General features: G+C 42.1%; 2 protein-coding genes across 2 annotated transcripts; one reads left to right on the forward strand and one right to left on the reverse strand.

Annotated features, from left to right (window-relative positions):
* The first annotated feature begins 11,851 nt into the window (after window positions 1-11,851).
* On the forward strand, window positions 11,852-76,657 carry LOC124607424. The gene is made up of 4 exons (XM_047139751.1): window positions 11,852-11,989; window positions 12,093-12,233; window positions 12,338-12,504; window positions 71,800-76,657. Exons 2-4 carry the CDS (start codon window positions 12,191-12,193, stop codon window positions 72,859-72,861), a joined length of 1,272 nt encoding a protein of 423 aa, XP_046995707.1. The 5' UTR covers window positions 11,852-11,989; window positions 12,093-12,190; the 3' UTR covers window positions 72,862-76,657.
* Window positions 74,151-85,652, reverse strand: LOC124606097 (piggyBac transposable element-derived protein 4-like). The gene is made up of 3 exons (XM_047138063.1): window positions 85,538-85,652; window positions 84,094-84,939; window positions 74,151-74,242 (listed from the first exon to the last, which is right to left on the reverse strand). Exons 1-3 carry the CDS (start codon window positions 85,650-85,652, stop codon window positions 74,151-74,153), a joined length of 1,053 nt encoding a protein of 350 aa, XP_046994019.1.
* Between the last annotated feature and the right edge of the window lie 58,527 nt (window positions 85,653-144,179).

The raw sequence follows: 144,179 nt of genomic DNA on the forward strand, positions 1-144,179 counted from the left end.
ACAATGGTTACACTTTTTGCTAGTTAACTTTAACATAAACCATTTAGTTTTCCATTAAGAGTGAAAGCAGTTGTACAAGTCACGTAAAGAACAAAGTTTCCCATAGGAAACTAAAGTATTTTACATTTGAGTTATTGCAGACCCAAAGTATTGTGATCTTCATATTTCTATTTAAAAAAGTTTGTAACTCAAATTCACAGACATTCTGGAATCTGTACATACATGCGTCTAGCAAGGTACTTTTCATGTGCCATGTGGAACCTTTAATTTTCTGGTTTAAATATAATTTATTTCATGAATTACCTTTAATACCAGCACTGCCTGAATGCATTATTTACCATTTAGAAGAAGAAATATTAGTGTACAGAATAACAAACCTCATGAAAAATGCGAGAGATTGTTCTGTACAGAACTTGGAATGGCTCTTTATCAATAGCATGTAAAAAAGGCGGCTTCTATTAAATGTTCAAAGAAACCAGTCAGTACCTCTTAATTCGCCATAGAGGTGATACAGTAGTAAAACAATTTACTTTTTTCAGAATTTCTGCTAAGTATTAAAAGTGTGAAGACGTATTCAATTAGTATTTGCTTTACTAATAACCTGTAGTACAAGCACACGTATAAGCAGATAATTACGGGAGTCAAGAGTTATGTTAAAATTAAAGATACTGACTGTTATTACTTGCTCACAAAGCATTGTAGTTGCTGTACAGTTTATACTGTATGTGGTGTACCCAATGTGATTCCTGGAGGACATAATATTCTGTTATCCCATGGGAGTGCACTGGTACCACACCTATTGAAAGTACGTTTTGTTGTGGAATAGTTGTATCAGATGTCTGTACCAGAAAACAAATCTCCACTGTGACACCCTTATGTTCTTGGTATGCTATTAGCTATTATTACAGGAATACTCTTCACATGGAGGAGGAAGCATAGTGAAATTTTCTTTTTCATCATTTCCAACATTGTACACAACTTTCTTGCACTTTTATGTTATCACATTTTTTCCCTTGATAATTGAAAAGAGAGAGGGGGAAAAAAAAATTTAAGCGAGCCTTCATAACTGAAAACTCTACTTGCGTCATTTGTTATTTTCAAAATGTTACTCTCTTTCCAAATACTGTCCTATTTCTTCAAACCAATTTTGAATTTCTCAGGTTATTACATATTATTTACTGTACATTGTCCACCAATACTTCTGTTATTACCAGATAGTTTGTAATGTGGCACTACCTTTGTGCCACTGGTATTGGCTAGTGTACTTTTGCAGATAAGAAAATCGACTGGACTAGATTGTCCTGTCAGTATAAGACAAATTCAGACAATATGGAACTTCTTACACTAAATTTGCAATATAATGTCACCCTTGTCTCACACAGATTGTAGCAGCCATTGGGGTGCCTGTCTGGCCAGCTTCTGCAGCTTTCACTTTCAGGTTTGTTTTTTGCTTGGGCCGTATACTGACAACCAGTCATTCCAGTGATTGACACCATGTCAAAGACTGGAGCCAAGATTCACAGAAATAGAATTCTATGGTTGTAATTCAAAGTGTAATTAATTTTGCTCACTGACATGTTTTGAATTCAATTTTAAAATTGTTTGGGTGTCAGACTGGAAAATTACAGTTTTAAGACACCCCAACCTTAAAATTAACAGCTGTGATCGAGGTTATTTTCAACAAGTTTCTTCACTTCCTACATCACCATGGATCAGTCCAATATAATATTATTACTAGACTTAACTTCCAAATGATACAAGTCAAGCATTTAAGAGGAGCCTTAACGTTGGGCTTTGTGTTTATCTCATTTAAATGTATTTCTTGTCTCGTATCAAAGACTGTAGCACTGTTAAAAACTGGTGCTTCTACCATATCACTCAGTTTAAATACACCGTGTCATGTACAGGCGTTAATAAAATCATGGCATTTAAATTACTGATCAAAGAGAGTGCCAAATTCGTAAGTGCATGTTGCAATTACAGTGTCAGCATATATGCAAGTCGGTAATGCATCACTTCAGATAAAGAAAAAATAACGATTTTTTCTGTTTATACGTAAGTAATACTTTAATAGTTCAGTTGTAATTTCTGTTGTCAGTAAAGATACCCCTAAGCACACGATGTCAACTTTTTTTCAAGAGACGTCTTCACTGTTGTCCACACTTGATTTTACGAATTATACCAGTAGTTAAAAGCTTCGGCAAGTAAGGTAATTTGTTGACCTCCATTGAATCTTAAATAGTGTTTTAAAACGGGCAAATAAGTAAAGCACTCATAAAATAGTAAACAATTTATAGGTCAGCTTGTCAAACTTTCAAAACACACTCGAATTTAGGAATTTCATAGCAGAATTGTCACTGTTTTTTCTCGCTAGATTAGAAACACTTCATTATGATGATGTGTAGATATCTAGAACATCCAATATAAAATACTTATGAGGGCGCAGAACGAAAAACATTTTCATCCGTGTTTTGACACTTCGTTTTTTTTGCCAAATTCAGAAATGGCGGACACTCAATGATATAATCTCTTGGCGGCACGCGCCAGAGCCATCTATCGGTAGGTCCGGTAGTTGAGCATCCCTCATTTCGCTAGCTTTAGACGCCTGTACAAAACACTGTCTAATTCCGCAAAGATACCCTACTTGCAGCCATCGAGCGGCACCATCAGAGGTGACACATCAACTCACTTCAACCGTTTACGCGATGCGTCAACTTTGCAGCGATAAAAAACACACTTAGACTTCACTTAGAAGGATGAAACTTGATTTGTTTCATTCAGAAAACTCCAAATAATTTTATAATGAAAAAACCAAAAAAACGTTAATTGTGTCATTTTCATCGTTCCGGCTCCCCTTAAGTTAAACTATTGAATAGTGCGGCAACAGGAAATGTGTCATCCAAACATTTCAAAACATAGACATTTTCTTTAATACTCAAAATGTATACCTAGAAACACATGAAACACACCATACGATATTTGTAAGAGAACACATAGAACCTGTTTACCACATCTACTGTGTTTTCTTTTTCAATGTACGACATAACGTCAAATGCAACTATATTTTTTTCACTGTTCAAAAAAATTAATTACTGAAAATTGCTTCATCAATTTGAATTCTTATTAATAAACAGAGTAGGTCTTTCCTCTGGCCAGTTGTTATAAAACCTAAATCATTTTTGATTTCAGATATCTGGCCTGTCTTGTGGTAGAACAACCAATGGAAAAAAATATCTACGTTTTCACTGAATATTTGCACTGTGCTATGTAGGCAAAGCAAAATAATATAATAGAAACTGAGGATAAGCAAAATAAAAGTATTTACCACTAGAACACGAGTGAATGAGGCGAAAATTGATTAACTAACGATGTTAAGGAGACCACACTACCATTCTCCTCGTCAATATCAAAATTTCCTTCCTGAGAAACTTGATGTTGCTTCACACCCCATTCCATTGCATGCCATTGACATCTGCCAGTATGTCATGTCATGGCACCATTATGCGAAGGTGTATTCATATTGGCCATTACATCACTTTACTTAGCCCCATACCTAACGAAGCAAGTGAGGTAGTGAGATAAGGCTAATGCAGACTAGCCATCACAGCACCACCACATGATGGCATCATCATGTTAAGGTGTATTCACACAGTATGTCACGCCATGGCATGTCAAGTTAATTCAGGTCATGTAATCTCAACTCACATGGCTGTCCTCAACTGCTTTTTCATGGGAACTGCGATTTTCACAAGATGATTTTCAGCTGCTTTAATGTGTGAAGTGCACATTAACACAATACAGTATCTTATATATGTGGATACTGCAGTCCATATTTGTATGAAAATGACATTTAATGGACTCAAATGGTTTGCAGGGAGAGCATGAGTATTAGAGAAGGAAGACATAAATGCAATCCAACACAAAAATGACAGTGGGTCCGAAAAATGTCATTATATGGTATTGAAGTGGAATTTCAGACATTATAGAAGTATTTTAGAAAGTTGAAGCACCTGTTTTTTCATTTGTTACGTCAAATTGCATCCAGAATTACCAAAAGGAACACAGTGTTATCAGCTGCCGTCACATCCCATCACAAATTGTTTTGTTTAAGTGTAACTACCAGTTCAGAGCAATTTTTTATGCAATAGTCATATCTCCCTCAAAACCTGTCGCTTCAAGGTGTATAGGTTTTCTTTACTTCTTGTACTTGGCTTTTAGTAGTTCAAGAGCCTTATTCGCACTGGGTTAAGCCAGTGAAACTACACAAATATTGACCACTAATGCCTGCAAAACTGTTTCACACACTGTCCAGGTAGCTACTTAACAATTAATAAGCCTGCCACAATCACATATTAATTGATGCACATTTCACAGGAAAATCATTTTGCCACTGTTGTGGGGTCTGAAGGTTTCAGTCTATATCTTTACGAAACATGACAAACGCCTGACAACATACAAATTTTTATATATTGCCTACTCACTAAATATGGGGTGCCTAGGAAACCTGCTTTCTCAGATCGCTAGACAACAGTTCAACCAAATAGTATTAATGAAGCGTATTACAAAAGGAAAGGATTACAATACTTAACTTTGTGAGATACAGACGTGTGGCGAGCTAAGGACGATGGACAAACAAGAAATCCCTTCAGTATATATAATTCGTAATACAAGATGAGTAATACTGTTCCTAAGTAGCTGATATACAAGTATCTATTCTTGATGCCACTGTGGAAGTCACAGGTCTGCTAGTTTTCAACTGGGCAGTGGCCGTCAGTTTGTTTTCCTAGAGAGGGGTCGGTTTGTGTACAGTTGGCTGATGTCTTCTTCACAGACTTCTCTGCTCAACATTCCCAACTTGCGTGCCGGCGCTTGACTTTACGCCGGAACACCAATAAATTCGGCTTGCTAATCAATATGATACTATTCAGAGTACGTTTCTCACTTCAAATTACAAACATATTGCAATGCACTTCATCACAAAATATTCAATATGGTATCGATATCTATAAAATTTCATTTGTTGAGTGGATTAGATGGCAAGTAATTTATTACACTCATGCCATAGAATTTAGACTACTGCGTCACTGCTTCCATTAATCTTTCACCACACATTATATAAAATTATAAATTGAACAAAAAATAACAAAATGAAACAGTTCATTACAAATAACAAACATAACAAGTAAAAAAGACTTACACAAAAAGTGATTTCAACCACAAAAACCAAGACAAAAGGAAATACTGAGATTAGCTCATGGCTGGATATTGAGAGGAAATGAGCTTGGGGTGAGGCGATGACGTCAGCCATCACAACTTTCTTCCAAAGAAACCTTGATGCTACCCTGATGTGACATGATGTGGTGTGATGGTCAGTGTGGATTTCACCATTTGAAGTGGATTCAGAATGGTTTTACAGACATGATGGGACATGTCGTGAGGCCAATGTGACCTGGTCTTTACGGTCTGTGATACAAAAAGTCGGAGTATAGTATCGGAATTGAGAAACCAATGATGATAAAGTTTTTTAATGGCCAAGTCAAGCTTCATAATGTATGTTCTTGATCGTCTTTGTGTGATAATGTGCTGAGAATTGAAACAATATTTCGAAACATCGATATGTATCTGCAAACAGAAATTTATAAATACAAATACATCAAACAATACAGAGGGGTCCATGAAAATGACATACCATTGCAATTCTTGCGTGGGGGGTGGGGGGGGGGGGTTTGGGATGATTATTTTATGTGGTTAAAGTGACCCCCATTAGCAGCTAAATGACGATCATGCCACTGAACTGTAGACTGAACTATGGCTGCTAGTGTTGCAAGTGTGATAGCGGCACAGGACACCATGATGATTTCTCATGACTCGTTTAGAGTCGCTGTCATGTGTTGATAAATTTCATTTTTCTAGGTCCCCCCGTATGTAGAAGTCAAGAGGTGTAAGGTCTGTACACTGCTATGAGTACTCAAGCTCCTCTTCAATATATCCATCATCCACATGGATTTTCATCCATTTAGGCTCTGACATATCTTTGGTAGTGCGCCAGAGCGCCATCTTGTTGTAGGTAAAATCTTTCCTTTCCAAACAACTCTAGGATGGCAGGTAAAATCTATGTTTCTCGCATATGGAGCTACATGTCACTGGTTATGGTGCTTTCAAAGCAGACTGCATGATGGCAGTCCCCACTATGTGTTAAGACACAGTAGATTAACGGTTTATCTACGTGAATGCGAGGATTTTCAGGAGCCCAATACATGCCGCTGTGGCAGTTTACAGTCCTGTTAAGTTTGAACTGCGCCTCATCAGACAAGATAACTATCCTTGCAAACAGCTCATCCTTGCGAAGCATGCCTTCAAATCACTCGCAGTACTGCATCCTTCAATCTGGGTGGTCCTTGTTCATAGTGCGCAGCGATCTTCGAATGTACACTGTCCACTTTGCAGTCTTCAGAACTCGTTGTACACTCGTTCGCCTTACTCCCTTGCATGTGTACCCTACTTCACAGATTTCTGCAGTGACCTAGTAAAATGCTGCAATGCAGCAGCAGCTGGGAACTTCACTCGTTGATGTTTTTCTACATCTACATCTACATCCATACTCCGCAAGTCACCTGACGGTGTGTGGCGGAGGGTACCCTGAGTACCTCTATCGGTTCTACCTTCTATTCCAGTCTCGTATTGTTCGTGGAAAGAAGGATTGTCGGTATGCTTCTGTGTGGGCTCTAATCTCTCTGACTTTATCCTCATGGTCTCTTCGCAAGATATACGTAGGAGGGAGCAATATACTGCTTGACTCTTCGGTGAAGGTATGTTCTCGAAACTTTAACAAAAGCCCGTACCGAGCTACTGAGCGTCTCTCCTGCAGAGTCTTCCACTGGAGTTTATCTATCATCTCCGTAACGCTTTCGCGATTACTAAATGATCCTGTAATGAAGCGCGCTGCTCTCTGCTGGATCTTCTCTATCTCTTCTATCAACCCTATCTGGTACGGATCCCACACTGCTGAGCAGTATTCAATCAGTGGGCGAAAAAGCGTACTGTAACATACTTCCTTTGTTTTCGGACTGCATTTCCTTAGGATTCTTCCAATGAATCTCAGTCTGGCATCTGCTTTACCGACGATCAACTTTATATGATCATTCCATTTTAAATCACTCCTAATGCGTACTCCCAGATAATTTATGGAATTAACAGCTTCCAGTTGGTGACCTGCTATTTTGTAGCTAAATGATAAGGGATTTGTCTTTCTATGTATTCGCAGCACTTTACACTTGTCTACATTGAGATTGAATTGCCATTCCCTGCACCATGCGTCAATTCGCTGCAGATCCTCCTGCATTTCAGTACAATTTTTCCATTGTTACAACCTCTCGATACACCACAGCATCATCTGCAAAAAGCCTCAATGAAATTCCGATGTCATCCACAAGGTCATTTATGTATATTGTGAATAGCAGCGGTCCTATGACACTCCCCTGCGGCACACCTGAAATCACTCTTACTTCGGAAGATTTCTCTCCATTGAGAATGACATGCTGCGTTCTGTTATCTAGGAACTCTTCAATCCAACCATACAATTGGTCTGATAGTCCATATGCCCTTACTTTGTTCATTAAACGACTGTGGGGAACGTTATCGAACGCCTTGCGGAAATCAAGAAACACGGCATCTACCTGTGAACCCGTGTCTATGGCCCTCTGAGTCTCGTGGACGAATAGCGCGAGCTGAGTTTCACACGACCGTCTTTTTCGAAACCCATGCTGATTCCTACAGAGTAGATTTCAAGTCTCCAGAAAAATCATTATACTCTAACATAATACGTGTTCCAAAATTCTACAACTGATTGACGTTAGAGATATAGGTCTGTAGTTCTGCACATCTGTTCGACGTCCCGCCTTCGTCGACGGACATGCCTTATGCAGATCCTGAGTATTATCGTCAGCTTCAAATTTATCCCCAACATGATAAATTGTTGTAGCTGTTGGTGGCCGAGTTCTGTACACATCACGCGGGTCAACTGAAGAAAGGGATACAACCCATCAGCTTTGACCAATGACGTCATAGTTTACTCATGGATACTGATGTATTTATTTTAGAGCCTTTACTCATAGATATCAATGTCTTTACTTTCGAGCCATAGATAATAGATTTACTATCTGCAGTAGTCCCCATTACTCCATTGCTGTTGTACCTCTATCATGTTTTCGTCTTTATAGTACCACTCCAATTTGATCTTGTGTTGCTCAAATGACAAGCTTACTTCATTCACTGCTGCATTGTCATCTGCTGGAAAACGTGCACCAAGATCTGTTGAGAAACAATGGACTATGCTACCGTGCAAAATTGCAATACTACGTCATTTTGCTCCAAAGATATTAACTATCAAAGAGTGTCTACATTTATTTGATATTTTTTTAGGTACACAATCCATAAGTCACTTTAACAGATAAATTACTCTTGACAGCTTACCACTAATAGATTGTACATGTTGACCCCAAGATAATTTATTATCTAAATATATCCACACGAACTTAACGTAATCAGATCATCTGACAGAAGCTTGTCTTTCAGACAAAAAACCATGTTTAGTGTTTCATCATCATTCAATAAGAAGCCATTTGCTTTAACCAGTTGGAAGCTTGGTCCATTGTCTTTGCAACATAACTTTTAAGGCTGCTGATATCATTACTACAATGAAGAAAGGTTGTACCATCTGCATTTAGAACTGTACTAGACTTTATATATGATGGCAGATCGTTGATCATTATTAGGAATAAAAAAAAGGACCAAATACAGATCCTTAGGGAACACCTACCTTAACTTGTTCTATTCTCGACAGTTCCTTGCCAACACAGACAAGTTCAGTAGATACCACTTCAATAGTTTAAGGCTGTTAACTTCAATGCCATAGAATTCAATTTTTTCCAGAAGGACTGTGTGCACTACAAAGTCCAAAGCTTTACTTAGATCACAAAAAGTGGCTTGAGAAAAGGCTTTATCCTCAAAACTTGATTATTTGACAACAGAGTAATTAACATCAACTGCTGACAAATTTTCCCTAAAACAATACTGTGATTCATAGATTTTCAAAGTAAGCATATAATTGTTGGTAAATTACACATTACAGTACTTAAGAAAAAGCCAGGACTATAGAAATTGGCCTGTATCTTGAAGGTGAGCCTGTATCTCCTTTTTTATGTATTAGAACTACCCTAAACACCTTAAGCTCATCAGGAAAATGTCCCTCAGTTTTGCACTTTTTTATACAATACGTTAAGAGATACACAATACACTCTATTACTTTCTTTAGTATGTTACAAGATAAGTCATATATACCTATACTGTTTCATGGTTTTAGCTGTTTTACTATTCTTAGGACAAGACTAGGAGAGACCTTGGAGAAGGCAAACGTTTGTATTAGTTGGTATTTACAAACAGTTTTTGCAAGAGTCTCTGATGAACTAATATCAGGTTTCATAATAAAATTTCCTACCTCCTCAACTGGTTTAGTTTTTGGGTACATATATTAATTTTCTTGTTTATTTCATTTTTGGCACTACTATTTATTATTTTTGAAGTGGCGTTGCACTTACTGGTGAAATTCTCAATTTTGCTGAAATTGTGTGCTTTTTTAGCTTCCACAATGGATTTTTTTATACTCATACCCATATTTAACGTAGAATGATCTGGCATTGTCAGTCTTGAGACTTTTATATACATTGCGCAACAACATAACTTGATTTTTCAGATTTGATAGGTCTTCACTATACCATGGATTTTGTTTATTTGTGGCCTTGGTTTGGAATCCTTTGCCAATAATTTTGCATTGCTTTATGGGAATGCTGTCATTAAATAGTGTCAAAAATACTTTAAAGAAACTTTCAAGTGTTAGCCTTGTTGACAAATCATTACATAAGTTGTAATGCATGTCACCCTAACTCTGGCCAAATCAGTCTCTATTTGCAAGGGACTTTCAAAACCTGACAATTTTATCATTTGTGACAGGCCTGGTAATTACAACTTTTGGGGAAGGCCTTGCAGTGTTACTCTTATGAGCAGAGAATCTAGTTTTACAACTTAAGGATACAGACTCATGGTCTGAAAATGCAAATACTGTTGCGTCACATGATTCTTCTGTAGTTTAAAATCGACAGAAATGTTGACGAGGCTTGCTTCATTTTTTGCGGGTCTGTTATTGATAAAATGTAAATTGCACAGTTGTAGAACATTTTTCAGCACAGTGGCACAATACTTGTGTGTTGTTACATCAAAATCCGCATTCAGATCTCCACTTATTACAATGTCATAATGCAACCATTTTGCCGTTCTAAATACATGTAACGGCATGTCCAGTTTTTCTAGAAATACACTGATGATACCCTTTGGTGATCTATACAAGGATATTACCACTAACTTAAAAATTCTGTTTGTCACACAGGTACTATAGATCCAACATATTAATGGAATAACTGAGTGACTGGTTAGTATAGATTACTTCACAACCTCTTGTTTACAGTTTTCTACAGCAACTATTGGCTACGTTAGTCTTATCTATAAAATGAGTGAGAGTGACCAAAGAAGGTCAACTTTCGATGCTAGCAGGCGATGGCACCGTCAAATCTTTCTACCCTAGTTGTCTCGACGTTACGCGAGAATCCGTTAATGACCCGATTGAATGTCGCTATTTTAAATACATTGTGGAACAGTTTGACCTGACGTGATGTGATAGCTAGTGTGAAATGGCCTACAAGTTCAAGTCCAGTTCACAACAGCCGTCACGTCACGTCGAAACAGTCCATACTGCGTTTCAACTGCTGGCATTCATATAGGTTGTAACGGTACATCGTGTTACGCCTAGTTGTCTTCGGAAGGAATTTTTGGCTGTCTCATCGCCTGCTAACATAGGAAAGTAACTTAATTTCGATGTGCTCACTCGTTTTAATGGTAGTGGATTTCGTACTTCTCCTTAATATGTGTGTCTTATTGTGCTTTGTTTTCGTGGCAAAAATGGAAACGTTCCATAGAAACTTGGATAATTTTACCATTGAGCGTTCTTCCACGAGTGGGATCAAATATCTGAAAGTTAAAAATTATATTCGTTTTACAGCAACATAACACATCTGATGCCTACATAGTATAAAAATATCGTAAGCTGATAACATAAATTTCGTTAAACGACATTTTAAGTGAAAAAGTCATCTCTAAGAAAGGGGAAAAAATACAATTGTGTGTATCGTTAACCATTATGTAAGAAAAAATAATGGATGAGATAAAGAGGCTCTACTTATTCTCCTATAAGTACTGATTGATGTATTTGTGTGTATATATTTTCACTAGCAAACAAATGTCGCTCATTTGAAATGTTGATTCATTTCTCGGCACTTTACCACACAAACTTGTTCAAGAACGTACGTTATGAAGTTTGCTTTTCCATTACTAAACTTTACCGAGAATTCCAATACAGACAGACTTTTGGTATCACAGATGGTAAGTCAGAATCTCACTTTCACGTTTCAATACTGGGCTATGTGAACTGATGTGATGTGACAGACAGAGTGAATACGCAATGGAAGTATAAAATTCTTTACTCCACGGAGTTCACCCTGACGTGACGGTGCCGAGACGTGACGCGAAGACCAATGTGAATTGGCCGAAACTAACGATGTTAAGAAGACTGCATCACCGTTCCTCTGGTCAACGTCAAAACGTACTTCTCCAGAAACTTTGACGTTCCGTCCATTCTCAATCCGTTGTGTTGATGGATTGCTTAAATAGCGCCATTTGGAAAAAAAAAAATAAGAAAAATTATACGGTGATGTTTAAGAGTACAAATAGATGTACAAATTAATTTTCAATACGAATGTAAAATGAATCGTTACACATCATGACGATTTATCGTGCAATATGATTCATGGAAAGTAACCAACTAACTGAATGCATTGTGGAATGTTCCGACGAAGTTCCGGCCCATTTCGCTCAGATAAGTGTAAATCGATCTTTATCGTGAAAGAATGTTGATGTGTAGTTTTTGCTTATTTGGTAGTTTGCTTTGGTAATATTTCGCGGTATGTTTGAATCTATGTTGCTAGGCAACGACGCATTGAGGACAGTTCTGCATTTGTAGCGAGTTTATTAAGGAAGGAAACGTTTGCGTCCAAAACTGTTATAAAATGTCAGTCTTCTAAAAATGTATTTTGAGACAGTTTATGGATTTATGATTTTTTATTTTTGTGAGTATTATCCAACCTCTTACACTGTAGTATATAAAACTATAAAATAACCTGGTCGTGTTTCCATTTTCTTGTGTTACGTATGGGATTGTGTGTTGTTACAGGCATTGAAAAAGTAACAGCGCTTTCATATCGACCAATTAATTGGAGCAAAGCACCAATTAAGAGTATTTATAATAAAGAACGAATGCGTTATCATCCAGCCTACAATGAAGCTATCCCAGCTTTATGTGATTTAACGGAAAATTGTGATATCTGTTGTAGTGATCCGGTAAGAAATTCCAGCGTCTTTTAAATCAGCGTTGATATGATTATCAAATTCACTTTTATGTAATTTTAATTTTGTATTCCGATTTTCTGTAGGGATTTTAAATTAAATGTTGAGTAAGGAACTAAATTTATATGCTGATCATTTCACCATAGATGAATGTTGCATAGAAGTTTGAGAGTTAAAATCCTAATGATATTTTGTAATCAGGCATCCCTCCAGCACAAGATTGTGTCCCATTTTGCCGAATGATTCAGTAATGACACTTAGAGCCCACATGTACTGTTTTTATTTGGAAAAACTGGGAGTCTAATTTCAGCCCTACAAACCGGGTCAAGATCTTAAATCGCTCCTTTCAACTGTTACACACCGATGTATTTTATTACTTGTGTCACTGTTAATAAGAAAGTATATGGTTTTGCAGATGTTATTGTTGGCAGAGAACATCAAGGGATCATGAAGAATCAACATTATTCATGTGTTTGTTTTGAAATGCCTAAATTTTTAGCCATAAAAAATCTAGATGGAACAGGATAACAAATGAAATAATACAGAACTAATAGACCTGTATCTGCTTATATGTGATACATGAGATCGTAACATTAACAGAAACCACAGCTTGCAGCAAGGCGTCTGCTTGGTCATTTGTATGCGCTTTTCATCTATCACTGATAGCATGTTACTTATGTCACTGCACTGTTATTTATTGAGAATAACATATAAATACTGTGTTGAAAACTGACAGGGCGAGACCTTGTCTGTGTGAAAATACAGCTTAATTCCTACAATAAGATGAAGGCAGCTACATGTCACTGTTTAAACAATGCCATTTATTATATGCAAATAGCATTGTTACTTGTTTTGAACTGATTGGTTCAGTGTCAGATGGCTGTTCCCATTTTAAATGGCAAAGGTAATACTCTTGGAATCTGGAATACAGAGATTCATTAGAGAATATTCATACACATTCTAGAAGTGAGTGGATAACTGCCAGTTGTCTTGGGGGATAAGCTGTTTTTGTGTCATCTACAAAATTTGGTTAAGACAGAAGGGAATTACAAATGTTGGCTGCAAGTGGGCATTGATTTAAATCAGTGGGGGAAGTTGAAAATTTGTGCTGGACAAGGATTGGCTTCCTGCTTACTAGACAGATGCCCCGACCACTAAGCCATCTACACACAGCGGTCATTGTAACTGCATGGGCTACCCTAGCAAGCTTCTCATCAGACCCAAATTCTCAACTTGTCCACACACTATTGGTGGAGTGCCACTAGCCGATTATTCTCATTATTTGCGGCATTTTGCCGATTCCTGTAAGAGTTCAAGCCTGGTGTGAATCAGCACTGAAGAGATCATTAGCTGTCGTCTGTGTGTGTGTGTGTGTGTGTGTGTGTGTGTGTGTGTGTGTGTGTGTAATTGGACACAGTGGCAACTGCACAGACTACCCTATCATGCCTGTGTCTGGTTGGGTTAGTGGTCAGAGCATTTGCCTAGTAAGCAGGAGACCCGGGCTTGAATCCTGGTCTGGCACAAACTTTCTACAAATCAGTACCCACTCGCAGTCATGGTCTGTAATTCATTTGTGTGTTAATTCATAGTGGGTAGATCGTAAATGGTTTTGTCGGTGGAGAATACTGCAAAACACTGCACTGATAACAATAGCTGGAGTCACAAACAATGGCAGTCAAGTTTAGGCTTGTTGTGTGCAACTATGTCTTGCATTCTCTGGCGGCCTATGAGTGTTCAGTAGTGTCCTGAGTACTCCATTGTGAATGTAGTAGCTAGTGTGAGGACCTGAAAATGATTGTAATGAGTTATTTAGTGAATTGTTATTCAATTTGTTTCAAGTTATCATGGCTGTTGTCAGTGGCAAGCGACAAATTCTACGCAGGCACATGAGAGACATAATTTGCAGGGTACATGCTTTCATCAAGTGTAAAGCATGTGTATGTGTGCAGTGCACCTGTTGCCTGGAACTGGCAACAATGCAATCCCTGTCCACATTTTGACCTATGCAAATTGCCATTGTTCATGGATCACATCATAGAATCATTGGGGACAAACTGTAATTGGATAATGGGAGTGGAAAATGAGGCAGAAATATGGAAGCAATACTTCGAGGAGCTTACAGACTCAGAATCAATGAATTTCACAGGATTGGTGAAACATCAGAGGGAGGGACTCTTTACTTGCATCAAGTGAAAAGTTAGAGCGAGCACTATATAACCTCATCATCTTAAGATTACCATTTTCCTTGTCTACTGTACAGGTCTCTCTCTTTCCTTCTGGATTGTATCTCTGTACTTTATTGTATACTTTCATCTCATTCTATCCACATGCAGTTTTGCTCAACAACTGTATTCATTTGTTATCTTATCAGCAAAAAACATATGGTGGACATTGGGAGTTGGTGATATGCACACTTACTGCTGAATTGAGATTGCGAGATCATGTGTGTTGGTGTTTACAGAAATAAATATAAGGCTGAGAACTGAATGGCTGGGTTTACGTGATAATAGTTATAGGTAGCCATATGGCTACTCATGGCATCAGAGCGGGCTGGGGCTCAACATCTGCTGAGAAGTGCGGCATGCTTGGAGCTCCATCTGTGGCAAAATTATGTGATCCTGAGACTTGGTAACTGGGGAGACCAGTAGATAACACAGAACCAAATTTGACTCAGAAGTGTAATGACAGTCTGTTCTCGTTGTTGGTTGTAAAAAGTTCTTGACAACTGGAAGTTAAACCAATTTGTAATTGGAATAATAAACCCTTGTTTGTGAACCCATCAGCGCCTGTTACTTCGGGATAGTAGTCATTTCACAGGAGAAGTCTGATGGATGGCAGGAACCCTCCGAAACGAGTAAGAAGATCGCTTCAAGAAGGAGAAAACTCTCACAATGGCATGCTCTATATTACTCTACGGAGGTCACCTTTGAAAGTTGTTGGATAGTCAGTGGTTGAATAGGATGACCGTGAACATGTCTGTCAAGCTTGTCCCACAAATGCTTGATGGGGTTTCGATCAGGACTCATTGCTGGCCATTCCATTCTTCATTGTCCAGGTGTCACAAGACATCCGGAACCAGAACGTTATCTTAATGACGATCCACTCACTGTAGTGGAGACATATCAATTCTTAGGACTGGTTTTCAACGTCCAATTGACGTGGCTTCCTTATCTTCGTCAGCTGAAGTGAAAGTGCTGCCAGCACCTGAAGCCCTCCACTGCCTGAGCAACACCAACTGGGGTGCAGATCACTCTACGCTGCTGCAGCTCTACAGAGTCCTTGTTCAATCCCACCTTGACTGTGGGAGTCTGTTTTATGGTTCGGTGGTGCCCTCAGTGTTGCGTTTACTTGACCCAGTGCACCACTGTGGCATTTGACTGGCAATAGGTTCTTTTAGGATGAGTCCAGTAACCAGCGCCCTGGTGGAGGCTGGAGTCCCTCCATTGAAGTTTAGATGTGCACAACTACTCACCAGTTACGCTGCACACATTCATAGTTTCCTGAGAATCTGAATTACTGTCTCCTTTTCCCATCCACAGCGGTTCATCTTCCTCATCGGAGGCCCAGGTCAGGGCTTAAGATTGTGGTTCACGTCTGATCTCTTCTGCCTGAAGTGGAGTCCTTGCCTTTACCACCTATACTCAAGGTCCATTCATGTACCCCTCCATGGTGTACACTTAGGCAGCTTCTCCTGGACCTTTCACATGGTCCTAAGGGCTCAGTTAACCCTGCGGATCTCCGCTGTCACTGCCTCTCGATTCTTGACATGTACTGAGACCATGAAGTGGTTTATACTGACGGCTCGATGGCTGATGGTCACGTTGGCTTCACATATGTTCATGGAGGACACATTGAACAGTACTCCTTGCCAGATGGCTGCAGTGTTTTCAGTGCAGAGCTGGCAGCCATTTCTCATGCCCTTGAGCGCATCTTCTCATGTCCTGGCAAGTTGTTTCTTCTGTGTACTGACTCCTTGAGCAGCCTACAAGCTATCGACCAGTGCTACCCCCACCATCCTTTGGTAGTGACCATCCAGCAGTTCATCTATGCCCTGGATCAGTCCAGTCATTCTATGGTGTTTGTGTGGACCGCAGGCCATATCGGAATCCTAGGAAATGAACTTACCGACAGGCTGGCCAAACGGGTTACATGGAAACTGCTTCTGTAGATTGGCATCCCTGTAACTGACCTGCGATCATTATTACGTCGCAATGTTTTTCAGCTTTGGGAGACGGAATGACATAATCTCAGTATTCACAACAAACTGTGTGCCCTTAAGGAGGCCACGAACGTGTGGAAGACCTTCATGCGGGCCTCTTGCAGGGTCTCTGTGGTTCTCTGCCGGCTACACATTGGCCATGTGTGGCTACCTCCTCGTCGCGAGGACCCACCTTGGTGTCACAGTGGCTCACATACGACTGTCATCCTCATCTTGCTGGACTGCACACTTTTAGCCGCTCTGCAGCAGACTTTTAATCTTCCCAGCACCCTAGCTTCGACGTTGGGCGACAATGCCTCAACAGCAGATTTAGTTTTACATTTTATTCGTGAGAGGGGTTTTTATCATACTATCTAAGGGTGGGCATTTAGCTTTCTCTCTGAGGTCACCACCCTCCCTCCATTTTAACTCTGTCGCACTTTCTTTGCAGTTGTTTGTCTTGGTGGTCGTCTTTTCACTACATGTGTTCATCTTGCCTTGTCTTTTTGGGGTGGACATTTTAATGTGTTGCAGAGTGGCTGGCTCATCCTCTTTTATTACTGTGATCAGCCAGCCCAGACCATATGCTCTATGGTTTTAATGCCTTCTCCTACTTTTCTTTGTGGTGTGTTTTCCCCGTTTTCTGTTCATTCCATTCGTTTTCTTTCTAGGTGTGGTGTTGGGTGTTTTTGTACCTTGAGTCTTGATTGCATCAATAAAAAGGGACTGATGACCCTGTAGTTTGGTCCCTTTCTGCCCCAAATCAGCCAACCAACAGCCCTTGGGAGATGACTCGTATTTTATCTGATCAGTTGAACGGCATTTTATAGACACTTAGCAGCAGAGTAAGAGAGGAAAATAGAATAGTTGCAGTCAACAGTTAGGTATAGGAATTTTGACAGCAGCCAATAATGATTCAACATCAGTTATGTAAGTTCTCTTTCAGCTTGAGTAGCAGTAACTATGCAATCCGTATTAAATTTTTAACTACCAAAAGTGTCCTTAAACTGCTATGACAATTCCACGTGCATTGATAAATATAACATAAGCAAGTATTTTGAAATAAGCTAACCACAGAATTCAGTTTCATTCATTTCATTGGCTAACCCCGATCAATTCTTGAAATTTTTTCCCCCATTTGTTACTACGTTTTCTACTTTATTGGTCGTAAAGATAATTATAACAACATTACCATGCTATTCCATACCATTGAAACCATACCATACTGTCCATTTTCCGAGTGCTCTGGACCTCTGTTGTGCAAATGTTAATTACATTGTTTCCTTTTGTTCACTGTACAAGTATCTGAGCATTCAGATGTGTCCACTGAGGACGATGATGGCTAGACCTAATGAGCTCCTCGCAAGTTCTGTGAAAGGGTGAACCCACTCTTGGAGTTAAATAACAAGTCATTTAAGCTATTTCATTTGGAGAAAAGTACTGTAGAGCAGTTGGGACTAAGGTTCAGAGACTGTCTGATGAAACTAACCTAAAGAAACTAATGATGAAGGCTGTGGCCGAAACCTGTGGTGTAATTGTCTTTTTATTATGCCTGTTTGCAACTTAATGCATCATCATTACAATAAGTAGCAATTTATATTTTCCTACAGTGTTGACATGCCTCCTTGGAGTTTCCATTGTTTAATCATACAACTAAGAATATCGGGTAGTCAAATGTGTATCCATTTAGAATAAATGTAGTTAATAATTCTTCTTGCACCAGTTTAACAGTGGTTCTCATTATTCCAATAACCTTGACTCTGCTTACGGGAAGTCTAGGAAATGTATGTAACATGTTTTTTTGTTCGAAGAAGCTCAGGTCTGTTACACATACCTCACTGCCTGAATCTAGAATTTTGTGTATTGGTACATGTCCTACTAAATGCTTGATTTTTGATTGGACATATGTTTTGAGGGATTGCTCATTTTCCTCTCATACATCTTCTATCAAATTATTTTTGTCATTGTAATGAATTAATCGGAAAGTTACTGATGTGGCTCATTTTCCAATGCTTCTAGGGACATGACCCTTCATGGGAGGTTATTCATTTTCTCCTTCCTTAATCGTGTTGTTATTATTGAATGTTCTATTTGGGTGTTCCCTGTTACCAGTTCCTTTTCTACACCTAGTTGCTGATGTGTTATACTCCTGATCATTGCTTCTACAGTCTCCTAAATGGGTAATGTCATTCCTCATGATCCCTTATTGTTATCAGTATCATTTGTATGTAATATTTAGGCTGTTATTATTGCTATTATTGTTGGATTGCCATCTTTCTGCCTGTCTTTCTACCATTTATACCTGTTCCAGATATCCTAATAAGTTACTGATCTTGTTCCAGTCATTTTTAGGACATTGGTCAACTTTTTATTTGCAACTTCCATTTTAATAATTTTGCGGCTTTATCACACTCACTACATTAGGACGGGTGCTAAAGACCTTGCTGTCATGCAGGCTCACCATCATATTATCGTCGCTGCCTAAAAGTTTGTACCTTACTCTCCATGGTAAGTGGCTGATAATCACTTCTAGCAAATGTTCTTCCCATATCACGTCTAGGTACTTTACTTTGTTAAGGTGTAGTTCTTCAGCTCTAAGTGATCCATCCTGCTGTTTACGTGTGATGTCAATTCAAGCAACCTATGATTCATTTTCTCCATTTGTTTTTTGTTTTTTTTTGTGACTTGGGCTAATTGTTGAAGTATTATCTGCATAAATGACTCCTTCATCATTTGCTCATCTGTGAAAGCAATACTTATGAAGTAATTTGTTATTGTTATTGTAAGTAAATTAAATAAGTAATAATGATGGTTAAGTGTTCCCTAATAGTGTAGCTACTCAAGCACTTCATAAATCATGAGAAAATCGTAAGCCATTCATTAACACTGCATCATAATTCATAATGACTTCACTGATTATAGCTTAATATTAATAAGACCCATTGGGCTCTTGGGTGAGCTGTGTAGCAGATGCATTGGTAGCTACTGGCTGTGTCATTGGTCTCGGACTATTGCACTGTGACATGGTGCTGTGCTGGGATGGAACAGAACTTGTCAAATGCTGATAACCATCATTGAGGTGCTTGTGGATGTTGGCAGTGTATGAACACAGTCATAGTTACGGACTCTTCTGTTATAACTCACTCTCAATGGGAGTGTGGAAAGAGATGTTGCATTTAATAATTACTTTTATGTACAGCATCTGATTTTAATTGAGGTGGTTTCCTCCAGTTAAATATTCTCGATACGTTGTTATGGAAAACTTGTTTATTGTTGTTTAATAGCTTGGGAGCCTCTTATTTAATGCTGTTGTCAGTCTCAATTTCTTCGTGCTTGGTTCAAAATTAATTTAGCATGGGCTAACTCAGGTAAATTTTTGGTTAACAAATAACTGTTAAATATACCATGCGTCTTTCCTAAGAGTTGTTTGGCGCATTTTCTCTAGCGTTTGCCCAAACAAATACTGCTCATCATTTCTTCCAAGCAATGCCCAGTGTTGACAGAAAGTGTTGGTTTGTTTCCTGTTGCAAACAAAATTATTTGTAAAGCAAAATTTTAAGTGCCCATTCGATATTGCTGTCCCGTATTCGTCTAGTGTGATATTTGTTTTATCAGTATGTATTAGCGGGGACAGTATTACACTAAGAATAACCAGCACTTCACAGTGACTGAACAGTGTTGACAGGTAGTAGTAGCTGTCAGACCAGGCCAGGACAGTGCTGTCGTGGACTGATAGCCTTTGTAGTCTGGTCCCTTCAACCCCACAAACCAACCAACCAGTGCTGGAGTACTGGTTATTCTTCATGCTTTACTGTCCCTGTTAATACATACAGATAAAATAAATGTCACACTTAACTAATTTTCAGCTGCTCTGTTGAATGGGCATGTGTAATTCTGTTTTAAAAATCACTTTGTTTAAAACAGGATACAAACCACTGCTTTCCATCAACACTTGATATTGCATGAAAGAAATGATGAGCAGTATATGTTTGTGGGAGAGATGCCCTGTGTACAGTGTAGACATTGTATCTCTAATGTTTATGTTCTGTAGTTGTTAACAATGCAGTACAATATCGCAGCACTGCTACTATAACTGTACAAGTTGAAAGCTTCGATTTAATATAATTCTTCTTCATTGTTCTAATAGTTTCTTATTGTCAGTAAGTGTCTGAAAATATCAGGCTCCCTAATTGACACTTTTTAGACATGTCTTCTTCTTTGTTAAAATATTTCAGCTTTGTATTTGTATCTTGATGTAAGGCTTGAGACTTTGTTTCTGAATGCATGGTTTTTCTTGGAGCAGTCATCACTTGTGAGGGCTCCGATGCTCTTTGTGTAAGTTTTTTTGTAATTTTTATTGGAATTTTTACTTCTTCCAGACTTCCTTCGTATACCAATCTCTACTTTCTATACGAGAGGCATATTGATAATAAGAAAGGTTGGTTTATTCCAGCTCAGTAAATAACTTTGAGTGCTTGAGTTCTTGTAAAAAAAAAATCCCCTTTTTACATTGAGTATCTTTTTTTTTCTTAGAAGTCTGCATAGATTATACTAACTGGGAAACACAGCTTTGCCCAGTATTTATTTATGCTCATGCCTGAGACAGTGTATTTATTTTTGACTTGAAAAGCTTCTTTGTATACATTGTTTGAACAAAGAGCTGGTTTGCGTCACTAACATCGAAAAGAGCCATGTGGTTCTGGCTGTGTGAAAAGCAACTGACACACATGTGCACAACATGCAGTGTCTGGGCTTGTGTTTTTTTTATGGTCATAGCGTAACATAAGTTGACTGGGAATTGTACAAGTTTAACGCGAAATAGTAAATTGTTTGGAATAAGCAGAATTCTGGGTATAAAAACCCGCTTGTCTGTGCCACTTCCTGACAGAATTTCCGTTTCTATGATGTTATGTTGGAATTAAGTAACTTTAAGCCTCCGTGAATGAAGGAATCTGAGAAGTGAGAGAATGCATGATGCTCTCGGTCACAGGTACATTGTGCCTCACTTCTAATAGGAGTTTGCAAAGAGCACATTAAGGCCTAATCCTCTCAGGCCACAGCAAATCGTGCCTCATGATCTTCATTAGATTCTTGAGACTGCATAGTCATCAGTCTTTTAGCCATTCTGGTGTGTTTAGAAAGACTTAACCATTTTCTGGGCAGTAGGCACCCAAATCATGAAGCAAACTTAATAAATTTGTTTTCACGAGCAAAGAATATAAATAAACCCTACTGAAAGAAGCAAAGCACTGTCATAAATATTTTAATGCACAAAGTGAAATCAGTAAATCCATATATCCTAGCCAAGTAAATTGTCTGTTAGTTTGCATTCATAAAGATAAGATTTCTGCACTTAGTTCTGTCACCGATGTAAACTACGGAAAATACGTCTGTTACTTAGTTAAAAAAAAAATAGTGCCATCTTTTGGTTCTTGAGCATACTACGAAACTAAAAGTGCCGTCTATTGGTTCCGTAGTGTGCTACGCAATGATGATTGAATGTCCGAACTTCTAAGCTGAGCAGACGAATTTAGATAAAACTTTAAATTATGATGTCTTTTATTTTGTGATGCGGTTCTGGTGAAATAAAGCTTACACATTACGTGTTAAAACCCAAAGAAAATTAATCATCTAGTTTTGGAGATTAGCTTGTTCAAACATACAGACACAGCAGTCTTAGATAAAGCTTTAAAACATGAAACATTTCTTTTTTATGATCCTATTTTAATGAAATAAAGCCTGTATGTTGTCCCAAGTTATGCTCAAGTTACCTGTGAAAATCCCGTGAAAATTTGTCAAGTAGTTTTGGAGGTTAGCGTGTTCAGACAGACAGACATGGCAGACTCTGTGGCATACTGTATGGCATTGCAGACTCCTGGTAAATACTTGCGTTGATGTCAGTAAGCTGAATGAGGTCCTCAACTGCCACATGACACCCCTGCAGCATCTTGTACAAAAATACACCAAATACCCACAGAATGCAACAGTATTATGAAAAGGATACTTCTACTCACCACATAGTGGAGATGCTGAGTTGCAGACAGGCACAACAAAAAGACTGTCAGAAAGTGAGCTTTCGGCCAACAAGGCCTTCATCGGAAATAGCCCCTGCCCTTGCCCCCCCCCCCCCCCCACACACACACACATGATGACAGTCTTTGGCTGCTGAGGCCACACTGTGTGGAGGCTCTCTAGGAGCAGATTTTTTGAAACTTAGTCTCGAAAGGTATTAAATGGAATTCAAAATTTTGTTGTCATTCTGACTCTCAGTCTAAACTATTAGACTTGAAAATATGAAAGTATGAGAGGACACACATTATGTAATGAAGGTGCCCACTACAGAAGGTTTTGTAACACTCAACCTACAACGAGGCTAAATTTGCATTTTAGTAGTGCAGCTCGGTGCCTGGCACGAATCACTGGTTGTAGATACATGAAATTTAGAGGGAATATTCATTATGTATCATAGGTACTATCCAAGAAAACATTTTTCTGTAATTCAATACGCAAGAGGATAAATTGGATATGAAGTGTGGCAAACACTACAAACTAATTGACAATGTAGGTTGCATTGTGGACCAGGTAGTGATGGAGCAAGAAAAATTTGTTCGTGGAATATGATAGGTATTGGCAGTTTACTTCATAATTTTGTTGGTAAACAGCAATTGGACACTGTATTATGTGGACACTACACTGTGGCAGTTTTAGATGGGGAGTTTTTTGAACTGTAGAGACCGGTAGGGGTTGCCAACTGCACAAACAATTGCACTGTAACCACTACCAGTGCTTTGTGCACTCGAGTTTGGTTTATGTTGTGTATTGCTTGTTACCTTTTTTTCTTATTTTGAAATGAATGAGGAAAATAATTCTGGTGCATAAAGGGATTTGAATGTGACTCTTCCCACAACAAAAGGAATCAACAATGCCTATGACCATTATGTCAGTTATGCTTTAGTGGAAGCACAGAACCTGGACTTAGGGTGACAGCCTTTCGAGGTGGAGAGAGGGCTTATTCCCCTGCACTGTTCCTCTCCCCTCGGGCAGTCTAAATTCTCATTTGTTTATGATTGTGGCTGACTGACACAATATACTGTCAGCATTTTGCTAGTCTTGCACTTAAGGGTTTAAAGTAAACAACTTTATTATAATCTTTTATTTGGTATTTGTGTAAAGGAGGAGTACACCCAGGTGGACTTCTGTGCTTGCTGTGAATTGAATAACTGACTGCTACTATTAATTCAGCCCAAACATCCATGGCAGTAGAAAACTGTTTCCTTGTTATTGTTTTTTAACGGTGGCTGAGTTGTATGCTGGCAGGTAAACACTTGTTTGATGGGGTGGCACTACAAAAGAGATGTGGCAATACAATTAGGAATAACAAATTACATTTATTAAGAGTATGTTACAAAATGGTACTTAACTCTGGTACATTTTGACGTGTGGCACTTGATGTCCTAAACCTAATATGATGAAATCTAAATAACTTTGCTGTTTCTTGATTACAATATTGTTCTTGCAACAGAATGTAATTACATAGATGCCCTGTCAATGGTTCTAGTTTAGTCTTGAGAGTACTGTACTGAGCTGACTGCAGGTACTGCCTGTACTAATTGCTGTCGTGGAACTGTCTACGTGTGTGTGGCACTTTGTGCCAAGTCTGTTGACGGTAGAACATCCATATCTGCCAGCACAAAGTGTGAGTGATGTAGTCTGCGATTGATAGCATTCTTTATTGGCTGTCCACACAACTGGTGGATGTGCAAGACATGCTAAAGGAAGGGGCACAAAATCAGAAAGAGGTCTGTATTAGTGAGTGCCATCTGGAGGCTGTTGCATTGAGCTGAGGCACACCAGGTGAGTGGTTGCACCTGTGTGGTGGCAGACCCTCACAGCATTAGTTGTGCACCTCTTGCTTAGTACACAATAGTTCTCTCTACACTCAATGTGTAATGTGTGAAAGCACTACAAATGGCTGTAGAAGTGATAAATATTAATGGGCAAAGTGCAATGACATATTGTTTTCCATTATTGGCAATGAAGCCTGCCTGTTTCATTTCCTCCCCTTTTTTGTGTTTCACATGAGGAAATGGTCAGAATAATGCATGTAAAATCTTCAATTTTGTTGAAAATCACTGGAATGAATTTTCAGTCACATTACACTATAGTGGCAGTGCTAATGGCAATACACAGAATGAGCATAATGATGATATTATTCAGCCTTCAACATATGTGTTGACTGTGTGAACTGATTGCAGTAAGTGGAATGTTGTGTATGTTTTTTGTAGATTATTTTAACAGTAATCTATTTGTTGAAGCAGATACGAAGGTGTTTACAAAAGATTTGTCAAATGGTCGTTTTGATACTTTCCTATCCGATGAGGAGAAATTTTCTGAACCAGCAAATAATTCTACTCCAAAAGTAAATTGTGCTCTAGATAATAAATCAAACAAAGTACATAAAACTGGTATTTTTTTAAATTTATTTTGAGCATCTTCTACTGAATCTTCTACAGTTCGGCCGGAAGTCTTCAACAGTCAAATATGGAAACTGGGGTATGGATAAATAGAACACTTAATAAACAGTGTGTTCAGTAACTGGCTGTCTAAGGGATACCATTATTTATATATCTAAAAACAAAGATGATGAGACTTACCAAACAAAAGCGCTGGCAGGTCGATAGACACACAAACAAACACAAACATACACACAAAATTCAAGCTTTCGCAACCAACGGTTGCTTCATCAGGAGAGAGGGAAGGAGAGGGAAAGACGAAAGGATGTGGGTTTTAAGGGAGAGGGTAAGGAGTCATTCCAATCCCGGGAGCGGAAAGACTTACCTTAGGGGGAAAAAAGGACAGGTATACACTCACACACACACCCATATCCAACCACACATACACAGACACAAGCAGACATTTGTAAAGGCAAAGAGCTTAGGCAGAGATGTCAGTCGAGACGGAAGTAAAGAGGCAAAGATGTTGTTGAAAGACAGGTGAGGTATGAGTGGCGGCAACTTGAAATTAGCGGAGGTTGAGGCCTGGCGGATAATGAGAAGAGAGGATATACTGAAGGGCAAGTTCCCATCTTCGGAGTTCTGACAGGTTGGTGTTAGTGGGAAGTATCCAGATAACCCGGACGGTGTAACACTGTGCCAAGTTGTGCTGGCCGTGCACCAAGGCATGTTTAGCCACAGGGTGATCCTCATTACCAACAAACACTGTCTGCCTGTGTCCATTCATGCGAATGGACAGTTTGTTGCTGGTCATTCCCACATAGAAAGCTTCACAGTGTAGGCAGGTCAGTTGGTAAATCACGTGGGTGCTTTCACATGTGGCTCTGCCTTTGATCGTTTACACCTTCCGGGTTACAGGACTGGAGTAGGTGGTGGTGGGAGGGTGCATGGGACAGGTTTTACACCGGGGGCGGTTACAAGGGTAGGAGCCAGAGGGTAGGGAAGGTGGTTTGGGGATTTCATAGGGATGAACTAAGAGGTTACGAAGGTTAGGTGGACGGCGGAAAGACACTCTTGGTGGAGTGGGGAGGATTTCATGAAGGATGGATCTCATTTCAGGGCAGGATTTGAGGAAGTTGTATCCCTGCTGGAGAGCCACATTCAGAGTCTGATCCAGTCCCGGAAAGTATCCTGTCACAAGTGGGGCCATTTGGGGTTCTTCTGTGGGAGGTTCTGGGTTTGAAGGGATGAGGAAATGGCTCTGTACCAGGTCGGGAGGGTAGTTGCGGGATGCGAAAGCTGTTTTCAGGTTGTTGGTGTAATGGTTCCGGGATTCCGGACTGGAGCAGATTCATTTGCCACGGAGACCTAGGCTGTAGGGAAGGGACCGTTTGATGTGGAATGGGTGGCAGCTGTCATAATGGAGGTACTTTTGGTTGTTGGTGGGTTTGATGTGGACGGACGTGTGAAGCTGGCCATTGGACAGATGGAGGTCAACGTCAAGGAAAGTGGCATGGGATTTAGAGTAGGACCAGGTGAATCTGATGGAACCAAAGGAGTTGAGGTTTGAGAGGAAATTCTGGAGTTCTTCTTCACTGTGAGTCCAGATCATGAAGATGTCATCAATAAATCTGTACCAAACTTTGGGTTTGTAGGCCTGGGTAACCAAGAAGGCTTCCTCTAAGCGACCCATGAATAGGTTGGCGTACGAGGGGCCATCCTGGTACCCACGGCTGTTCCCTTTAATTGTTGGTAGGTCTGGCCTTCAAAAGTGAAGAAGTTGTGGGTCAGGATGAAGCTGGCTAAGATGATGAGGAAAGGGGTTTTAGGTAGGGTGGCAGGTGATCGGCGTGAAAGGAAGTGCTTCATCGCAGCGAGGCCCTGGACGTGTGGAATATTTGTGTATAAGGAAGTGGCATCAATGGTTATAAGGATGGTTTCTGGGGGTAACAGACTGGGTAAGGATTCCAGGCATTCGAGAAAGTGGTCGGTGTCTTTGATGAAGGATGGGAGACTGCATGTAATGGGTTGAAGGTGTTGATCTACGTAGGCAGAGATACGTTCTGTGGGGGCTTGGTAACCAGCTACAATGGGGCGGCTGGGATGATTGGGTTTGTGAATTTTAGGAAGAAGGTAGAAGGTAGGGGTGCGGGGTGTTGGTGGGGTCAGGAGGTTGATGGAGTCAGGTGAAAGGTTTTGTAGGGAGCCTAAGGTTCTGAGGATTCCTTGAAGCTCCGCTTGGACATCAGGAATGGGATTACCTTGGCAAACTTTGTATGTGGTGTTGTCTGAAAGCTGACGCAGTCCCTCAGCCACATACTCCCGACGATCAAGTACCACTGTCGTGGAACCCAAGTCCGCCGGAAGAATGACGATGGAACGGTCAGCCTTCAGATCACGGATAGCTTGGGCTTCAGCAGTGGTGATGTTGGGAGTAGGATTAAGGTTTTTTTTGAATCAGACTCTGAATGTGGCTCTCCAGCAGGGATACAACTTCCTCAAATCCTGCCCTGAAATGAGATCCATCCTTCATGAAATCCTCCCCACTCCACCAAGAGTGTCTTTCCGCCGTCCACCTAACCTTCATAACCTCTTAGTTCATCCCTATGAAATCCCCAAACCACCTTCCCTACCCTCTGGCTCCTACCCTTGTAACCGCCCCCGTTGTAAAACCTGTCCCATGCACCCTCCCACCACCACCTACTCCAGTCCTGTAACCCGGAAGGTGTAAGCGATCAAAGGCAGAGCCACGTGTGAAAGCACCCACGTGATTTACCAACTGACCTGCTTACACTGTGAAGCTTTCTATGTGGGAATGACCAGCAACAAACTGTCCATTCGCATGAATGGACACAGGCAGACAGTGTTTGTTGGTAATGAGGATCACCCTGTGGCTAAACATGCCTTGGTGCACGGCCAGCACAACTTGGCACAGTGTTACACCGTCCGGGTTATCTGGATACTTCCCACTAACACCAACCTGTCAGAACTCCAGAGATGGGAACTTGCCCTTCAGTATATCCTCTCTTCTCATTATCCGCCAGGCCTCAACCTCCGCTAATTTCAAGTTGCCGCCACTCATACCTCACCTGTCTTTCAACAACATCTTTGCCTCTTTACTTCCGCCTCGACTGACATCTCTGCCTAAGCTCTTTGCCTTTACAAATGTCTGCTTGTGTCTGTGTATGTGTGGATGGATATGTGTGTGTGTGTGTGTGTGTGTGTGTGTGTGTGTGCGAGTGTATACCTGTCCTTTTTTCCCCCTAAGGTAGGTCTTTCCGCTCCCGGGGTTGGAATGACTCCTTACCCTCTCCCTTAAAACCCACATCCTTTCATGTTTCCCTCTCCTTCCCTCTTTCCTGATGAAGCAACCGTTTGTCGCGAAAGCTTGAATTTTGTGTGTATGTTTGTGTTTGTTTGTGTGTCTATCGACCTGCCAACGCTTTTGTTTGGTAAGTCTCATTATCTTTGTTTTTAGATATATTTTAACCACGTGGAATGTTTCCCTCTATTATATGGATACCATTATTTGTTGTACATTCAAACTGCTGCCAGTTAACTAACACTTTCACATTTGTTTCCCTCTGATATGGGACACAGTAGGCCTCCCAACAGTGAAGTGTATCTCAGTGGCCCCCCTGCGGGTCCGGAGTAAGAATAGGCCCGAGGTATTCCTGCCTGTCGTAAGAGGCGACTAAAAGGAGTTTCAACCATTTCGGCCTTCTATGTGATGGTCCCCCTTGGGGTTTGACCTCCATTTTTCAAAATTCTACAGAAGTACGAGCCTTTTGGGGAAGGACACCTTGCATGGTGTACCACTGGTCCTAAGTGCACTAAGACCTTGGCACTCAGCATTGCACCGGCGTTGTAACCGTACCCACTATTCCTCAAATTGGGCCTAAACGCCTGATGGGTTGTCCAAGTTATGCCCATAGTGCATCTCCATCTGCACCAGCGATCATGATGGACTTTCCATGGCACCAGAAATCCAGCACGGTAGCCAGCCCGTTGTGGTGGCGTCGTCATGTACCCTCTAGGTTGTAGCCCCCTGACAACACAGGGATCGTACTGCCGATACCTGAGCTTGCACCCTCCCCACGTCGGCCAAGGAGTAGATGCCCGTCTCCTTGGGGCATCAGGACTCCCGGCAACGGTCATCCTGCCAGGTGGCCCTTGCTGAGGCTGGGTGGCGCCTGTGGGGAGAGCCCCTGGTCGGAGTGGGTGGTATCGGGGCAGACGTTTCGCAGATGAAACATCAACATGTATCAGGTCGCTCTGCGGCCGAGTCTTTTAAAAAGGAAGGTACTGTCTCTGGTTCTGGTTCTCCTGCCCTTTCCCCCTTAGCCACTCCCTGGGAGGAAGGACAGGCCCGCCGGATTGGGGCGAAGTACTTCCCCCGCTATTTGGTCTGTTCTCGAACCGATGGGGGGGATGTTCGCCACCTCCAAGCCCATGTTCTTTGTTCAGCACATTGAGGACGTCTTCGGGGAAATCGAGGCTCTCAGCAAGATGCGATCATGGTCCGTTCTTACCAAGACCACCTCTGCCACACAGTCGGCGGCACTCCAGGCGTGCGACCGCCTAGGGGACATCCCAGTATCCATTGTCCCACATCTGGCACTAAATAGGACGCAGGGGGTTATTTTTCATCGTGACCTCCTGCTACAATCTGATGAGGAGCTCAGGGCCAACCTGGAGCGCCGCGGCGTGCATTTCGTCCGGCGAGTCCAGCGCGGCCCCAAAGACCGTCGCATCGACACCGGGGCCTTTATCCTCGCCTTCGAGGGGGACGTTCTCCCGGAGAAGGTAAAGGTGATGTGCTACCGGTGCGATGTGAGACCTTACGTCCCGCCTCCTATGCGCTGTTTTAGGTGTTTGCGCTTTGGGCACATGTCGTCCCGGTGTGAGGCTGAGCCCCTTTGTGGCGATTGTGGACGTCCTCTTCGTGAGGAACATACATGCACCCCACCACCTCGGTGCATTAATTGTCCTGGTGTCCACTCGCCTAGATCCTCAGACTGCCCCGCCTATCAAAAGGAGAAGAAGATACAAGAAATCAAAACTTTGGATCGGCTCTCTTATTCTGAGGCCAGGAAGAAGTATGACCACCTTCATCCCGTGTCACTGACCACTTCGTTTGCCTCAGTTGTGTCCACTCCTTCCGCGGTATCCTCACCCCTATCCTGTCCCCCCTCCGCCTCCTCTGCCCATCAGGGGGCTCTGCCTCCGCCTCCCAAATCCCTCCCTTCCAAATCCTCCTCCCCCGTGGCCCCCACCCCCTCTGTCCCAGGGGCCACCCTTCCTCCTCCTCCTCCTCCCCCCACGCCACCTGAGAAGCGATCCTCTTCTCAGGCGTCCATCGGGGAAACGTTCCGGACCCCAGCTTCCGAGGTCCGGCGTTCCAAAACGGACCCCGCGCGTGAGGACCTTCTTCGTGTCCAGCCCACCATCCCTGTGCCTCCTCGGCCTTCCAAGAAGGCCTCCAAGAAGAAGTCTCTATCCCCCTCTCCACCCCGGCGCGTTTCGTCTGACGCTTCATCCGTGAGTCGCTGCTCCCGGCCGTCCTCAGTTTCGCCGGGACGCTCTGCTGCCAGGCGCTCCGCCGGCCTTTCGTCGGCAAATGATGCGGCCCCTCCTACACAATCAGGGACAGCGGCCGCAGCTGGCGACGAGTCGATGGAACCGGATCTGCCTCCCGTCGGTTGTAGCGTTGTTCCCTCGCAAACTGGCCCTCCGCGGCCATCGAGGTGACCAGCTCTTCCCCCGTCTCGTTCCCCCAACTTTTTGACTGGCAATGGCGTTGTTTCATTGGAACATCAGAGGTATTCGATCTAATCGGGAGGAATTACAACTGCTCCTCCGCCTGCACTGTCCGCTCGTCCTTGGTCTCCAGGAAACCAAGTTGCGCCCGACTGACCGTATTGCCTTTACCCACTATACCTCGGAGCGGTATGACCTCACCCCTGTGGACGGTATCCCAGCTCATGGTGGGGTCATGTTGCTCGTTCGGGATGATGTCTATTACCATCCCATCCCATTGACCACCCCACTCCAAGCAATAGCTATCCGCATTACTCTTTCTGCTTTTACTTTTTCAGTTTGTACCATCTACACTCCACCGTCATCTGCTGTTAGTCGGGCTGACATGATGCACCTGATCGTTCAGCTTCCCCCGCCGTTCTTATTGTTTGGCGACTTCAATGCCCATCATCCCCTTTGGGGCTCTCCTGCATCCTGTCAAAGAGGCTCACTCTTGGCGGATGTCTTCAACCATCTCAATCTTGTCTGCCTCAATACTGGCGCCCCGACTTTCCTCTCGGACTCTACTCATACCTACTCCCACTTGGACCTCTCGATCTGTTCTACCACTCTTGCCCGTCGGTTCGAGTGGTATGTCCTTTCTGACACCTATTCGAGCGACCACTTCCCCTGTGTCGTTCGTCTCCTGCACCACACCCCATCCCCACGTCCTTCGAGCTGGAACATACTGAAAGCTGACTGGGGACTTTACTCCTCCCTGGCGACCTTTCCGGACCACGATTTTTCCAGTTGTGACAGTCAGGTCGAATACCTCACGGCTGTTATTATCAATGCTGCCGAACGTTCCATTCCTCATACTACTTCTTCTTCACGTCGCGTTTCCGTCCCCTGGTGGAACGAGGCTTGTAGGGACGCTATCCGTGCTCGACGACGTGCTTTACGCACCTTTCGCCGCCATCCTACGTTGGCGAATTGTATTGAATACAAACGACTCCGAGCGCAATGCCGTAGAGTCATCAAAGACAGCAAAAAAGCTTGTTGGGCCTCTTTCACGAGCTCCTTTACCAGTTTTACTCCCTATTCCGTCGTTTGGGGTAGGCTGCGCCGGCTGTCGGGCATTAAGGCCCACTCCTCGGTACCTGGCCTGACCTCAGGTAATGAGGTCCTTGTTGATCCTGTGGCTGTCTCCAACGCCTTTGGCCGCTTTTTCATGGAGGTTTCAAGCTCCGCCCATTACCATCCTGCCTTCCTTCCCAGGAAAGAGGCAGACGAGGCTCGGCGACCTTCCTTCCACTCGCTGAATCTGGAAACTTATAATGCCCCCTTTACTATGCGGGAACTCGAACGTGCGCTTGCACTGTCCCGGTCCTCTGCTCCGGGGCCAGATGCCATTCACTTTCAGATGCTGGCACACCTTTCTCCGGCGGGCAAACGCTTCCTTCTTCGTACCTACAATCGCGTCTGGACCGACGGTCAAGTCCCCATGCGTTGGGGTGACGCCGTGTTGTTCCTATACCCAAACCCGGGAAGGATAGACACCTTCCTTCTAGTTACCGCCCCCATTTCTCTTACAAGCTGTGTCTGTAAGGTGATGGAGCGCATGGTTAATGCTCGGTTAGTTTGGATTCTTGAATCTCGACGACTACTTACTAATGTCCAATGCGGCTTTCGTCGCCGCCGCTCTGCTGTTGACCACCTTGTGACCTTGTCGACATTCATCATGAACAACTTTTTGCGAAGGCGCCAAACGGTAGCCGTGTTCTTTGACTTGGAGAAGGCTTATGATACCTGTTGGAGAGGAGGTATCCTCCGCACTATGCACAGGTGGGGCCTACGCGGTCGTCTGCCCCTTTTTATTGATTCCTTTTTAACGGATCGAAAGTTTAGGGTACGTGTGGGTTCCGTATTGTCCGACGTCTTCCTCCAGGAGAACGGAGTGCCTCAGGGCTCCGTCTTGAGCATAGCCCTTTTTGCCATCGCGATCAATCCAATTATGGATTGCATTCCACCTAATGTCTCAGGCTCTCTCTTTGTCGATGACTTCGCGATCTACTGCAGTGCCCAGCGAACATGCCTCCTGGAGCGCTGCCTTCAGCGTTGTCTAGACAGCCTCTTCTCATGGAGCGTGGCAAATGGCTTCCGGTTCTCTGAAGAGAAGACAGTTTGTATCAACTTTTGGCGATATAAAGCATTCCTTCCGCCTTCCTTACATCTCGGTCCCGTTGTTCTCCCATTCGTGGACACAACTAAGTTTCTAGGGCTCACGTTGGACAGGATACTGTGTTGGTCTCCACATGTCTCTTATTTGGCGGCCCGTTGTACACGTTCCCTTAATGTCCTCAGAGTTCTTAGCGGTTCATCTTGGGGAGCGGATCGCACTGTCCTGCTTCACTTGTATCGGCCCATAGTCCGATCGAAGCTGGATTATGGGAGCTTCGTCTACTCGTCCGCTCGACCATCCCTCTTATGCCGGCTCAACTCCATCCACCATCGGGGGATACGTCTTGCGACCGGAGCCTTCTACACTAGTCCTGTCGAGAGTCTTTATGCTGAAGCTGCCGAGTTACCATTGACCTACCGGCGCGACGTACTGCTGTGTCGGTATGCCTGCCGGCTGTTGTCTATGCCCGACCACCCCTCTTACAAGTCCTTCTTCGCCGATTCTCTCGACCGTCAGTACGGGTTGTATGTCTCTGCCCTGCTGCCCCCCGGAGTCCGCTTCCGTCACCTGCTTCGACAATTGGATTTTGCCCTCCCTACCACCTTCAGAGAGGGTGAGAGCCCGACACCACCTTGGCTCCAGGCTCCGGTTCGTATTTATCTCGACCTCAGCTCACTCCCGAAGGATGGTACTCCGGCTGCAGTGTATTGCTCACGGTTTGTCGAACTTCGTGCTCAACTTGCCGGTCACACCTTTATTTACACCGATGGCTCCAAAACTGACGATGGTGTCGGCTGTGCCTTTGTCGTCGGGGCCGCCACCTTTAAATACCGGCTCTTTGACCAATGTTCCAGCTTTACGGCTGAGCTTTTTGCTCTCCATCAGGCCGTTCAGTATGCCCGCCGCCACCGCCATTCATCGTATGTACTCTGCACTGACTCACTCAGTGCTCTTCAGAGCCTTGGGGCTCCTTATCTGGTCCATCCCTTGATTCAATGGATACATCAGTACCTCCATTCTTTCGCTGATAATGGCGGTTCTGTCAGCTTTCTGTGGGTTCCCGGACATGTAGGAGTGCCTGGGAATGAGGCTGCGGATGCTGCAGCCAAGGCTGCAGTCCTCCTGCCTCGGCCAGCCTCCCATTGTGTCCCGTCATCTGACGTTCGTGGGGATGTATGTAAGAGGCTTGTGTCGTTGTGGTGGGATGCTTGGTCATCCCTCCAAGGAAACAAGCTCCGGGCAGTAAAACCGCTCCCAAGTGCTTGGACAACTTCCTCCCGACCATCTCGGCGCGAGGAGGGCCTTCTGACCAGGTTGCGGATTGGGCATTGCCGGTTTAGCCACCGCTACCTGCTCTCCGGTGACCCAGCCCCGCAGTGCCCTTGTGGTCAGGCATTAACGGTGCGCCACGTTTTATTGTCGTGTCCCCGTTTTAGTCAATTTCGTGTTGTCCTGTCCCTGCCATCTACTTTACCGGATGTTTTAGCTGATGACGCTCGAGCAGCTGCTCGTATTCTGCGTTTTATAACTTTAACTGGCTTGACCAAAGACATTTAACCTTTTTACTTATTTAATCTGCATCTTTGTCAGGTCCTTCTGGTGTCCCCCCATCCCCTTGAGTTTTAGCAGATTCCATGTTCTCTAACACCAGTGACTGGGCGCTAATGACCTCAGCAGTTGAGCGCCCTTAAACCCTACCAAAAAAAAAAAAAAAAAAAAAAAAAGTATCTCAGTGGGCCAGTTTCAGTGGGAGACAGCACCTCAGATTTGTTAGTTATGGAGATGAGTATTAATATCATGAGTTCTCCCTGATCTGTGCATCACCTGTACAGGGCTCCTAGATCTGCCGTTGGTACACCACTTACTGTCAAGTGAATGAGTGCTGATAGATACGGTATACTCTGTAGGGGAGACTATATTTGTGGGAGAGGATTATTGTGATTTCATGTCATCGGTATCTTCATTGATCATCAAGAAATTCATTCCATTAGACAGTAACCTAAAGTCATAAACAATGACAACTTTCTTATGTACAGGAAACTTCATTTGCTATAACATAATCGTACACTACACACTTGAAGAATCCCAGGACTTGATAGTGTTAAATAGAAGTCTCCTATTCAGATCTCTACATTGTGAATACATTTTGTTTAGGTACCCAGTGGTAATTCTCCTCTTGCAGTTCAATATTCCATTTTCAAATATGATCTTGCACATTTATAGAAGAACCAGTAGTATATTCTGTTTACAAACCACATGCTTCATACCATTAAAACACTGTATGTGTTGGGTATGTTTGAGTATTTTCATTTCTAGCATGTAACATCCTGAACAGTCTGGAGTTTTACTGTAGAGGAAGCAGAAAAAATTTAGGAGAACATAAAATCATGAATTGAGTGGTATACAGTGAAACTAGAAAGTTATGTAGGGGGGTAAACAGAATTTCAACACACACACACACACACACACACACACACACACACACACACACACAGATCTGTGTGTGATATTTGAACGATTTGATCGTCAAGCAGGACACTAGTAATACTGTATCCGAATATTATAGGTTTGGTCTTCCTACTCATCCCCATTAGCTTACATTTTTCCACATTTGGGGCTAGCTGCCATTCATCACACCAACTGGAAATTTTGTCTAAGTTGTCCTGTATCTTCCTACAGTCACTCAACTTTGACACCTTACTGTACACCATCACATCATCAGCAAACAACAGCAGATTGCTGCCCATCCTGTCAGCCAAATCATTTATGTATATAGCAGTCCTATCACACTTCCCTGGGTCACTACTGACAATTCCCTTGTCTTTGATGAACACTCGCCACTGAGAACAGCATACTGGGTTCTATTATTTGTTAACCAGCCTGCAATCGGACACCATGTCAAATGCTTTCCAGAAATCTAGACATATGGAATCTGTCTATTGCCCTTCATCCATAGTTCTCAATATATGATGTGAGGAAAGGGTAAGCTGAGTTTCGCAGGAGTGATGCTTTCTAAAACCATGCTGATTTATCCACAGAAGCTTCTCTGTCTCAAGAAAGTTTATTATATTCGAACTGAGAGTATGTTTCAGTGTTTGTTCTGCAATCATGTTCTCATACAATAATAGAGTCCTTCTATCTATGTGTATGCAGAATATGTTAGAATTGTTTATGTTGAGGGTCAGTTGCCACTCCCTACACCAAGCTTCAATAATCTGCATGTCCACCTTCATTTCACCATGATTTTCTAGTGTTGCCAGCTCTCTGTGTATAATGGCACGATCCATGAAGAGCCTCAGGACCAAGGTTATCTACTTGGTTATGTATATGTTGTTTGTTGTGGGTTGGCAGGAGAGCCAACACCGTATTATTAGAGGAAGCCGAAAGGCACGCGTTTTAGCTCACGCAGGCGAGCGTGAGGTCTGGAACAGGACAAGGAAATTAGACTTTAGAAAAAAGGACGTAGCTGGTGGAATACTTAACTTTAATCCATTAATGATGAGCGTCGCTCTTGACTGTACATAATTCAGTATCAATAGTAACTGGTAATGGCACCTTGCTAGGTCGTAGCAAATGACGTAGCTGAAGGCTATGCTGACTATCGTCTCGGCAAATGAGAGTGTATTTTGTCAGTGGACCACCACTAGCAGAGTCGATTGTACAACTGGGGTGAGTGCTAGGAAGTCTCTCTAGACCTGCCGTGTGGCGGCGCTCAGTCTGCAATCACTGATAGTGGCGACACGCGGGTCCGATGTATACTAACGGACCGCGGCCGATTTAAAGGCTACCACCTAGCAAGTGTGGTGTCTGACGGTGACACCACATTCCTCCCCCGCAAACCCGCAAATCGGCACACGGTTGAGGCATAAGGCTTCTGTCCGCCGTGGGGAGGACCCCATGTTGACGTATGCGACGAGGTGGGGAGCCTAACAACAGGCAAGGCTGTGCCACCCGCACCCTGCCATTCGGACTGCGGGGAGCTAGGAAACGCCTGAAAACCTGCTCCAGGGTGCACGCCAACATGCGGTGTATGCGCCTGCAGAGAGACAGGAGGGGCCGAAGGGTCGACCTCCTTCGGGTCGGAGCACCCGACGGGCGAAGACGACAGATGGTCCGGAGCGGGCAAGAGTTCCATGGCGGAGGACAACTGGTCACACGAAGCGATCGGCAGGGCGTGACCCAGGGAGGCTCCCGACGGTTCCAGCGATGCGTCCACTGCGGGCGTCGCCTGCGGGAGAACAGGCGGCGGCGGCGGTGGCGCGTTGCCATGGGGCAAAATGGAAGGCAGCGTCGGTAACACCTGGGACTGAGGCGAGCCTGTAGATGGATCCCCAGGGCGCTGACCGGACAGCACCGTTGCTGAAAGCAGACGGGGAGCAGCAGATCCCGTGCGACGACAGAGGCGCAACTGATTGAGATGCCGACGCACCTCACCAGAGGTCCCCAAAACCAGATACATAGCGCGGCTGAGGCAGCGAAGAATGCGCCTTTCGAGTCAACGCCGTGAACCTTGATAGTTGCGGTAGGAGACAACGTCGCCTGGGGCAAAAGCAGGTGTCCGCCGCTGCACAGGAACCTGATGCGGTGGATGTAGCAAAGACATCAAGGTTCGATGAGGGCGACCGTGGAGCAACTCAGCTGGCGAGCGTCCATCTCGGGGCTGAGAGCGATACGAGGACATAAAGAGCAATAACGCGTCCTCCCGAGAATGCAACTTTTTTAACTTCAACATCTGTGACTTAAAAGTCCTGACCAGTCGTTCAGTGGCACCGTTCGACTGTGGCGAAATCGGCGCGGATGTCATGTTGAATACCATTGGCCTTCCAGAATGACTGAAATTCTGCGGACATGAATTGTGGGCCATTGTCGGAAACAATAGTCTGTGGAAGACCTTCAATGCAAAAGATAGCAGATAACGCTTGGATGGTGGCAGATGATGTTGTGGAAGACATCCGGACAACAAAAGGAAAATGACTGAATGAATCTACCACAACCAACCATCAAGCATTCCAGAATGGACCAACAAAATCGATGTGTAAGCATTGCCAAGGGGAAGTGGCTTTTGGCCATGCAAAGAATTTCCGCGGTGGTGCTGATTGTTGTTCGGCACACACCATGCAAGAACAGCACATATTCGTAATCGCGGCATCGATTCCGAACCAAGTACAGTGCTGACGAGCAAGTTGTTTCGTTCTCACTATAGCCCAAAGTCATTGGTGGAGAGCTGTAAGACAGGACTGTAACGAACGTGGGACCACGACCCTGGACCGATCATTATCTGAATGCAACAGCAAAACACCACGCCGTACAAAAATACTCTCCTTCTGAGCAAAAAATCGCCGAACCAATGGATCCCCGATCCGTTACTTTGACAAGGGCCATTGCGTAGCAACAAAACGCAGGATTGTAGCAAGGACAGGGTCGGCAGCTGTGGCTGTAGCTACACGATGAAAATCAATCGGAAATTCGACTACGTCATCGATTTCCGAATCAATGAACATGCAAGCAAGTTTGGAGGTATGAATGCTCTATCCTCAGCAACAGGCAAATGGGACAACGCATCGGCGTTTCCGTGCTTAGCAGTGGACTGATGCAAGATATCGTAGCGGTACTGCGAGAGGAAAATAGACCAGCGAATGAATTTCTGCGCTGTACGTGGAGGTACAGGCTTGGTCGGATGAAAAAGCGATGTCAAAGGTTTGTGGTCTGTGATGATGGTAAAGTGATGACCATACAAGAAATCATGAAACTTTGTAACACCAAAGACGAGAGCCAATGCTTCTTTCTTGATCTGTGAATAATTGCGTTGCGCAGACGAGAGCAATTTGGACGCAAAGGCAATAGGGCGATCGTGCAAACCATCTTTGTGCGCAAGCACAGCACCGATCCCGAAATCCGATGCATCCACCATCAACAAAAGGGGCTTCTGGGGATCAAATGGCGTAAGGCAAGTATTGGAAAGCAACGCCGATATCAGCTGGCGAAAGGCGCGTTCACATTCCGTCGTCCAGACGAACGGAACACCTTTACGGCATAAGCGATGAAACGGAGCTGAAATCGAAGAGGCATGGGGAACATATTTGTTATAGTAATTTATTTTTCCCAGCACACTCTGTAGCTACTTCAAATTCTGCGGCGAAGGCAAGTCTTGTATGGCACGGAGGTGCTCTGGACTGGGATGTATGCCTTGGGCATTGAGTACATGTCCCAGATAGGGTAAGTCACTAGCAAAAAACACACATTTGTCCTTCCGCAAGCGAAGACCATTTTGTCGCAAGACCTGAAATAATGTTCTGAGATTGGCTAAATGTTCTTCTTCCGTCTTTCCGGAGATCACAATATCGTCCAGATTGTTTGCTGCAATAGGGACCCACGCACAAACAGTTTGTAGATATTGCTGAAACAATGCAGGGGTGGATGCACACCCAAATGGCAGTCTTTTGAATCGGTACAAACCAAGATGCGTGTTAACCACCAAAATGCGCTGAGATTCTTCGTCCACCGGTATTTGCAAGTACGCATCTGCTAGGTCCAACTTCGAAAAATATTTACCCAGGCACAGTTTGTCAAAAAGATCTTCCGGGCGGGGTAAAGGAAAAGTTGCAGTCATTAGTTGTGGATTCACTGTTGCCTTGAAGTCCACACAAAGTCTCAATTGTCCGGAAGGTTTTTGCAAAATTACTAAGGGTGATGCCCAGAGAGAAGCCTGCACACGTTCAGTTACACCTTGTGAATCCAAATCGTGTAATGTTCTTGCGACCTCATCACGCAATGCGTGGGGAACATTGCATGCTCTGAAAAATTTCGGTTGCGGGTTTACTTTCAGTTCCAAATGTGCTTTATAGTTCTTAGCGCAACCGAGGCCCGGTGCAAAAATGTCTGCAAATTCTTCACATAGACGAGAAACACTGTCTGAAGGCACAGTCTGGTTCACTGATAGGACCTGATTTACTATAGACAAGTTAAACAACTGAAATAAATCGAAACCAAACAAGTTCACTGTAGAAGAAGAACGAAGGAAGTAAAATGAAACAAGTTTTGTTTGTCCCTTGTATGTTGCAAGAAGGCTGCACTGTCCTAACACAGGGATCTCTTGACCTGAATAGGTACTTAACATTTGCGGCACTCAACGGTGGTGTGCCCAGCAGTTTGTAAGTGCCTTGATTGAGCAGTGAAACTGCAGCCCCAGTATCGAGCTGGAATGGTATCACTTTGCCGTTGATGTCCAAGTCCACAAAAAGTTTATTGTCCTGCTGACGACAAGAGCGACTGTCTCGTGCAACATGAACTGACACTGGTACAAAATCACTTGCGACTTCACGGGAGTGCCGGCAATGTCGACGCACACTATTTGTGGGACGAACACAGTCACTGTTAGAGAGAGTGGCACTGGGCGGAGTGGAATGAACTACATGAATTTCCATGGGCGAAGTTTCGCAAGCCGGAGTATCCTTGGTTCGATTCCGATTCCGGCGCGAAGCAAAGGGCCTGGAATGGTTTTGAGCTTCCATTCTGAGCTTTTTCTGGCAAAGACTTTGAACATGTCCTTTTTTATTACAGTAAAAGCAAATAGCCTGACGTGACGGGCAATTCTCACGCGAATGTCTAGTAGCACACCGCGGGCATGATTTTAGCACTGCATTTGCTTGCTGGCGCGGTACTCGTGGCTGAGAGCCTGTCGACAGCGGCGCGGTCGGGCGCGAGGACTGTTTACTGTTCCGTGCAGCTCGCCCGGCGGGCCTGTTAACCTGACACACGGGTGGCGAAGTTTCAAATGATTCCTGAGCAAAGTCAGGTGTGTCCTGCCGATCCAATATGTCCATCACTTGTTGAAGGGAGGGATTGACTAGTTTCAAAATCTGTTCCCGTATACAAACATCAGAAACGTTCTGTGCAATTGCATCACGCACCATAGTATCTGAATAAGGGAGTCCACATTGACACTCAAAAGCACAATCCCTAGTAAGGCCTTGCAAGGTTGCGACCCACTCCCGATTAGTCTGACCTGCCGTACGTTTTGTACGAAAGAAGGTATACCTTTTCACAACTACATTGACTGATTCTTTGAAATATGCATCTAATGCAGACAAAATTTCGTCGTAGGACAGAGTTTCTATGTTGCGTCGGGGAAATAATTTGACTATCACACGGTACGTGTGCACCCCGACAGAGGACAATAAAAAAGTCTGCCGCTCGTTACCTTGAATTCTGTAGGCGGCGAGATGGAATCCAAATTGGCGTGACCACTCTGTCCAGCTTTCCAGTGCAGCATCAAAAGGACGAAAAGTTGGTGAAACTGTGTTTTGTGGCTGCGTTAGCGGTGGAGTGGCGGCATCCGCGTTGTTTTGCATTTCACGGTGACCCTGAACGAGCTGTCCAAGGGCGTCCAGTAAGGCCTGCGATTCTGTAAGCGATAAAATTCGGACAGTACATCTGGACATGGTGGCGAAGCCATTACACAAGTAAATCAGGGCAGTATAGTTACGAACGCGGTGTTGCCTCGTCGCCAATGTTGTGGGTTGGCAGGAGAGCCAAGACAGTATTATTAGAGGAAGCCGAAAGGCACGCGTTTTAGCTCACGCAGGTGGGCGTGAGGTCTGGAACAGGACAAGGAAATTAGACTTTAGAAAAACGGACGTAGCTGCTGGAATACTTAACTTTAATCCATTAATGATGAGCGTCGCTCTTGACTGTACATAATTCAGTATCAATAGTAACTGGTAATGGTGCCTTCCTAGGTCATAGCAAATTACGTAGCTGAAGGCTATGCTAACTATCGTCTCAGCAAATGAGAGTGTATTTTGTCAGTGAACCATCGCTAGCAAAGTTGGTTGTACAACTGGGGTGAGTGCTAGGAAGTCTCTCTAGACCTGCCGTGTGGCGGCGCTCAGTCTGCAATCACTGATAGTGGCGACACGCGGGTCCGACATATACTAACGGACCGCGGCCGATTTAAAGGCTACCACCTAGCAGGCGTGGTGTCTGGCTGTGACACCACATTGTTGTTGTGGTCTTCAGTCCTGATACTGGTTTGATGCAGCTCTCCATGCTAATCTATCCTGTGCAAGCTCCTTCATCTCCCAGTACCTACTGCAACCTACATCCTTCTGAATCTGCTTAGTGGATTCATCTCTTGGTCTCCCTCTACAATTTTTACCCTCCACGCTGCCCTCCAATGCTAAATTTGTGATCCCTTGATGCCTCAGGACATGTCCTACCATCCGATCCCTTCTTCTAGTCAAGTTGTGCCACAAACTTCTCTTCTCCCCAATCCTAGTCAATACCTCCTCATTAGTTACGTGATCTACCCACCTAACCTTCAACATTCTTCTGTAGCACCACATTTCGAAAGCTTCTATTCTCTTCTTGTCCAAACTATTTATTGTCCATGTTTCACTTCCATACATGGCTACACTCCATACAAATACTTTCAGAAACGACTTCCTGACACTTAAAACTATACTCGATGTTAACAATTTTCTCTTCTTCAGAAACGCTTTTCTTTGCCATTGCCAGTCTACATTTTATATCCTCTCTACTTCGACCATCATCAGTTATTTTGCTCCCCAAATAGCAAAACTGCTTTACTACTTTAAGTGGCTCATTTCCTAATCTAATTCCCTCAGCATCACCCGATTTAATTATTTATACATATTGTGAAAAATAATGGTTCTAGAACACTTCCTTGGGGTACTCTTGAAGTTATGTTTGTGTCTGGTGTCTTCTCTCTATTGAGATGATATACTGTGGCCTGTTTGTTACAAACTCTTAATCCAATCACACAATTGATCTGATACTTCATACACACATATTTTATGCATGAGGTGGCAATGTGAAACTGCATCAAACGCCTTCTGGTAATCAAGGAACACAGCAGCTACCTGGGCATCTGTATCTACTGCTTTCTGTGTCTTGTGGACAAACAGTGTGAGCTGGAATCCATTATGATTCGTACAGAGGTGATTTTTGGTCTCCAGAAATGTCATAATAGGCAAGTATAAAACATGTTACAAGATTCTACAATAGACTGACATAAGAGATATACGTGTCTGTTCGATGACCCATCCTGCAAACAGGAATAACCTGTGTTTTTTACCAATAATTAGGAACGTTTTCTCCCCTAGAGACATATGGTACACTGCTGCTAGAAGAGGAGCAAGTTCTTTTGCTTACTCTATGTAGAAACGTATTGGTATTCCACAATGTTCGATGGCCTTTTTTGTGTTGAGTGATTTCAGTTGCTTTGTTATGCTGTGGTCACTTTCTTTGAAATCTTTTATTTTGTCATTGATGTGACAATGTAAAGGAAGAATCTTCCTCTCTGAAACAGTTTTGTAAAAAGATGTTTTGTATTTTGGCCTTTTCTGTTTCATCCTGTGTTTCAGTAACATTACGGTCACATTGTCTCGACAGATGGCTTTGATTGTTTACTGATTTATCATGAGAGTTAAAATTAGGATTTTCTGTCAAGAGCCGGCTGCTGTGGCCGAACGGTTATAGGCATTTCAGTCCAGAACTGTGCTGCTGCTACGGTCACAGGTTCGAATCCTGCCTCGGGCATGGATGTGTGTGATGTCCTTAGGATGGTTAGGTTTGAGTAGTTCTAAGTCTAGGGGACTGTTGACCTCAGATGTTAAGTCCCATAGTGCTTAGAGCCATTTGAACCATTTCTGTCAAGATGACAGATACAATTTTACTTTCGAAATTGCTAAATGCTTCTTGCATGGTTTTCCTTATGCAAGTTTTGACTTTTGTTAAGTTTTTGCTTGTTCTTGAGGTTTTGGCTGTGTTTAAATTTCTGGTGAAGCTATCTTTGTTTTCGTTGCAACTTTCTAACATGGCTGTTGAACCACAGCAGGTCTGTTTTATCGCTCACAAATTTGCGCAGCACATACCTGTCAAAAGCATATTGTACAATACTGTTGAACTTCATCCGTTGATACTCACCATTGTTAGTGCTGAAGATGAAATTTCCTAGCTGGCTGTTCAGGTAGCTGAAATCTGTTTCTTGCCGCTTTTGCTAAGCAGGAAGATCTTCCTACCTTCCTTTGTATTCCTATTTACAGCTGTATTCAGCGATATTGTAATGGACTCGGTAATGGCCTTATGATCACTGATTCCATATTCCACGCCGAGTGGGAAAGTTCGAATCTGTTTGTCACCAGCGTATTTAAGATGTTATTGTCATGAATCAGTTCTTTGGTTAACTGCTCAAGGTTATTTTCAGATAAGGCATTTAGAACAATTCACACAATTCACTGTCCCAACTAAGTGTCCTGATCACTTGAGTCTCCCAGTCCACAGTTGTTAAGTTGAAATCTCCAACTAGGAAAATTACATGAAATATCTTCAAGTTTCCCCTTAAATATTCAGCCACTACTGCTGCTGAGGCAGGAGCATCTATAAAAGTATCTGATGATAGTGTTTGATCCACCTTTAACATTTGTCTCCACCAAAATTGTATTGTATTGTATTGTACGAGGGCTATCCACAAAGTACATTACGTTTTGGAATTAAAAATAAATAAAGTATTGGAAATTTTTTTTTATTATATGCAGACGAAAGCCACACTTAAATACTACTTTTCTACATAGTTGCCATTTAAATTAAGGCACTTACCATAGCAATGGACGAGCTTGGAAATTCCTTCGTCGTAAAATTTGGCCGCCTGCGCCTTCAACCATGTGGTTACCTCTTCTTTTGGGACAGAAAAGGTGTGATTTTTGTGGATTTCCTGGAAAGAGGCACTACAATAAACTCTCAAAGATATTGCCAAACTCTGCACAACCTCAGAAGAGCAATACAAAACAAGCGCAGGGGAAAGTTGGGTTCAAAGATCTTGCTGATTCATGACAACGCCCGGGCCCACACGGCAAATGCCACTCGTGAAGTTCTCGAATCTTTTAAGTGGGAGTTGTTTCCTCATCCGCCGTACAATCCCAACATGGCACCAAGCGACTTCACTTATTCCCAGCAATGAAGAAGCGGTTGGCTATGCAGCGTTTTGATGACGACGCACAACTTCAAGAAGAGGTAACCACGTGGTTGAAGGCGCAGGCGGCCGAATTTTACGACGAAGGAATTTCCAAGCTCATCCATCACTGTGATAAGTGCCTTAATTTAAATGACAACTATGTAGAAAAGTAGTATTTAAGTGTGGCTTTCATCTGTATATAATAAAAAAAATTTCCAACGCTTTATTTATTTTTAATTCCAAAATGTAATGTACTTTGTGGATAGCCCTCGTATATTTATTGGTCCTGTGAATTATACACTGTACAGGGGTACATAATGATATAGGAAAAATCTAATAATTTGCAATAAAGTTTAACAGAAAAAAATGTTGTATGGTTTTCAGTATATAGCAATATAACTCTAACATATGGGAATAACATTTCACAAATACACAAATAAATTTTACACGCACAAATTTCGTATTTTCGGCCTTGATTGTACAGACACATACATATATGTAATAGACCACATATAATACACAGATATATCTTCATGTACACATTTCTTATTTTGGCCTTAATTGTATAAACTATTTAAATTTTTTACGAGTTTACATTGTAGATAAATATTCATCAACACTATAGTAGCAGTTCTGTAGCAAGTAGTCACTCACTGCAGTTTTGAACTTATGCATATGAGTTATTGCCTTAATTTTTTTGGGGTAGTTTGTTTACTGTTTTTTTCCTGCTTGCAGGGGTCCTTTTTGTTTTAGTGTTGTATGTGAAAACTGCATATGTAAATCTTGATTATTCCTTGTGTTGTATGAATGGATATTTTGTTTTTTTGGAGCAATCTTGCTATTTTCATCTACAGTTTTCGTTATAAACATTATTGTTTCTAGGATGTATAGGCATGGTAATGGAAGAATATGAAGCTTTTTAAATGAGGGTTTGCATGAAGATCGAGGTGCTGAGCCTTCCATGGCTCTTATAATTCTTTTTTTGTGCAATAAAACAGCTTTTGCTGGGTGGTGAATTTCCCCAGCAAATTAAACCATATCTTCGTAGTGATTCTGCTTGGGCATAGTACATATTTTTTATGGCTTGCATTGATGTGCATCCAGCAAGAATTTTTATACTATAACAAATGGTATTTAATTTACTACATAGGTGTTGTGTGTGTTTCTGCCATCTTAGGTCATCTTGGATCCAAACTCCCAAAAATTTGGTGCTATTTACAATTTCAAGTCTTTTGCCTAACAGTTCTATGGTTGCAGTTAAAGGCTGTTTATTCTGCACTGTGTGTAGATGCATAGTGTTTGTTCATTGCGAACCATTCTGATACATGTGAAGTGCTCTTTTTTATTTCATTTTGGAGCTCTTCTGGGGTCTTTCCTTTGATAAGTGTATTTGTATCATCGGCATATTTAATGTGCTTATAGTTAGGGCTGGATGGTTCCAGGTCATTTACAAACAACAAGAACAAGATTGGTCCCAGCACGGAACTCTGCAGCACACCGTATCCAACACACTGTTTTTCTGGTTGATAGGAAGTTAAATTTTTTCCATCTTTGTGCAAGACTTCAACTATTTGGTGTCTGTTTTGTAGATATGACTTTACCCACTCATAGGCTGGGCCTCTGACACCAACATTTTCTAGCTTTATTTTGCTATGGCTATAAATGTGTCTCCACCACCAGTGTTCAACTTGTCTTTGCGATATACCCTGCCGGTGCTGGAAAGATGACACTAATTTTGATCCCATGATGGCATATGCCACCTGCAGGCTAGCAGATGTACTTACAATGGTTTGAACATAGTCCAATCGAAGTTTGGAGTTTAATTGCTATGAACATCTGGTTGCAGCCAGTTTTCTGTCCCTAGTATTATCTGAATATTGTTACTGTTTTTAAACAAGGCTAGTTCTGGGACCTTTCCATTAGGTGTTCTACAATTAACTAATACTAAATAAACATTTTATTTCTCCTATACACTGTGATGAATGCTACCTTTAATTGGAATGCATCTTATCAAGCTTGTGGAGAGATTTCTCTATCCTAAAAAACCAACATGTGCACGCCATACATCGTCTGCTATCCTAGTAACCACTTCCTGCATGTAGTGCCTGCCTAACCTGTTAATGATTTCCTATAATTCTCCATCCAATAGTGGAGGTTGGGAAATCCACATCTGAGATAGCCACAAAATCATCTGAGCCTCTGGTTTAAGGCTCCCTCTCAGCTTCAAACCAGACGACAGTGATCCATTCTGGGGACTATGCTGCAGAATACTAGCTCTGGTTCCACCCCCTGAATGAAGATAGATGTCTTCACTTAAGCAGCCAACCACCTGTAAGAACCGAAGATGGCCTCTGATGCCAGGCGACAGGCATCATTCATACCAACGTGAACCACAATTTGCAGCTGAGTGCATTCTGTCTGCTCACTTACCGCTGACAGAGCCTCCACATCTCAGACGAGGTCTCTAAAAAGAAAACACAGAGGACATCGCCTTTCTATCCCAACCTGACGTCGCCTTTCTATCCCAACCTGCCCACTGTATCACTGATGGACTCCATCACTAGCCTAACATAGGAGCTCCCAATGATATCATCTTTTTCACTGAAAGCCTTGTACCACTCTAAAGTTGTCATGGATTTATTTTTCAGAGGTGAATGATAGGCATACCAATTTTTGGTGTTAAAAGGTGAGGCAGCGTACCTGGCAAATAAAGTGACTGATTCATTACGGTGTTGATGGCTGATACATTGTTGCTTCTCCTGGTATTTCATTTTGAATGCTGAAATTGATGGCTTTGATATCACTGTTTTTGGCTGTTAATATAGAACATGCAGTGAGCCACTGATCACTTTTGTAATTCTCTGCAATATTTGGGAAAACTTTGTTAATCAATTCGTCTGTGGTTACTGTGGTTTTACAGAAGTTTGTTGGCACTGTGATATATTGTGTGAATTCGTAGTTTGTTATTTTATCATTCTCAGTATCCAGCAATTGTTTTGTAAAACATTCAGCAGATGTGTCGTGTTGTATTTGTAGACAGACATTGGCCTTTAAAGTGAATTTCTACAGATTTTGCTTCAAAACTGATGATTGAGACAAGCATTAAGTTCGTCAGTGGCTGCTGAATGCAGTGTAACTGGTGCAGTTTGTCGAAAATCGCTAGATGATAAAATGAGTGTCCCACCAAAGAGAAGTTTCTTAATTTCCCCTAAAATTTCTGTGTATGATGAAGTGCTTCCTAACCTTTTTTGAGTGGTAGATTATGTTTGTCCCACATAATGAGGTGACATGATTTGAGCACTTTACCCATTCCAGAATCTTTGTTGATATTACATGTTGATATCTCATTGATTTGCATATTCAGTGGCAATTTCAGTGTTGATTGTACTGTTGGGCTACCATCCAAAATAGGTGCCCCAATTCCAGATGATACGATTGGCAGTGCAATGTCTTTTCATGATCATATGGTTGCTATAATAAATGAAATGAGAAAAGTTTTGCCTGTAGCTCTGGGTGCATCTAGGAAATACAGTCCACTGCTTTGGTTTTGGCACAGTTCTGTCATAAGCTATGTGTTGTACTGGAAACAGTTTTAGAAGATTTCTTTGCCAACTATAAATGTCACAGCTTCATCAGTAGTTGGTGCATTCTACTGTCTTTTGTGGTGGCCAGCGGATGTTTTCTCAGCTTGAATCAGCTGGTATTTGTTTAAGGACAGTTCCGGACAATTGAGATAATTTGTTGTGTTGATAGAATCGAATTTGTAATACAGTGACAATTTCTTTTTATTACCCTTATTGAATTGACACCATTAATTGATTTGTTCATCAGAATTTTCCGTGAAACAAATTTGAAGAAATTTGTGATCTACCTTTGGCGGTGGTGGTAGTGATAATGAACAATTGTAAATTTTCCATTGTACTTTGAATGTTCTTACGTAATTCTCACACATGATATTTGTTGCACCAAATATGTCATTTGGGGACATAAACTGTACTTGCATATTGTGGTCTCACCGCCAGACACCACACTTGCTAGGTGGTAGCCTTTAAATCGGCCGCGGTCCGCTAGTATACGACGGACCCGCGTGTCGCCACTGTCAGTGATTGCAGACCGAGCACCGCCACACTGCAGGTCTAGAGAGACGTCCCAGCACTCGCCCCAGTTGTACAGCCGACTTTGCTAGAGATGGTTCACTGACAAATTACGCTCTCATTTGCCGAGACGATAGTTAGCATAGCCTTCAGCTACGTCATTTGCTACGACCTAGCAAGGTGCCATTATCATTTGCTATTTATCTTGTGATGCCTGTACCGTCAGACCGATGTTCACCAATTATGGATTAAAGTTAAGTATTCCAGCAGCTACGTATTATTTTTACTAGACTCAACTCCTTTAACTGTTCCAGACCTCACGCCAGCCTGCGTGAGCTTAAACGCGTGCCTTTCGGCTACCAATCATAGTGGCTTGGCTGTCTTGCCAAGTCACAACAAACTGGCGACGAGAATTTTGCGTTCGTATTGATTTACATGTGTCATGGCTTCGCCACAATCTCCAGATGTACTGTCCGAATTTTATCGCTTACAGAACCAGCAGACGCAGGCCTTATTGGATGCCCTTGGACAGCTCGTCCAGGGTCAACGTGCACTGCAAAACGATGCGGCAGCCGCCGCTTCACCGCTACCGCAGCCACAACACGCAGTTGCACCACCTTTTCGTCCTTTTGATGCGGCACTGGAAAGCTGGACGGAGTGGTCACGCCAATTTGGATTCCATCTCGCCGTCTACAGAATTCAAGGTAACGAGCGGCAGCCTTTTCTCCTTTCTTGTGTCGGAGTGTCCACGTACCGTGTGATAGTCAAATTGTTTCCCTGACGCGACGTAGCAACTCTGTCCTACGACGAAATTTTGTCTGCATTAGATGCATATTTCAAAGAATCAGTCAATGTAGTTGTGAAAAGGTATACCTTCTTTTGTACGAAGCGTATGGCAGGTCAGACTAATAGGGAGTGGGTTGCAACCTTGCAAGGCCTTACTAGGGATTGTGCTTTTGAGTGTGAATGTGGACTCCCTTATTCAGATACTATGGTGCGTGATGCAATTGCACAGAACGTTTCTGATGTTCGTATACGGGAACAGATTTTGAAACTAGTCAATCCCTCCCTTCAACAAGTGATGGACATATTGCATCGGCAGGACACACTTGACTTTGTTCAGGAATCATTTGAAACTTTCCACCTGTGTGTCATGTTAACCGGCCCGCCGGGCGAGCTGCACGGAACAGTAAACAGTCCTCGTGCCCGGCCGCGCCACTGCCACCTAGCTCTCAGCCACGTGTCCCGCGTTGGCAAACAAATGCAGTGATATCATGCCCGCGGTGTGCTACTAGACATTCGCATGAGAATTGCCCGTCATGCCAGGCTATTTGCTTTTTCTGTAATAAAAAAGGCCATGTTCAAAGTGTTTCCCAGAAAAAGCTCAGATCGGACACTCACAACCAATCCAGGCCCTTTGCTTCACGCCGGAATCGAACCAAGAATTTTCGGGCTCGTGAACCTTCGCCCATGGAAATTCATGTAGTTCATTTCACTCTGCCCAGTGCCACTCTCTCTCTAACAGTGACTGTGATCATCCCACAAAAAGTGTGCGTCGACGCCGACGGAAATCCCGTCAAGTCGCAAGTGATTTTGTACCAGTGTCAGTTCACGTTGCACGAGACAGTCGCTCTTGTCGTCAGCAGGACAATAAACTTTTTGTTGATTTGGACATCGGCAATGTGATACCGTTCCAGCTCGATACCGGAGCTGCAGTTTCACTACTCAATCACGACACGTACAAACAGCTGGGCACACCTCCGTTGCGTGCCGCAAATGTTAAGCTAACTAGTTATTCCGGACAGGCGATCTCTGTGTTAGGACAGTGCAGCCTTCTTGTAACATACAAGGGACAAACAAAACTTGTGTCATTTTACTTCCTTCGTTCTACTGCTCCAGTGAACTTGTTTGGTTTCGATTTATTGCAGTTGTTTAACTTGTCTATAGTCAATCAGGTCCTATCAGTGAACCAGACTGTGCCTTCAGACAGTGTTTCTCGTCTATGTGACGAATTTGCAGACATTTTTGCACCGGGCCTCGGTTGCGCTAAGAACTATAAAGCACATTTGGAACTGAAAGTAAATGCGCAACCGAAATTTTACAGAGCGCGCAATGTTCCCTACGCATTGCGTGATGAGGTCGCAAGAACATTACACGATTTGGAATCACAAGGTGTAACTGAACGTGTGCAGGCTTCTCTCTGGGCATCACCCTTAGTAATTTTGCAAAAACCTTCCGGACAATTGAGACTTTGTGTGGACTTCAAGGCAACAGTGAATCCACAATTAGTGACTGCAACTTTTCCTTTACCCCGCCCAGAAGATCTTTTTGACAAACTGTGCGTGGGTAAATATTTTTCGAAGTTACACCTAGCAGATGCGTACTTGCAAATACCGGTGGACGAAGAATCACAGCGCGTTTTGGTGGTTAACACATATCTTGGTTTGTACCGATTCAAAAGACTGCCATTTGGGTGTGCATCCGCCCCTGCATTGTTTCAGCAATATCTACAAACTGTTTGTGCATGGGTCCCTACTGCAGCAAACTATCTGGACGATATTGTGATCTCCAGAAAGACGGAAGAAGAACATTTAGCCAATCTCAGAACATTATTTCAGGTCTTGCGACAAAATGGTCTTCGCTTGCGGAAGGACAAATGTGTGTTTTTTGCTAGTGACTTACCCTATCTGGGACATGTACTCAATGCCCAAGGCATACATCCCAGTCCTGAGCACCTCCGTGCCATACTAGACTTGCCTTCGCCGCAGAATTGGAAGCAGCTACAGAGTGTGCTGGGCAAAATCAATTATTATCATCGCTATGTGCGCCACGCCTCTTCCATTTCAGCTCCGCTTCATCGCTTACGCCGTAAGGGTGTTCCGTTCATCTGGACGACGGAATGCGAACGCGCCTTTCGCCATTTGAAATCGACGTTGCTTTCCAATACTTGCCTTATGCCATTCGATCCCCAGAAGCCCCTTTTGTTGATGGTGGATGCATTGAATTTCGGGATCGGTGCTGTGCTTGCGCACAAAGATGGTTTGCACGATCGGCCTATTGCCTTTGCGTCCAAATTGCTCTCGTCTGCGCAAAGAAATTATTCACAGATCGAGAAAGAAGCATTGGCTCTCGTATTTGGTGTTACAAAGTTTCATGATTTCTTGTATGGTCGTCACTTTACCATCATCACTGACCACAAACCTTTGACATCGCTTTTTCATCCGACCAAGCATGTACCTCCACGTACAGCGCAGAAATTCATTCGCTGGTCTATTTTCCTCTCGCAGTACCGCTACAATATCTTGTATCAGTCCACTGCTAAGCACGGAAACGCCGATGCGTTGTCCCGTTTGCCTGTTGCTGAGGATAGAGCATTCGATTCTTCCAAACTTGCTTGCATGTTCATTGATTCAGAAACCGATTAGGTGGTGGAATCGTTTCCGATTGATTTTCGTCGTGTAGCTACAGCGACGGCTGCCGACCCTGTCCTTGCTACCGTTCTGCGTTTTGTTGCTACGCAATGGCCCTTGTCAAAGTCACGGATAGGAGATCCGTTGGTTCGCCGATTTTTTGCTCACAAGGAGAGACTTTTTGTACGACGTGGTGTTTTGCTGTCGCGTTCTGATAATGATCAGTCCAGGGTCTTGGTCCCACGTTCGTTACAGTCCTCTGTCTTACACCTTCTCCACCAAGGACATTGGGGTATAGTGAGAACGAAACAACTTGCTCGTCAGCACTGTACTTGGTTCGGAATCGATGCTGCGATTACACAAATGTGCTCTTCTTGCGTGGTGTGTGCCGAACAACAATCAGCACCACCGCGGAAATTCTTTGCATGGCCAAAAGCCACTTCCCCTTGGCAACGCTTGCGCATCGATTTTGCTGGTCCCTTCTGGAATGCTCGTTGGTTGGTTCTGGTCGATTCATTCAGTAATTTTCCTTTTGTTGTCCGGATGTCTTCCACAACGTCATCTGCCACCATCCAAGCGTTATCCGCATTGAAGGTCTTCCACAGACTAAATGTTTCCGACAATGGCCCACAATTCATGTCCGCAGAATTTCAGTCATTCTGGAAGGCCAATGGTATTCAACATGACATCCGCGCCATTTTCGCCACACTCCAACGGTGCCGCTGAACGTTTGGTCCGGACTTTCAAGTCACAGATGTTGAAGTTGAAAGAGTCTCATTCTCGGGAGGACGCATTATTGCTCTTTTTGTCGTCGTATTGCTCTCAGCCCCGAGATGGTCGCTCGCCGGCTGAGTTACTTCATGGTCACCCTCATCGCACCTTGATGTCTTTGCTACATCCGCCACATCAGGTGCCTGTGCAGCGGTAGACACCTGCTTTTGCTGCAGGCGATGTTGTTTACTACCGCAACTATCGAGGTTCACGGTGTTGACTCGAAGGGCGCGTTCTTCGCTGCCTCAGCCGCGCTATGTATCTGGTTTTGGGGGCCTCTGGTGAGGTGCGTCGGCATCTCAATCAGTTGCGCCTCTGTTGTCGCATGGGATCTGCCGCTCCCCGTCTGCTTTCAGCGACGGTGCCGTCCGGTCAGCGCCCTGGGGACCCATCTACTGGCTCGCCTCAGCCCCAGGTGTTACCGACACTAACTTCCATTTTGCCCCATGGCGACGCACCGCCGCCGCAGCCGCCACCGCCTGTTCTCCCACCGGCGACGCCCGCAGTGGACGCGTCGCTGCAAACGCCGGGTGCCTCCCTGGGTCACGCGCCGCTGATCGCTTCCCGTGACTAGTTGTCCTCTGCCATGGTACTCTTGCCCGCTCCGGACCATCTGTCGTCTTTGCCCGTCGGGTGCTCCGACCCGATGGAGGTCGACCCTTCGGCCCCTCCTGACTCTCTACGGGCGCATACACCGCATGTTGGCGTGCACCCTGGACTAGGTCTTCAGGCGTTTCCTAGCTCCCCTCGGACCGAATGGCAGGGTGCGGGTGGCACAGCCTCGCCTGTTGTTAGGCTCCCCACCTTGTCGCATACGTCAACATGGGGTCCTCCCCACGGCGGGCGGAAGCCTTATAACACAACCGTTCGCCGATTTGCGGGGGAGGAATGTGGTGTCACCGCCAGACACCACACTTGCTAGGTGGTAGCCTTTAAATCGGCCACGGTCCGCTAGTATACGACGGACCCTCGTGTCGCCACTGTCAGTGATTGCAGACCGAGCACCGCCACACGGCAGGTCTAGAGAGACGTCCCAGCACTCGCCCCAGTTGTACAGCCGACTTTGCTAGAGATGGTTCACTGACAAATTACGCTCTCATTTGCCGAGACGATAGTTAGCATAGCCTTCAGCTACGTCATTTGCTACGACCTAGCAAGGCGCCATTATCATTTGCTATTTATCTTGTGATGCCTGTACCGTCAGACCGATGTTCACCAATTATGGATTAAAGTTAAGTATTCCAGCAGCTACGTATTATTTTTACTAGACTCAACTCCTTTAACTGTTCCAGACCTCACGCCAGCCTGCGTGAGCTTAAACGCGTGCCTTTCGGCTACCAATCATAGTGGCTTGGCTGTCTTGCCAAGTCACAACACATATGTTTGTCAAGAAATGTATAGGCTAACTTGTCACATGATACCACTATTGACAATGGTTTGGGTTGAATTTGAGGGCACTGTAATACACACGTAATTTACCCATTATTCATAACCACACTTGGATGAAGATTGTTGTCATAATTAGTATTATAATGGGATGCATCTAGATGTAAATCAGTGAGAGTGTTCGTCTAGATTGAGCAATGTGTACTCGAAAAGTATCCGGTATTGCTCCCCATTGCTTGTCTGTTGCTGAAGCTCAAGATGCCTTTTTCTTTTCTGTTTGAGGTATAAACGAAGCAATTAGGAATTGCTTCGGTGGGCATAATTGATTTACTTATGTTCATTCAGTAATCAGTTATGGTATTATTTTCTGGGGAAACAGTGCTCAGAATTTACAAACAGTATTTAAAATGCAAAGTAGAGCAGTAAGAATTATAACAAAAAGCAGTAAGTGGGCCAACTGCAGAGAACTTTTCAAAATATTAGAAATTCTAATTGTTCCTTGTGAATTTATATTCTAAACCATAACAGACATAAAGAAAAACGTAGAAAATTATAGCACAAATAGCAGCTTTCATATAGTGCAAGAACAAGTCACTGTCTTCACCTAGACAGGAAGAATAAACATAAGACTCAAAAATAGCTTCTTGTATGAAGGTGTAAAACTGTATAATAAACTGTCACAGAAAATAAAAGAAACAGATAACATGTACCACTTTAGGAAAAATCTTAATTTGTTTTTCCAGGATCACTGCTTTTACACTATAAGTGAATTCCTTAGTACACAATGATTGTAAATAACTCTTGTTTCACAATATTTAACTAAATGTAATGTTTTGATAAGGACTGTAAATAATTTATATGTTACAATGTTTCACTACATGTAACAGCAAACTGTATAAATATCTGAATGTACATAAACTGACAACATCCATACATTTTCAAATGTTCACAGATGGCTAAATAAATAAATAAACTAGAGACTGGATTATATGTATCATAAAAACCTTAAAATATGTATGCAATATGGGTGAAAAATGCTTAAAAATGAATGAAAAGTGTCAGAATATGCAAGATCAAATAATATAAAAACATGGTAGTTACTGCATGCATTATATCTCAGAGCCGAACCTGTGCATATCAATTACGAGGAATTGCTACATTTAGAACACTGCTATCATTTTCTGAATACCTTCTGGTAGAGGTTAGGAAGGGGACCTTTTTGGGGTTATTTTCTAAAAATTTGCAAAATGGGGACAAATACTGTGTTTCAAGAATTGTTCCTTCTTAGCTATTGTTGTCGGTAACAAGTGGATGCAATCGAGTGAGTCGCACCAAAACAGTTGATATGTACAGGACCATCTTCGAGATGTATTACACGTAGAGGGGCACGTACAAAAGTCTGTAATATTTTATTTAAGAAACAAAAGACAGTCATGAATTTTTTTGAACAGCATTAACTTTTAATTAATGCCATTGGCCCAAAAGATCATTTCCAATTTATTTTACATTTTTCTGCTATTGTAAACATAAATGACCAAGTACTGTTCCAAATGTTTGGAAGTAAGATTGTGTCTTCGATCACTCAAAACATCTTTATAAGCAGAAAAGGACCGTTTTATATCAACTGAGGTAACTGGGCAGTATTTGAATTTGGGTGCTATGTTGGCACTTATTGTTTCTGGTTAAAGTTAAGCCATCCCATTAATAAAACTATTAATTTGACACAATGGTTCAAAGCCTGGGTTATTGTTTGAAATGTTTTCAAACTTCTTTAAAGTTTTCTTGGGAATACCTGTGGCAATGAAGAGTTCACTAGAATAATTTTATTCATTAACTGAATAGATTCATTCAGTGCCAATACTTGAGTTTCAAGCTTTTTAATACTTTCAGGTATATGAGAAAAATGAGTGCTAACCACAGCAATGTCTGTTTTAATACTAGAATCCTTAAAAACTTCCTTGCACTGGCAAACTGCCAAAGGCTCTGTGATATGGAAGTTGTTTACTACCTCTCTAATGGCCTCAAAATGTTCATTGTAAAACAACACAGCTTTGACCCATTTACCCCAACGACTTACCACTGGTTCGGAAGGTAAAGGCACATTTGGTAATTTTTCTTTGTAGGTCTTGTGCAGGTAGAAGCCTTTAGAAACACTTTCTTCATGGATGAAATCAGTTTATTTACAGTCACAAACGTGGAACATACTTCTTCAACAAGGTGATGTACTCCATGAGCAGAGCACGTCACATGAATCAAATTGGAATAAAATACTCGGAGGACTTATCTTGCTTTGATCATACAGGGAGCATCAGCAGAAATAAACCAAACACCCTTTCATCTTCAGAAGATTCTGAAAATATTTTTCTAATACCCTTATTCACAAATGTGGTGATTGTAGAATGATTTACTTTTTCAAGTTCGTTGCAGGCCTCTAAATAGGAAGAAGGAGGCCCTTCTTTTAAGGCACCAACAATTAAATTTGCAATGTAGCAGTCACAAGTGTCTACTGTTTTGTCAACTGAAATCCAAATAATTGAGTTCATTGTGTTTTTCTTCCAGAATATTTATGTATAATGTTGGTATGTACTTTTTACACAATGTTGATTCATCTGGTTTATTTTGATTTAAGCAATATTTTTACAGGAAACCTTTGAGGATAGGGTCTGTAAGTCTGTGAAGAGGAATATTGCTTGCAATGAATGCTTCACATAGCTCCATGTAAAACCAAATTTTTTGGTTACCTTTGGACAAATCCCTGCTACTGCAAGTTGCAGCTGTCAGAAGTTGTTGTTGTCCTTTTTTCTGCATCCCTGTGATATGAAGACTTGTCTTGACATGCTGGTCTATTTGAAACTTTGTTTGCACAAAACGTTTTTCTCGCAAACTTGACAATATAAAACAATTCTGTCATATGTAAATGTTCCAGGATGATCAGGTATCCATGAAACGAAGTTTCTTTTCTCGGGCGGCATGGCACCCAACAAATTACACTCCACATGTCGTAAACATGATCAACTGTGTACAAGTAAATGGACAGCTAAACTGAAACAGTGGGCGGGCGACTATAAGCTTGCGTAGTTTAATTTAATTGTTGCCAACACGTACGGTATGGCGGTGGAGGGGATTAACTGGGGGTGTGGATGCAGGAGCATTGACTCTGTCTGCCTGTTCCTGTTCCTCTCCTGTAATTTCGCTAGGCAGTGGCCTCTCGGTTAGTGATTGCACGCAGTTCTAGGTTGCGGTAAATCTGTGAGGCATCAAAACTAGATCGAGCTAGAGAATGCCCGTCTAAATTTTTAAAATATTGTAAACATAGAGCAAAAATATGTATCGTCACTAGTTTTTAGTTAAAATATGCAATAACTGATGAAAAGGAGCCAAATATGCAAATGCATATAATATGGTCTCTAGTGATTACTACTGAAAAATCACTTGGAAAAAGAAAGGAAAATGAATGTGATATCTGTTATCTAATGTTGATGAGTATTTGGAATTTCACATTTAACACCACGTGTTGTATCATATATTAATTGAAATGGCACTGTTTTTATTTAATTTAATTCAATGATGTCGTATGTGCACACTCATGCACTGGAAACACACCAATTGTTGCTAAACTATATACTATTGTATAAATGATTTTGTATATGTCTCTGTGGCAATGCCGCAGTATTATCACAGCTCCATAGAGTATTCTTTTTGCTTGCAGCCATTTGCGGTTAAGTTGAAAGCTGGCAGCAGTACTGCCAAATGTCAGGAATCTTCTTTGTCACCTCTACTAAACTCGGAAAACTTTGCAGACTTGAACACAAGTACTCAACAAAGTTTCACCACAATCTGATGAATGGTGTAGGAATGCATAAGGGACAATATTTATGTAAAGTATGGATCAAAGTGCAATCTCACATGATAGGTAACAAGGAGCACCTTTACCCCTAGCATGCAGTTGTCAAAATTGCTTCCATGAGTATGTCATTGTACCAATAAGTAAAAGTCAATGCTATGCATTAAAAAGATGCAATTTATTATGCACTTAATGTTTTATTACAATGGTGATTTTTTATAATGTCTTCATATTGATCAACTAGGACCACATAACAACTCCAGTGTCTTTTATTTCTTTGTTGTTTCGTATTATTCCATCGCTCCTTATATTTTCTCCCCATAGTATCTTTTCCTTTCGTCTGTCCGACTTGTTTCTGATTTTCCCAGAAAGTGTCCTTTATTTAGCATTGTATTTTTCCGAGAAATACAGAAATATTTGTTTCATTAGACTGTACTCATTCATTATGGAGAGGTGCCTAAAGAAGATTAATCTTTATTTTGGTTTTACTTCTGGTATTTGCTGTGTATTTTGGAAGATCTCATTTTCCAACCATCTGTAGTTGGTATTACAGCAATTATTTTTGTAATATTTTATCTTTCAAGTGTTTCTGTTCTGTTCATTGTAAATTGTTAATGGCATACTGTTTCAGTTTTGTATTTCTAGAGGTGCATTACTTGTATTTTTAGTTAAAGTTTAGTATCCCTGCCAGCAGTCATTGAGATGGATACAGAGCTGCTGGATCATATAGTTTACATGTGTGCCAACAGGATGGTTTTTGGAGTACAGATACTAAATAAACCACATGCTTTTTCCATTTTTTCCAACTCTTAAACCTGTTTCAAATTCTTCTAGTCCATTTTACTGTATGGCTACTTCAATATATTTAAATATACTAACTTGCTCTATTTTTACCTGTTTGTAATTCTGTGTATTGTAGTGCATTTTACATATTTGTCATGAAATTTTATTCCAGATAGAATTCTGAGTCCAGCTCTACTGTCTGTTCATTCCAGAAGATTTATTCTGTCAGATCTTCTGAATTTGTCACAAAATCATTTGCGAAGCTAGACAGATTACCCTAATTCCGTTTGTTTTCTTATCAGAATTATTGGTTCAATTTTTTGCTGTTTTTATTTCAAAATTCAAGATCATTACAATTTTTTCTAACACACAGTTAAACAGTAAAGGTGATAAGCCATTCCCTTGTCTAACACACGATTTTATTTGAAATGGGTCAGACATTTTTCCCATGAATTTCACTTTACATATTGTAGTTGTTAGAGTTTCACAAATTTTATAGGCTAGTTTTGCTTTAAAAATAAGTTCTCCAATGATGTTATCGATTATTTCTCTATCTGCAGAATGAAGTACTTTTTTGAAAGCAATAAATGATAGTATTATGGGTTTTCTGTTTAACATTCTGTGACAATTTATCGGTTATAAGTTAAAAATGTGTTTTGTGCAGTATCTTCCCTTTCAAAAATGACCCTTATATTCTTCCAGTTGTTTATTCAACTCATTTCAGGAAAATTATTCATAATATTTTATGTGACACTGGTAGAAGTGACACTCCTCTGCAGTAGCTGACATTTTGTTAGTCTTCCTTCTCATGTAGTGGATGGATTAACACAAGAATGGTGGAAGGGGTCAAAATGACTCCTGACACATATTTTGGTTGTTTCATATAAAGTTTTTTTTTACTTTGTTCATGAAATCTTATGACCTTTTTCTAATTTTTTCTTCTCTTTACAATGATGCATTATGATATGCAAAATATTTATATTTTCTTGGCCATTTCATTTGATTACTTAAAATGGCAGAGGGGGCTCAATGTGACACCATTGTCATTTTTTCTGAACATACGTAGACAATCCAATGATGAAGTGGCAACAGTCAACCATCATGTGGAGGTTTTGCTGTTCATTGTTGCATCTTGGCAAGTGCATATTCAAGTGTCCCACAGTTTATACGGTGTCGTTTGGATAATATTCTTCGTGTATGAAAGATGTTTTTGAACAATCTCAGCTGCAGGAACCTTTCGATGGAGCAATGTTACATCTCTTGAGAATTCCAATGATGAATTGGAAATTGACTTCACTGATGAACATGAGTATTTTGTATCAAAGACAAATGAAGATGAAGACACTTTGATTGACGTGGGATTAGTGGGAGAAAATTCAGGTGCAGATCTTAATCAGTCCTCACCTCATTTGTCACAGGAACTGTGGTTGAATGCCTCTAAACAAGTGGTCACTAAGGATGGAACCGAGTGGGAGATTGCCAATTGTTCTTACTCTGGAAGGAGGTCTGCTGTAAACATTCCAAAGGACAGAAGAAGTCAGACTACTTACGCTTGCTAATGAGTAAATAACTCTGTCATCAGTGCTTGGTATGTCTACGGGTGATTTGTGGTTGCATTTTTGGACCCTACTTTTATCTAGGGGCAGATGTGTGGAGCTTTTCAGATTTCTCCGTTTCGATGAAAAATCAACCTGGACTGAATACCTAGTAGCCAACAAATTCACTCTTGTATCTGAAATTTGGGGAAAGTCCATAGAAAAAAAGTATTCATTCTTACTGCGATGGAGAAAATATGACCATAGACAAACAACCATTACCAAGCAAAACAAGATGTGGGTTCATTCAACTAATGCCCAACAAACCCGACAAATGTGCTCCCAAATAATAGTGGATCACAGCCAATGCAACAAAAAAGTACATATGTAATGCTTTCTCGTAACTTGAAAAGAGAACACACATAAAGAGATGTAACCACTTTGGGACTACGTGTTTTGTGTCTCATGGAGCCATTTGCAAATCAAGGAAGAAACATGATGACAGACAACTTCAGGTCTCTTCAACTTGCTAAGAAGCTCAAAGAAAATAAAGTCATTAGTTGATACAACAAACAAGAACTGTTGTGAAATCCCTCATGAGGTACAGAAGCTAAATGTTGAAATACACTCCACCACCATCTTGCACCAGACTGGCCATAGATACTGCACCATGACTGTGTACCAAGGAAGTAAGAATAAAAATGTCATCCTTCTAAGTACACTGCATGCTGAAGTAGCAATAAGCAGAGAAGGAAAGAAGAAACCTGAAACCATAACATTCTACAATGCAACTAAGTGTGGGATGGATGTGATTGATCATATGACTTGTAAATATGCTACAGAGATTGCATATAGGAGATGGCTGATGCGTACCTTTTACAATATCTTGGAAATGGTGGCAATAAAGACGTGGGTCATCTGCAAAATAGTAACAAATAAGAAAACGGAAACAAGTCCATACTTCAGCTGGTGAGGGAACTCAAGGGAATGAAAGAGCAGGAAGCAGAACAGACAAAAGCAGGGGTATTGGACCAAAGTCATCTAGGAAGTGGAAGAAGTGTCAAATCAACCTCTGTAAAGTCAAAAAGACCAATGACAAATCTATAGAGCGCCACAAAGCTATGTGCAGAAAATTTGTACATAAAATAGAAATCACGTGTGCTAAGTGCCTACAGTAGCTTTCAGTGAAATGAGTAAAAATTGCAAGAGTGCTGTGCATAGAGCACAAAATATTCAGCCAAATATTTATAATATTTCAAAGTGGTGCAGAGATTGACAACTTTTTCTAAATGTTCAGAAATATAAAATTTTGCACTTAATAAAACAGGAAAACTTAGTATCCTTTGACTATAACATCAGTGAGTCACTGTTTGAATCAGCCAACTCATTATGTTCAGTTGTGGTTAAAGCAGGTGGTAGACTTTGGGTATGTTGGTCGAATACTGGGGAAGTGCAATTGGTCTACAAAGGAGATTGCTTACAAATCACTCATGCAACTGGTTCTAGAAAAGTGTGTGGGGTCCATACCAGAAAAGACTGACAGGCGTTATTGAACGTATACAGAGAAGGGCAGCATGAATGGTCACAGGTTTGTTTAGTCTGTGGGAGAGTGTCACAGGGTAATGAAGAAACTGAACCGGAAGACTCTTGAAGATAGGCATGAACTATCCTGACAAAGTATATTAACAGAGTTTCAAGAACTGGCTTTAAATGATGGCTGTGGGAATATACTACAGTCCCCTATGTATTGCTCAGATAGGGGTTGTGAGGATAAGATTAGAATAATTACTGCATGCACAGAGGCATTCAATCAATCATTCTTCCCTCACTCCATACATGAATGGAACAGAAAGAAACCCTAATAACTGGTACAGTGGCACATACACTCTGCCATGCACCCCTTGCAGGGTACAGATGTAGATGTTTAAGTCAAATATAAAAATATTTTATGCATTGTCGAAATGACCCATTTCCTCAGTTATGGAATGTCAGAAACTCAACTATTCTATTGTTAATACTGTTTTTCACTCTTCTTGACCTTTCTCTGTTTTTAAACATTCCAAAATGCAAATATAGATCTTGTAAGCCTTCTTTCCAAATCAGTGACAAAACTACATAATTTCATTTTTCTGAATCTCCAAATCTACCTGAGTGTTGTTAAACAGAGCTAGAGGAAACCTGGAAGTACAAGTGTAAGAATACTAGGTACAGAAAGATGATTAAACAGTTGATAACAGTGAGATTTTTGTGGAAAATTTAAGCATATATCAGAAAGATAGGCTAATGAGCAATAGAGCTGATGTATTTGTTGCAGTAAAGAAGAAACTCAAATCCACCGAGATAGAAATTGAAACTATGTGAAAGATTGTTTGGGCAAGATTCAGTCCGTGGTTTAGGCGTTTGTTATGTTGATTAGTGCTGTTGTGCCTCACTGTACTTGACACCGGTTGTAACCCCACTTGCTCTTTAATAACAGTTATTAGCTGGACCTTGTAATCAGTTCCAATGTAACTTCTCACCATGCTCGGTAACTTCTTTTCCGAACTGCGAATGCCACACTGAAAGAGAATGAGGTTTCTGCTATCTTTAGCTATGTGAATCATTTATTTTAAATACAGTATTTTCTTCCATGAGCTTACACAATTAAAATTTGCAACCATGTAACAATAACTTTTAATTTGGACCTCCACCCATAATCAACCAGTCTCTTTTATGTCTTTACTGTTACTATATTCTTGAAGTGGTCTGCTTGTGTATTTTGTGGCGGGCCTTCTAAAGCGCCCTCAGTAGGTGGCAGCTTGAAATAGTGCACGCCATCAGCAAGTGTAGGTACTCATTCACTGTTCAGGGTGCACACACAGGTAGGGCCTTATTTCAATTGCTCTGTACAAAGACACACCTCTGGTCAGTGTATTATTTTTACAAAGTGCATCTAAGCTAAAATAGTTTTTGAATTTTGTTCATGTGGCTGTCCTCCATACTTTGAAGAGCCTAATGGTATGCCATGGCCATTCTAACAGAAATGTTATGGGGCACCACATGGTGGGCATAAACTTGAAATTGGATTCTTCTATCAACCAGCTGACTCACCTGTTGACGTAGTGGTGTGTACAGAGTGTGGATCACCTACTCCCTCTTCAGTTTGCAGACCTATGAAGGAGGGAAGGGCATGACCACAATTCAGCAACATACCTTCCCTTGCGCTTCTACCCTCCACCCAGTTACACCTCCAGAACACACATTATCCCATAATATGCCTTCGTTGCACTTAGATGTCATACACACATTTAATATGTGTTCTTAAACCACTTCATATAACAATAAAAAGTAATTTTTTAAAAAATTATTTGCAGTTTTTCCATCCTCTGCAACACAGGAGCTATTAGTCCTTGAGGAAAAAATAAACAGTACCTTTTTTGCAGGACATCTAATGCAATTTAATTTTGTATTGGGAAACATTTTTGTTAGAAGCTGCAGTTTCTGAGTTATTAAAGGAAATACATGAAAACCTGATCTTTAAATGGTCGTCCCCTCCCCCCCCCCCCCCCCCCCAAAACCCCATGCTCACATCCCACTGTTGAGGACTTTTGGTATGTTATTTGTGACACTTCCTCCTGAAATTGTACAATATTTGTGACTACATGATTTTTTTCCCCCCATTCGATCATTTTTTATCTTCATTGACTGGATTAAGCATTGCCTTAGCTAAGCATTGACTTGGTGTACTGACAAACCTAACTGGGAAAACAATTTTGATGACTGTGTGCCAGAGATAAGATACTGTCTGTATCATAAGACCGCACTTTGTACCATACTTTAGCTATCATGTAGAAAAATATTTTATAAAAACATTTCCTAAGGTTTTAATTGTGAACTGCAATGTTGTTTTAATCGTAGTATGGTCTGATATAGTGCGTAGTATCAAAACTGGTAGTCATTTGACAAAATAAATTTACATCTATGGTCTAAAGGAAATTATTTTTTATAAAACAAAGAAAAGTATTTGAGTTTTCATGCCCATGTCTTTCACAACATATTAATAACAATAAAGGAAATTCCTGGATGGAAAAATATGTAAGATAAGGGAAAGGCAACCACTCACCTTTGGAGGAGTGGCGTGTCGCACACAGAAACACTTAGCTGAAAACAGTTATCACAAGCTTTCGAGCTCATGGTCTTTTCGTAGTAAAGTAAATGCACAACCACACAGACACCCAAATGTACAAGCCCACTGTAGTGGAAAGACTGATCGTTGAATATTGATTATTGAAAGCAGTTGTCTGGGTAGATGGAGGTGGGGAGGGCACACTCAGGTGGACGGGAGGTGGGGGGTGGGGGGTGGGGGGGGGGTGGGGGGGTTAAGGGGGTAGGGGGTAGCAGGATAGTTCGAGGCAGGTCTTTCGCATTAGTAGCCTCATGTATGAAAAGGATGCCTGACAGAAATCCCAGCACTTGGGTGGCTTGTGTGAGGTACCAGTACAAAATCCGTCACTGTGGATGCAAGTCCATAGGTAATAAGGCCTAGACATGTTGTAAATGATAAAGGTTGTGACAGCTGTCATGGAGAATGGTTCACATGGTTGTCTGGCTTACCCCTTGTTGGCAAGCCAACTGCCTGTTGCTGATACTGTGTCACTATCAAAAATCTTTTAACTCTACTTTCATGTGGGTGCACCTTCCTTGGAACGCATTTCCTGCCATATGACGACATGAATTTTTTGCTCCTGTCACGGACCGTTTCCTGCAGTTTGGCCCTATTTAGCAGAATCACACAGTCTTTGAATGAACAAGAGTTGAGATTTAACACCCAGTTGATGTTGAGATCATTGTGTATGTTTGAGCCTGAAAGTGAAAATGACAGATTGTTTTGAGGAGAACCTGCACTGAAATGTCTCCATGTAGTTGATATTGTTGTTATTGTTATGGTCTTCGGCCCAAAGTTAGGTTTGATGCAGCTTTCCACACTTGTCTATCCTATGCAAGTGTCTTCATCTCTGCATAACTTCTGCAACCTACATCCATTTGAACTTGCTTGTTGTAGTCATCTCTTGGTCTCCCTCTACAGGTTTTAACTCCCCCCCCCCCCCTGGCACACACACACTTATCCATTACCAAACTGATGATTCCTTGGTGCCTCAGGCTGTATCCTACTGCCTGAACCCTGTGCCATAAATGTCCTTTGTTCCCTGAGTTTGATTCAATATGTATTCATTAGTTATCTGATCTACCCACTTTCAAAGTCCACATTTCAAGAACTTCTATTCTGTTCTTGTCTGAACTATTTATTGTCTGTGTTTCAGTTCTGTACAAGATTACACTCTAGACAAATACCTCTAGAAAATACTTTCTAACACTTTGTGTTATTAAATTTCTCTTTTCCAGAATGCTGTTTTGCTATTGGCAGCGTGCATTTTAGATTCTTTTGTCTTCAGCAGTTATCAGTTATTTTACTGCCAAAATAGCAAAACTCATCTATTAATTTTAGTGTCTCATTTTCTAATCTAATTCCCTACGCATCATCTGATTTAACTTGGATACTGTACCCTTGTTTTACTTTTGTCAGTATTCATCTTATAATCTCTTTTCAAGATACTTCCCAATCGATTCAACTGATCATCCAACCCCTTGTCTTCCTTGACAGATTTACAATGTCATTGGCAAGTCTCAGCAGTTTCTGTGTCTTCTGCCTGAACTTGAATTATCTTTCTAAATTTGTCTTTTGATTTTATTACTCCTTGCTTAATGTACAGACTGAATAACCCTGGGGATGAGCTACAACCCTCACTCCCTTCTCCATGACTTCTTTCCTTTCTTGTCCTTTGACTCTTGTAATTGCAATCTAGTTTCTGCACAAGTTGTAGATAACTTTTTGCTTCATGTGTTTTGCTTTCACTAGGTTTGAAAAATGTTATAAATATCGGTTTCTCTTTCTACAATCTCTTCTTCATGTGTTCCTACATTTTTCCAGAATCCAAACTGCTCATCCTCTTTTTCTACCAGTGTTTCATTGCGTCAATAATTTGTGTTTTTAGTTTGCAATCACAACTTGTTCAGTTGCTGGCTGTGTAATATTCACACCTTGGAATGGAACTATTACATTTTTCATTAAGTCTGTATTCTAAATAAACCGAGGTTTTATGGAACTGATGGTATAGCCAACCAATGGACAACGTATTACCAAAAGAAGGTAGAAAGTTGTACCTATTAATTTAGTTGGTGTAAACAGTGGAGCTTATTCTAACCGGAGTGAAATCACTGATGGGGTCCCACAAGGCTCTGTCTGAGGCCCCTTATTGTTTTTCGAATATGTAAACGACTTTCCTTCTAATATGCAACAAGCAGAATTAGTTCTTTTGGCGGATGAGACTAGTATTTTAATCAATCCAAATATACTTAATAGCAACAGAAGAAAAGTTTTATTGAGTGGTTTCCTGTGAGTAGTTTTTATTGCTCAAAAACGTGTTATAAGGATAATATGTGGTGCTCACCCACGATCATCTTGTAGATATAAGTTAGGCATTTTGACTACTGCTTCATGATAATTTTTTCCTCCACAAAGTTTATTGTAAATAATCCACTACAGTCCAAAAAGTACTATGATGTACGTAATTGCAATACCAGAAGAAAAAATGATATTCATTACTCAATATTACGGCTGTCTCTAGTACAAAAAGTGGTGCACAGTCCTGCCACCAACATTTTTAATCACTTATCCAGGGACATAAAATGTCTGAAAGACAGCAGAGTTAAATTTGAAAAGAAACCAAAAACGTTTATCCTTGACAGCCCCTTCTATTCTGTAGAAGAATTTCTGTTACTGCAATGTGTAAAAGGAGGTGGGTAGGGATTACTAGTTCACATCTTTATTTTTTTTAAAAACTTGTAATTGGTAAGCATGTAGCCATATTTTCAAATGAATGTAGTATGTGAGTATAAAATGACTCGTTCTGTATCATTATGATTAATTGTACAAATGAGCCATGGAACATGAAATTTACTGGGGGTACTTCGCTCATCTCTAACATCCTACAAGGAATATGTAATAGTTTTGTTATTGTAAGTTTCCTATGGATTTCAATAATTCTGAGGGGAAAGTCATGTATTTCACGTGGTTTGTTTCAAATTAGATCTTTCAAAACTTCATCAAATTCTTTCTGCAGTTTGTGCATCTGATTTCCTCTTCATCTGCATTGCCTTCCTTTTTCATGATATTGTCTTCAAGTTCATTTATACTGTAAACAAAAGAAAATGTACATTTTATGTTCAAATTTCCTTGGTTCATTGAATGAAGATATGTCCATGACTTGTTTGCTTTTGTGTAGGCTATCACCACCATCATAAATAAAAATAAATATTTTAATGTTTCCCTTTTAATATAAAAAAACTTAATGGTAAAATGAAAACATGTGGTAGCCACTGCTTCCAATTCACTCATGCATGTGGCCAATAGTTATCCAGTTTCACTGGTTAGACAACTAGTTCTCAGATTATATTCATTAAACTTTCTCCCTAAGAAGACTCAGCAAGGTGGCTGACGGGAGTAGCTGTTTCAGTAGAAGTTGGAAGACATGTATAGCCTAAGCGACATTAATATGTTTCAGAAACATGTCCAAATCTTCATTGAACATACTAATACATTTAATCTATTTCAAACTCCATTACATATAATATTTCTGTGATCTTTAACTCCTTCCATTACATCTGCATTTGTGTACATAGAAGCACTGAGTGGACGTTGTCTGCTAGCTAAGTTGACTACAGGCCGATCCATGAACAATGGCAGTTCGTGCAGGTTGTCATGCATACGGGGACTACATTGTTGCCATTTCCAAGCAATAGTTGCGATTCGCACATATAAATGCTTTACACTCGGTGAAAGCATGTATTCTACAAATTATCTCTTTCACTTGTGTAGAACTTTAGCTTACTATCACTACCAGCCGTGACAACTTGCTACAAACTAAATAAAAATTCACTAAATAACTCACTATGATCAAGTTTAGGGCTCGCATTGACTATGACATTCACAGCAGAGCACTCGGAACACTACTGAATGCCCACTGGCTGTCGGTGAAAGTCTAATGTAGGTGCACAGAACAAGCCCAAACTCCAATGTCATCATTTGTGACTTCAGTTGTAGATGGGATGTGCTGAGAAAGTTGTCAGTACCAAAGGAGGCCATATGACTTCTATAACACAGCTATTCCTCAGAGCAACATGGCTGAGAGTCGTCTTAGGTTGAATAGTTTGTAGTCACTATGAGTAACACAGTAAGACTGCACTGAGGTAAAGCGCATCAGACAATACCTACAAAATACTGATGCAATTAACAATTCGTCAGATAAGCAGAAAGCATGTTTACCTGATGAATTGCTGTCTGCGTCATTTATTCATAGACAAAGAATGTTTGGTCCTGCCCATCTCACAAGCTTAATGCCCTGATTTAAAATATCTAATGTGGTGATGTGGCTTCTAAGCTACGAAACTTTACAAGAGCAACCAAGCAGTTATTATTCAAGATGTCTATTGATGGCTACAGTTGTCTTCTCATATGAGATAGTGTGTAACTTACAAACTATTTCTGCAGTTAATCGTATGGATGAAGTGACTACAAAACTGGAGAAATTGAATTCTGAAATTTTATTGCAATATGGAGTTGACTGATAATTAGCTGGTAGTTATTATTTTTGGCTCATTTTTTATGTGCTTATTGTAAAAGCTGTGAAAATTATCAGTGTAAATCAATTGTATGGACTTACTTGTTAGGGTATTCCTCAAGATAACTTAATTTTACAAAAGTGTTATTTTTAGGTATTCTGATTTCTTTGATGTTCGTCTATATGTGATAGACTCTGGATTTCTGTAGTCCGAGATCGTCTTTGACTCCACCAAGCAGTGCCTATGTTTTAGCTGGTAGACAGAAGACTGCCTTCGCTTGGTGCTTCCAAAGAAATTGTCCTCCTTGCCAGATAATTGTCACAAAAATGAATAAATGCAGGAGCTGCATTCTCCTGAGACTTCTCTTCTGTTTTTGCCAGTTGTAAAGGGGTTGTAGAACATAGGACTCTATGAATTTTCCACTTTTTGTAGACCTCCTTCCAGAATACCATCATCAGATGTTAAAGTTTTTGGTTAAGACCCCTTGTCAGAAAGGGAGCGAGCACTATGTATCAATATTTTTAGCTTGCCATTTCTCTGCACAGGGTGGTAGCAGCTGTCCGTGTGTAGGCATAGGTCTTCCCAATGTGCTGTCCCCTTTCTTTTTATCAGGACATCCAGACTTCCATGGTAAAACTTGTGTTTTGTTGTATGGAACTGAGACGTGTGTCATCGAGCATCTCTCTTCCATGTGGCCATATGACAAAGACATTGTTGCTTATTAGAAGAAAAGGTAGGTTTCCTTTGGGCTGATTCCAGGGCTTCCTCCTCAAGATGTTTCATATACATGTCGACAACTGGTAAATGTGGACCCCCATGCCTACTCCTTTCGTCTGCTTGTAGTAGCCACCTTCAGTAAGAAAGTCCGTCGACATTGAGACATGCCTAAAAAAGGTTACTTGTCAGTGTCAAATTTCTAGCAAATAAGTTCTAAGGCTTCTTGTAAAGGCACTCTGGTAAAAGAGAAGCAATGTGAAAGCTCACAAGGATGTCAGTACTCGTAAGCCTAAAGTTGTTCAGGCATCTAGAAAAATGCCTGGAGTTGTGAATATGATGTGAACACTTCCCGACATAAGGGCTAAGCAAATTCTTCAGGTGCTTAGAGTGTGAGTATGTTGGGGTACCAATGTTGTTAACAATGGGGCATAGACTGTCCATAAAATCTCAGTGGATCTGTTGCTCTCCATCAAAGCCTGGTAATAACCTCATCTGGCAAGCCAGATTCTTTGAGAATGGCCATTGTCTTCCTCGATCCCCTCTTGGTGGGTTCAGTGTCAATTGTCTGGTATGCACTGCAGGCCCCTCGTTTTCTGGGTGTAATCCTGATGAGATAGGACCACAGTTGTGTTACCTTTGTTGGCCGGTTACACCATGATATCGAGATCTTCTTGTACTTCCCGTATGGCTGCCATTGTCCTGCTAGAGATGGTTAGTTTTGTGGGTTTTGTTCAAATGAGAATATAATAGGTTATGTGAAATACTTCTTCAGTTGCTTCAAGTAGAAACCATACAGCTGCCTGTTCCGCTGCGCTGATGATATCCAAGTTAGGTGTGGATTTAGGTGTTGGTACCAAATTGATTCCTTATTTTAAGAACTGAAACCACACCCTCATTGTGTTGCTTGGCTGTGAGATTGATGATAGTATTGCAGTGAGCATCAGAAAGCTGCTTCTGATAGTAGTTTGGCATATAGATAAAGCACCAATTTGATACAGGCACTGTGTTGTAGATTCATGTTTTTGAAAACAAATCTGAGGAGAAACTCAAGTCTGTTTGGTACAAAAAGAGCAAAATGTTAGGAAATCATAAGTATGACAAAGTTGGAGGCAATCCTTATCTGAAGTTGATGAGTAACAGTTTCAGAGTAGAACAACCCATTTATAGTTTAGGACAACTGACACTTGTAGTTGGTAGAAGGGTTTAAGAATACTAATCAAATGTAACAAAAATAGCACTTGTTGAACAAATAGTGCTTTGCAGGCTTCATTTCACAACTGTCACAGACAGAATTGATGACCTACATCCATAAACTGCTTTGGTATTTACACACATCACTTCACACCAACTGTATTAAGATTCAGTGAAGTGTAGTAATGTATTTACAATGTAATGTCTATACTCTGAGAATTCCAGAACAGTGTTCTCTAGGAGACTAGATGATTCTGTTGAATACATTCATAATTTTTATTTCTTAGGTACCATAGATTACAGCTCATATTTATTGTTTTTTTTTTTTTTTTACAATAATTATGAATTTTTCAGGATTGCAGTCAGCGTGACAAAGAAGTCTTCATTTGCACATCAAACAATGAGGTGCAGTCAGATTATGATTCACTTGCATGTGAAAAGCATCACCTACATTCTCTGCACAATGGATGGTTTCATCTTCTGTGCTATGTTACTGCTAATTCACCTTACTTGGGCCAATACTTCATCGAAATGAAGAAAATTGTTTCACTCCCAGTCCTGAATGCATTGGTGGAACAAAAGGAGAGAAAAAACAGTTTCTACAATGATGCCAACTTGCCATCTGATGCAGTAATCAGGAACAGTCAGTACATGTATGGGGAACCAATTAAGCTGATATGGAACACTGGTTCAGACTTTTCTCTCAGGTACAGCAGCTATTTTGAACTACCTCAAAATTTGTTAAGCATGGGTAGTGGGTCATGTGTTCTTTCACAGGAAGTAAAATACCTAGTTAATAGTAATGCAACATGTGTTAGGAAAATATCAAAGGAAACATGCAATAATAATATAAGTTCTTATTTGAGTGTTGCTCCATATGCTTTGTTAGGAGATGAGGATTTTTTCACAATTCAGTTACCTGCTGTTGCAAAAGGTAAGTTTTCCACAGACTCAACAGAAACAAGAACGAAGTATGTTTGTTTGAAAAATGGATCAGATTATGTGACATTTTCAAAGAATATATTCATGAAGGCTGCTGCTGAATCAGATTATCAAGTGAATGATGACTCCAATACTACTGATTGTGAAGATGTAAATGATCAGCTATTGTCTACTTTCTACAATGATTCAATAAATGTTTGTGGGAATGTGCTTATTTCTGCTGATTATAATTTCATCTGGAAGGGTAGTGAGATAGTGATGTTAAATGTTGTATATATGTTGACTGATGTGTTCTTACCTGAAATATCAATGGGGAGAGGTAGAAAAGCACCAGCAGAAGGTGTGGGAACTACTAATATAAATAGTCCAATACTAAGTGATACAATAGAACTGTATGTCACACAATATTTCTCAGTCAGTTATCATTATTATTCATATAATTCATCTGCTTATAATGAAACTGAAACAAATTAATTACTTCCTGATTATTGCCTGTAGTAATGAGGGTAGTGAGTGATAGTTTCAATAAGATTTCATATGATGAGACACTGGTGATATTATTCAATTGTTAATAAATTGCCAGGTTTGTGAACCTGTTGCCATCAATTTCAGTAATACAGCAAATACTAATTTCTGGTTTGGAAACAAATCTATAATCTTTTATAGGATTTTCTTGTACTTTATTATTGGAAAACTGTTAAGGAAAGAAATGTAAATAAGTTTCCAAACCCAAGACCAGCTGCTTATTTTACATAGCTTTACCACAATATTTATTTTTCAGTACTGAAAAGGGAAGTGCTGTATCTTGAAGGTATTCTGAGAAGGAGTTTAGGGAGCAACTTCTGATACACTGCATATAATTTAATTGAAAAAAAGTAATACAGAACAGTTACATAATGCATAAAATCCGTGTTTACATAAAGAATGTTAGGAGTAGCAGCAATGATAGAAAGATTTGCGTCTATCATGACTTACATTGGTTGAAAGCTTCAAAGCTAATTTGTGACATAATCATAATGAAACATATCACCACTGGCTCCTTTTTTTGTTATTCCCTTTTTTTGTTATTCCGTATTTTCTAAATATTTTTAAAACACTTTGTACCTTAATTTGGCATGGTTCGTCATTGTACATCTACATGTCTACTCTGCAAGACATCTCCTGATGTGTGGCGGAGGGTAGTGGGTGCATCATTCCCAACTGCCATTGTCCCTCTCCTGTTCCAGTAGTAAATAGTGTTTATGAACAACAACTATCAGTAAGCTCCTTCTTAACTTCAAGTTTCTCTTATTTAACTGCATTACTCATATTGTGAAGTATATGCTGTAGTAAATTATATTAGTTTGAGTTGTCTTGGAATGAGTACTCTTCAGATTTTAAAAATAAACCAATATGATACCCCTTTCTTGCTATATCAGGCACAAGAGAAGGGAGGAGCATCTGCATGACACTCTCACTGGAATGAATCTCTGATAAAACTTGCAGTTTGTGTGAATTTTGATCATTTCTCAATTAATACTATCTTGTTGGTCTTCTAGACCAGCAAATAATACTAAAAACAAAAAAATGCTCAAATTATGGTGCAGTAAATTACCTACTTTGTATCTCCAGTGTCCACATTGCTTGAGGAACTGAATTTTATATGGTACATAATACACCAATAAAAGTAATTGCTTAATTCTTGGATTAACAGGAAATCACTTGTCTCTATAAGAAACAGATGTTCTCTGACGAAATTTGTTGAGACAGAGGTACTACAAGGATCAGTTCTCGGACAATTCTTTTTCATAATTGCAATCATCAATTTGCCACATCATGTTCCACATTACTACATATGTAGATGACACAACAATAACTGCAACCCATCAAGACACACCAGTCTTACAAAAAATGTCACTGGAATCACAAGAATCTGCTGTAAAATGGTTCTCCTCTAACAAATTTTCTGTTAGAATTATCTAAAAATATAGGAAACAGAACAATTAAACTTACAGGATTCTATATTGGCTCAAAGTTGACACAGAGAGGACACATCAGTCATATTTGCAAAAGAATATCATGGGTAAACTTAAGAGACATAGTTATTAGCACTTCCGAATATTTAAGACTGACATATTTTGGACTGTTCCAATCCCACAGTCCTTACGGACTGCTGGTATGGGGACTCTTTTCACATATAAGTGATATATAGAAGATAAAAAAAATCACAAGAGAAATGTGTGGGGCTGGACTGAAAGACTATGCTTGACCTCTGTCTAGAAACCATAATGTAGTCACAACTGTAAGCCTGTGTTTCTGTATATGTATGTAATCATTGCTACACATTAAACTGAATGTAAAATAATTTCAAATCAGAGGAGATTCACCAGAACAACTCTTTGATGAAAATTAAACTGGGTATTCCAAGACAGAGACTGCTAAAAGTAGCCTCCTCACACAGAGTTAGCCCTCTAAAAATCTTTAATAAACCACCACTCTCAGCATGGTCAGTTTGTATTTATTGGGCTGAAAAATCTACTTTATAATATAACAGAATTTTTTGAAGTACCAATTGTGAAGATATGTTAAAATTCAAAATGTATGAATAACTGTCAGTAATTGTGTCTGTAATTAAGTACAGTGTACTCCCGATTATTCATGTGTGGAATATTCGGTTAGTGGATTATTCATGTATAAAAAAAAGCACATGCATTGCACTGGGGTACCAGCTGTACGGGTTGCCGGCCGCAAGGGGCAATGATGCACGTAATGAGTTTAAATTTCATAGAATGGCTAACACATGAGTTACAGTGTTAATTCAGCCGCCATGTTGACAGTTGTCAGAACATTGAGAGGAGCCAGTCTGTCGTTTGTCTGTGTGGTAAGTGAACTGCTTTATTTGGTGAATCCTTTAATTTATCTTTGCAGTTTGTTCAGTGGAATATAAATTAAACATGTCTAATGTGTATTTAGCATTCAGTTGCATGAACTAATTTAGAGATGGGCAGAAAATATGAAACAGGACATTGTTTTGAACTATAACAAGTTACATCTGCTCAGATCACTTTGAAGAGAAATATGTGGATGACACAAATTATCAGAGGTGTCTTTTGTCCAATGCAATCCCAACTGTCTTTAATTTTCCACAACATTAACAACAAAGAGAAGGTGAAATCCCATAACCAGGACCCAGAAAGTGAACTTTTGACAATTTGTACAATAATAGTCGTAATGAGTCATCAGTATCACACAGTAAGTCTATAATTTAATAATTATACTGCTTTTACATTCTTTGCCAACAGCCATGCCATGGTGATATCACTGGTTCCTGTTAGATCACTGAAGTTAAGTGCTGTCAGGCTGGGCTAGCATTTGGGTGGGTGACCATCTGGGTCTGCTATACGCTAGCGGCAAGCGGGATGCACTCAGCCTATGTGAGGTCAATTGAGGAGCTACTTGATTAAGAACTAGTGGCTCATACCCATTCATATCCACATCCACTGACACCTATCAGCTGAGAATGATACGGCGGTTGGTGAGTTCCATTGGGCCTTCTGAGGCCTGTTCGGACGGACTTCTACATATTTTCATGCAAAGAAAATACCATTTCTGTTAGCTAATGCAATGCACATTTTGTAGTTTACTCAATAATCTTCACGTGGTGCCTGCTCATTTTGCGTTGAATGACATTCAGTTTGCGAGCAAAAAGAAGTTATTGAGGGTGGACGAAAATGTTTTGAGTTGTCCCGCAGTTTTATCTACATCAATAACTTAATGCATATTTTGACTAAAACTTTCCTTGTTGCAGCCAGTGTGCACAGAAATTTCCCCTGTTTACTGTTTTTTTTTGAAAGTAAATAATGCTAGCGTGAGCTATGTGAAGTTAGTCAATTTCAAGAGGGTGAAACAGCAGACAACATCCTTGACTACAGATAAAATGGCAAACTGATATTCATTTTGCTTCAAACATTGCAGATATATAGCCACTCTACAAAACTTAAGCTCTCTCAGCAGACACTAAGCCATACCAGCAGCAGAAGATGAATGTACCAAGCTGCACCTGAGCTAGCGCAGATATCTGCTGCTGATTCTGCCACTTCTACCTGTCCAGTAGACAGCATTCTGAATATGTGTTTGAAAGTATCTTGATTTCTCATGTTTTTCAATTAGTCATGTGTCTTCTCCGCCACATTACCCTGAATAATTGGGAGTATACTGTATATCAGAATTATATATAAAAGATGAATCCTATTCCATTGTATATATATGGTCAGTGACGAATAAAGATGAATCCAGCAGTATTGATATGTACTTGGACTTTCATGATGATAGTATTAGTTTCATGGCCCTTAGTTCTGCTGCTGGTGGTAAAAAGCCAAGGGTGTTGCGGTAAACATGTGCCATGAGGAGTGGTAAGTGATGAACCTGGAGGTTCAGCTCTGTGATATGAACTTGTTTGGAAGTGGACTTCTGTAGGAAACATTATTTGGCATCATAAGGAATGGACTAGTGTCGATCACACTGTTTCCATACTCCCCACTGATCCTGATTATACTGTTAGTTTTATAATATGGGAATGAGGCAATGAGGGCTTGGAAGTTTTGGCATTGAGCAAGGTGACACAGTGCTTAGCATAATGGATTCATATTCGTGAGGACGATGGTTTAAATCCTTGCCTTACCATCTACATTTTAGTTTGCTGTGATTTCCGTAGATTGATTGAGGCAAATGTGGGATCATTCCTTTGATAGGGCACGGCTGATATCCTTTCTCATCCTTCCCTAATCTGAGATAGTGCTGCCGGCCGCGGTGGTCTCGCGGTTCTAGGTGCTCAGTCTGGAACCGTGTGACTGCTACGGTCGCAGGTTCGAATCCTGCCTCGGGCATGGATGTGTGTGATGTCCTTCTGTGTCACTAATGACATCATTGTTGTTGTGATGTTAAGTTCGTATCTTCCTTCCATCAAAGATTTACTTCATAGACACAAAGTTTTTGGAAATAATGGTCTTCATGTGGCAAAATTAATAGACCAGGATCAAACTGTGGTAAAAGTAGCTTATTATATATGTCACAGTTGGCCAGAACGCCCTACTAAAGTTAAGAATCTGACACTACAGACTTACTTTTTAGCATGCTTCAGATTAAATCAGAGCTATGGTGTACTATTGCTGTCCACAAAAGAGTCTTAAAATACTAGGTGGCGTTCCTGATTCAATGACGTACACTACAGGATGTCTAGGATGAAGGGATTAGCAAGGAATGATGTATTTTGGACAGGCATTAATGCAGATATCAAATGTGTGCACAAGGCCTGCCAATTATGAACACAAAATCAGTCGACTCTAGCATTTTACCCTACCCTTCTCAGTAATCTATAGGAATGAGTACAAGATACAAATGCATTCATGGGGTTTGTGTAGTTACTCATTGTGGGAACTCTTCAGAATTTTCATTGTGTTGCCCAGGTGCAGTCAACAATGGCCAGAGCTGCAATATGGCCACTGGCAACTATATTTGATATGGATGAAGCACCTCACATTATAGTGTAAGATAACAGCCCACAATTCATATCTGGCATGTCCTTTCCCTTATGTCAAAGGAATGACATAACATATATGTCTATGGCTCCTTTTCACTTGGTGTCCTAACTCTAAGACAAAGCAGATGGTCAAAGCATTTGAAATCTAGCTAAAAAGCTATAATGATCGCTGATGAGTGTCTGACATGCTATTTCACTTCCTATTGCCCCACAACCGTGACTCGGCAGAGATTTATGTGAGTGTAGGCTTTAGAAACTATTCAGCTCCTTTAAGTAATAGAACCCAGTACGTTGTACTCGATGGTGAGTGTTCATCGGAGGTGAGGGTATCATCTGGAGTGCCACAGGGAAGTGTGGTAGGCCTGCTGTTGTTTTCTATCTGCATAAATGATCTTTTGGATAGGGTGGATAGCAGTGTGCGGCTGATTGCTGATGTTGCTGTGGTGTATGGGAAGGTGTCGTCGTTAAGTGACTGTAGGAGGATACAAGATGACTTGGACAGGACTTGTGATTGGTGTAAAGAATGGCAGCTAACTCTAAATATAGATAAATGTAAATTAATGCAGATGAATAGGAAAAAGAATCTCGTAATATTTGAATACTCCATTAGTAGTGTAGCGCTTGACATAGTCACGTCAATTAAATATTTGGGCGTAACATTGCAAAGCGATATGAAGTGGGACAAGCATGTAATGGCAGTTGTGGGGAAGGCGGATGGTCGTCTTCGGTTCATTGGTAGAATTTTGGGAAGATGTGGTTCATCTGTAAAGGAGACCACTTATAAAACACTAATACGACCTATTCTTGAGTACTGCTCGAGCATTTGGGATCCCTATCAGGTCGGATTGAGGGAGGACATAGAAGCAATTCAAAGGCGGGCTGCTAGATTTGTTACTGGTAGGTTCGATCATCATGCAAGTGTTACGGAAATGCTTCAGGAACTCGGGTGGAAGTCTCTAGAGGAAAGGAGGCGTTCTTTTCGTGAATCGCTACTGAGGAAATTTGGAGAACCAGCATTTGAGGCTGACTGCAGTACAATTTTACTGCTGCCAACTTACATTTCGCGGAAAGACCACAAAGATAAGATAATAGAGATTAGGGCTCGTACAAAGGCATATAGGCCCTTATTTTTCCCTCGTCCTGTTTGGGAGTGGAACAGGGAGAGAAGATGCTAATTGTGGTACGAGGTACCCTCCGCCACGCACTGTATGGTGGATTGCAGAGTATAGATGTAGATGTAGATGTAGATGTAGATCTTTGTGCTCAACCCTGAGAAAACTGGGTCTGTGGCCATGCCCGTATTGTCTAATGGGCTTACTCATCTGGGCTTGTACGTTCAGCAGTATATTGGGATGGACCAGATGACGTATCTTTGCTCTTAGAAGACTACTAATATGTGAAGTAGTGGTGAGTCAGTGGCAACATGCGTGGTGCTGAAATTAGTTCATGCCATGGAAACAAATGGGTCACACTTCCTAATAAAACCATGGCAGGGCACAAATAATCATATCAGACTTCCACCACTGCTGGTTATGAACTACAGTTGGGCTTAGTTACCCTCTCAGTAACATAAAATCATAGCTAGTAAGATTCTGTGCCTCAGCTTCCAACAAATCTTAGGGGGACCCCAGAAGCACCAAGGGTCTGTCCTGTACAGGCCAGTACAAGCAGTGGTAATGTGGGAGTAAATGGTTGTTGAATTACTTCCCACGTTAGCGGAAGCATCTACTGTTATAACATTGTTGGCACAAATATAAGCACACCTGTCATCCTTGAGCTTAGGACCATATTAGATGTCACCCTCACGGAATAAATTGAATTAATTTGTCACACTAAGCAACAAGATATTTCGATGATGACTGACTACATAGACTGCTAATTCTAACCGCCCCACATCATCACGTTTTTGTAGTTCCATTAGTACCCACAGTTGATTTCACTATTGTGCACTAAATTGCCATTGTAACTAGAAAGACATTTTCACTCTCCAGCGGACTGTGCACTGATATTAAACTTCTTGGCAGATTAAAACTGTGTGCTGGGCTGAGACTCGAACTCGGGACCTTTGCCTATCGCAAGCAAATGCTCTACCATCTGAGCTACCCAAGCACGACACACGCCCTGTCCTCACAGCTTTTATTCTGCCAGTACCTCATCTCCTACCTTCCAAACTTCACAGAAGCTCTCCTGGTAGAGCACTTGCCCACAAAAGGCAAAGGTCCCGAGTTCGAGTCTTGGTCCTGCACACAGTTTTAATCTGCCAGGAAGTTTTGCCATTGTAGCTGTTCCATTGATACTTCAATGGATTATTAGATTTTTGCACTATGCCTGTTGCTTATTTATGACTGATGCTGTTATCTGTTAGTTGTTTTGCAAAAAGGTACTATCTTGGCCTGCTCAGACAATTCCAATCACCTCATGGTGGCCGACTCAGAAAATGCTGATACCAGTAATCAGTTACAGCATCTGAAATGGGTATAGACGAGAGCAAGAGCTAATGTTACATGCATTTTGAATGAGATACACTACTTTAATGATGCAACCCCCTTTGGAGATGACAGATTTTCTATAGATCAATTACAGGAATTATTGTTTACATTAACAGACACTGATGACAAAATCCACAATCTACTTGATGGCACAGCCAATGTGATGAATATATAGTCGCAGTCAAGCATGCCGTATGATGCACATTACAGGGAATATAAGGGAAATTGATAAACACCAAGGGTCACACTACTGTTGATGATAAACAACCTTCCATGACCGGAACTTCACCAGCTAATGTCAGACTGCCCATTATAAAACTTGAGGCATTTTCTGGAGATGTTGAGACCTGGGCTCATTTTTGGGAAGAGTTCTAGCAACCAGCTGATCATGAGTCACAGATATCTACCACTCATAAACACACATTTTTCGTGGTTGCATAGACGGAGAGCCAAAGTATTTAAATGATAGTAGTGCTGTCATCTCTGACAAACAAGAAAAAACCAACAGAATTCTCACGGCACAGATAGAATTATACAAGGTCACGTGGATTACTTGGAATGTATTAAACACACAAACTTTCCAAATCAAGGATCATACAGTTTTTCATTCATCGATTGCAGTCATCGCATCCAAGCATTGTGAAGACTTAAATGCTTGTGGTTGTGTACTAGCACAAAACTACTCAGAACTTTTCCTGACAATATCTGCTGATGTTGTGTTATTTGTGTTGAAGCAGACAGGTCTCTAATGGGGACATAGTTCAGTTGATGGGATTTGTAGAAATGGAAATAGGTGCAGCACTTATTTCACAGAAAATCCACTGCGATGATAAAATGTTGATTTACTTTCAACGGCAGCAGACCTTCATGTCTTTACTGGTCAGAAACAAACTTTACCCAAAGACAGTAACAATTACACTCCATTTTGCATATTCTGCAAAGAATGTTGTCATTAGACCCAAGGATATAATAAAATGACTGATGTCACTGAATGAAAACAGAAATTGAGAAGTACAAAACGGTGTTTTTTACACCTAAACCAATGACATAGTTTCACAATGTAGGAAGGAGGGTAGGATATTTTGTGCTAAGTTTAAAACACTGCATCACAAGTCGATGTGTGTCAAAGGTACGGTGTGCAAGATCTCAGCAGCACAGTTGCCTCAACTGTACAAAGCTTCATGTTGTTGCAAACAGCTCAATACTTCAGTATCCTGCTAGATACCTCGTAATATCCACAAGACTTTTTAGTTTCCAACATTTTAATTATTGTCTCAATCTCTTGTCAGTGTCACTGAGATGTATTTCAGGTAGCAGTGTTGTACAGCCATTTTCTAAGGGAGTTAGATGATTCCCAGTCGAAACTAACTTTTTGTTTAATTCATCTATGGTATTCAGAAAGTGGTTGTTAAATTCTATACATTTATCTGAATTATCAGGAAGAAAAACATTTTTGTTATATATTGAGTTTATATCCTCCATCTTGTGCTTTTGGCCAGATGACTGACCATACTGTTTAATTTTATCGTGAGAATTAGCTGTCCTCCAAAATGAGTTTTTCATTCTGCAGTGGAGTGTGCGGTAATATGAAACTTCCTGGCAGGTTAAAACTGAAAACTGGGTGCCGAACCGAGACTCAAACTCGGGACCTTTGCCTTTCGTGGGCAAGTGCTCTACCAACTGAGCTACCCAGGCATGACTCACGACCCACCCTCACAGCTTCAATTCTGCCAGTACCTCGTCTCCTACCTTCCAAACTTCACAGAAGGTCTTCTGCGAACCTTGCAGAACCAGCACTCCTGAAAGAAAGGATATTGCAGAGACATGGCATAGCCACAGCCAGGGGGGATGTTTCCACAATGAGATTTTCACTATGCAGCGGAGTGTGCGTTGATACGAAACTTCCTGGCAGATTAAAACTATGTGCTGGACCGAGACTCATTTGCCTTCTACAGCTACATCTACATCTACATACATACTCCGCAATCCACGATACGGTGCATGGCGGAGGGTACCTTGTACCACAACTAGCATCTTCTCTCCCTGTTCCACTCCCAAACAGAACAAGGGAAAAATGACTGCCTATATGCCTCTGTACGAGCCCTAATCTCTCTTATCTTTGTGGTCTTTCCGCAAAATGTAAGTTGGCGGCAGTAAAATTGAACTGCAGTCAGCCTCAGATGCTGGTTCTCTAAATTTCCTCAGTAGCGATTCATGAAAAGAATGCCTCCTTTCCTCTAGAGACTCCCACCCGAGTTCCTGAAGCATTTCTGTAACACTCGTGTGATGATCAAACCTACCAGTAACAAATCTAGCAGCCTGCCTCTGAATTGCTTCTATGTCCTCCCTCAATCCGACCTGATAGGGATCCCAAACGCTCGAGCAGTACTCAAGAATAGGTTGTATTAGTGTTTTATAAGTGGTCTCCTTTACAGATGAACCACATCTTCCCAAAATTCTACCAATGAACCGAAGACGACCATCCGCCTTCCCCACAACTGCCATTACATGCTTGTCCCACTTCATATCGCTCTGCAATGTTATGCCCAAATATTTAATTGACATGACTGTGTCAAGCGCTACACTACTAATGGAGTATTCAAATATTACGAGATTCTTTTTCCTATTCATCTGCATTAATTTACATTTATCTATATTTAGAGTTAGCTGCCATTCTTTACACCAATCACAAATCCTGTCCAAGTCATCTTGTATCCTCCTACAGTCACTTAACGATGACACCTTCCCGTACACCACAGCATCATCAGCAATCAGACGCACACTGCTATCCACCCTATCCAAAAGATCATTTATGTAGATGGAAAACAACAGCAGACCTACCACACTTCCCTGTGGCACTCCAGATGATACCCTCACCTCTGATGAACACTCACTATTGAGGACAACATACTGGGTTCTATTACTTAACACTTTAAGGTCTGGGACTTAGTACGACATTCTAGCACACGAGACTGGTGTTTCTTGTCGTTTTTCAAAAAATCGTAATTCAGGAACGGTTAGAGATAAATCATTACAGTTTTTTTCATTTTAACCACTGTAACTTTTAAACTTTACAATGAAGTAACACATTATAGTTACTAACTTCACTTAAATTTTACACTGTTATCACAAGCTGATAGCTGAAACAAGGAAAATATAAACATCTTGTAGTAGGATTTATTGTTGGTAGAAAGAATATGGCACTGGATTATGTTTTGTAGAAACAAAATGAAAGGTATTTATTTAAAAAAAATTACAATTCACAACTAAATTACATTACATTTTGTATAAATCATTTCTATACGTAATTGGCTTTTGTATGAAATAGTTCAAAGCATTCTGGCACGCACAGTGAAACATCACACATTGCACAATAATAAATTGTATCTTTCCTCTTCCACTTTCCAGTTGCTTTCTCAGCCCTGTCACCACACACTTCGCACGATCTGCATGTCCTCGCTTTGTTGTCAGTTGGAGGAATTTTTCTTCCGAAATAATGCCCAGTTAGTCTGTCGCCTATAGTCGAAGGGTTCACTCCCAATTGTTCCTCCCCTGCCATCGTGGCCAGTTTTTCTTCAATCACAGACATGAATATATGCAGAGAACATGGTTGTCTGTGTGACATTTTATGCATTATGTAACTGTTTACTATTCTCCGAATGAAAAGGTGGAAGAAAAGCTTCTTCCACCATTTCATACTTTTCTTTTTGAAGGGATAGTAAGCAACAAGTTGATCCCTTCGATCAACACCTGTCTTGTTCATATTATAATCAAGGACTGCATCAGGCTTGAATTTTTTTATATGGCCCCCTTTAGCCCTGACAGTTACGTCAGATCTTGTTGCACCATGTTTTGAAGACAACACTGCCACATCCCAGGTGTCTTTCCACTTACAAGCCATCATATGTGGTCTATGTCTGAATGTCATTTCACCTTTCTTCAGTACAACTTTTTTCAAACTCTTAGGCATTTCTTTTCTGTTTAGCATAACAGTGCCAACACCTAAAGTGTCTTTGCTCCATAAGAAGTCAATAACTTTAGGGCTAGTATAAAACCGGTCCATGTAAACAGTGTGACCTTTAGATAAATAGGGTGAAAGTAGACGTTCAAACAATGGAATAATTGTGAAGGCATCACCTTTGCCTGTGTAAATCTCCATATTTAGAACATAACCAATGTTTGAGTCACACACAGAGGACAGTTTGGTGCCATACTTCTCTGGTTTGTTCTTAATGTAGACTCTAAAATGTATCCTGCCTCTAAAGGCACACATTCCTTCGTCTGTGGTCAAATTCTCACTTGGCACTAGCGAGTCTCTGAAGCTCTGCACAAGATAATCAAAATATGGCCTGATTTTATGTAAAGGATCAAAATTTGGCTGTCCACGTTGTATGTATGTATCATTATTATTTATATGCAGCATTGCCAAAATTGACTTGAAACGATCTCGGGACATCAGTTTAGCTGCAAATGTGGAGTGAAGAATGGGAGCTGCGGACCAGTAATCTGCTATGGATGACTTCTTTACCAGGCACATGTGAATTACTATAGAAAAAAATTTATAAACCTCTGCTAAAGTAACAGGTTTCCAGTGCGACCACAAACTGTGTTCCTTGATTTGATTGGTACGCCTCAAGTTTGCAATGGTATTTGCATCATACCTGTTTGTTTCTTGTTTCACAAGCTTCGTCATATTCCTGTTGAAATTGTTTTCAAAAAACTCAAATTCAGTTGATGTGGCATCAAGTGGAACTGTAACTCTCGGAACTTCTCCATAAACAGTGTTCCTTACAGGAGGTGCAGACATAGGAATGTCATCCCACCCAAGTCAGCCAAAATTGTTTACTTTTATTACAGTCTACTGATTATTTATAAGCACAGAGAGGGAGTGAGAGCAATTACCATTCCGAAATTCGTGATCTATTGGACGCGTTTCCTGCTGAAATGTCAAGTCAATATCATTCTGAAGCTCTTCTTCTGTAAATAAATAAGTCATATGTACAACTGGATAAACTTGTATTATCATTATAAGTCTAAAATATATTACTCGAAATATACATAGCAAATGAGTATGAGCAGCCTACTGTTTCTTACATGTTTTAATGTATCACAACCTAAATTCCAGTAAATATGTTATAATTACCTGTAGTATCTCTGTCATCTTCAGAATAGTCACTAAGTTCTCCTTCAGGACCCGAATCATTGAACAGAACATCCAAAATTTCTTCATCTGCAAGTCTTCGTCTATACTGTGACATCTTGCCACCACTGCTAATGCATGGATGTGGCAGACTCTATAGAAACAAACATTTCCCCAGTTGGTGCTGCTATCTAGCGGATTTTTCACATAACTAAACCATCAAGCTGTGTAACGAAACACACGAACTGTGAGTACAACCCGTAGTTTGTTTTCTATGCATTTTTATACATCACTGCGGGCATAGCTCGTCGCTCGTTGGCAGCGCTCACAACAGGGACTGCGGGCATAGCCCGCGGCTAGACCACAAAATGTTAAGAAGTCTTGTCTTTCACGGGCAAGTGCTCTACCAACTGAGCTACCCAAGCATGACCCGCTCTCACAGCTTCAATTCTGCCAGTACCCCGTCTCCTACCTTCCAAACTTCACAGCACTAGCCTGTGGAAGGTGAAGGTCCCGAGTTCGAGTCTCAGTTCGGCACACTGTTTTAATCTGCCAGGAAGTTTCATTAGCTGTCCTGTTTGCATACTGCACACTTTTTGCCTTCCTTATGGCATTTGAAGCACCTTACAGTACTGTTTGTAATGGACTCCTGCAGTTCGTCTGTTACTATTCCTATCATTTTGATATAATTTACAGTTTGTTGTGCATGTTATCTTTATCCCATTAGTCAGCCATCCGGGTTGCCTGTTAGTGACAGTATGCTATTTTAAACTTTCTAATGTGACTGTGTTGGTGATCCCTGTAACCCATACAACAGGTCTTGCTGTCAAGGACAGAGGCCATTTTACCAAAGCACTATCATTGGGATGGAAGAGATGTGCTCGGGTGATCAGTCAGCAGCTCTGCGTTGTGTGGAGATAGTAACAGCTTAGTCTTTCCACCAAGGATGGTCGGGGATGTGGATGACTGTTTACAGGTACTAGTCAGGGGCAGCAACAGTTAGCACGCCTGTCCTCTAAACTCTTGAAGTTGGTCGAATGTATTGGTGATGTACCAAGTGAAACTGTCTGAATATATCCTTCACCTAGCAGTCTTCTTACCAATTCCCATTTCCTATTCCCCAGCCTCCTCCTCTCTCCTCATCCTATCTAGTTCCTCCCTTACGTTTTGTAAATGCACCTAAGGGCACAGATCTGATTCTCCTGCTTCTCTATTAACTTATTTTTGGTACATATCCTGCAATTCCTAGTGAGAATCTCCAGTATATTTGACAAATCTCACATTGTAACCCACCACTTGTGAAACTACAATAAAGCCCACACTTCTCACTCTTGGTAAAACTTTTACAGCTGTCACAAAAAAAACCTATCTATGTTGTTTCACGTACCATAAGAAAGGAAAACGCATACTCATTCACCCAAGAAAGCACACCTCATGCACACATGACCGTTGTTTCCAGCTAGAATGCAACTGTGTAGCATCGAGTGGAAGCAGTAATCCAAAGTGGGGTAGGTAATGAGGAGATGCTGTGGGGGAGGGAGAGGGTAATGGCAGTAGAAAAGGAGAGGAACAGAGAAGGGGAAAAGACAGGTGGGTGGATTGGCAGAGTGTGCTGCACAATGAAGGTGAGGGGATGTCAATTGGGAAGAGGCGATAGGGTGGAGAGGACTGAAACAGTTGGTGTAAGGTGTGGGGACAGTAGGCTGAAGCCGGGATGACTTTTGGAGTGCAGAATGTGTTATAAGGATAACTCTTCCATGGCCATTGAAATCAAGCATGTTATGGTCACCTGCTTGTTGTGCCACACTTCACTTTTGGCCACATTTCAGGGTTGGCCATTCATCATGGTGGACAACTGGTTGGTAATCATATGAAAGGCTGTGCAATGATTTCAGCAGAGTTGGTATATGACATGGCTGCTTTCATAGGCGTCTGATGAAGTAAGATAAGCATGTGACAGGGCTGAATAGGACGTGCTGGGTGCATGTATTGGGCAGGTCATGGACCTGGGTTCAGTTGTTCCACTCTGCAGTGGAATGGATGATTGAGGGGTGCTCCATTGTAGCTGGTTCTTGGGGATGGTGCATGGATTGCTAGATATTGTATGGAAAATCTTTTTGCAGACTATGTCTGGGGGATAGTGTCTGTCTGTGAAAGCTTTTGTGAGACCCTTAGCATACTGGGCAAGGGAGTTGTTGTCGCAACAGATACACTACGACTGGGTGGCCAGGCTGTGCGGGAGGGATTTTTTGAAGCAGAAAGGAGAGCAGCTTTCGAAATGAAGGCACTGTCGGTGATTAGTGTCTTTAATGTGGATAGAGGGTGGATGATGCCATCAGAGAGATTGAGGTCAAGTACAGGAAGGTGGCACACTGGGTTGAGGAGCACTAGGTGAAATGAATAGGACAGAAGGTGTTGAGGTTGTGAAGGAATGAAGATAAGATGCCTTGGTGCTGAGTCCAGATCATAAAGATATCGATGAACCTGAACCAGACCAAGCATTTGGCATTTTTGGAGGCTAGTAAGGTTTCCTCTAGATGGCCCAGAAACCCATAAAGAGGTTGGCATAGGCAGGTGCCATGCAGGTGCCCATGGTTGTGATGCAGATTTGTTTGTATACCTTCCCTTCAAAGAAGAAATGGTTGTGTGTTAGGATGAAGTTAGTAAGGTGTATGAGGAAAGAGATAGTGGATATGAAGTCTGAAGGACATTGGGAGGGACAGTGTTAAATAGTGACAAGACCATGGGCATTACGGATGTTGGTGTATAGGGAAGTAGTGACAGCATTGATGAGTAAGGATCCAAGAGGTAAAGTAGTGGGGATGGTGGAGAGTTGGTGAAGGAAGTGATTGTTATCTTTGACATGGGAGGCTTGATTTTGGGCAGTTGGTTGGTGATGCCCAATGAGGGCCAAAATTCTTTCGGAGGGAGCATAATAACCAGCTACAATGGGATGTCCAGGATTTTTGGTCTCGTGGATTTTGAGGCACATGTAGAAGGTGAGTTTGTGGTTTTGTTTTTTGGTGAGGATGGAAATAGATTCTGGGAAGAGGCTCTGGGAAGGGCCTAAGGTTTTAAGCAGGGATTCGAGGTTATGTTGATGTTTTGGGATGGGATCACTTTGGCATAGTTTATAGATGGTGGAGTCACACAGTTTGCAGACTCCTTCTGCCAGATAGCCACTGTGATTCATAACAACAGTGGTGGAACCTCTGTCTGCAGGTAGTTTGTTTGGATCAGGATCTGTTTTGAGGCTGTGTGTGGCTGTGCTTTCTTCTGCTGAAAGTGTGGTGTTCTGAGGAAGGGACCTGGGGAAGGATGGTGAGACCAAGTTGGAGGTGAGAAATTCCTGAAAGTTGACCAGAGGGTGGTTAGGTAAGAGGGAGAAGATCGTGGTATGAACTGGGAGAAGCAGGGTTCATGGTATGGATTAGTTTGACTTTGACTGGAAAGATTGGTAGCAAAGAAGTGTTTCCATTGCAGGGATTGAGAGAAGTAGAGTACAGCTTTTTGATAAGTCCAACATGGTTAAATTGGGTGTAGGGCTGAAGACGAGGTTTTGGATAGGACTGTAACTTCTGTGGGGCTGATGTTTTTGTTGAAAAAGTTAACAACAGTATTCTGGGATTGTTTCAGCTCTGAATTTAGTGGAGTGTTGGCAGAGAGTTTTGGGGGATGAAGCAAGTTGAAAAGAACAGGTAGCCAGGGTCTAGGTACTACGAGGGGTTAACAAGGAGGAGCACTGTGAGTAGAGTTGGGGTTGGATAGTGGTGCCACAAGGCAGCAGTAGGATGCCAGTCGACCGATACATTATGGAGATGGTGTCTGAAATGCTCTTCCAGGTGCTGGAGTGCAAGGCATTCAATTTCAGAGATGAGATGTATGAAGTAGGGATTGCACAGTTGCAGTATCCTGCAGAGAGAGCAGAGGTGGTTCTGGGATACCTGTACCCTGGAGATGTGTGTTTTGCAATACCAGCTTTGTGATGGGGAGGGACAGGAGGAGTGTCAAAAGGTGAAGGTCATTGTGAAAGGAGGGGTGTGGTCCAGAGAAAGGAATTTTTTGGTTAGACCATTAGGGGGATTCCATGGTTTAGGCTGTATTTAAGGAACAGGATGTGTTGCTGAGTTTTAGCCAAGGAAAGGAATACTGGAAATGGTGCAGAATTATGGGGCAGGGGTCCATTGTGGCAGGGATGGCGTTGAGGAAACAGGAAATGGACAAGTGAAGCCTTGTGTTGCGCACGGCCAAGATTGTTGATTCCATGTGGCTTGGATGCCAGAGCATGTGCAGTTTGGAAGGCAATGAAAAAACAGAGGGAAGAAGAGAAAGAATGGACACTGAGTAGACTAATGCTTTAGAGAACAGCAGCAAAGGAATACATCACTGTGTTGTGGGTTGGAAGGAAAGCTATTAAGCAAAATTAAATAATGGCAAGGATAGATTGCTACCCACTGTAAAGTGACATATTGAGTTGCATATTATATGTGGTAAAAAAGAAAAAAAAAATTGAACTGGATAATTCTAATTTTATTTCTTTGTGTACAGTGATTGTGTGAACTTTATGTAATGAAGAGAAACCATTATGTGTCATGTTTTATACTTGTTTAGAATTATGTACAGATTTTTTTAAAGATAATATCTGTGTTGGCGAGTACTGAAACCGCCACAGATGATACTTATTAATATATCAAACAAAGATGAGAACATGTCAACCTATAAGTATTAGTGACCGAGCATTAATGTCTCTGTCATCTTTTTGGAATTATGTGAGTAGGAAGAGCCTGTGACGCTATATTGTATGCTTGTGTAGCATTTTTTTGTCAAGATTGAGAGGACGCCATTAGGTACTGATTTTTAAAGGTGTGTAAGAATTTAATCTGTCTAAATGTTTTGAATAGAGTTACTTAGTGAAAACTTACATTATGATTTGTAATAAGCTTGCCTGGTATTTTATCCCATTCTTTTAAGACATTTACAGCTATTTAAATACTATTTGTGGTGCAGAGCTGTGCTACGAATGAACGAGCTGTTGCCGCGGCGCATTCAAACTGCATTAAATGAAACCAATCATACTGCAAAGAACTGGACAGGTAATAGTGAACTAAAATTATTTATTTCAGCTTTCGGGATTGCAGGGCAGAACAGCAGATTTTATGATGTGTTTTACAGGTGGATGCGGACTCCAGATGATGTATTATTAACAGTTCAAAAAGATAATTTACCTTCATGTCATAAAAGAAATCTTGCTATGCATGGTTCTGGTCTGGCAAACATTATAGTAAAAACATTTTTTCTCTGATAATAGTCTCATGTTCTCGTGTTAGTTGTGGTACTTATTGGTGTTTTACTGTTAACAAAAGTCCACTGCAAAATTTTGATGTTGAACAAACATTGCGTACTGTAACCTCAGTATTGATAACGAAATAATTTTCAGTAACCTTTTCAATAACTATGAAATGAGGAAGCTATGATAAACTTTATAGTGAGTTACAGTAACGAAACAGTGTTCTTTTTATAGAAAGCCAGATGCAGAATAATAAGAACATGATATATTTTGTTTTGTTGAAAATTAATGATCCAAAGAAAGTCACAGCACACCACCCCTAAAAAGTATTTCAGGGCTCTTTTTGTAGCAACATATTTTATCTCATATATTAGTTGTTACGCGGGCAATAACAAAGCAGAGACGGTGAAAACAGTCACACAAACAACCACACACACACACACATACACACACACACACACACACACACACACACGACCATTATCTCTGGCCGTTCTGGCCCAAATGCAAGTGTGTGATGTTGAGAGGTGGCAGTAATTTGAAGTTTGATGGCTGGGCCCTCACTTTGTACTCCTGAGATGGTGGCAAGGTACCGAGTTGCCTGGGCATCCTGGTGCTCAGGTGACAGGCAGGTATTCAGGGCCTGACAGTGGTAGAAACAGTTGCATCATCAGCACGATGCTGTCTGTCAGAGACTGGACATCAAGCAACTGTCTAAGCTGTTCCATGATGACGATCTGGTTTGGTCGGGTTTAAATGCTGTAGCTTCCTGCTGAAATTGTTGTGGTCACTGCATTTGTTGACCATGCCAAACCCTTCTTGAAGGCTGGCCGTAGGGCGTTGACACTAGGAATAGTGTCACTTCCCACTGCTGCTGAGGGGTGCTGATCAACTAGAGACGACACCCAGCAGCAGCCATTGCCCAATTTGTAGTGTGTCGTTCTTGTGTCCAAGCTTTTCTGTAGTTCATCCTGTCACAGATGAATATATTCCAACAGATTTTGATTGATAGTAGATCACAGATTGTACTAGGTTATGTTTCAAATGCAGATTTAAAACATTTTGACTTTGATATTTGATTACACCTTCGGGTGTTATTTTTGAAAACTTGTATTTTCAGGAGTTTTACATGAATGTTGAATAAATTAATATTTCCAAGATTTTTGCAGTATTAACAAGGTGCATTTCTGCATTTACTTGTATGCACGAGATCAACTTTTTACACATTTTAATGTCAGAATTTCCAAAAGACTGAATCTAAACTATCATTACCTACCAACCAAAACAATCATAAAGGAGTAGGTAACCTGTCATTCACGTTTACAGAGTACAGTGTGAACTGAGAGATCAGCTTATTTGTGGAACTGAGACATTTATGTTTCATACACTGTGGAAGGAAGGAAGGAAGGAAGGAAGGAAGGAAGGAAGGAAGATTAGGTTTAACATCATGTTGACTTTGAGGTCATTACAGATGGAGCACAAGGTCGGATTGAATAAAGGATCAGAAAGGAAATCGGCTGTGCTCTATCAGAGGAACCATCCTGGCATTTGCCTGAACATTGTGTAATGAGATAGAATCTTCAGGAAGTTAAAATGACACAATGCAGATGTTAACAGACAGAATTAGGTGCCAAAAAGTAATTACATCTTCTGTATTATCATTTAACTGCCAATAAACAATTATATATTCACCTATATGTGTTTTGTATAATTCGTATAACCTATTTTGTAGTAAACGTGTTTCATAATAAATCGGTGTTTATAATTTACAGTTGCTGTGAATGAGTAACATATTGTGTCACATTAGTTCTCTGTTTTAATAGGATTTTACATTAGCTACATTTATCATAAATTAATGCTCCTGTCAAATTTTCTTTGTAATCATAACCTGAAAAGTGCTTCAGAGAAATAGTGAAACTTGTAACAAGTTTCCTGTTATCATAACAGATAGCTCATTTCTGGCTGTAGATTACTTAAATTCCAAAAGACTACTGATAATAATTAGAGTATGTCGGGCTCATAAATTAAAAGAGAATCAGACACTTAGTATAAAGTTATTTGTTTACTGTTCTGTAAAATATTGCACCAGACATCATGCAGTACCACTGTGCTTGTTCTGAGGCAGGGGACGAGTCGGTTGCTATTCATAAGCAGCTGGAAATCACCCCGACTACTGTCAAACAATTGGTAGCTGCTGCAAATCAGTGTGTTGGAAGAGCTCACATATCGGTCGATACCTGTGGTACCAAAGTTACTTAAAGTACTATCCTCTCCTGTTGATTGTGTCTCATCTGCAGCAGGTACGGGATCTGTCATTACTTGTCCACTTTACTATGAGTGGCATGTCAGTGGTAGTTCTAAGTGTCCTCTACAGGGTAGACAGGGACCAAGGAGGAGTCAGGGTGTTGTACTGATTCCCCCAAAATCTGAGGGGAAATCTGCTTTGTTCTGTGTCAAAAGGAAGCAGATGCACAAGGGCAGCAGTCTATTAATCACTGGCAGTTCAAACATATTGCAAATAATGCTACCCCTATAGAAGATAGCAGCAATTGACAGGAAGGAACATAAGTTGCACTCACTGTGTAGGCCTTGGGGCCTCATTCAACATGTTAAAGAGGTTATTTCGGCAGCCATTGAGGGAACAAGGTGCAAGCAACTGCAGATTGTGGCACCTGTTTGAACAAATGTTCTTTGTCGTCTAGACTCTGAGGTCATATTTGGATCATTCCAGTGACTGGCAGAGAAAGTTCAGGAGCCTAGCCTTGCACATGGAGTTTCAATGAAGCTCACTATTTGCAGCATTGTCCCCAGAACTGATTGTGGCCACTTGCGTCTGAGTCGAGTGGAAGGACTGAACCAGAAACTCTAAAAACTGTGACAAGCTAGGTGAAACTTCCTGGACTTGTGCCATAGGATTGAAAACTTTAGAGTGCCCCTGGATGTGTCATGTGTGCACTACACATCAGAGGCTGATACCCAAGTAGCTGAATGTGTGTGGAGTGCACACAAAGTTTCATTAGATTGTGTGACTCTCCATTCAATCCAGATGACAGCTGTAGGAGACCCAGAAGTGTAAGTTTGAGATCTAAAAGAATGCTCCTTGCAGGCAAGAGTGTCAAAATCTTAGTAGTAAACTGCTGAAGCATTCAGAACAAAGTGCCAGAATTTGAAGTGCTCCTGAAAAGCAGTGAAGCTCACGTAATACTAAGTACAGAAAGCTGGTTGAAACATGAAATTTATAGTTTTGAGATTTTTGGGGAAAATTTAAGTGTATTTTGAAAGGATAGACTAATGAGAAATGGAGGTGGTGTATTTGTCACAATACACAAGAAAGTCAAATCCACTGAGATAGAAATCGAAGCTACATGTGGGATTGTTTGGACAAGATTCGTATAAAGGGTGGGCGTAAAATTATTGTAGGGTCCTTCTATCGACCACCAGATTCTCCTTCTGATGAAACCTAAAACCTGAGAGAAAATCTCATGTTGCTTATAAATAAGTTCTGTAATCATACTGTATTCATTGGAGGAGACTTAAATCGTGCAACATTCAGTTGTGGAAATTACAGTTTTGTATGTGGGAGTGTGACAAGACATCCAGTGGAAAAGTACTGAATGCCTTCTTCGAAAACTACCTAGAACAAATAGTTCAGAACCCCACTCATGATAGAAATATATTTTATCTCATGGTAACAGACTGACCTGACCTCTTTAAGGAAGCACACAGTGAAACTGGTATTGGTGACCAAGAGGCTGTTATAGCAACTGTGAATACCAGAATACAAATGGCAACTAAAACAAGTAGAAAAATTTATATTTGCAGCAAACTGGACAGAGAAACAGTAGCGTCATATTTCAGTGAGGAACTTGAAACTTTTAGCTGAGGACAGCAGCATGTAGAAGAACTATGTCTCTAGTTCATAGGAATGGTTGATCATGCACTGGATAGATATGTAGATATGTACCCTGTAGAACAGTTCACAACGGGAGTGATCTTCCATGGTATACAGTCACCATAAAGAAAATTCTAAAGATATAGAAACTATTGCAAAATAGGTATAAAACAATCCATAGAGCAATAGATAGAGATGCTGAATGAAGTTCATGTGGCAGTCAAGGAGAGCAATTCATGAAGCCTTCAATGACTACTGTAGTAGAATACTGTCAAATGACGTTTCAGAAAACCAGAAGAAATTCAGGTCATATGTAAAGGCAGTTAGTGCCTTTGGAGTTAGTGTCCAGTCACTCTTGGATGAGATAGGAACTGAAAATGAGAGTAGCAATATTTCGTTTTATTCTTGCTTACGGGTCTGTTAATTGATATTGCAACACCAAAGCTACCTGTAAATTACGTAAACTTCTATATAATAGAAGTCAGACTTCTGTAGGCAAGCATAAATATATTAACAATTACAACATACACACCTCCTCAACATAAATGACTCTTAAAGAAAAGAAAAGAAAAGAAAAGAGAAAAAAAAAGCGAAAACACAAGTAAGACAGACAGAAGTAGTAGTGGCTATTACAACCATTTCTTGAATAGAACAAGAAAGCATATTATTATCTGTAATTGCAGTGGTCAGGGATGGTAGCTATATTGTTCAGACTATGTCTCTGATAAAAAATGATTACTGTACACTTCAGACATTTTAGAATAAGTTACAAAAATCTCGCAGTCTTTAATGTCAAGATATTTCACTTACTGTAATGCCAGGAGCACACTGGTTCATGGTTTGTGTGTGGCAGTGCACTTAAGCGTTCAATCACTTTATTACACAAATAATATGAGTTCTTTTATCCACAAGTTCAAAAATTCACATACATTACAATGTTCATACATACCTTTTGAAAAATATTTGAGTTGATGGTGTCTTTGAATCTAGATTTGATTTCATTGGTGCTACATAGTCACAATAATTAAAATCTTTATATATTTCTACACAGTTATGTGTTCAGTTGAGTACAGTCTGTAGATTGCAGTTTGCTGGGGATTAATTTTTGTCATATGCTCCTCCATTCGGATGTGGGCTGACAGAAAACCGTAGTGGAGAAGGCAGACTATATAACTCATTTCTTTCATTTCATGCTTTTGTTTTCCATATGTCAAGGTGCAATTAAAACAGTTCTACAGAAACAGAATTGAAAATACTATAACGAATAATGCAAAAGACATCGTCTCTACACCACATAACATTACATGCCACATGATAAAAGTTTTTTAGTTTACATTGTTAAAATTTAATTTTTCTTGATTTTGGTTATTGTTTTGTTTTGGTGGTTTATTCAAAATTTGTTACTGTGGGCACAAAGGTGACCACTACATTTTCTAATTAAAGATTTTTTTGTTATTTGTTTCCAAAAGTTCTTAAATAGTCAGTCTAATTTTTTCTATGGGCTTCTGCACAGTGGTGTATAAATATTTTCTTAAATGCCATTGTCTTGATGCCTCGTCATAGTCGTTGTATGCTGACTGGAGTGACAGTGCATTGGCTGGAAAGGGATGTTGTTGGTGAGGTGAATGCTTGGCCAGAACACGCGTTCAGGTTTCGAAGTCTGAACCAGAAAAATAATGCTGCTAGTTTGGAACATTGCCGGGTGGAGTCGTGAAGGCCCATTCTCTTCGCTCCGATGCTCAGCATGACAGATTGAGTCATCATGAACAGGTTCATGAAAATAAATTTAAACATAGTATAGGATTCTGACTACAGGCAGATGTTATTTTGGTGCAGGGTAGAATTCAATTAATCTTCTATTTATTGTTCCATACAGGCGCAGTTTCTGTCACTGTCTCTTACATTACACTTGCGTGAGCATTTAGTGTCTTCATTTTCCAAAACATGGTTGCTTTAATTAGTACAACATAAGTCTGTTCACAAATGTTTCACATATAGTTTGTAAAACAGCTATTAATTCATTAGGTATGTGAAATTATGATGCACGTCAGAACATAGGCTTTTAATAAGCATTCCTCTATATTGACAGTTTGCATCCTACACAGGGTTGCACAAACATTTCCACTCACACCCTCTCGCAGTTCATTTCAGCTGGAGTCTGCAGTGAAGCAGAATTTTACATTGTTGATGCACTGTAACTCGCATCCATTCCAAACACATTTACTTCATCATTTTGGTTCTATACTCATATCACCATCTTAATGTCTTGTGTTTTTCTGTGCATACTGATGTCTTGCCACAGTTTGTACGTAGTATGGCTAACATTCAATGTTACATGCTCTTGACACTAACCATAGTTAATTCACAGTCACTGTTAACACAAATGTTCACTTTTTAATTGCTTTCACCAACATACTTTGTTTTAAAGTTCGTGTCAGCTTAGCACATTTGGTTACAATGCCCTTGCAGCTGTATGTTCCTTTATGCGCCACAGTTCACAATTTCAGTACATCTTGTGCATGAACATATAGATACATATTTATTTGTGTTTCCTTGTTATTACAAATGTATTGCGAATACATAGAAAGAAGGATCCTTTATTGTATGATTATATGATAGCGGAACAAACACTGGTAGCAGTTACTTCTGTAAAATATCTGGGAGTATGCGTGCGGAACGATTTGAAGTGGAATGATCATATAAAATTAATTGTTGGTAAGGCGGGTACCAGGTTGAGATTCATTGGGAGAGTGCTTAGAAAATGTAGTCCATCAACAAAGGAGGTGGCTTACAAAACACTCGTTCGACCTATACTTGAGTATTGCTCATCAGTGTGGGATCCGTACCAGGTCGGGTTGACGGAAGAGATTGAGAAGATCCAAAGAAGAGCGGCGCGTTTCGTTACCGGGTTATTTGGTAACCGTGATAGCGTTACGGAGATGTTTAATAAACTCAAGTGGCAGACTCTGCAAGAGAGGCGCTCTGCATCGCGGTGTAACTTGCTCGCCAGGTTTCGAGAGGGTGCGTTTCTGGATGAGGTATCGAATATATTGCTTCCCCCTACTTATACCTCCCGAGGAGATCACGAATGTAAAATTAGAGAGATTAGAGCGCGCACGGAGGCTTTCAGACAGTCGTTCTTCCCGCGAACCATACGCGACTGGAACAGGAAAGGGAGGTAATGACAGTGGCACGTAAAGTGCCCTCCGCCACACACCGTTGGGTGGCTTGCGGAGTATCAATGTAGATGTAGATGTAGATGTAGCATCCCATATCATTTTGTGGTCAATAGACCATTAAGACTAACAAGACTCTGGTCTGACTTTACCATATTTCTCCTTCATTTTCAAAGCAAGTCATATTTTTGTAATTATATTTTTCTTTGTAGGAGCGCCAAACACATTTTTGTTTTTACCTAAGTAGTGAACCGCGGATCCTGTCGTGAAGATCGTGAAGATCATAAGGACACAACTAAGGAGGTACATGTGCTCACATGGCATGACACAACTAAAACAAATGACCCTACATGTTGTACTATCATAGCATCATACATGATTCATGCTATTTGCTGTTTACACTGCATTACACATTTGATCATTTCCTCCATTGTTTTCATTAAAGTCTCTTTCTGATTTTATTAGCGTGATTGCAGTGTAAATACTTATAACTATAAGAATTGAAAATCGGAAGAGGAGTTGGAGCAAATGACCAAAGCACTAAAGGAGGCTGCCAGCAAATTAGGGCTAAACATAAACGAAGCCAAGACAGAGTACCTCGTTACGATGCGTGGTCATTGTCAGACTGCTGATCATCTACAATCACTGCAGGTTGGGGACCATTCCTACAAGAGAGTGCAAGAATTCAAATACCTAGGGGCACTTTTCACTGAGAACTCGTCATGTGAAGCAGAGATCAATGCCAGAATACAAGCAGGAAACCGATCTTACCACAGCCTAGCACAACTGCTTCGGTCCAAATCTCTCTCCAGACAGTTCAAGATTCGACTGTACAAAACCCTGATCCAGCCTGTTGTTCTATATGGCTGTGAGACATGGAGTATCCGGAAACAGGACTTCCATAAGCTCCTTGTTTTTGAGAGAAAAGTGCTTCGGAAGATCTTCGGTCTGGTTCTGGATGCAGATATAGGGGAATGGAGGATCAGATACATCCAAGAGCTTGAGGAACTATACCAGCAGCCCAACATAGCACGAACTGTCAAAGCCAAACGAATGCAGTGGGCCAGCCATGTGGCACGGATGGAGGATCACAGATGGCCTCGGAAGCTCCTGGATTTCACACCTACAGGAAAGAGACCGCCAGGGAGACCCAATAAGCTTTGGAGGGATGGACTCCATGAAGATTTAAACCAAGTGTCAATAGATGTGGGCGAATGGCAGGTAGCAGCAATGGACAGAATACAGTGGAGGAGGAAACTTGTAGATGCGTGTGGTCCACTGGGCCTGATCACGTAGTAGTGGTGGTAGTAGTAGTAATAGTAGTAGTAGTAGTATTAGTAGTTGTTAAGGATGACTTAGGGTGGTTTCTTGCTAGTTAATAGTTTTTTCACATTCTTATCACATTTTGCTTTCCTCTGTTGAGCGCAACTAGTCAAACTGACTAGAGCTTCTCTCACGTTTTCATCGCTTGATTTGTTTCATCCTGGTAATTTTGGCAATGGCTTAACCACTAATTTGATTCAATTACATTAAACACAAGCTCATTGGGTGTGTAACTCATCGCTGGATGTGATAATTTTTGTATATGCTTTTAATACAGGCACCAATTCAGACCACCTGGTGTGTTGTTTAGAGGCATAAGTGCATACAAAGCAATTGAACTCGTGGAATAATTTCACTGGTCTTGCTTCTGTGTGGAATCTGGCAACTAGAATGTGCTTGATGCCTTGTTCTTCAAGGAACAATTTTCATTTGAAACTAGTAAAGTATTTGACATTATCAAATAAAGTGGCAGGGTTGTTTACTCACTTTTGGGGTATAATCTCTCAAGATTCTTTTAATTATTGGGTTCACCATAGTGGTTTTCATGGTATAAAGTTTGAGACACTTGGTGAAAGTATCATAGACAATCATTCAATATTTGGATCCACTCCTCATTGTGGGTTGGGGTCCTGCAACATCCACAGATGTTAACCGATGTGGATAAGCCGGAACAGTGGATTGGAGCTCAGTTTTGCATGATCTGTTGATTAATTTTGCCTTTTGATAGACTGTACAAATTCTTACAGTTTTATGTATGATGCATTTGAGGTTTGGAATATAAAAGTAGCTTTGAATGATGGCAACACACTTTTCAATTCCTACGTGACCCTAAGCATCATGTGTATACCATATAAAATCTTCTGTGCACTCATTGGGGATGCACACACACACCAGATTTTCAAATTCATACTCCTCCTATAAAATAGCCCATCATTTTCTACCTTGTAATGTGAACTTAAGTTATTACTTGGGTCTGTTTTATGGACTGTTTGATCTTCCTCCATACGGGATCAGAGTCCTGTAAGTGTTTTTGCGTAGGTGTAAATATTCACGTCTGTGTGACTGGTTCTTTATTGATAATATCTTGAATTCTGATACTCGGTCTACTAGTTCCACTAATTATGGTGTGCCCTGTGGCAGTCTAGATGGAGTGTCTGCAATAACATTGTCCTTTCAGTTTATGTACTTTATCTGAAAATTATATTCCTGCAGGGCTAGAGCCCACCTAGCTAATCTTGGATGCAATAGTTTGCATGTTAATAAAAAGCCTAAAGCTTCATGATCACTAAATACTTTTGTTTCCCATAAACATAATAATGAAATTTCCTTAATGCTGACATGACAGTCAAAGCTTCTAACTCTTTTCAATTCAATTCAATTCAATTCAATTTTTATTATCACATAACATGCCTTACACAATCAAAGATTGTGACATAGGTGACTTGTCAGTTTTTACACTATATATAACAATACTAAAAATAGACAATAAACTAATAATATACATGGTGTAACATCTTCAAAGAGATATTTTAATTACAAATATAATGCATTGTTACCATTCATGAAATCTTCTACACTATAGTAACATTTATCTTTCACATATTTTTCCAGGTCTCTTTTGGTGCCTTTTATATTTGGGTCATACATATCTTTCCATATTTTATTTACAAATTTCATGCCCATATAGTATGGGGTTTTTTCATATGATTTTAAACGGTGGGTAGGTAACATGTAGCTCGTTCTATGTCTTGTATCATATTGATGCAAGAAGAAGTTGCCCTCAAAAAGTTGTGGGTTTCTTTTCGTGAAAGTGAGAGTTTCATAGATGTATATGCTTGGAATGCTCATTAGATCCAGTTTTACAAAGAAAGGTTTGCAGTGTTGCTTTGGTTTTGCTCCCACCATTGCTCGGATGATTCTTTTTTGTAGTCTAAAAGCTCTAAGTAAATTTGTTTTTTCAGACCCCCAGAAAATTATACTATACCTAATGACTGAAACAAAATATGCATTATATACAGTTTTTCTTACAGCTAAATCAGTAATACTATACAAGATATTCATAATATATACAAGGCTATTCAGTCGACCCAGTATGTTGTCCACATGGCGACTCCATAACAGGTTTTTATTGACTAACACGCCAAGGAATTTGACACAGTCTGCAGTCTCTAATTTTTTGTCCATATACCTTATTTCACTTATAGACTGTGCAGATTGTTTTGTGGTAAAATGAACAATTTCTATTTTCGTAAAATTTAATGTCAAGTTATTGTTTTTGACCCATGCCTCCACTTCCCCAAGTGTTCATTCAATATGACGAATTAGGTCTACCTCATTTTTACAACAGACTACAGCTGTTGAGTCATCTGCATAGAGGATAGTATCAGACTCGACCTGACATGGCATATCATTAATATAATATAGAAAAAGCAGTGGCCCTAATATTGAGCCTTGTGGAACACCTAATTGAGTGTTTTTCCAGCCAGAGAGAAATTTCTTGCCGTTGATGTTAATAAGTACTCTTTGTTTTCTGTTTGCCGAGTATGATGACATCCAGCTAAGAGATTTGCCTTGAAAACCATAGCGTGCCAATTTTTGGAGAAGCAGGTCAAGATTTACTGTGTCGAAGGCTTTGGACAGGTCACAAAAGATGCCTGACACACACATTCTATCATCAAGACATCTGCTGACTTTTGTGACTAATTCATTTATTGCATGGATTGTGCTGCGGCCTTTTCTGAAACCATATTGATTGCCTAAGATAATGCTGTTAGATGAATTGTGATTTTCAATCTGATCACATGCAGCTCTTTCAAATATTTTTGAGAAAATTGGTAACAGTGAGATTGGCCTATAGTTGCCCAATTCATCTTGTTTGCCTTTTTTGTGTATGGGCTGAACTTCTGCATATTTTAATCGATCTGGGAAACATCCCTCATCAAATGATTGGTTGATTATGAAAGAAAGTGGATATGCAATACTGTGACGGACTATTTTTATTATTTCAGTGGGGACCTCATCCCACCCCGCAGATTTTGAATTTTTTAGGGACATTATGATTTTGATGACATCTGAGATGGAAACATGAGAAAACTTAAAACATGTGCAATTGCTATCTGTCATATTGGGCTTTGTATTTGGTGAACAGTCACCAAATTTGTTACAATTTATGAAAAAGTCATTGAATGATTCACAAATGGCACTGGGTTCTGTAACAGCTCTACCATTTATCACTATTTTAGAAGGGCATTTTCTCTCTGCCTCACTGCCAACTTCACTTCTTATAACAGACCAAACAGCTTTTGATTTGTTTTTTGCATTTGAAATGAAGTCGTTATTTGCAGTACGTTTTGCTAGTTTAACTATTTTGTCAAATGTTTTTTTGTATGTGCGTACATACTTAAGAAATTGAGGGCTTCGATTTACTTTTGCCTCCATATGCAGTTTCCTCTTAGTAGCACTAGACACTCTAATTCCTTTTGTTACCCAGGATCTACTTTTTTGGGACCTGGTCCTCACTGTTACAAAAGGGAAGCATTCATTGAATACACCCAAGAATTCAGTTAAAAAGTTATTGTAATTGTCACTTGTGGAAGTGTGTTTGCTGACTGTCCACTTGGTTTGGCTTAGTTTTTTGCAAAATACTTCCACATTTTCTTGACTGAAATTCCTACATCTTTTTGTTGTGCAGACTGAATTTTGCTTCGGTAGTGATACAAATAGTGCTTTATGGTCTGATACTCCTAAATCTAGAAGAAATTTTTCTTTTACATAATAATTATAACTACTTACAATATTGTCAATACATGTTGCAGAGCTTGCTGTAATTCTTGTATACTGATCGAAATTGAGATTTAGCCCATTTGTGGCTACCAGGTTCTTTAAGTGTGAAGAAAATTTGTCATCAGTCCTTACATCTATGTTGAAGTCAGCACATATAACCACTTTCTTGTACAGTTTCTCACATTTTAATTTATGTAGCAATGTATCAAACTTCTCTAAAAATACAGAGCTTATATGGTACCCAGGGGTGCGATATATGCTGATAATTAGTGTGTTATACTCTTTAAGTTCTATACAACAACTTTCAAATGTGCCTTCTTCATTCAGATGGCTAAAATTCTGTCTGATATCATAGTCTACCGTGGAATGCACTAATATGCAAGAGCCTCCATACCCATTGGTCCAACAAAAGCTGGTAGCCAGTTTATAACCTGTAAGTATATTTAGGAGACTGATATTTTCAGATTTTAGCCAATGTTCATTAAGGCATATTACTTTCACAGATTGTTTCACACTTTCTAGCAAAATTTCTATATCATAAAGCTTCCTGATCATTCCTTCAGTCAGACCTCTTATGTTCAAGTGCATAACGAAATTACTACTGCATATATTATTAGGTAGAGGGTCTTTAAAACTAATTTGACTATAAAGTAACGGAACGTCCACCTGAGTGTTGACTACTTGTTCTGGATTCGTTGTATTGGGCCAAATTCGGATAGACCTGCCCCTCTTCATCAGTTTCCCTGTGTGTGAGCATCTGGATGATGAGTAGGTACAGTTTAACAGAGTAAGATATCTCACAGCATGTCAAAGCTCTGATGGTGAAAGCTATAGCTCTGATCTTGTTGTTGCCAGCTCCTTCTTCTACTTGAAACAAACACCCCCCCCCCCCTCCCCCTCTTTGTCAGTCCATAGGAAGATGCAGCTGTTGCAAGACAAAGTCCTTCTCCATATTAGGGTGGTATAGTATGTTTGAATTTATCAGTGCCTGTTTAATACACTCAAAAACTCTGTGGCATTTATCTGACCAAAACCACGTAGTATTTTTATGTAACAGGCCCAGTAAAGCATCGCCATTAAGTAATTTGTCCAGCACGAATCTTCTAAAAAATGTTAAAAGGCCGATAAACACCTTTGGTTCTCAGCTTTGAGAATTCCTCAATTACCAGCGTTTTCTTACTATTGGGAACTATTTCTAGGGGAGAGAGATGGTATGCCCTAGGAACTCTATTTGTTCCATCCCAAACTTGGATTTATTGTTACCCGAGCATCTGCAAATTTTCTCAGCACTCTTTCTAAGATGTCAACATGTTCCTCCCACGTAGAGATGATTGCTGACAGACCATCCATATATGTGATCATTGTGTCAGTAGATCTGGTCTTAACACTGTATCCAAAGTGGTTACAAATACTCTTGCACTCACATTGTGCCGAAAGGGTAGTACCTTAAGTTGATGACTTCTGCCTCCAAAAAGAAATGCAGTGTACTTTCTGGATTCTTCTGAAAGTGGGATCTGCCAGTAACTGGATTTTAAGTCAAGGTTAGATTCTTAGCTCCATAGAATTTCTGTATCTGCTCTTCCAAATTCTCGGACCTTGTGCGTACTGGTGCAACAATCTTGCTAAAGTCTCTGGTGTCCAACATCAACCTAAATTTCCCTCTCGACTTCACCACAGCAACTAATGGACTACTATATGGCAATAAAGATGGTTCTATTATACCCCATTGTATCCCATTGTATCATTTTTCTTATTTCTTTGGTAACTGCATTTTTTTTGTCCACGGGACAGAGTAAGTTGAGTGACAAAATGTTTTGTGGGGATCCACCTCAATAACGTATAAATAACCATTTGGTAGCTGAATCAATTGTTTTTGTTGCTTGAAATCCAAATAATCCAATTTTTACACCTTGGAGTTAATCACGAAATCCAGAACAATTCACCTACCTTAATTCACTATGCTGAATTCTCTGTTCCATAGGTCATTTGCCTTTCTTTCACATAAGAAGTCACACCCCAGGATACAGGCAACCGTTAATCCCTTAACCACAAGAAAAGAGCATTTCATGGCTTCTTCTCATATGAAAATATCTACCTGCATCTGGTACTTAATACTTGTGCCTTTGCACCAATGGCTCCAGACACCTTACAGTACTGCACTGGATACATGGACAATTTTTGTGCATCACTCATGGCTTTGAACAAGTCATAGCTCAGGACACTATCTGGTGCTCCTGTGTCGATATATGTATCCACAGGTATGCTACTGCTCTATTGCTTGCAACATCTAAACTCCGGTGCTCTTGCACCTGCGTGGTTCCATTAGTATATCTTTCTGCATGTCTATACCATCTTTGTACCTCAGCATTTGTGTATTCGTGTTTTTGTCAAGAGGTGTGTCCCCTCTCTGCCCGTCAACCAACAGTTGGGAGCTTATTGGGGTCGATTCTAGTTTGACGACCGCGAGGGGTCTGAATAGCTTTCGTTCGTCACCTCGAAAATTCTTAAATTATGATTTGGATCAGGCCAGTGTTGTTGGTTGAGGTTTACATTCTGTCCTGAATTCCTACTGTCATTAGGATAAGTATGATTATTCTCCTGTGGTGGTGGTGGTGGTCTTGTGCTCTGAATCCACTGTACTGGATAATTACTGTTACTGATGTTATTATTAGTCCACTGATTTCTGTTATTCTTCCTCTGCTGTTGTTACAGCTTGGATTAAATCTCTCATTATAGTGCTGTTTTCTGTTAAACTGCATGTGACCATTTCTGTTTGGCAGTCCACCTGTACTTTGTTGTTGCTCATACTTCCTCCTATTATCATTTCCTTGGTTGGAATGAGGAATTTGGTTTTCATGTTTGCACAGAGACGACTGATTATTCCCGTGCTCTCTGCTTGCTTTTGCGTCTTCTTGTGCCATGTCAGTGGCGTCTAACACAGAAAGGTACTTTTCTAGATCATCTTCTGATACATTTATTAATATATCTTTGATGTGACTAGATAGTTGTAATTTCAATATCCTAGTCACATCTTGAGTCGAAATTGGTTTGTCCCAGTGCCAGGTAGAGCACTTGCCCATGGAAGACAAAGGTCCCGAGTTCAAGTCTCGATCCGGCACACAGTTTTAATATGCCAGGAAGTTTCACCTTTGTTATAGTTGGCAACTGAGGCTTCACATTTGCCAGTGGCTTTGTTTCTATCACTTGGTATCATGTAATAAATTTTTTCAGTTCACCCATTAGGGTATATGGGCTTGACATCTCCCATTGTCCTATCCTGTCATGTGAAAACATTCCTGTATGTTTCCCAACTTCTTCCTATTGTTCCAGGAGCTTGGTGTTTTCCCATCTTTCCCAATTGTTGGTCTGATTACGTCAAATGCTTAAGGCTTCTTCCTTCCATACAGTACCTCATAAGAGAGGTAGCCCAATGCTAGTGAAATCCTTTGAACAGTATGCTGTGACAACAAATGACAAGTAAGTATTCTAATTATTATGGTGAGAATTGACACAGTAACTCAACATTTTACCAATCATAAGATGCATGCATTCCGTTTTACTGCTGGTTTGCAGGTGCAGTTCTTAGTTTCTGAATCAGTAGCAAGTAACGTGGAATTGCTTCACCAGGGCTCATATGAAATTAGTACATTAGTCTGTCATTACTGTTTCAGGGACGCCAAACTCAGCAAGTAGTTGTTCACCATGCTCCACTGTAGTCATGTGTTGATTAGGAATGGTGAATATTTCCATGTACTGTGAGAAATTGCCAATAATCATTAAAACAGTGGTTCCCTGCTGCAGTCCACTTAAAAGTTCTTTGAATACCCATTCTTATAATTCCAAAAGGTTTAGTAGCCTCTGGCAACCTTTGTGGTGGTACTTGCTGATGATTTGTATCTGCTTGTTGCACATACAGTACACAATTTATAACGTACTTTTCTTTTTTTCCACCAGTAACACTCCGCCACCCTTCATCACCCTCCGACGCTCTTGCCCAGATAGCACATGGTTGTGTGCTTCCTTCAACATCTCTTCTCTCATGTTAGTGGCTACTACCACACGTGGTCCCAGCTTATGTGACCTATATGACAGGCCATCATGCACAGTGAACAGTGGCTGTGTTGTGTACAGCTTGCATTAGTGTCAGCAGCTTGTGCCACCTGCCACTCTGCAAGACCATAGCCCATTGCTTGCACCACTGTAATCTTCCTGCTTGTTTCATCTGCATTCCCATGCTTTTAGCCTGATTTATGAATAACTTGATATTCAAACTCACTTAGCCTCTAGGCCCACTTTGTGAGTTTGCTTGAAGAATCTTTCAACTCCCCAAAACCACTTCAGTACTCTGTAGTTGGTTACAACCTTGAACTTCTTGCCATACAAAGAACACTGAATATAGTTAATCCTGTGTATTAAGTGCAGCATCTCCTTCTCCATTGTGAACGAATTCCTTTCTACATTATTTAACTGTTGAGTAGCGCAAGCCGCAGGATGCTTTTTGCCATCTGTTACTCAATTCAAAACGAACCTCAGTGCCTGATTGGAAGCATTACATGATAATAAAAACTGTTTCTCATAGTCTGGAAAAATCAACACCGGACTTAAGATCAGACTGCCTGTCAAGCTCTCAAACATGGCTTGATGCTTTTGCCTACACAAATTTCACTCCTCCTTTTAGCAATTGCTTAATTGTCCATGCAAGATCTGCCAAATCTTCATAAATTTTGTAAAACAATTGACTTACCTCAAAAAGGACTGTAACTCCTTGCTTGTCTTAAGGGTTCTAAAATCTCTTACTGCTTATATGAGCCTTGGGTCGTTCTTCATCCCCTTTAGACTAATTGTGTGTCCAAAATAACCAACTTCCTCCAGGACAAAATGACACTTCTCAGTGTGTAACGTAAAATGTATGGCATATATCCTTTTAAAAACTTCCGTAACTATTGTACATGGCTTCTTCATATGCTTCTTCTTCTTCTTCTTCTTATTCTGTTCCCTTGTGCTTTCTAGTGTCAGGGTAGCCTTGCTCTATTTTAGGATTCCACCCTGTTCTTGAGCAATCTCTTCATTTCCATGACTGTTTTTTGATTCATTTGTCCCAATTTCTTGACCCTGTTGTCCCATGTGATACAGGTTCTTCCTCATCCAGCTCCTCACTACACATACATTTTAAAGACTTGTTTCATTTTTCTTTTTTCTTCCATTCTCTTAATGTTCCCATACCATCTCAGTTGATGCTCCTCAACTATCAAACTCATTGCTTTATTCTGCCCAGTCTCTTCTCTAATTCTTTAATTTTTAACTTGATCTCTTGTGGTTTTTCCTACCGTTCTTCTCATAAACTTCATTATATGGCAGTAATCCTACTTAGATGTTTCTCTTGTAGTGTCAAACTCTCCGTATCATCTGCTGTAATTGGTGCCATAATTTCATGGTGTAAGGATTTTGTGACCCCATCACCCAGTGAGAAACCAACACAATCAGCCAACTGAGAACTGGTGGGAAAACCATACCTAAATGCTAACCCCATATACCTGGGGTATGGTGGCCAATTGGACCAAGGGGAAGGTGACCCAACAAACAACTCTACATTGGGCTGATCACCCATGAGGAAGTAAACAGATCGTATGCCTTGAGAACACCATTATATCATCAAGGTACACCATACATTATTGAGGTTTCAAACCCCTTAGTAGCACATCAAATGACAGCTGAAATGTTGTGATGGACTTTTTTTTTTATCAGAATGGCATCCTCGGTATTGCTAATAACCCAAGGGAGCTGAGAACACCATGTTTGGCCAGTCACCTGGAACCACCTCTAATTGGTGGTACTTAATCCCCCATGGACTAGTGCTCCTTAATTGGCTAGCTGCTCGTTAATGAAGTCCTCATACTTGGCTGTAAATGCCAGGCTATATAGGATACAGTTTCTTATATACTGGTGCCTCAATGGAATTGTATATCGTGTTATGGGCATTGCTGACAATGGGCCTTGAGGATTAAATAGATCCTTGAATTCCTGTAACAACTTTTCCATTTCCTCCCTGTCTGCTCCCTTTGCATGCTCTGCCGTCATATGTAATACAGTAAAAATTGACGGGTACTACTCTCCTGTCATCCTACTCCTGTATGTGTACAATGTGTCTTCGCACAAAACAATGTGATGCATTCAATACATCATTTTCATCTAGTGGCTGCAGTACGCACAATATATCGGTAGGCATCTCTGGCTCCACTCTCACCCAGAGTACCTTCCCATTGCCCCCTGACGCCATATCACACAAATTAACTCCAGTGTTCTTTTCCCACAGTTTATATTATTGGTCTGAATGAACCTTGTGACAGAACTCCATTGGTGACAGCTTCTCATAGGTGGCACATTGTCCCTCTAAGTTCTACCATGCATCACTGAAGGTCAGGTTTGACTTTTTGTTTGAGGAGAAAGTCTAACCCCAGGATTGCACAGTAACGTGAACATACACAAGGTACTACTCTACATATTGTTGAAATTGATCTGTCTCAACCTGAAAACTGAATACTGCTGAACCTAGGGATTTTACATTACAGTCGTTCACTAGCACAAACTAGAGTGGGTTTAGGTCCAGACTTGCCACGACCTATGTTCCTTTGTGTGTAACATCCCTCTGCGGGTCCGGGGGTTAGAATAGGCCTGAGGTATCTGTGCCTGTCGTAAGAGGCGACTAAAAGGAGTCTCACTCTTTTTGGCCCTATAAGTTCAGGTTCCATTTTATGGTTTCACTTGCCACTTTCCAAATTCTACAGAAGTGCGGGCCATATGGGAAGGATGCCTTATGTGGTGCACGAGTTATCCATAGTGCCCTTAGATTCGATCTCCTGAACCTCCTGTCATGGCTTTGCATCACCACCCGTAATTCAACTATTTGGGTGGGGTATGTCATCTTCTTCCATTGTCTCCTGCCCTCTTTCGCCCCCATCACAGTATTGGATTTCTCTGCACCCAATATCCAGCACAGTAGCCAGTCTGTTGCAGTGGGGCCGTCATGTACCCATTTGGTGGTAGCCTCCTGACAACACAGGGATCACACTGCTGATGCCTGAGCTGTAAACTCCCCATGTATGCCAAGGGGTAGATGCCTGTCTTCCTGGGACATCAGGACTCCCAGCAACGGCCATCATTACAGGTGGCCTTTGCTGTGGCTGGGTAATGCCCGTGGGATAGCCCCTGATTGGAGTTGGTGGCATCAGGGTGGATGACCCACAATGAAGCGGACTAAGTCATCTCTTGCTGGTGACTGTATGGCGCCAGCAGTCTCTAAGAAGGGCAAGATCGAGTACAATGCTGACAGATATGATCCTAAATCGTGTCCCTCCCTTGCTACACCATGGGAGGAACGTAGGGCTACAGAAAGAAGAGAGCCATATTCGCCTCGGTATTTAGTCTGTAGCAGAATGGGCAGGGACTCCTTTCTACCTATGAAGCCTCAATTTTTTGTTGAACATCTTGAGGAGAAGTTTGGGGAAGTGACTGCGCTGTCCAAGATGAGAAGCAGTGCAGTCTTGATTCAGACAGCATCTGCAGCCCAATCCTGGTCGTTACTCACTTATGACTGGCTGGGTGATATTCCTGTTTCTGTCACTCCCTATAAGAGCCTCAACATGGTCCAGGGGATTGTTTTCCATCGCGACCTCTTCTTGCAGTCTGATGACGAGCTCCGAGCCAATCTAGAATGGTGGGGTGTTCATTTCATCCGGTGCGTTTAAAGGGGACACAAAGACAACAGGGTTATTACCGGTGTCTTCATATTGGCCTTTGAGGGCGATTCATTGCCTGAAAAGGACAAGGTGATGGTTTATCACTGTGACGTTAAGCCATATGTCCCTCCCCCTATGCAGTGCTTTAAGTGCTGGCAATTTGGGTATATGTCTTTCCGCTGCACTTCCAACGCCACATGTCGAGACTGCGGACGTCCACTGCGCCAGATACTCCCTGTGCGCCTCCTCCCGCTTGTATCAACTGCAGAGAGCAGCACTGCCCCTGCTCGTCAGACTTCACAGTACTCCAAAAGGAGCGGAAAATCATGGAGTTCAAGGCCCTGGACCGGTTGACTTACCAAGAGGCTAAACGTAAATTTGAACGATTACACCCCATTTGGTTGACATCCACATATGCTGCAGCTACATTACCATCGCCATCACACGTACCAGTTGTACCACACTGTGTGCCACGAACAGTGGGCCCTCCAGGCCTCCAGAATATATATGCCCCCTTAGTGGTAGGGGGAAAATCTCCTTCCACCCCCAAATGCAGGGGACATCGCTCCTCTCCCCCCAGCTAGAAAGGCAGCAGCCTCCTCCGGCTCCTCTCATGCCGTAGGGGTCCCTTGGGACCCTTTCTTCCAAAGTCTCCATTAATGCTTCAGTGGACACTCGCCATTGGATAAAGGAGCCAAAAGCTGCTGGACGAAGAGCTTCACGGTCTTCCTCCATGCCTGAAGCTACTTCAGAGAAGCCCTCCCAGCAAGTCCCTAAAGAGAAGCGAGAGGGCAAGCAAACAAAGAAGTCTACTAAGAAAAAGGACCCTGCTACGGTCGCAGGTTCGAATCCTGCCTCGGGCATGGGTGTGTGTGATGTCCTTAGGTTAGTTAGGTTTAAGTAGTTCTAAGTTCTAGGGGACTTATGACCTAAGATGTTGAGTCCCATAGTGCTCAGAGCCATTTGAACCATTTTTGAAAAAGGACCCTGCAGTGACCCCAACACCACCACTCCCTACCATTTCTGCATCTGCATCTGCAGATGAGGTGGAGATCTCTGTGTCCCCCGAGGACCTGGATTTCACTGATCACTCATCCACAATAGAAATGGATACAACTACTCAATCAGCGGCAGCAGCTGACCCTGAGGCATAACCTGCCTCCCTGCATGCTTCATGCCTTCCTAGCCTCAAGATAACGTCATCCTTCAGTGGAATTGTTGCAGTTTTTTCCACCACCTGGCTGAGCTACGGCAACTATTAAGCTTTACACGTGCTTTCTGCATTGCTCTCCAGGAAACCTGGTTGCCGGCAATGGGGACCCTTGCCCTTCAGGGCTGCAGGGGATATTCCAAGAACTGTAGAGACTATAATCGAGAGTCAGGTGGGGTTTGTGTATATGATCTGAACTCAGTATGCAGTGAACCTATGCCTCTTCAAACCCCTCTTGAAGCTGTGGCTGTCAGGATAGGGACGACACAGGAAATATCTGTCTGCAATGTATGTCTTCCTCCAGATGGTGCAGTACCCCTGAACGCAGTGGCTGCACTGATTCATCAGCTCTCTAAACCTTTCGTACATTTGGGAGATTTTAGCGCCCATAACCCCTTGTGGGGTGGCACTGTGCTTACTGGCCGAGGTAGAGATATTGAAACTTCCCTGTCTCAACTCGACCTCTGACTCTTAAATACTGGAGGCCCTCACACCTTTCATTGTGGCTCATGGCACTTACTCGGCTATTGATTTATCCCTCTGCAGCCCAGGACTTCTCCCATCTGTCCACTGGAGAGCCCACGATGACTTGGTTGGTAGTGACCACTTCCCCATCTTCCTGTCACTCCCCCAGCGCCATTCCCCCAGACGTCTACCAAGATGGGCTTTAAACAAGGCAGACTTGGAAGCTTTCAGCTCTGCTGTCACCACTGAATCTCCCCCATATAGTACCATCAATGTGGTGTTTGAGCAGGTCACTAGAACGATCTTTCTGCAGTGGAAATAACGATCCCTTGTTCCATAGGGTGCCCCCAGCGGGAGTCAGTACCCTGGTGGTCGCTGGAAATCGCTGAGGCCATTAAAGAGCGCCAGCGAGCTCTACAGCGACATAAGTGGCACCCTTCCCTAGAGAGCCTAATAGCTTTTAAATGGCTCCGTGCCCGCGTTCCCCAGCTTATAAAAAGACGGAAACAGGGGTATTGGGAGAGGTATGTCTCGACCATAAGGTGCCATGCGTCACCTTCCCAAGTATTGATGAAGATCAGACGTGTTTGTGGGTACCAGACCCCAACAGGTGTTACTGGCATTAACATCAATGGCGTGTTATCTACCGACGCAAACGCAATTGCCGAGCACTTTGCTGAGCACTATGCTCGAGCCTCCGCATCAGAGAATTATCCCCCAGTATTTCACACCCTCAAACGGCAGATGGAAAGGAAGGCCCTCTCGTTCACTGAACGTCATAGTGAACCCTATAATGCTCCATTTACAGAGTGGGAGCTCCTCAGCGTCCTTGCACATTGCCCTGCCACAGCTCCTAGGCCAGATTGGATCCACAGTCAGCTGATCAAACCTCTCTCGACCGACTACAAGCGACATTTCCTCATCATCTTCAACCGGATGTGATGCAATGGCGTCTTTCCTTCGCAATGACGGGAGAGAATCATCATTCCAGTGCTCAAACCCGGTAAAAACCCGCTTGACGCAGATAGCTATCGGCCTATGAGCCTCACCAACATTCTTTGTAAGCTATTAGAACATATGGTAAGTCGGCAGTTGTGTTGTGTCCTGGAGTCACGTGGCCTACTGGCTCCATACCAGGGCGGTTTCCGCCAGGATCGCTCTACCATTGATAATCTAGTTTCCCTCAAGTCTGCCATCTGAACAGCCTTTTCCAGCCACCAACACCTGGTTGCTCTCTTTTTTGATTTATGAAAAGCGTACAACACGACCTGGCGACCTCATATTCTTGCCACATTATATGAGTGGGGTCTCTGGGGCCCGCTCCCCATTTTTATCAAAAATTTCCTATCGCTCCGTACTTTCCATGTCCAAGTTGATGCCTCGCATAGTTCCCCCCATATCAAGGAGAATGGAGTCCCGCAGGGCTCTGTATTGAGTGTATCTCTATTTTTAGTGGCCATTAACGGTCTAGCAGCAGCTGTCAGGCCAGTGATCTCACCTTCTCTGTATGCAGATGACTTCTGCACTCCGTACTGCTCCTCCAGTACTGGTGTTGCCGAGCGGCGCCTACTGGGAGCCATCCACAAGGCGCAATCATGGGCTCTAGCCCACGGCTCCCAGTTTTCAGCCGCAAGGTCATTTGTCATGCACTTATGTCGGCATCATACCATTCATCCGGAACCAGAACTGTACCTTAATGATGATCCCCTCACTGTAGTGGAGACATATCGATAGTTAGAACTGGTTTTCGATGCCCAATTGACGTGGCTTCCTCATCTTCGTCAGCTGAAGCGAAGTGCTGGCAGCATCTCAATGCCCTCCACTGCCTGAGCAACACCAATTGGGGTGCGGATCGCTCTACGCTGCTGCAGCTCTACAGAGCCCTTGTTCAATCCCGCTTTGACTATGGGAGTCTGGTTTATGATTTGGCGGCGCCCTCATCATTGCATTTACTTGACCCGGTGCACCCTGTGACGTTTGACTGGCAACATGAGCTTTTAGGACGAGTCCAGTGACCAGCATCCTGGTGGAGGCCAGAGTCCCTCCATTGAAGGTTAGCGTGCACAACTGCTCGCTAGTTACGTTGCACACGTTCGTAGTTCTCTTGCGCATCCGAAATACCGTCTCCTTTTCCCATCCACAGCGGCTCATGTCCCATATTGGAGGCCCAGGCCAGGACTTAAGATTGCAGTTCGAGTCTGTATGAAGTGGAGTCCTTGCCTTTACCACCTATACTCAAGGTCCATTCACTTACACCTGCATGGTCTACACCTAGGCCAAAGCTTCGCCTGGATCTTTCACATGGTCCTAAGGACTCTGTTAACCCCACAGCTTTCTGCTGTCACTTCCTCTCGATTCTTGACATGTACTGGGACCATGAAGTGGTTTACACTGACGGCTCGATTGCTGATGGTCACATTGGCTTCGCGTATGTCAATGGAGGACATATTGAAGAGCACTCCTTGCCAGATGGCTGCAGTGTTTTCAGTGCAGAGCTGGCAGCCATTTCTCGTGCTCTTGAACACATCCGCTCATGCCCTGGCGAGTCGTTTCTTCTCTATACTGACTCCTTGAGCAGCCTACAAGCTATCAACCAGTGCTACCCCCGCCATCCTTTTGTAGCGACCATCCAGGAGTGCATCTATGCCCCAGAATGGTGTAGTCGTTCTGTGGTGTTTGTGTGGACCCCAGGCCATGTAGGAATCCCAGGAAATGAACTTACCGACAGGCTGGGCAAACAGGCTACACAGGAACCGCTTCTGGAGATCAGCCATTCCTATTACTGACCTGCGATCATTATTATGCTGCAAGGTTTTTCAGCTTTGGGAGATGGACTGTTATAATCTTAGTATGCACAACAAACTGTGTGCCCTTATGGAGATTATGAATGTGTGGAAGACCTCTGTGTGGGTCTCTCGCAGGGACTCTGTGGTTCTCTGCCACCTCCGCATTGGCCATATGTGGCTAACACATGGTTACCTTCTCCATCGCAAAGACCCACCTCGGTGTCACTGTGTTCACATGTGACTCTCGTCCACATCTTGCTGGACTGCACACTTTTAGCCGCTCTTTGGCGGACTTTTAACCTTCCCAGCACCCTAGCTTCGGTGTTGGGTGTCAATGACTCAACAGCATATTTAGTTTTACGTTTTATTCGTGTTTTTATCGTACCATTAAGGGTGGACATTTAGACTTCTCTCTGAGGTCGCCAGCCTGCCTCCATTTTAACTCGGTCACACTTTATTTGAATTTGTTTGTCTTGGTGGTCACCTTTTCTCTACATGGGTTCATCTCACCTTGTCTTTGTGGGGTGGACATTTAATGTGTTGCAGAGTGGCTGGCTCATCCTCTTTTAGTATTGTGATCAGCCGGCCCAGACCATATGCTCTATGGTTTTAATACCCTCTTCTACTTTTCCTTGTGGTATATGTTTTCCCCGTGTTTCGTTCATTCCATTCGTTTTCTTTTTAGGTGTGGTTTTGGGGATTTTTGTACCTTGAACCATGTTTGCGTCAGGAAAAAGGGACTGATGACCCTGTAGTTTGGTCCCTTTACATCCCAAACCAACCAGCCAACCAACCAACCTAGTGTCCCCCCCTTCGGGTTCGGTGGTTAGAATAGGCCGCCGTGTTCCTGCCTGTCGTAAGAGGCGACTAAAAGGAATCTCAAACTTATCTGCCTATTTGTGATGATCCCCTCTGGGGTTTGACCTCCATATTTCCAAATTCTTCTGAAGAGCGAGCCAATTGGGGAAGGGTGCCTTACATGGTGCATTGTGTTCATAGTGCATTGAGACCTTTAGCCAACTTTCTCGTCGGCGCTTTGGCATCCCTCTCGTTCTCCATCTCTTGGGTGCGATTTCCACCATGTACTGTGCAGTATTGTTTTTTGCGGAGACGACGACCATGGACTTCCTTGTACTTAATATCCAGCATGGTAGCCAGTCCTTTGTGGTTGGGCTGCCATGTACCCTGTTGGTTGTAGCCCCCTGACAGGGATTGCTTTGCTGATGCCTGCGCCATTAACTCCCCATGTATTTCAAGGAGTAGATGCCTATCTCCCTGGGGCATCGGGACTCCTGGCAATGGCCGTCCTGCCAGGTGGCGCTTGCTGAAGCTGGGTGGCACCCGTGGGGAGGGCCCTAGGTCAGAGTGGGTGGCATCAGGGTGGATGACCTGCAATGAAGTGTGTGTGTTACATCATCTCTTGCTGGTGGCCAGCCGCTGGCAGTCTCTAAGTGTTCTCGGGCTCAATTCAGTGCTCAGAAATATGATCCCAAATCGTTCCCTTCCCTAGCCACATTGTGGGAGGAGCGTAAGGCAGTGACACTTATTCGCCCCGGTTCCTAGTTTGTATGAGTGCTGATGGGGAGTCTTTCATGTCAACGAAGCCTCAATTCTTTGTAGAGCATTTAGAAGACAAGTTTGGGGAGGTGGAGGGCTTGTCCAAAATGCTCTCTGGGTCAGTATTGATGAAAACGGCATCCTCTGCCCAGTCACGAAGTAACTTGCTTGTGACAAGTTGGGGGATGTTTCAGTTACCATCAAACCCCATAACAGTTTAAATATGGTCCAGGGTATTATTTTCCATAGGGACCTTCTTTTGTAATCTGATGACGAGCTGCGCGCCACTTTAGAGCGTCGAGGTGTTCATTTCGTCCGGTGCGTTCGCTGGGGTCCCAAGGATAATCAGATTGCTACCAGTGCCTTCATCTTGGCCTTCGATGGTGATACATTACCAGAGAAGGTCAAGATGATGGTCTGCTGCTGTGATGTCAAGCCCTATATCCCTCCCCCGAAGCGGTGCATTAAGTGCTGGAAGTTCGTCCATATGTCTTCCCGCTGTACTTCCAGCCTCACATGTTGAGATTTCGGACTCCCATCACATCCCAATATGCCGTGTGCCCTGCCTCCCATCTGTGTCAACTGCAGAGAGCATCATTCACCTTGCTCAACAGACTGCAGGATCTTACAGAAAGAGTGGAAAATCATGGAATATAAGACCCTGGACTGACTAACCTATACTGAGGCTAAGAGGAAATATGAATAACTCCATCCTGTGCGAATGACTTTCTCATATGGCGCCGCTGCGACAACTGTGATAGCCCCATTAGTTCAGCGAAATCCAGTCGGCTCACTGAGCTGTACATCTCCACATGTCCCCTTGCCCATGGGGGCGGGGTGGGGGGGGGGCACTACCCACCCTGTTGCTACTGCGCCACATACTTTGGGAGCAACACTCCCCCCCCCCCCCGCCCCCCCCCCCCGCCCCACCCCCACCCACCCATCAGGGATGTCCATCCCTGCTTGTAAGCCAGAGAAGCGTCCAACTTCTTCGGCTCCTCTTGCTCACAAGGGGTCCCTTGGGTCCCTCCCTTCCCAGGTTTCCACAAGTGGAAAGGATGACTCCCGGCAGTGGCATATGTGCCCACAAGCAGCTGGTCGTAGGGCTTCGCGATCCTCCTCTGTCCCGGAGACTGAATCAGTGAAGCCCTCCCAGCCAGTGAAACCCAAGGAGCACCGAGACAAGTCCAAGAAGACCTCTAAGACGAAGGAACTTGCAGTGGCACCCATCCCACCTCAACCTACAAGCTCTGCGTCTGAGGACGAGGTAGAGATTCTGGCGTTTGCTGAGAACCTAGATCTCGCTGGACTCTCAGACACAATGGATGTCACTTGCATAGGTATTCAATCGGTGGCAGCAGATGACCTAGTGGCGTAATCTGCCTCCTCGGTCCCTTCACGCCTTTCTCGGTCATGGACAATGTCATCCTCCAATGAAACTGCAGCGCTTTTTTCCACCATCTTGCTGAGCTCTGACAACTTCTCAGTCTTCACCCTTTCCTCTGCATTGCTTTTCAGGAAACTTGGTTTCCGGTGATAAGAACCCCCACCCTCTGTGGCTATCGGGGTTGTTATAAAAACCGGGCAGCTTATGAGAGGGTATCTGGTGGCGTCTGCATCTACGTCCTTCACTCTCTTTACAGCGAGTCTGTCCCTCTACAAATACCTTTAGAGGCTGTCACTGTTCGGGTGTGGACGTCTCAGGCTGTTACTGTCTGCAGTCTCTAGCTTCTACCGGATGGTGACGTCTCACAGCATGTCCTGGCTGAGCTGATAGCCCAATTGCCGCTACCTTTTCTGTTACTGGGTGACTTCAACGCCCATAACCCTCTGTGGGGTGGATCAATGACAACAGGCCGAGGCAGCATCGCTGAGCAAGTATTGGCACAGCTCGACCTTTCTCTTTCAAATAATGGTGCCTTCACACATTTCAGTGTGGCGCGTGGCACGTACTCAGCCATCGACCTTTCGATCTGCAGCCCTAGCCTATTACAATCTGTCCAATGGAATGTGCATGACGACTTGTGCGGTAGTGACCACTTTCCGATCATTCTGTCACTGCCACAGCGTCACTCTTCTGGGGGCTCCTGCTGATGGACTATGAGTAAGGCTGAGTGGGACTCGTTCACCTCCATTGCCACTATTGAGCCTCTTTTCAATGACGCCATTGATGCGGTGGTCCACTCAGTCACCACCGCCATCATTACTGCCACAGAATCTGCCATTCCCTGTTCTTCTGGGTCCCCTCGGTGGAGGACTGTGCCTTGGTCGTCGCCTGAGATCACTGAGGTGATAAAAGATCGCAGGCAGGCACTCCAGCATGATGAGCCGGAGGTTGAGTTGGCTACTTGAGTCTCAGGGCATTCTGGGTTGGTCTCAGGGTGGGTTCTGTAAGGGCCGCTCTGCCGCCAATAATCTGGTGTGCCTGGAGTCAGCCATCCGTATGGCCTTTGTCCGCCGTCGGCATCTGGTCGCCGTCTTTTTTGATATGCGATAGGCATACGATACGACATGGTGACATCACATCCTCTCTGCGCTTCATGGTTGGGGTCTTTGGGGCCCGCTCCTGATTTTCATACAAAATTTTCTGTTGCTTCGGTCTTTCCGTGTGCAAGTTGTGGCATCCCATAGTTCCTCCCGAATTCAGGAGAATGGGGTACCGCAAGGCTCTGTCTTACGTGTCTGCCTCTTTTTGATTGCCATTAATGGGCTCGCTGTGGCAGTGGGAACGTCTGTCTCAGCTTCCTTGTATGCTGACGACTTCTGCCTATACTAAGGCTCCACACTCATTGCAGCTGCTGAACAGCAGCTGCAGGGCGCTATCCGAAAGGCACAGTCTTGGGCTGCAGCCCATGGCTTCCAGTTTTCAGCTGCCGAGACCTGCATTATGCATTTCTGCCGACGACGCACTGTTCATCCTGAGCCATGGCTTTATATTGATGGCGAACTTCTTGCTGTGGTTTTTGGGATTGGTTTTTGATACCTGGTTGGCTTGGCTGCCTCATATTTGGCAGCTTAAACAAACGTGCTGGCGGCATCTAAACGTTCTTCATTGCTTGACTCACACCAGCTGGGGTGCCGATCGGTCTACCCTTCTACAGCTGTACCAGGCGTTAATTCAGTCCCGTCTAGATTATGGAAGCCTGGCTTACGGTTCAGCATCCCCTTCCGCATTGTGATTGTTGGACCCCATCCTTCACAGCAGGATCCGACTCGCCACTGGAGCTTTCCGGACAAGCATACTTGTGGAGGCACGTGTCCCTCCATTGCGGTTTTGGCGCCAACGGTTACTGGCCGCTTATGCTACACAGGTTTGTTGTTTGCCTGGGCATCCCAGTTATCATCTCCTGTTCCTTCAGTCAGTCGTCTATCTTCCGGAACGGCGGCGCTGGTCAGGGTGTACGATTGCGGTTTGCATCAGAGCTCTTCTCTCTGGGCTTGAGGTTTTCCCTCTTCCTCCTCTTTTCTGGGCCCCTCTGCGTATACACCCATGGTGTGTGCCCTGCCTGTGCATTCGGCTCGATTTGGCACAGGGCCTGAAGGACTCAGTCCCTCCTGAGGCCCTCCGCCACTCCTTTCTTTCAATCCTTGCCATGTTTCAAGGCTCTGACGTTGTCTATACTGACGGTTTGATGGTTGCTGGTCGTGTCGGTTAAGCTCTTACTCTAGAGGATCATTATGAACAACACTCATTGCCAGCTGGCTGCAGTGTTTTCACTGCCGAGCTGGTCGCCATCTCTTTTGTCATAGAGTATATCCGCTCCAGCTCAGGTGAGTCCTTCATTATTTGTAGTGACTCCCTGAGCAGTTTACGAGCTATCGGCCAGTGTTTCCCACGCTCTCGTCTGGTGATGGCTATCCAGGGGTCCCTCCATACTCTTGCCTGTTGTGGCTGCTCTGTGGTCTTTGTGTGGACCCCGGGTCATGTAGGCATCCAGAAAAGTGAACGTGTTGACATTTTGGACAAACAGGCTGTCGGTGCACCAGCCTTGGAGATTGGCCTTTCGGAGAGTGACCTCAGGTCAGTTTTGCAGCAGAAGATACTTCGCAGCTGGGGTGAAGAATAGCACACTCTTCCTTCACCTAACAAACTTCAGACCATCAAGAAGGCTGTAACGCCGGAAATGCATATCCTCCTATTTCCATCTATTGTACTATAATTTGTTTTCCTTAGTTTTGCTACCTGAATATATGATATTTCTGTGTCTTTACATATTGTAATTGTTTTACTATTTGTATATATATATTTATGCATTTATGTCGATGTATAATTGGTTTGTTGTGTAAAGATTATTTGTATTTTTACGCTGGGTCTTGCCTAGGGGAAAACTGCTATCGAACGATTACATCGATAGGTCGTGTGAAGAATCAAAGTGTGTAGGATCTTTGGTAGTGTTAACTCTGCCGCGTGGAGCGCGGGCAGAGCAAGAGAGGGAGTCTGGCTGGAGTAGCGAGTGGAGCAGGTGTGTTGTGTGTAGCTCCCGCGAGTTGCTGCGCTTTCGGGGTTTGGCAGCATGTAATTGCGCTCGACTTGCGATAATAGTTTCTGACATGGTGTCGTGGACGGGAAGCATTAGCTGGCGCACATCAAGAGCCCGTTTCGTCTGGTGACCGTGTTGAGAAGAAGGCGCGCCAACATCCAGCTTCTGCAACAGCGACGGCCGACAATGAGTGACTGTCGCCACCTCCTCGATCGACGGCTTCAAACCTTCAATCAACCAACAAGGAAGACTAAAAGCACGTAAAGTTTCAGAACTGTATGGCAGACCTCAGCTTTTCAAACTGTTCCATTTGCCTCGCAAAATTACAGCAACTTAGCATGAACTTTTGTTGCTCATTGTCCCAATTGCATTACCAAGCAGGGTCCCTTCCTTTTCCAAAATCAACCCGAGTGTCGTTGAAATTCAAACGCCAGCAAAATTCCATTTCAGTACTTTAATTTCAAAGTTCAGTTAAAGTATTCATAGCTGGCTACAATACTTACATTACACAAGCACAAATTAAGAGTGCTAGTTTTGTTACCATATTTTAGCTTACCTGTGACTGCAGCTCAGCTTGGTACGTATTAAATTTTACTATTGTTAATTGTTCAGAATCATTTAATTCAAGTTCAAAGTTAAATCTCTTATTTCTAAATTGCGTAGATTCAAGTAGCTTTTGAAATGATTGTTGAGGTAGTCCAAGACTAACCGTATTTTACTGAATTTCGATGTGCTTCAGAAAGAAAGCTCACTATTAACTTCAGTCACTAAATTAACTTTCGATTTTCCGGTTTTGTTAATTCTTTTGCTAAATTAAGTCAGAGTGTAGCGAAATTTATTACTTCTGACAAACTTTCAGTTTTCACACTACACGTGTCAACCTTCAGTTGCCATGCTTCTAGTGCTAATTATATGTGTAATTACCATTCTTTTTCAGTTACTATAGTAATTGTCCTTAGGACTGGCGACCATAATTTCCCCCAAATCTGAAATACCTAATTACCGCTAGTTAATTGTTAACGTGACGGCCGCACATTTACTTTCTTCATTAACTTTACCCCTTTTCAAAATTAATTTCCACCAGTTTCATTTGTATTTTTCCTTTCATTTAGATGTAACCCTTTCCTCTCTCTTTACCGACAGATTAACTTCGGTGACGATTGCTTTTCCCAAATTTCCATTAGGTACACACGGTTTAATTTTTCACTGTCATTAAGGTCGATAAGTGAGGGGGAGGTTACAAGGCTACCGGTGTGTGGCGCTCCTCCTTGTGGGTCTCTCGCAAGGACTCTGTTGTGCTCTGCCGGCTGCACATTGGTTACACCTGGATGACGCACAGCTATTTATTGCGTTGCGAGGACCCACCTTTATGTTGCTGTGGATCAGCTTTGACTGTGGTCCACATCTTGTTGGACTGTCTGCTTTTAACTCCCCTCAGGCAGACGTTTGCGCTGCCTGATATGCTTCCTGCAATTTTATCAGATGACGTTGCGATGGTAGATTTAGTTTTGAGTTTTTTGTGTTGAGTCTGGCCCTTAGCCTACAATTTTAGACTGGGGTTTTTAGTGCATTTCTTGGTGGTTGGCTTTTTCTTTTTTTGTTTCTATGGTCAGCCAACCACTGTCAGACTCGGTGTGATTTTCATTCCTTTTGTCTGGTCTGTCTGTGTCTTTCTTGTCCTGTGTCATAGCTTGTCATCTCTATTGTTGGTTTTTTTCCTTGTGGGTGTTTCAAGTTCATGGAAAAAGGGACCGATGGCCTTAGTAGTCTCGTCCCTTCAATCCCACAAACCAACCAACCAACCTAGTATCCAACAGAAATTTTTATTTCTTGCCTCTCACAGTTCCCCTTCCATCACACTCTGCCTCTGCGTATGTTTCTGTGGCTTCAAAATTTAGTGAGAACACCACCTGGCAGACTTGACATTCCCAATTGTGTTTAACGCTTGTCCGCTTAGCCCTTGTCTCCTCTGTCTGTTGCTTGTACAGTCCTGTCACCAGTGTCCATCCTCACCCCGTTTTTCACATTGAGGCTGATGACATTGTGTCTTCGTATGCTCTGATCGTCCACACCCTTAACAGTTTATTTCATTGTAAAACACAACTTGCCTATCATGTATGCTTGTCACTATACCACTTTTCTCTAACTCCTTAGCCACCCTGACGGTTGCATATAGGTCTTTCAGTGAACCTGTCTGAACGCTCGTAGACTTGTCGGGTGGCAGGCCCCTCAGGACAGCGTCTAGTGCCTTATGCTCTGCTTCATCACTTTACCACAGCTCGTAAGTCTGCAAATTTACTTCCCATATTCTATCAGTAAAACTTTCCACTGCCCCATTCCGTATTCCACTTAACTGCCCAGGGAAAAATCTTTTAATGTTCTAGTATTATAGCTTGTTGGAGGCCCTGCTTCAACTCCTCAAATGTCTGTGAATTTTTTTATGCCTTCCATGCATCTCTCAAAGGCTTTCGCTTCTCCTTTCGAACTCATCTTTGCCAATTGGAATAGCTGACTATTCATCCAATCCCAATCTTTGATGCAGCTTCTTGAATGTCCAAGAAAAACATTACAGCCTCAGTTGACCTGCCAGAAAAAGGAGTAACCAAATTAATGGCACCCGAATGTATTGGAGGATTAGCTGGCTTAGTTAATACCTCCTTTTCCTTTCTAGCTACCAGTTCCCTTTGCAGCTTTGCATTATCTGTGGACATCTGCACTATATCGTTAACTCACAACGTAATCAGCTCTAGCTCAGTAACAACCTATGTCCTGGACTCTGCTGTTGTTGTGCCTTTAATGAAAATACACGACCATGTATACAAAAAAACAGTACTACAAAACAGTAGTTTACACACTCATAACCATAGCATACTAACTCACACCTGAAGCTTCATCATTAATCAATTTGCCTCTGTACTCTTCCTAGCAGTATGGCCCTAACAGTGACACATAAAATACTCTACTGATACAAACTCAGCACATGACGCACTGTGTCCTAGTAAGTTGTGTTGCGAATACCTGATGACACTGCGGAGTACTCCCTGACATTGTCATGAAATTCTGACTAGTCACCTGTTTCTAATTGCTTCGCAAATGCTAACTTTAAATTCCAGTGACAGTCCCACCCGGAGCCCAGATCATTTGCACACAAAAACAGGAGAAACAGAACAGTACCTTCACTCATTCCACCATGCTGACAGTGTGAGCTGCAGCTGTGATGTGATACTGCATGTGGTGACCCTTACAACAACTGTAGAGGTCAGGGGTAGATGGCCTCTGTGGTGGTACGGTTGGGGGTAGCGGTGGTGGATCATTGTCAGGGTGTTGGCCATTGATAACACAAGAAAACAGCATCAATAGACAAACATTTTATTCAAGTTTGAACTGCAGCACTTGCAATGCTGCTTCACAGCGACCATAACCCATTTGGCACATGGTGAGGGCAGCATGTGGAGGACTACTGAGCAAGCATGTAGCCAGAGGTCAACTGTGACTTGAGCAACCAGAAGAATGCTGATGCCTGGAGTCCTTGCAGCTGCACATGCACTAGCTATGCATGGTGCATCTACTTGTGGTGAGGTGTGTTAGTGATGCCAAAGCCCTCAGAAGTGAAACTTAACTTTGCGAGGAAAAGTGCTCTGCATCAGAACAACCCGCACCAGTGTAGAAGGGTATGCAGCTGCAACATGCAGGTCTCTAACAACCACCATGTGACAGGTCTGCCGTGGCCAGAATTGGCTGGAAGGTGGTTCATAGCAGGAAGGTGCAAAGTCCAAGGATTTGGACCTCGAGCTTGCAGTTGGACCAATGGTGGTAGAAGCCCAAACTCGTGGTGCTTGCAGAACCATATTGCCATGTCATCTGATGTAGTCCTTTGTGCTTCCAGACTGGAATACCTTTGGCCAGAAATGATGGTTATTTATACAGGTTAGGTGCTCATCTGTTGTACCGGTGTACTGCTTCTAAAGACTTATGGTAAGACAAATCTATGTCCAGCTTATCCTGCAATACATCTGTCCTTTTTTTATATTGCCAGTTCCCAATACATAAACAGGGTTGTTGCCGTAATTGCAGTGACAGTGTTTTAGCTCCTGCCAGCTTCTAAAGCTTTTTGTAAGTGCTGTGGCAGAGCTGCTATTTTCTAAGTAGTGCGAAACAATAGTGGCTGCACTACATAATATCATACCATTATAAAATCTTTGTGCTTTCCTAATATGTTGCATGTAAAGTGCATTCTTTTTAGTTTTGATCACATAAAATTTAACCTCTTAAGAGATAGGGTATTACCTGCTGATATGCTCCATTTTGATGCAAAACATTGATATGAACTTTTCTTAACTCTAAAAGGCATACCATGATGCAGACCCTAAAAGACCACGTTGCTTGCAGGCAAATTGTTGAAAGGTTGTTCTGTTGTTTGGTGAGCTATGCTATGGCATGTCTAAATGAAAAAAATCCTAGATCCATGAAATCTCCCCTTCAGTACAAACCTCAGTCCTTCAACTGTTCAACTGCACCATGGGTGTCACCAAAACTAAATTACTGGGAGTGGGAGGGAGGGGAGGTGCGTCGACTCAAAGATAGGGTATAGATCACAAGGGGGTCTAAATGTGAGACTCCCTTAAAAAAGGCTGAAATAATTCTAATCTAAAACCACTTTACTTTATGTAACATTCTGGATGCTTGAGAACATATACAGAGTGTTACAAAAAGGTATGGCCAAACTTTCAGGAAACATTCCTCACACACAAATAAAGAAAAGATGTTATGTGGACATGTTTCCGAAAAATGCTTAATTTCCATGTTAGAGCTCATTTTAGTTTCGTCAGTATGTACTGTACTTCCTCGACTCACCGCCAGTTGGCCCAATTGAAGGAAGGTAATGTTGACTTCGGTGCTTGTGTTGACATGCGACTCATTGTTCTACAGTACTAGCATCAAGCACATCAGTACATAGCATCAACAGGTTGGTGTTCATCATGAACGTGGTTTTGCAGTCAGTGCAATGTTTACAAATGCGGAGTTGGCAGATGCCCATTTCATGTATGGATTAGCACGGGGCAATAGCCGTGATGCGGTATGTTTGTATCGAGACAGATTTCCAGAACGAAGGTGTCCCGACAGGAAGACGTTCGAAGCAATTGATCGGCGTCTTAGGGAGCACGGAACATTCCAGCCCATGCCTCGCGACTGGGGAAGACCTAGAACGACAAGGACACCTGCAATTGACGAGGCAATTCTTCGTGCAGTTGACGATAACCATAATGTCAGCATCAGAGAAGTTGCTGCTGTACAAGGTAACGTTGACCACGTCACTGTATGGAGAGTGCAACGGCGGAACCAGTTGTTTCCGTACCATGTACAGAGTGTGCAGGCACTATCAGCAGCTGATTGGCCTCCACGGGTACACTTCTGCGAATGGTTCATCCAACAATGTGTCAATCCTCATTTCAGTGCAAATGTTCTCTTTACGGATGAGGCTTCATTCCAACGTGATAAAATTGTAAATTTTCACAATCAACATGTGTGGGCTGACGAGAATCCGCACGCAATTGTGCAATCACGTCATCAACACAGATTTTCTGTGAACGTTTGGGCAGGCATTGTTGGTGATGTCTTGATTGGGCCCCATGTTCTTCCACCTACGCTCAATGGAGCACGTTATCATGATTTCATACGGAATACTCTACCTGTGCTGCTAGAACATGTGCCTTTACAAGTACGACACAACATGTGGTTCATGCATAATGGAGCTCCTGCACATTTCAGTCGAAGTGTTCGTATGCTTCTCAACAACAGATTCGGTGACCGATGGATTGGTAGAGGCGGACCAATTCCATGGCCTCCACGCTCAGGGATTCCATGCGACGGAGGGTGGATGCATGTATCCTCGCTAACAGAGGAGATTTTGAACATTTCCTGTAACAAAGTGTTTGAAGTCACGCTGGTACGTTCTGTTGCTGTGTGTTTCCATTCCATGATTAATGTGATTTGAAGAGAAGTAATAAAATGAGCTGTAACATGGAAAGTAAGCGTTTCCGGACACGTGACCACATAACATACTATTTTCTTTCTTTGTGTGTGAGGAATGTTTCCTGAAAGTTTGGCCGTACCTTTTTGTAACACCCTGTATTTCACTGGCACATAAAACTTCCAAAGCTTGCATTTGAAAGCCTGGATTACAACGTATTTTGTGATTACCAAGTACAAAAAGTCATATAAATTAACGTTTAAATTTATCGACTCTCTCTCTCTCTCTCTCTCTCTCTCTCTCTCTCTCTCTCTCTGTGTGTGTGTGTGTGTGTGTGTGTGTGTGTGTGTGTGTGTGTGTGTGTGAGTGATTATTATTATATTTGCATCCTAAACAGCCATGGGAATTATTTAAAGTTGAATTGTTTTTCAAACTAAATAACAGCTTAGTTCATGCAAAATTTTGGCTCAGTCATTTAAGTGAAACACTGATAGGTCTCTGCATTCTTAAATACTGTATTAGTTTGATTACTAAAACCAGTCTAACAAAAATTAAAATAATCTGCTAGAAACCAAAATGTATTTTGCAGTTTAAAGTACAGACCTATGCTTTTTACAAGAAAACCTTCAAAAAATACACGCTGTTGTTGTTTTCTTTTACTGTGTAATGCAGGCAAAGATGCGAAGGGTAAATTGCTAGTTTATTACAAACCTTTTTGTGGAACTTAATAGGCTATATGTTATATGTAGATCAGTTTACAAAACAGTTCATAAATTCCTCCAAACTAGGTGTTCTACTACATATAGTGGCAAAATTCAGTAAACTGGAATATATTTTGTAATAAATATTTACATACCATCATTCCATTGTGTTAAAAAAAATAGTATGGATGAACTGACTTGAGCTCTCCTCACACAAATTCCTCTTTACACACACACTGAATATAACTTTATTATTATACCAACATCAGACTGTAAGTGATTGTTGTATGGAGTTCAGTTGTTATCCATGTGCCTCCAGGCCACTGCTCCTAAAAACTTACAGCAAAACCTAGTAGACTGGTTCTTATCTATCCCCTTCCTTGACCACTTGTGGACGTATCAACACAGTTCATTAAAACTCGGACTATTGTCTTTTTAGTGAACAACTGAAGTATAGATTTGATTTACTGGAACGTTAGTCAATCCTGCAGACCATTAATTCTTATTGCATGTGTAATTAGTTAAGCTTGGACATATTCATTCAGTCGTGTCATTTTTTGTCAACTAAGAATCTAAAAAATCAGTTGTTTTTCAGAAAATATTGAAGGAAGAGGGGAGGGAGGACGCACACTTTCCTCCCTATCCCCCATCGTGGTGACTCATGAACTACCCACACTTCAAGTACTTGTATGCTCCTCATGTCATTCTCGAAGGTACATCACACACATTTCACCAGTCACTTGTAAACAATGAAGAAATAAACAAGATCCTTTGTGGATCCACTATTCCAGCCAGAACGTGGGATGTTGAAGCATAGAAAGAGAGAACTGACATCATTGTCCTAGCTGGTGCCGGCTGGTGTGGCCGAGCGGTTCTAGGTGCTTCAGTCCGGTACCACGCTGCTGCTACTGTTGCAGGTTCGAATCCTGCCTCGGGCATGGATGTGTGTGATGTCCTTAGGTTAGTTAGGTTTATGTAGTTCTAAGTCTATGGGACTGACAACCTCACATGTTAAGTCCCATAGTGCTTAGAGCCATTTGAACCATCTTAGCTGGAATAGAAGAGAGATGACTTCACGTCAATGGGAATTATTAATATCACAGTCAAGTTGATGAAAGCATGTGGACAGGTCAGGTTTATTTCTGCAGGAAAGTTTTCCTCAATTGTAAGGCGAATGTTGGGATTAAGTAATAAGCGTAAGAACATCTTTCTCTTGCCCACCAACATAAGGTACTATGTGTTAATCAAATAAGAACCCAAGGTTAAAAATAAATTGTGGCACTACAACATTAACAGTAACTAGCTGAAAAGAGCTTCACCCTGGTGTAGCCCGTCATCTCTTTCAGAGATGGAGAGAGATTAAAAACAGGTATCAGTGGCGTGTATGGTATTTTACACTTACAGGCATGTCACATCACGAGGAGTCGTCACTAAAGTTGCGGCGCTCCTGCCTCAGCACAGATGCTGAGAATAGGGCTGGTCTTAATGGCTCTGGTAACCAGCCTAACTCCCTGATAGTACGTCACATCTAATGTTTTTAAAAGCAGCGGTGTAATAGACCCATAAACCATGCACAAGAAGGCTTATTGAAAGTGGAGTGGACGAGTTCTCTTTGTTTCCCATGGACTACGAGCAACACATTTTAATATAGTAGTGTTGTCGGTAACCATTCTTCCACGTGCCTCGGGTATGGCAAACTTAAAATCAAGGTCCAGAAATATCATTATTTGTTTCAAATTTGAATAGTGCTCCTCATTCTGTGTTTAGGAAAGTTAAAAACAGATAGCGAATGATTAAAAAAAAAAAGGACGAGCAGATTTATCTGTTGATAACTTAAAACCCTCCTTATCTGACCGTACTTCCAACCTTCTGTGGATCAGCTGCAACTGACAGATTGGTGTTGTGACGCCCTGAGAAAGAGCAAAAGGTGCAGAAATCATCTACAAATAAAGCACGCTATACAGAACTTATCGCTATTGATGCTATACTGTTAATAACGACAGTAAAGAAAATCACACATAAAACTTTACCTCAAGCAACACCATTCTGACTGCACATCTCCGACTCAATGTTTAAAATAATGTTGACAGAAGAACTGCAAACCTTACGAACGTGTCCTCTGAAGCACCATTCGTTAGTTGTTAGTGGTTCAATGACATTTCCTGAAAGTGACTAAGCCTATTTTAGCGATCTCCATGTGATGTCCAGGATTGTCGTTAAGTCTCTTCTTGCTTTCCTTAATAGCTGCGGATCACTTCATTATCACCACCCAAAAGGCTGCAAAGTTTTCTGTACGTGCCGCCGCTTGGACCTTTGCAGGGGTGACCTATTGTGCCCAACTGCGGAGCAACACCTGTTACTCCACCAGAATACAACTTGCAATCATAGTTGGCCTGAAGACCAGGTAAAAGCTCCAGCGTCGTGCTAGATCTTGTTGGTAATGTGATCCATCCATTTGTGAACAGATTGCCTATACTGCGTCCAGTTTGTCTTGCCGAGCACCCATCTGGCTGGATAATTTTAGGGGGAGTGACAGGTGACTCCAGATTGAAAAATGGCTACTGGAGCCAAAGTTGTCTACTTGTTTCTACTGAATAGTTTGGTGTCAGAGAACGACTCCATTACAGCGCTAGAGTCCGTGTTCTGCCCCTTGTTATTCAGACACATAAATGATTGTAATAGAAGGCTCTCAGAAGGTCTGTCCGTGGGATAGGCGACTGCTGAGCCCCATAACGGCTTGTATGCTTTACAAATATCCTTTAAATGAGGAATGGATGAGAGAGCTTTTTAATGTTTTTTCCCCCATAAACCCTCTTGTGGAGTCAAGTGTAGGGAACATATGTTTGCTCTGCGATTCACCTGCATTGATATAGTGTTTACATTAAATTGGTGGTGAGGGAAGAGGCGAGCTGTGGACGTGTTAAAAAAAAAAAAAAAAAAAAAAAAAAAAAAAGAAAGTACATTCTTTAGCTGTCTCGCTTTTAGGCACAGGGGTGTCAGAAATGTTAAAATGCGTATAACGGAGACTTGGGTATTCTTCATGTCTCTTGAAACTGCTGATGTTTCATTTTAGTTTGGAAGACAACTAAATGCTAAGAATTTTCTCTTTTCCTTTTATCTTTTCAATAAGCAAAGGGGTTTGTGACGGTGGGAAAGGGGCTTTACTTCAGAGACTCTCTAGTTCTCTCAGGGAGGTATCGACGTCAGTATGTAAGTAGCATGGTTGTCAGCAGATCTATCAGCTAGAAACAAGATCATATCTTTTGTAACTTTCCACCAGACCAAGTTTTTTTTTGCTGTTGCGCTTGATGTGGGCGTCATGTTCGAAGATATTAATGATACTATGCTACGTGACACACTGCTTTTCTTCTTTTTGAGTGCACTTGCAAGTTTTAGTATTTCCAGAACTTGTCGTAGTTTGGATGCCAACACTAATACTCACTTCGTTTTTTTGGCGGATTGTTTCACGAAAGTAGCCGGGCGAAAGTTAATTTCTGTACTCAGAGAAGAGAACTGGATACGAAACACTGGTGAGGTACTGTCCGTCTGTAAACTGGAAAGGGAGCAATGGTCATGTTGAGGGAAGTTGCCTTTTCCAGAAGAACGCTACAAACGCCGTACAGAGTGACTACGAATCAGTTTCTCCTCTGGCAGTGTAGAACAGTGAGAAGAGATTTAATAGAATCTCTCCAACGCGTTCCTTGCGTTAGTATTATTATTAGCAAGCGCCTGTTTCCATTCTGCGTTAGTGTTCTTTGTGGAAAATCCACCTGGGCATGTCTGTATAGTGGTACATGCCGTTTAAGCAAATGACATTTCCCACTCCCTGTTTATGCCAATGAAAGATGATCGTGATAAAATAGTAAAACCGTATTAGATAAGGACTAACTGGTAAGTCGCGCTGTCGTTTTGTTTCACGTTTGCGCAGAGTTGAACGGAGAAGTGTGCGGTTCGAGTAATCGGCAATGCACTACGGCGAATAAACATCTTCACCTGCTCTGGCGGGGCCTTTTATGCTTTGACTTCGCGGCTTGGCGGTGACTTGACTGTCAAGAAGCAGAACCTCTCTCCAAGAATGTTAACAGCCAAGAAAAGGAAGTTCTAAAATGAAATGTCACTTACTTACGAACTGCGGTATTTCTTGTCGAACCTTCGAGGCGGATGTTATGATTGAATTAAATAGTATCTGCTCTAAGTTACGAAGTAACTGTGACCTGTACATCCACCGAAACAAACACAAGACAGTGAATGCTGAAATGTTGATGTCATTTCGTAATTAGAGTAAGTATTGCTTTTCCTTCCAGCTGCAAAGGAGGAGAATTCAAGTTTTTCCAGGCCTACGCATGGTTCTAAGGAGATATTGCTTTGCAGAACCTCCACATGAAGAAGACAATTAACGGCCACCGAGTTACATTAAAGGTGAATTAACACACGATACGTCGCGTGACATATCAAATGTGAGTGTTCTGACTCAGCTCCAAGCACGTAAGAAGAAGATGATGAAAAACACTTCATCTGCGTACTGGGTCATAAGTGATTCATGAGGTGAGCTGCGGAAGGATCGGCATTACTTTGTGGGACACCCTATAGTCTTGTGACATAGTGAGGTAGAGAGAGAGAGAGAGAGAGAGAGAGAGAGAGAGAGAGAGAGAGAGAGAGAGAGAGGGGGAGGGGTGTTTTTCAGCTTGCACATCTATGGAGGTCAGACATCTACATCTACATCCATACTCGGCAAGCCACCTGACGGTGTGTTGCGGCTTTGAATTCCTCTATCAGTTCTCCCTTCTATTCCAGTCTCGTATTGTTCCTGGAAAGAAAGATTGTCGGTATGCCTCTGTGTGGGCTCTAATCTCTCTGATTTTATCCTCATGGTCTCTTCGCGAGATATACGTACGAGGGAGCAATATACCGCTTGACTCCTCAGTGAAGATATGTTCTCGAAACTTCAACAAGAGCCCGTACCGAGCTACTGAGCGTCACTCCTGCAGTGTCTTCCACTGGAGTTTATCTATAATCTCCGTAACGCTTTTCGCGATTACTAAATGATCCTGTAACGAAGCGCACTGCTCTCCGTTGGATCTTCTCTATCTCTTCTATCAACCCTATCTGGTACGGATCCCACACTGGTGAGCAATATTCAAGCAGTGGGCGAACAAATGTACTGTAACCTACTTCCTTCGTTTCCGGATTGCATTTCCTTAGGATTCTTCCAATGAATCTCAGTCTGGCATCTGCTTTACCGACGATCAACTTTATATGATCATTCCATTTTAAATCACTCCTGATGCCTACTTCCAGATAATTTATGGAATTAACTGCTTCCAGTTGCTGACCTGCTATATTGTAGCTAAATGATAAAGGATCTTTTTTGTCTACGTATTCGCAGCACATTACATTAAATTGCCATTCCCGGCATCATGCGTCAATTCGTTGCAGATCCTCCTGCATTTCAGTACAATTTTCCATTGTTACAACCTCTGGATATACTACAGCATCGTCCGCAAAAAGCCTCAGTGAACTTCCGAAGTTATTCACAAGGTCATTTATGTATATTGTTAATGGCAACGGTCCTACGACACTCCCCCTGCGGCACGCCTGAAATCACTCTTACTTCGGAAGATTTCTCTCCATTGAGAATGACATACTGCGTTCTGTTGTCTAGGAACTCTTCAATCCAATCACATAATTGGTCTGATAGTCTATATGCTCTTACTTTGTTCATTAAACGACTGTGGGGAACTGTATCGAACGTCTTGAGGAAGTCAAGAAACACGGCATCTACCTGGGAACCCGCGTCTATGGCCCTCTGTCTCTTGTGGACGAATAGCGCGAGCTGGGTTTCACACGACCGTCTTTTTCGGAACCCATGCTGATTCCTACAGAGTAGATTTCTAGTCTCCAGAAAAGTCATTATACTCGAACATAATATGTGTTCCAGAATTCTACAACTGATCGACGTTAGAGATATAGGTCTATAGTTCTGCAAATCTGTTCGACGTCCCTTCTTGAAAACGGGGATGACCTGTGCTCTTTTCCAATCCTTTGGAACGCTACGCTCTTCTAGAGACCTACGGTACACCTTCGCGTACTCTGTGTAAAATCGAACTGGTATCCCATCATGTCCAATGGCCTTTCCTCTTTTGAGCGGTCTTAATTGTTTTTCTATGCATCTGTCGTCTATTTCGGTATCTACCATTTTGTCATCTGTGCGACAGTATAGAGAAGGAACTATAGTGCAGTCTTCCTTTGTGAAACAGCTTTGGAAAAAGAAATTTAGTATTTCGGCCTTTAGTCTGTCATCCTCTTGTTTCAGTACCATTTTGCTCACAGAGTGTCTGGACATTTTGTTTTGATCCACCTACCGCTTTGACATAAGCCAAAATTTCTTAGGATTTTCTGCTAAGTCAGTACATAGAACTTTACTTTCGAATTCGTTGAACGCCTCTCGCATTGCCCTCCTCACAGTACATTTCGCTTCGCGTAATTTTTGTTTGTCTGCAAGTCTTTGGCTATGTTTATGTTTGCTGTGAAGTTCCCTTTGATTCCGCAGCATTTTTCTAACTCGGTTGTTGTACCACGGTGGCTCTTTTCCATCTCTTACGATCTTGCTTGCCACATACTCATCTAATGCATATGGTACGATGGTTTTGAACTTTGTCCACTGATCCTCAACACTATCTGCACTTGAGATAAAAACTTTTGTGTTGAGCCGTCAAGTACTCTGAAATCTGCTTTTTGTCACTTTTGCTAAACAGAAAAATCTTCCTACCTTTTTTAATATTTCTATTTGCGGCTGAAATCATCGATGCAGTAACCGCTTTATGATCGCTGATTCCCTGTTCTTCGTTAACTGTTTCAAATACTTTGAATCTGTTTGTCACCAGAAGGTCTAATATGTTATCGCCACGAGTCGGTTCTCTGTTTAACTGCTCAGGGTAGTTTTCAGATAATGCACTTAAACAAATTTCACTGCATTCTTTGTCCCTGCCACACGTTATAAACGTTTGAATCTCCCTGTCTATATCCGGCAAATTAAAATCTCCACCCAGATTATAACATGGTCGGGAAATCTACTCGAAATATTTTCCAAATTTTCCTTCAGGTGCTCTGCCACAACATCTTCTGAGCCAGGGGGCCTATAGAGACATCCAATTACCATGTTTGAACCTGCTTTAACCGTAACCTTCACCCAAATTATTTCCCATTTCGGATCTCCGACAATTTCCTTCGATACTATTGCACTTTTTATCGCTATAAGCACGCCTCCCCCTTCACTGTGCAGCCTTTGTCTGCGGTATACATTGCAATCTGAGTTTAGAATTTCATTACTGTTTGCATCTGGTTTCAGCCAACTTTCTGTCCCTAGTACTATGTGGGCATTGTGACCGTTTATTAATGAGAGCAGTACTGGTTCCTTTCTATAGACGCTCCTGCAGTTTACTATTACCACATTAATATTGTTATTCCCTGTTGCGTTTTGCCTACTACTACCACCTTGTCGCGTCTCAGGAGGCGTTTTGTCGGGCCTAGGGAGGGAATTCTCTAACCTAAAAAACCCACATGTGCACTCCGCACGTACTCCGCTACCCTTGTAGCCGCTTCCTGCGTCTAGTGCATGCCTGACCTACTCAGGGGTACCCTACATTTCTCCACCCAATAGCGGAGGTCGAGAAATTTGCACCCCAGATCTCCGCAGAATCGTCTGAGCCTCTGGTTTAAGCCTTCCACTCGACTCCAAACCAGAGGACCGCGATCGGTTCTGGGAACGATACTACAAATAGTTGGCTCAGATTCCACCCCACGAGCGAGGCTTTCCACCTTCACCAACTCCGCCAGCCGCTTGTATGAACTGAGGATGACCTCTGAGCTCAGATGGTAGGAGTCATTGGTGCTGACGTGAGCAACAATTTGCTGTCGGGTGCACCCAGTGCTCTTTATCGCCGCCGGCAGGGCCTCCTCCACATTTCGGATGAGACCCCCCGGCAAGCAGACAGAGTGAACACTGGCCTTCTTCCCTGACCTTTCCGCTATTTCCCTAAGGGGTTCCATCACCCGCCTAACGTTGGGGCTCCCAATCACTAAAAACCCCCTCCCCCTGTGTGCCTGCTCGTGTTGACATCCACTTACTTTTTATTTTATTTAATGACCAGTATTACGAGCAGACAGATGGAGTTGCGATGGGTAGTCCGTTGTCTCCTGTGATCGCAAATTTGTTTATGGAAGGCTTCGAGGAACGTGCATTGGAGTCGGCGCCTTTAAAAACCGCCTGTTTCTATAGATACGTTGACGATACCTTCGTTGTTTGGCCTCACGGTAGGGAGAATTTGAATGTCTTTCTAGAACATCTGAACTCGATCCACCCGAACATTCGTTTTACGATGGAGGTGGAAAAGGATGGTTGCCTTCCCTTTCTCGACGTGTTGGTTAGGAGGAAGGATGATGGATCATTGGGACATGCAGTCTACAGGAAACGTACTCACACCGACTTGTACTTACAAGCTAATAGTTGTCACCATTCGGCTCAGCGTGAAGGGGTACTTCGTACCTTGGTACACAGGGCACATATCGTTTCTGACGCTGAGACTTTGCCAGCTGAGCTGTCCCATCTTGAAGTTACATTTCGTCAAAATGGTTACAGTGATAGACAGATTGAACGTGCGTTGCGCTATCGACCAACTGTACATCAGGTGATTGATGATAATTCTGAGTCAACACCTAAGTCTACTGCCTTCTTGCCTTACGTAGGAAACACGTCCAACAAGATCGGTCGTATTTTACGGAAATACGATGTGAAATGTGTTTTCCGACCTCCATCTAAAATTAGAGCACTTTTGAGTTCCGTTAAGGATGATCTTGGACTGCGTAAGGCGGATGTATATCGTGTCCCTTGTAGCTGCGGCATGGCATATATTGGTCAAACTATCAGGACTGTGGAGGACAGATGTACTGAGCATAAACGGCACACACGATTACAGCAGCCAAATAGATCTGCTATTGCCGAACATTGCTTGGATACTGGTCACCCCATGTTATATAATAACACCGAGATATTGGCATGCACGTCCAGCTATTGGGACAGTGTGATTCGGGAGGCAGTTGAGATTAAATTAGCGAGCAACCTTGTTAACAGGGATGGAGGTTTCTGTTTAAACTCTGTTTGGAATCCGGCTCTCTCCCTTGTCAAGAAACAGAGGGACAGACTCAATGCTACCTCACCTGCGAATTCATAGTCTCACTATCGATAGCTCTGACTTTGGCCATCTTTGGTGGCACTAGTGTTCAGTGTGTGTGTGTTATCTTTCCTGCTTGGGTCCGAGAACCGAGGTATTAAATTTGCATATACGCCGCCTGTCCGTTGCAGTTTGCCTTGAAAATGGCGGGGTGTTCTCCCGCCGAAATATCGGCGGTCGCTGAAAGTGTTACCTGGCTGAATTCCCGGAAGTTATTTGAAAGACATAGAAAATGGTTTAGCTATTCTAAAAATCAAAATTCCTAGCAGTACCGAGAAATGGAATACCATGTACAAAATTAATCAGATTACATGGTCATAGAAAACAGGTATATCAAAATACGCAAATTAATAATTAATTACATAGAATACGTATTTTATATAAACTTTTCATAATTCATATTCTCGTCATGAGTGTGCACTTAACGCTAAACAAGAAAATAATATACAACAGATAGACAAAAACATAAATATTGACAACAGAATTCTTTCATATCAGCTGTCCGGGAAGAAAAACAACTCCGCCTTCCGTACTCGCAAGTACAAAGAATGCCGACAGCGGCACAAGAGCCGACAGCGGCACAAGAGCCGACAGCGGTTCCGCTCCGCCAGTATTGTTGCGCCCGCCTGTGCGGCACGCTTGATCTCTCTCGCCCTTGTAACGGCATTTCCAGAACGTCCGTTTCACTGAATTCTTTCCGTAAAACTCACTCCCGAGTAATCTCAAGGAGTCCATAAACACTATCACAGCGGATAACTCAACACTGTCCATCATCACACGCATGTACTAGCCTGAAACTTAAAACAGCGTCTAAGTACATCGGCAATGACTAGTAAATCACATATTTATGGAATCTTACAGCTATTTACAAAATAATATTTACATTCCTTAGTCTACTGTGACTCAGCTGAAAACTTAAACTAGCAGCTTGGATTTTTCAGTTGATTAGATCATGATTAAATTGATTAAAATTAAATTGATTAATCAAAATTAATTACTTATTAATTACAACTTCTTTAATGACCTTGGTCAGTCAAAAGCATGGCAATCTAGCAAATCGTTAAATCTTACACTCTATTTTACATACTGTACAAATTACCCATTGTGTGGTATTAATCGATTCTAGGTTGGTACAATTTCAAGTCTACAATGTTCCGTATACCTAATAGTTTTCCAGAGCTTGGATACTCTAAGCAATAAGCATTTGTGTGAGGTATACCAATGACTTTATATGGTCCATTATAAACAAACTTAAATTTAGAGATTTCATGGTCTATCTCGCTCGATTTCTCATGAGCTTTTACAAGTACTAAGTCTCCGATTGCAAACTTAGCAAAACGCACTTTAGCGTCATGACGACGTATGCGAGCATCGGCTTTTAGCTTCATTACTTCTCGCAAACGATCTTTTTTCACACAAATACTAATGTCAATCCGTGGAGGGAATTTGATTATCTCTTCCACTAAACTTTTACTTCTGTCACCCAACAGGATTTCCTCTGGAGAAAATCCCGTAGATTCATGTCTCAAGGTGTTCATAATGCTCTCAAATACTGCTACATATTTGCCCCATGCCCTATGGTTGTGATGGCAGTAGGTACGGCAAAGTCGGCCTAGCTCGCGCATATACCTCTCAGCGGGATTCCCAGCCGGACAATAAGCTGAAATATGAATCACCTCGACCCCATTACTTTCCATGCCTTCATTCCACAACTTAGAGGTAAATTGTGCCCCATTGTCTGATAGAATCGCCTTGGGCTTACCAATATGAACAAAATAATCGTTCACAAGCTTGCTATAGACCGCTTTGGCTGTAGCTTTCCTAATCGGGTATAGTTTGATGAACTTGGAAAAAGCTTCTAGCACTACTAAAATGTAGGCGAAGTTTCCTGATGACTTGGGCAAAGGTCCGTACAAGTCCACACACAGTAATTCAAAGGTGTCGTTAGGCCTTATACTTTGCATAGGACCACGACTCGTACAGTTGGTAACCTTCACCTTCTGACATAAATCGCAAGTTTTCACTCTGTCAGTAACGCGTTTTAACATGTTGTTAAAATGCGCTACTTCACTCAGCTTTTCCGTACATTTCTTTGGTCCACAGTGACCATACGCCAAATGGTAGTAGTCAATTATTTCCGTGACGTATTTGGTGGGCCAGCATACCCGCCAAATATTACTATCTTCACTCTTACATACAGTATGTACAAGATATGATCGTATATCTTGTAATACTTCCTTAATTTTTCTCCTTCTGGACTCCTTTCGTCATATCGGGTTTTCACCATATTTAAACAACCGTCCTCGTTCTGATGACGACGTAGATTCTTACAGATGTTCATTATTAATTTACGTCCCTCAACTTCTTTAAAATAGTATAATTTGACCACTCCATCTGGCTCATCTTTCAATATCACTTGATTAGACTCGGGCAAACGCGACAGCGCATCCGCTACGCAATTGTCGGTCCCTTTTACGTAACAGATGTCATAGTTAAATTGCTGTAAATACAGCGACCACCTAGTCAGTCTTTCGTGAAGTAGTTTACAATCCTTCAGATAAGTGAGCGCCTTATGGTCCGTATGAATAATCACCTTACGGTCCCATAGGTAACCCTTGAATTTTTTGAATCCCCACACGATAGCGAGACACTCTTTCTCAGAAATCGTGTAGTTTCGCTCACTTTTTGATAAAGTTCGACTCGCGAACGCTATCGTCCGGTGTTCCTTATCCTCTCCTTTACCAACTTCTTGGAACAGTTCTACCCCCACCCCATAATTCGACGAATCCGTTCCCAGATGGAAGGGTAGCGATAAATCAGGATGAAATAGTATGTTAGATCTTAACAACTCGTCTTTTAATCTCTCGAAAGCGGCCTGACACCCGTCAGTCCACACAAACGGAACGTTTTTGCGTAAGAGGTTATTCAAATTTTCATCATTAAACACTTGTCCTTTTACAAATTTACGGTAAAATCCTGTTAGCCCTAGAAAACTTTTTAACTGTTTCCTAGACTTGGGTGGAGGACAGTTCCTTATAGCCTCCAGTTTCTCTGGGTCCTTTGTAATACCAGCAGTGGTAATTACATGCCCTAAAAATTTCAGTTCCTGCTTCACAAATTCGCATTTCTTTAGCTTTAGAGTCATTCCGCCACGGCGCAATGCTCTAAAAACTTCATCTAACAGGTCACAACGGTCATGCCAAGTGGCATTGGGCAACAATAGGTCGTCAACATATACAGTTAATCTTGAACTCAAAGCCGGTCCTAGCACTTTATCTAGGGCCCTGATGAATACGGACACAGATATATTAAGTCCAAACGGCAGTACTCTATACTAATAACACCTGCCCGCAAACAAGAAGGCGGTGTATGGCCTAGATTCTTCTTCGAGTTCAATTTGCCAGTAACTAGCCGTCAGATCGAGGCTAGTCATGAATTTAACGTCATGAAAACGTTGCAAAATGTCCTCCATACTCTCTGGTGTGTCTGTTTCACGTTGAACGACCCTATTCAACGTGCGTGCGTCAATCACAATACGCACACTACCATCCCGTTTTGGTACAATGACCAAACCGTTATTATATGGACTCGTACTTCTTTCAATCACTCCCCATTCGATCATCTTATCTATCTCCCGTTGCACTGCTTCCTTTTTGGACAGCGGTATAGCATACGGTCTCACGAAGAATGGTTCGTGCGGAATCACATGCAACTTGCATTTATATCCTTCCACAAGTCCCGGTTTGTCTGAAAACACACTCTTATTCTTCATTATTACTTCATACAGGCCTCGTCTTTGTTCGTGTGTTACGTTTGACACACCGTCTACAATACTTTCCAATTCACTTTCTACACTATTGTCAATGCCGAGATTCCTCACATTACAGTAGTTCAAATTCATACCTACGTCAATAGCAACCGGCCAGTTAACAATGTGTAAAGGCTGGTATTGCCTATGCACACCGTCTCTTGCCTCGTCAAAACTAACTACTATTGTTTTATCTTGTGACGTACATGTCAAAGTTTTGCTTTCGCAATTAATCACTGCACGGTACTTTAATAGCCAATCTAACCCGATAATTACTTCCGTAGTCAAGTCTGGCACGACGACAAACTCTTGTTCAAATCGTGCCCCACATATCTCGAAGTGGACAAAAATCTGTTTTGTGACCGGTTTACTGGCCTTCCCAGTAGCACCGATAACTTTCACTCCTGTTACTGGCATAACTACGATGCCAGGTCTATCTTTCAGTAACTCAAATATTTTCCCAGATACAACACTCAATTCTGCACCGGTGTCAATCAACACGTTTAGTTGTAGGTCGCGCATATTAACAGACACTGCTACCCGTCTACACTTGTCCTCGACTGTTTCTTTATTTTCCCACAGTAAATCCTCGTCTATATCCAGGTCATTCCAGAAAAAACCATCCGGCTTTGATCCCAAATCCGGCTTATCTGGCGGCTTTTTCAGCCTCTGTTCACATACAGTTTTAATTTCAACGCGTTTGTCCCGAGGCTTTGTCTGTAGCTTCGCCTCCAATACCGAAACCTTTTCCTGTAACTTGTCAACTAGCGAGTGTTGCTTTGCTATCAATTCACTAATTGTCACCTTCGTTGATTCCTCTTTAGCCAGATTGATCTCATCTGCCAATCTACCTGGAGAAATGTGCCCAGTAGTATCTGCAATTACTTCCTCTAGATCTGCGCAACCCACACTGTTATCGTCTGACCGTATAACGTCAGCTCTAACCTCATACACACTGTAATCTACATGGTTTTCTACCAATCGTGTCCGGCTATCACTAAAATTTTCGTAATCTTTCTCCTTAATACTTTCGCAATGTTTAAACTGGAGGTTTGCGTCGGATGGGTCGGCTACTTCTACCACTGAAACTTTCGGTAAGGTCTGCCGGTTAGGGCCAGAAGTTTCCGTTACTACTTCAACATCCAACTCTTGCGGGACGAAACACGATGCATCTTGCTCGTGCTCCCCATTAACATCAACTATTTCTAGTAAAGTCTGCCGGTTAGGGCCAGAACTTTCTATCACTTCATAACTACTATCTTCCTGTGGGACGAGACGCAGCAAATCCTGCCCGCGCTCCCTATAAACACTTCTCCCGTACAGGCCCCTATAATCTCTTAGTTCGTCGTATAAGCGACCGAACTGCCTTAACCAGACCTCATCCCTCTCTGCATCCCCTCGCTCAATGACGGACGTTTTATCCGACATCTGATCTTCTCTCAACACTTGCGAATCATTCTTAAACTCAATCTCCAGTTCCGCTGTGGGTGTTACAGCTGCCACTTTATAATCGATTTCCGGAACACCACTTAAAATGTTCTCACTGACAGTGAATGTATTTTCTACTGCAGTGTATACAGCTGATCTACTACTTGTGGGCGCACTTTCTCCTAACACTGGCACACTCTCCCGCCGTTGATTATTCCATACGGAATTTTCATAACGACGACACCTGGGTTTTCTCTTGTTATTGGGCCTCCAAAATTTCTCCACGCCCGGTCGGCCCCTCACCAGCGCGGCTAATGGTTTCCCTGTCTCGTCCCAGCAGATACGCTCCCCGGATACTGCTGAGTCGGCTGGTCACACCCTCTGGCGTTATTACTATTCTGCGCAGCCCATATCACGCTAGTGTGATACTGGTTTCCGTCATTCCTGTTATTATTCGCATTGTACCGATTGTCATTACGGCCCGAACCATTATTGTTATTGCTGCCAAGATTGCGGTATGCATTATTCCCATAGTCATCATTGTTGTGTTTGCTGTGGTACCCGTTCTTGTTATCATGGCCTCTACCAGTATCGCGATTATTGCGCCAATTGTCCTCGTCCTCAACCCTTTCCAGGAAATCATTGATTGTCCTGTAATTGCTTCCTACGTAGCGTTTTGTATCATCTGGAAGCTTCATGTAGAGTTCCCAGACTATTTCGGATTCCGTGCGGCGATCACGCAAATATTCCAACTTGCGGATCCAGCCCTCACAAAACTCCTTCATCGAACCGCGCGAATTCGCATCGAAAGGCCTCGATACGACAAATTCGAGCCAGACACTTTGCTGTTTTTGCTCTGACCAGTATTCAGCCAGAAACAAATTTTTAAATTCGTCAAAAGTCAGGTCCGTAATGTTGAGGTTTAAACCCCAACGCTTGGCATCACCAGCCAACACATCAATAATCGCATTAATTTTTCTCTCATTAGTCCATGATCTGGGTAAAACTCTTTCACAATTCTTAATGAAATCCGTCACGTGTATACCGCCTTTTTTCAAGGGGTCGAACCGCTCCTCTTTCGTCAACAATTCCGAACTATGTGCATAGATTGGCACATAGCTCTGTTTTTCGTCAAGTTTCTTTTCTAATTCCGACACTCTCGTAATTACTTGGCAAGTGGTTGTCGCAAGCGTTTCTACTTCCCTTTTTTTCTCTTCGCAGGTATTAGCCTGCTTCGTCACTTTGGTATCTACTTCGGATACTAAAGCCTTTAAAGTTTCCACCTTCTTTTGATCCTCTTTTTTCACTAATTGAATTTTTTCCGTCACCTTATTCTCGATGATCGGAGCAACTGATTCTCCTACACTTTTCTCGATTCTGCTAATTTCGGAATAAAAACGAGTATTTATGCTCGCAATTTCCGCCTGAACGCCTATCATTTCCTGTTTAAGATTACCGATTTCGCTATTAATCACAACAATATCTTCTTTGATTTTATCAACTTTCGTATTAACAACTCCAACATTGTTGTTAACAACATTAATAGCTTTGTTGTGACTGTCTAGCTTTCGTTCAATTTTTTCGGACTGAGCTTCTTGCTTGGCCGATTGACTCTTGATTTCGTTAATCAAAACATTCAATAAATCAATTAAATTCCCGGAAACTACCGGTTTTACTTCCGTAGCGGCTTCCTCTTTAATTGTCCCCCCGTATTCGTCATCAAGGGATTCGCATTTGGTTTTCACTTCCGACTCCGAAACATTTTCTTAAGTGTGGAATTCCATTTCTGCTCTTTGTTGCGTTTCGGCGGT

The sequence above is a fragment of the Schistocerca americana genome, chromosome 3, assembly GCF_021461395.2.
Source record: "Schistocerca americana isolate TAMUIC-IGC-003095 chromosome 3, iqSchAmer2.1, whole genome shotgun sequence".
In the NCBI taxonomy this organism is placed as follows: Eukaryota; Metazoa; Arthropoda; class Insecta; order Orthoptera; family Acrididae; genus Schistocerca; species Schistocerca americana.

What these genes read in the sequence shown, in the direction of transcription:
- LOC124606097 (XM_047138063.1), bottom strand. Translation starts at nt 85,652, where the DNA reads ATGTCACAGTATAGACGAAGACTTGCAGATGAAGAAATTTTGGATGTT. An exon ending in AGATGACAGAGATACTACAG is followed by an intron (nt 84,940 to 85,537) that starts GTAATTATAACA and finishes TTTTTTCTATAG; the next exon opens with TAATTCACATGTGCCTGGTA. An exon ending in CTATCCCTTCAAAAAGAAAA is followed by an intron (nt 74,243 to 84,093) that starts GTATGAAATGGT and finishes GATGGGTTGCAG; the next exon opens with TTATTGTTGTGTCATCTACA.
- LOC124607424 (XM_047139751.1), top strand. Translation starts at nt 12,191, where the DNA reads ATGTATTTTGAGACAGTTTATGGATTTATGATTTTTTATTTTT. An exon ending in ATTTATGATTTTTTATTTTT is followed by an intron (nt 12,234 to 12,337) that starts GTGAGTATTATC and finishes GTGTTGTTACAG; the next exon opens with GCATTGAAAAAGTAACAGCG. An exon ending in ATATCTGTTGTAGTGATCCG is followed by an intron (nt 12,505 to 71,799) that starts GTAAGAAATTCC and finishes TGAATTTTTCAG; the next exon opens with GATTGCAGTCAGCGTGACAA.